This window comes from Botryllus schlosseri, chromosome 2 (genome assembly GCF_051294905.1).
Source record: "Botryllus schlosseri isolate E-star chromosome 2, Bs_hap1, whole genome shotgun sequence".
Lineage (NCBI taxonomy): Eukaryota > Metazoa > Chordata > Ascidiacea > Stolidobranchia > Styelidae > Botryllus > Botryllus schlosseri.
Genome location: NC_137237.1, coordinates 13,597,770 through 13,720,150, shown reverse-complemented (window position 1 = coordinate 13,720,150; position 122,381 = coordinate 13,597,770). Strand labels below are relative to the sequence as shown.

The 122,381-nt window shown below is 40.9% G+C and overlaps 3 protein-coding genes, 1 long non-coding RNA gene and 1 other non-coding gene across 8 annotated transcripts; 3 read left to right on the top strand and 2 right to left on the bottom strand.

Annotated features, from left to right (window-relative positions):
• Nucleotides 1–11,698: 11,698 nt before the first annotated feature.
• Nucleotides 11,699–41,032, bottom strand: LOC145433685 (uncharacterized). Its single transcript, XM_080310855.1, has 7 exons — nt 40,797–41,032; nt 27,284–27,321; nt 26,664–26,889; nt 23,833–23,949; nt 23,322–23,447; nt 12,912–13,065; nt 11,699–12,345 (listed from the first exon to the last, which is right to left on the bottom strand). Exons 1-7 carry the CDS (start codon nt 40,870–40,872, stop codon nt 12,084–12,086), a joined length of 999 nt encoding a protein of 332 aa, XP_080166981.1. The 5' UTR covers nt 40,873–41,032; the 3' UTR covers nt 11,699–12,083.
• Nucleotides 41,033–43,069: 2,037 nt separating this feature from the next.
• Nucleotides 43,070–47,349, top strand: LOC145433686 (uncharacterized). 2 transcript variants are annotated; one of them, XR_013913169.1, is made up of 4 exons: nt 43,070–44,321; nt 44,379–44,535; nt 44,877–44,952; nt 46,117–47,349. It is a non-coding gene; the product is annotated as an uncharacterized LOC145433686 (long non-coding RNA). The 2 variants fall into 2 exon arrangements; XR_013913168.1 differs by lacking the exon at nt 46,117–47,349 and having other exon boundaries at nt 43,072–44,321; nt 44,877–45,299.
• Nucleotides 47,350–56,061: 8,712 nt separating this feature from the next.
• Nucleotides 56,062–102,107, bottom strand: LOC145433684 (uncharacterized). Of its 3 annotated transcripts, none has more exons than XM_080310853.1 (21): nt 101,853–102,107; nt 92,472–92,771; nt 91,632–91,731; nt 91,448–91,556; nt 81,793–81,865; nt 80,440–80,590; nt 79,673–79,816; nt 72,627–72,846; nt 72,328–72,557; nt 72,142–72,268; nt 72,035–72,081; nt 60,279–60,435; nt 60,091–60,211; nt 59,926–60,029; nt 59,560–59,865; nt 59,036–59,326; nt 58,821–58,972; nt 58,402–58,646; nt 58,109–58,336; nt 57,764–57,898; nt 56,062–57,635 (listed from the first exon to the last, which is right to left on the bottom strand). In XM_080310853.1, the coding sequence occupies exons 1-21, from the start codon at nt 102,055–102,057 to the stop codon at nt 57,034–57,036; spliced, it is 4,047 nt and encodes a 1,348-aa protein (XP_080166979.1). In that variant the 5' UTR covers nt 102,058–102,107; the 3' UTR covers nt 56,062–57,033. The 3 variants fall into 3 exon arrangements, with proteins under 3 accessions (XP_080166979.1, XP_080166978.1, XP_080166980.1); XM_080310852.1 differs by having other exon boundaries at nt 59,560–59,868; nt 101,853–102,105; XM_080310854.1 differs by lacking the exons at nt 91,448–91,556; nt 91,632–91,731; nt 92,472–92,771; nt 101,853–102,107 and adding an exon at nt 88,490–90,873 and having other exon boundaries at nt 59,560–59,868.
• Nucleotides 102,108–120,396: 18,289 nt separating this feature from the next.
• On the top strand, nt 120,397–120,467 carry Trnag-gcc (transfer RNA glycine (anticodon GCC)). Its single transcript has one exon. It is a non-coding gene; the product is annotated as a tRNA-Gly (tRNA).
• Nucleotides 120,468–121,210: 743 nt separating this feature from the next.
• On the top strand, nt 121,211–121,760 carry LOC145433682 (large ribosomal subunit protein eL14-like). The gene has a single exon (XM_080310850.1). It carries the CDS (start codon nt 121,322–121,324, stop codon nt 121,733–121,735), a length of 414 nt encoding a protein of 137 aa, XP_080166976.1. The 5' UTR covers nt 121,211–121,321; the 3' UTR covers nt 121,736–121,760.
• Nucleotides 121,761–122,381: the final 621 nt, after the last annotated feature.

Here is a 122,381-nt window from a genome sequence, read left to right as displayed (position 1 = left end):
TATTATTAGGGCAAGTTTTTGTCGCAGTTAAATCCGTGGAAAGTAGCATTTATTTTTGACAAAAGTTGCATTTATTTTCTCACAAAAGTTGCACGAAAAGACCACATTTTGCTTGGTTGACTAAAAAAAAGGTCCACTTTCCCGCTCAGCTCCTGAAATACCCGTAAGAGCATTACTTCAGTGCTGATTTGCGGTATTTCAGTCGAATTTGGCCGTGTATTTCACCAAAATCGAAAATACTTTAATGAAAAATCGAAAATGTTGCAGAAAGTCGCACTATAAGATTCCTTCAAACAGCTTAAAACAGCATTCTACATTATAGGGTGGAGTGAAAATGACTTTTTTTTAAATCGAAAAAAGGGGGTTCTTAAATCCTGACAAATCACCAAAACTTCAATAAATATCGACTTTAGGGAATTACCCTCATTTTCCAGCCGGCAACCCCCCAATTGAGGGGGTAAAATGACCCATCTCGGCCACCGCTGGTCGTAGAGTCATGATTAGGGCGATTTTTTGACATGTCTAAAAAAGTCAAAATTAGGTCAAAATTGTAGCGGTAGGTCAAAATTTGTCAAAATTGTTACAAAGTCAAACATTGTTTGACCTCTGAATTTCGTTTGTATCGTAGATTTTGCGCTGTCGGTGAACTTATCACTTGATATTTTACAGCTTGTAGCCTACTTTATAGGCCTACCGTTGTAAACGACCCATCGTCTGCTCATTGTGAATCATAAACGATCAAATGAAACAAATAGTGACCTGGTTTTATGGTCAACGTACCGCAATATCCTAACTGAAGCAAGACTGCTTGGACATTGCATGATTCTTATATCAAGAAGCGCAAGCTGAAAAATTGTGATATAGACAACATTGTCAGAATGAAGCAACGCGGTGTGTCACCAGCAGTGTGCACACAACTTCAGTGTTGTCAGCCAACAACCGCTGCTGTTTAACGTTCTTTCTCCATTATTGGCAAGCTACTTAGTAAGAACAAACACTTTCTACCCGAGAATGTAGAAAAGTAAGCTATCTTTCGTTTGTTGTACTACAACAAATTTTAATTATTTCCACCATAATACGTAATGTAACTACTGGAATTCTTCATAGGGCCAGATTTCGTTAAAATACTAGTTTTTTCATTGGCTTCTTGGAGGTACAGAACTTCAATATACAATTGAATAGTATATTCATATTGAAATGAACCCGAATATTTTCGGCTGACACTCGTCAGGGGTAATCGTCAGCAACTAGTAGAGAATTGGAAAGAACATGGTATATCAACAATCGTATCACAAAATATGACGCCACCAGCATGAAAGAGAGAGCGTTCAATGTACTATTTTAGGTGGTACACGAACTCCTTTTGTTGACAGAGTTTTGGTTGGTGTATTTTGATAAAAGTCCACTCCAAGTCACACAAATGACGTCATATTTTGTGATACGATTGTTGATATACCATGTTCTTTCCAATTCTCTACTGGTTGCTGACGATTACCCCTGACGAGTGTCAGCCGAAAATATTCCGGTTCATTTCAGTATGAATATACTATTCAATAGTTTTTTCATGTAAAAATTTGCTAGTTTTTGTTCCCAAAACGTTTTTTCAGGCCAATCTACTTTGTAAGGACAGACAGTTCCAACCAGAAATGAAGATAAGTAGTACAATTTTGACATTATGTGCGAAAACACCTAATTTGCATACGTAAGGTCAAAATTTGGTCAAATTTCAGTTTTTTTAGGTCAAAAAAAGTCAAAATTTAGATTTTTTAGGTCAAAATCTTCCGTTTTTAGGTCAAAAAAAAATCGCCCTAGTCATGATATATAGCTCAAAATCTGCGGAAACATCATGATTATATCTGTATTGAAAAGAAAGTTTTCTCTATTGTGAACACATAACGAGTTACAGCCAAAAAACACTAAAATTTGAAGCGGGTAAATGGCGGGAGTAACCAAGTTACATGTTTGTGTGATTTACACATGAACAGCTAAATAAATAAATCTCATTATGTAAAAGCTCACTGTTGAGGGCTGTTACTCCATCTATTTTTAGAACAGACACGCGGGCGATTCATCTTTTCCTTGCGGGCTACCAATGGTCGGTGGGCACCGCACGGCGACCCCTGATCTAGAATATGAGTGTGGATTGTGGAAGGGCAGCCTGAGTGGTCGTCGGACCCCTTGAGTGGGGTGGAAAGACACAGTAGTGCTTCGACTGCTGCCTTAGTAGCAAACATATATGAGGCTGTGGCATATCCCTACCCCTAGGGCTTGATTATTCCTTGAACTATGAAGCGTACAAGGGTCCGTATAAGATATGCTTGGCGTAACACGTGACGAGGTGTATGGGCGGCGCCGTACGCAAAATCGGTAAAATGGCAAAAGAACATCCATGCTCTTCCGTGGCGGGTAGCCATCAGTTGGCCGGGAAGTGCCGCTGACGATGCCCGATCGGTTGATTATGAATACTGTTGCGGAATACCCAACGAGCGACGTCTCCATGAGAAAGGCGAATAGGCATGTCATGCTTAGACTGTGGCAGTGTTGGGATCAAGTCACTACCTTCGAGTCATTGCACATTTTGACTCGAGTCAAGTCAAGTCACTCGATTTTTGGAGGTGACTCGAGTCAAGTCACAATTCAAGTCAAGTTGCCTTTTCGATGTATGAGGCATTATTACGTCATTGCATTTTGCTAGCTCTCTGAAATACAGATTGCGTGGTCATTGATTCTGAAGCAATGAACGGAAATAGAGTTCAAGATACACGCAAGAAGGCGCTGTATTGCTCACATGAACGTAGAACTGCTAAACCAAAAGTAATCGCATCGTCACAGTTTATAGTTACCAGCCAAAATAAAGAATAGAGAAACGAATTGATAAGATGCAATACATTACCCATTTACAAATTGATATGATACAATTCGAGCCTACGCCAATGGCTGAGGACTATATAAACTATATTCGAATTCAATTTCAATAAAACAAGAGGTTGGGTTCAGGTAAGAACAGAGAACAGAAATATACATTTTACTATTAAATTACTACACTATAATGGTTTACAATACCGTAAGGCAGGGGTTCTCAACCCGCGGCCCGCAGACGTATATTTTGTGGCCCGCGACATCTTTCATTATAAACGCAATTACTAATGACACGGTATTGTTACAAATTAATTTAGATACTTAGCTCTTTTATCGCACCGTCTCTGTTTCGTTTGATTACTCATCCTTGAAGACAGTGGTTCTCAACCTGGGGGCACGCGCCCTCTTTGGTGCGTGAAGCATCTGAAGGGGGCGCGAAGGTGCATGCAACTGAAAAAAATTTCGCGCTGCGCGCAATTTATCCCTAATTCACTGTTATTTCTCTGTGTATAGTCCGAATTTCATATTTGAGAATTCTCTGATCAACGGGTATAACCTTCCATGCCATCAAACTTGCCGTTTGTATTGCTAGCATTCTGGTTGCATTTTGTTATATGACGATAAGGGGGCACGAAATTTTTCCCTATCAAAAAGGGAGGGGGGCGTGACTAAAAAATGTTTGAGAACCACTGCTTCAATGTGCTCTCGTTTCTTGATATATGCTCGACTTCAGATTGTTATTGTTTTGAATCATCATTCGGCTGGACTCTGGTTCAAGAGAATCCCGCTTCTTAGTAGGCCTACACTTTTAAAGAGTGTTTGACTCACTGCGAACGGTTGTTGAGATTGCCGACGACGTTACAGACGCATCGTTTAAAATTGCTTCGAATATCGCTAAAGCCAAGAAATCTGATATAGAAGGTGTGATTTCAATAAAATCGTAACATACTTTGCGAATATTTGCTGTTTCCGGAACTTAGCAGCAAGGATAACATCACCAGACAAATTTCGAAGATGCAATCGTCTGATTCAATCCTGACCAGACGAGTAACATCAATATCAGTCAATCTTTTAGCGCCTGTTCTGAAACACGTTGCCGCGTAGACTACTTTTACGCAGCCTTAGATGAATCCGCCGACATTGTATAACTAATTATCTGGTTGAATTTCATCAGAGTGGACATATATGCAGAGAAATACTGGCTGGGCAAACGTGGGGAGGGTACCAGCGAAAAATATCAACTTGACAAAGCTGACTTCTGTAACTATTGGTGCAGTGCTCTAGGCATGAACGGAAAGGAGAAATGTTGATTGTTTTGCTCAGAAATGCCCCCAAACACCAGATTTCTTTTCATATCACTCAGAGCTCAATGTGATAATGGTCTCTGTAACGCAAAAGTTATAGTAATTTTATACTTGCTCGCCCACGCATTGGAACAAAGAGTTCGGCTCTCTGGTGGAAGGATTTGAAGTTACATATACCGACTTGACAACGAATGTAATGCACGCTCCATGAAGGGATTTACATGCGCCGCTAGAAGATACACATTCTCTCAAGCAGCAGCTGCAAACTTACGAACGCTGTTCATTATTACTTTATAATGCATAGAAATGTACTAAATGCCGGTATACGACTGGTAAATCGGCTACAATAGCCTAAATTTAATAGTAGCCCATGAATGCAAGGTAACATAGTTCTGCGGCCCGCAGCGTCTTTTGCTGTTAAAATGCGGCCCGTTATACAAGGAAAGTTGAGAACCCCTGCCGTAAGGTGTAAGCTTCGATTACTTCGTTTGCGGTCAATTTATTTGTGAGAGAACAATGGAGGCTCAGGAAAACGCAAGATCAATGAATGATTGGTAACTCTCACGGGTTACACCACATTTCGCGTACAATCCGACCATATGCAAGATACCGTGATTTTTATCGACACCAATTACTTAATGACTTGAAATTGACTCGTGAAATTTGCTCCGAGTCACGAGTCAATCCACATTTTTTATACGCCAAGTCAAGTCATGACTCGAGTCATCCCAATACTGGACTGTGGCCTCGGTAGCAAATACACCATATCAGCAATGGCCTCGTCTGAGGATGGGTTAGTCTCTGGTGGCAACAGCTGAATGGGTGTAATAAGGAAAATCCGAGAGGAGAAACAAGCGGGTCCCAGCCTGGAAGATGCATTAGGGCGTCAAGTTGTCGGCTCGGCACTACAGGGCTGGTTCGATCAATGATAAATGTTCGATAATGTTCACAATAAGAACAGTTTTGTTCAAAATAAGAACCCAGTCGTTATATTCACAGTAGCGTCAGTCGCACCACCAACGTATCCCCCAGACACGATGTTCGAGTGTCTACATAGTCCGAACACACCCCAGATATGATGTCCGAACACCCCCAGACACGATGTCCGAGTGTTACTGTCGAAGCAGTCCGAACACACACCGGACATGATATCCGAACACCGCCCAGACACGATGTCCTAGTGCCAACGCAGTCCGAACACACCACAGACATGATGTCCAAACACGATTTCCGATTGACAACGGTCCGAACACACCTCAGACACGATGTCCCAGTGTCAACGCAGTCCGGAGACACTCCAAACATGATTTTCTGAACACACCCTAGACATGATGACTAAACACTTCACGGAAATGATGTCCGAAAACGCCACCCCAAGACTCGATGTCCAAGTGTCAATGCAGTCCGAAGACACTGCTGTTGAAAATAATGATTTTCATGTTACACGAGACATTGTTAAACTGTTGTATATATTGTACCTATTGTGTATTCGTTGTACACTGTACTTGTGTTTGGAATATTCTGGAACTTTGTTAGCTAACCACTAGTCTCCCTGCATGAGTGAGAATGACTCATATTGAAAGTGTTCTGGTTTCTCGTGTACGTTCGAGTTAATGTTTTGATACTCGGGTATAATTGGTTTGATTCTGGGTTGCCACGTGGTAGTACGATACGTCGCTCGCTGTATGAACACTGAACAGGTCCGCTGTAATATACTCTGCTGTGTGTGTTGGACTGGTCTTTGTCCAGTGTAAGGAATAGGAATCTCAAGCCGTATGTGGAACGGAGTAGATTATGAATTTCATCACTCCTGACATGATGTCTGAGGTATGATCGGACTGTATTGCCAGTTCACAATAAGGTCAGGCATGTTAAAAATAAGCACAGTCTCATGTTCACAATAAGAGCAGTCATTTTCGCAATAAGAATAGTCTCATGTTCACGATAAGAAAAGTCCCATGTTCACAATGAGAACAGTCGTTACATTCACAAGAACGTCAGTCGCAGCACCAACATATCCCATACGCAAGTCCGAGTAGCAACACAGTCCGAACACTACCCAGACACGTTGTCCGAGTGCCAAAGCAGTCCAAACACACCTCGGATATGATATTCGAACACGATTTCCGATTGGGAACACGGTCCGAACATACCCCAGACACGATGTCCGAATGACAACACTGTCCGTAAGACACCCAAGCGGGCGTGGGGTGATCGTGATCATCATCATTGGTTTATTAGCAATTTTATCAGTTCAATACACCACAAAAAATGCGATACAATGAAAAGACAGGAAGATGTCGAAGCGACTTGGAGTTGTCTATGGAATCAGACACCCACCTTGGCCTAGGCGATGTAAAGAGGAGGCATGCACACTGAATGAAAGTAAAGAAGACAGTATAGAAAATGAAAGCGACAAGAATAGGGCGGCATGTCATGGGAAGCGACATCGATAGGTCAGTCGTGGTCCGGTAATCTTGAGGATGGACTGTATTTATTTAGTAGTAATTGCTTGTATTTTGACTTGAATGTGGACATGCTCGTCGACTGTCAGATGGCCGGCGGGATACTGTTCCACACATCGGGTCCGGTCCGTGATTGGTAATCGTAATCGATTACAGGATTTTCAAGCGATCGTAGTCGCAATCGATTATTTAACATATCTAATCGATTTCTTTGTAAATGAACGATTTTACTTTTTACTTCTACAAGGACTATGACATAGCCTAGACTGAACATTCGTGAACAAGGACAGGTGCGATATTAACAACCAGGTTATTGATCGAATAACCTTTGCAAACGCCTCGAAATCCCAATTGCTGACAGTAAATTCAAAAATAACCTAAAACCGCTGGTCAGCCCATTTCCAACAGATAAAAATTGAAAATTAAAAGATTTAAATCTTTAATAAAGATATTTGATGTATCGTCCCGTCGCTTATCCAATGTATAGATACTAGGGAAACAGGATGGCCAGGGGCTATAAGAAGTGCTATAGGTACGCTCATTTTCCATCTGTAGTACGCACCCTTAACATGACATGTCAAACTGGGGAAAACCTGTACCCATGCTCAGGGCCGTAACAGCACTTCGTCAGCCCCCCCAAACTTTGGTCTTGGGCCCCCCATAGGGTTATAGGCCGAACTTCGGGGGGGGGAAAGCCCCCCAGACCCCCCTCCCGCGATACCCTGTTTACCGCTACTTATCATATTGTTGGGAGTTTGTTTAGTGAATCAGCTTTTGTCGCCTAAGCTCGCGAAGCGCGGAAAATTTCTAGAATTCATGATTGAATCGGTCAGTATGATCGGGAATTGCATATATATTGTTATCAATTTTTATCTTCTCTCTGCTCACGTAATCAGATTTGCCGGTAGAGCTGAGTGAGGTGTGTTTGAAAAGGTAGGACGACTCAATAATAATTAAACATCTTCGGGCGTATACCCATTGGCAGGAACGAAACAGTACCTCGTCAGGCCCCCAAAAACGTGGGTCTTGGGCTCCCATAGGGTGTAAAACGACCCCCCCCCATCACGTTGTTCGCGTTTGTCACGAAATCATCTGTACTGTGTTGTGAGGCAGCGCTAAGCGCGAAAATTTTCGATAATTTATGATAAAATCGGTCAATCAGATCGGCGATTGCATATATATTATGCTATCAATTTATTGTCCTCTCTACTCACGTAATTAGATTCACCGGTAGAGCCGAGTGAAGTGTCTTGAAAACGGGAGGGCCCGTAAATACTAATTAAACATCTTCGGCGGGCGGACCCGTTGATATGACTTCGTTACATGATGTTATTTCGTGACTTCCAGTCTGCTATAACCAAAAATATAGAATCGCCCAAACGTGAGCTTCTAAACTAAGAGACGCACACGATTTCAAATTGGTATTTCTTCACTGGCATAAAATTTTGACCAGCGGGATGGTATTTGTCTTGTGAGGTTCAGATTGCAAAGACAGCAACATTCGGCGCCAGTCATTTAGGCGCCTATGGACAATTAAACCTATATGTATTTTGTGTATATAACGAAGTCTTCGGTCAGCATAAGGGCATAGACCTTTTCGGCCAAGGTGTCTACTTGAATTCGCACGCAGCGCGAAAAACTTTTGAAAAAATTGCTTAAATTTTCAAAAAATACTCTATGATTTATGCTAATTCACGAAATAATTTTGGGGCCCCTTCGAGCTTGGGTCCCCCCAATTGAGGGGTTTGGGGTGCGGCAGTTACGGTGCTGCCCATGCTTAATACGCACCTCTGTATGAGCAGGTGATCGAGCCAGCGTCAGACACGAGAGCATTGTGTTTGAAGGAGCAGAGAAGAAAGGTGTATATCAACTGAGCGAGATGGTGTAATGGTTATGCGTCCGGCTTCTCGATCATTAGCCTGTGGGTTCGATCCCCGGCCGGGTCATACCAAAGACTCGAAAATTGGTATCCGCAGCTATCCTGTTAGGCATTCACGGATAGCATGGAGGAGAAATAAACGGGGGCGCAAACTAGTTGACCTGACCTGCAGTGTGAACCAGACAAAAGATAGTATCACACCCTTCCTGTGGGTAAAAACTAGTAGAATACACCTACCAGGAGTGGAAAATAGGTGCAGCAATCAGATTACCACCTAAGATTACCACGATGTCTGGATGTGATGCGCGATTGACAACAAACAAGAAGAAAGGTGTAATTGCAAGTTTCATTTAGAGGAAATTTTTTTCGAAATTCTTGTACTCCGATTTTAGGACAAAAAATTGATCCAAGTGGAAAATTAGGGTGCTTGTATCGGGTTGGACCTTGTATATGTAGGATGCTTTTCAACGCAAATCCCATTTAAGCGGCAGTAGTTAGTTTACAGGCAATATATAGTGAGCGGGTATAACTGCAAATCTGGACACGCACAGCAATTATGGCGCACAGCAGTCTGTTTTGTTGAAATGCACCACACATTTTGTCCGGTTTTGAGATGACTCCTGCGTAATGCGTATTATGAACTATAAGTATGATAAGTGCCTATTGACACAGCTGATTACAATATAGCTAACAAGAAAATAGCTACCCTGGTTCAATCTAGCAACTTTAGGCATTAATACAGATTTAGCGACTTTTTTAGCGATTTTATTTCAAGATTTAGCTACATCTAGCGATTTTTAACACCAGTTTTAGCGATTTTTGTCCATCCGGAGTTGGCAACACTGCTGCTCAAGTTGGTCCTTATTTGCGCCAGCGGGGATTCCGCGCTCGACGTCTTCATGAATGGTTCCGTCAGGGATTCCCGACTCGACACACCTTTGGTTAGTGCCAGCAGTGCTAACTGACCGACACTTTCTCGACTAGTGCCAGCAGGGGCTACCTGACCCGCGACACTAGGGATTTCCCATATTTTTTTTTTACCTTTTGAGAAAGAAGGTAAGACAGTTGCCGTCATAATATCGGCGTATTTATGATTGGTGCCAGCGGGGATTCCTGACTCGACACATATTTCGCACCAGTGGTGATTACCATCTCGACTCTTGCGCCAGCGACAACGGCTAGCGGCGACACTGCCAGCGGCCACACGGACAACGTGCCGGCTCGACGCGTACTGATTTGCAGCTTCCATCAACCCATCATCGGTTACAGTGTCGCGAGGACTGCTTCCGACTTTGGCTCCTTCCCGTTGAGATGAATATATATATTTTGGCAGACCATTGTTCGAACCTTTCGAGAAACTGCACTAAATTGCTTACAGGCAAAAATCGTACAAAAAACAATTGTGACTTATAATAAATGAATAATATTATATTCCATCTGATTATTTCAAATTTACAATAGGTGGTTGACGTAAAACTGATTGAATTAATGCCACGTTATTTGAGTATCTATGTAAATACTTATATACATGACTGGAGTATATTTATGTACATGATATCCGTGAAAGTGTATAACTATGATAAATCTAATACCCCTAAATCAGAGGTGGCCTACCTGCGGCCGTAAGAGGGAATTTGTGCGGCCATAGACACGCAGTTCAATTGGTGTGTGTTGGCGGCCGTCGACATGCAATTTGAATTTATGAATTGACTCCCGATTTCTTGAAAGATTTTAATTAATCTTGAAATTTTCTTCGCGCTGCGCGCGATTAAATACGACTACATTTTTCGATTTTAATAAAGTAGCACCCTTTGCAATCAGAGCCCCACAATACAGATGCGAACATCAGCGGAAAATGATGCGCCTCGTATGGAAATACCAACTCGGAATCGTGTGCTCCTCACTATACTAACAATCCTGATGGGAGGTCAAAAAATAACAGCACACAACAAGTGACTAATACCAATTGGCCCACCCGAAGATGTATCATAATTTATAACTTGCTCTAAATTTTCGAAAACACTCCTACATCAACTCTATACCGGTGGATCTGATCACACGGGATGAGAAAGGATAAATGTTTGATGGTAATATGTAAAACTACTAATATCAATGACTAAATTCATTAGTGAATCTGAAATTTTTTTCGCGCTTTTCGCGACTATGAGCACTTCCTTCCTTAACGTTACCAGTGACCACTCGCGATTTTGGTGCGCATAGTAAGCCTATCCGGAGTTCACCAGAAATGGACATAGACACTTTAACCTGGGTATTTGGCGTCCACCTCGTTCATTACGACTATGCCGTGGAATGCGGCCGTGGGCTACATGAGTAGTCGAAATGCGGCCGTGAATGGCAAAAAGGTTGGCCACCCCTGCCCTAAATATAGTGCTGTTGCTGTATTTTGATTTAAAAGAGTCTTTTGTGTGTAAAAAGAACAAGTAGATTGAATTTCTAAACTTTATAGTGCGACTGAGCCGATTTTCTATCTAGCCATTACAGCGAAAATGGGAGATTTTGGTCAAAATAGCCCCATGGGTTATCTCCAAAACAAGAGCCAATTTCAAAAAACCAAGGTCATGTTCGGAATCAGTGCCCTTCAGAACCCCCAAAACCACTCTTACTTTGTCCGCCTAAAAATATGTGTTGACCAGTGTAACAGAATGACGTGAAAATTTTTTATATATGAAAAAGGCTCAGTGCAGAGCCCACCAAGGTTCTCTTGCGAACGCGAACCTCTAATTTCTCGAGGTTCGCACGCCGAACGCGAAGCTCACTTTATCCCTAGTAGTAACATATGTCTTGCGTTCACCGTTACCTAATCCAGCTTTAGACAAAAAGTCATCAATACTTAGGTCACCCGCGCAATGGTTAAGAATATGAATTTTGGCCTTGGACAAAATGTTCAATTGTTGATAATATTCATCATCATCATCGGCCAACAGAGAAATAGGAACCAGATTCAGATGCTGAGATTTCATGCTCCAGCGACGTTAACACCGGAGCCATGCGATGGCTAATGGCTTATGTCGTTTCTGCCGTTCAGTAAAACATGAACACATTCCGGGAATTGCAGCATCCCTAGCGAAAAAGTCGGTAATGTAAATTTGACAATCCGGAATTAGGTCTGGCTTGCCCGGGTTCGAGACTTCGAGCCCATGACAAAAGTGACGCTCAACCACCACACTCTCTCGTCGGATTCAATCTATACGCTGTAACGACGTGCAAGTGAAAAACCCCACATGATATATCCATTACTGTATATAATCCCGTATTAATCGTTGAGTTCAATGTTTAAATATGTCGGCTATAAGTCGGAATTTCTGGAGTTCGTGCCAATACCGAGCTTTGTCCTTACCGACTCCAATCGGCCCTATGGTTTTGCTTACTAATATTTCGAATACGCATTTATGCAGTAGTAGTAGGCTACACGAAAAAGTAAATGATACCTGTAGGCTACCTATCTCGTCCTATGATAATAAATTGGGCAAGACGTACTTTGGTACATAAAGTATATTCAGCACGACTTCCATGCTCAATTTGACACGAGTTCTTTAACCGTTTACAGCATATACTTTACGCAATTGGTCGCTCACACATGGCTGAAAGCGTATTTGAACATGAGGTATCTCCCAATTTGTTGAGATTTTTAAACCATGCTAAGCAATCCTCAACATCTGGAACTGCGTCATCATTAGGCTCATTTTCAGCCCACACTTTAATATCATCAGTAGTCATCACGATGGAATCCTGGAAAATCCACGTGTCTTCGACAATGGCATCTGTTCCCCCGACGAAATACATTGTAAAGTCTGGAACCCCAATAGTGTTTTGGAAACTGAAAAGTTCAAATATTTCAGTTATGCATCTCGTTCATTCGGTGTAACGTCGAATATAAATGGCGGAGATCCATGAAAGACTCCCGTACACTCGGTTCAAGCTATTGGCTCAAATTCAATGAACGGTTCAGTTTATGTGGAAATATGACGCTAATTCTGCAACGTCTGACACGAATACCTTTAAGATGGCAAATTGTTGTTGTTAAAAACAAGTATATTGGTATAAATTGTAGCAAAATAAAACAAAGAATTTCGAAATCGCAGCGACTGTAGCTTCCGATCACGACCAGATTCAGTAAATTCTGCGCTCTGGAAGATAACTTTTGGATTGCCAGAAATTCCACAGTCTCTTACGCAAATCCATTCTGACTACAGCCTCCGCGAAGCGGAACGAAGCCGTAAAATCGGTCGTTGCCATTGCCTGTTTTCATTTTATAGTAGCAGTCTACAATCGACTCCAATCATCTGAAGTAACTGTTACACAAATTGCCATGTTTCGTATACTGAAACGTATTTGAGCCAGTCGTGTGGATTCACAGCATTCAGACTTATTCCTATGACCAACCCGCCAAGCTCGCCATTCCTTACTGCAACCGTCGCGAGACGCGAGTTATGACTTGCGCAAAATGATGACTGAGCACCGTAATTTGTCTCGGCAGTGAGGTATTTGTATTCATGTCCATTTGAGTATCGATACCATCCGTCACTCGTGAACCCAACTGCAATAAAAAACGCTTTGAAGTATCGGAACAAAAAGATAAAAGCATTTCAACAACAGAATTATGTATAGAAAATGTCATTAGATCCGAAGTATCTACAAGCCTTCATTTACTGTAAAGCAGCGCTCACCAACACGCGACCTGGAAGTTTTTATTTTGCGGCCCGCGATCTGATTTGGGATTTCGGATGATTTTGAAATGCTGCAATTAGTTTCAGCTTCAAAATATTGTTGTTGTTCAAAGATAGCTATTCTCCTGTGACCACCATCCCTATTCCTCACTAGCTGAAACGGCTTCGGCGATGAAAACAGCATTCCATACAGGAAGAATTCTAGCTGATATGAGTGGACATAATTATTGCCTTTACGTGCAATGGCCCAAACACTGCCAAGAGAGAGAGAAAGAGAGAGAGAGAGAGAGAGAGAGAGAGAGTCTTTCTTTTTCATCCAATCAAAGTAGGCCTACATACCAAACAGACGGCAATTATGGTGGTACAGAAAATATGCATGCACATTGCACAGTATTCGGTATCAGATAGGAGTGATCGATACGACCGAGGAGGTCAACTCGTCTGATCACACCCTCATCAAACAAGTACACTTGTCTCTGTATGTACAGTCTGGCTGTAAAAAACGATGGTACCACATGATCAATGAAGCAATGTCTGGGCGAGGTAGGGCACCAGATAGGGATGGTACAAACCCCTGAAAGGTTCAGGTTCGTGTGTACGCGAACCATTTTGAAAGGTTCTGTGTGAACGTGAACGTGAACCTATGACGTCACATGAGGTCATAATGCTAATTCCAACCCTACATTTCAGTGAAGTGATATATTAATGTGCACGAGACCTAGCGACTATAGGGATGGTGTGAACCTGAGGTTCACGTTCGCGTTCTGTGTGTGAACCTCGGAAGTTTAGAGGTTCACGTTCACAACAGAACCTTGGTAGGTTCTGGACTGTGAACCTTTTTCATATATTACAATTTTCACTTCATTGTGACATCTTTCGTTCAAATTTATTGCATTTCAACTGCGGGCCACTCTATGCATGGCGTTGGCAGTATAAAAGTCAACAGTATATGAACATGCACCTTGACAATCTCAAAAGTTTTACTTGTTTTGTTACAAAAGTTTGCTCGAAATATCCAGCTTAATTACCGTTTGTGAACATTTAGTGACTCTCTGCTGTGAGCTCGACCCGCAATCACAAAACATCACGAGCGAAATGCGTAGTCAGCAATGATACTTATTCAACCAATCAATCGTTTTCTGACGTAAAAAATCTAGCAGGGGTACGGGGTAAATCTTCATAGGTTCACTATATCATTAAAACCAAATCCGTACGATTGAGGTGTTGGCTATTGCTGTATAACTTATTATTGGGGTAAAATCGGTAGCAAGTATAGAAACCCGTTTTACACTCTGCTCAATATCAATGTAGCAATACTCAGACGCCGAATACATTGTCCGGTCTGGCCTGGACCATTAAGGCGTAAGCTTTTATTCCCTGGTAAGTCCTGGTCAAAATTGTTGGCTAAGCGACGGAAAATATTGATTTTATGGGATTACTATATTCTTTGATTGCCTCAGTTGATATATTCAGCGACGTTTAAAACGCCAATATGTACCTCAGCATTGTGGCATATGTGGCCCGACTCGTCGCTAGGTATCGTGTACACTAGGGCTGTTCAAAAATAACTTTTTTTCCTGAATCTTGCTGGTTACTTGATTAAATCGTTGGGTTGCCTTAAAAAACGACGCATACCAAATTTGAATTCATTCCGACAAATATTCGCGGGTTACGTAGAGTTTGAAAATTTCGGATTTGCCCAGAAACGCAAAAAAATTTTTTTTTCAAATTTTTCTGCCAACCCCATGAAATTGTTGGGCTGTCTTCAAAAACTATGCAAAACAAATTTGACTCAATTCCAAGCCGTAGAAGCGGAGTTATTTCAGTTTTTATTCGATAATTCTGGGATTATCCTTGATTGATTGATATAGGCTATCACTTCACTGAAAGATAGGATTGGAATTAGCAATATGACGTCACGTGACGTCATGGGGTTCACGTTCGCGTTCACACAGAACCTTTCAAAAAGGTTCGCGTTCACAAGAACCTGAACCTTTCAGAGGTTCACACCATCCCTACTAGCGACGACTCGTCAGGCCACATTATGCCACAATGCTGAAGTAGCCTACATGCTTATAATTTTTAAACGTCATCAACTACAGCCATCAATAATCCCATAAAATCAATATCCTTCGTCGCTTTGCCAACAATTTCGACAAGGACTTGCGAGGGAATATTAGCTTACGCCGGGTCTAGGCCAGACCGGACATCGTATTGTCGGCGTCTGACTATTGCTACGTTGATATTGACCAGAGTGTAAAACGGGTTTCTATACTTGCTTATATGGTTACCACATATTGTAAATCTGAAAAAAGGAAACTTTTTAAAAATTTTCAGACTTGCAATACCGGAGGAAAATCCTGAAAATATTGTAAATTTTTGACTAAAAAGAGGTCAAGTTTCCGGCTCAATTCCCGAAATACAGTTTTACTTCCTCATTTTCCATTCGCTGACAAAAAAGGCTTGCATTCCGGCTCAGTTCGCAAAATAGCCGCCGGAGCGTTACTTCAGTGCTGATTTACTGTATCTCAGTCGGATTTTGCCCTATATTTAAACCAAAATTCTCAAAAAAGAGGACATTTTGGCGTCCTCCGAGAACACTTTCAAAAAAGAGGAATAATCATCTTAAAAGAGGACGTATGGTAACCCTATACTTGCTACCGATATTATCCCATAACCTTTTATACAGTAGCCAACACCCTAATCGCACGGATTTGCTTTTATGATACAACGAACATATCAAATCAAGATGGATCCCGTACTCCTGCAAGATTTTTTACATTAGACCACGATATATTCTTTATATAAATTTCAATGATTGATTGAATAAACATCATACCTACACTGTAAAAAATCTGGTAGATTTACTGGAAAATCTCTGTAAATTTTACAACGAATTACCGGTCGCAGCCAATAACTGTGCGTAGCTTGTAATTTTACATTTTGATATGTGATATTACCTTAGTTTAGCTGTGAAGTCAAGTTACCAGAATTTCTTCGCAAAATTACTGACAGTTACACGCAGAGGTGGTCAGTAACGAAGTACTTCTACTTTTTAGAAGTACTCAAGTAGTTTTCCTCTACTTCTGGCACTTACTCAAGTAGATCTGAATTTCACTACTTCTACTTCTACTTCATAATTCTTTGTGATCTACTTACTTACTTTTCGCTATTTTCAGTTTGTCAAGTAGAAGTAGTTTAATCCTCCAATCACGAAGATAGCTTGAGTAATTTCGGGGCTGTTTTCACGCAGTATCGACATTTAATTTTCATAAAAGTTGAGTTAAGCCTAGAATTTTGGTCGCGCATAGCGCGCAGTGAATGCGGAGTATCCAGTATGATTTCACGAAAGTATCGTTGAATATAATTTAGGTGGCGGGTGGGCATGGTTCCGTTCACACCGCATTGTCACCCTTCGCCATATCAATTATTTCATCGCTGTATATATGGCTTATCATAATGTTTGAAACTGATGTTTCGCAATCTAGCATTTACTTATCATATCGTAATCTAGCTGTCCATGGCGTGTCCTAATCTGGAAAATTGGACTCTGACTTTTTTTAAGTTTTAGATCTGTTTCAGCATACCAACCTTCGAAACTTTCTGGACTAAAGACATTGAATACATGTTCCGTTTTTAGATTTAGATTTCACTTGCAATTCCCAGTACAATATATTTTGATTTCTAATTAAGATCGATTCTTTTTTCTGGATAACATACATGTTGAAGTATAAAAGCAAGTGTAGTGATGCCTTCAATTTCCAGAAATAAAGCTTGCAGCAAACAAAACGTTCATATTGCCAAATTTAGTCTACTGGAAGCTTTTCGACTTGCTCTCTTCACCAGTGAACGCCATTAAATGAGGTTAACCAAGTTCGAAATATAGAAAGAATTTTGTCGTTGTGACATAATAATGACAAGTACACAGAGTCGCGAACATCAGTAATCAGTAAGGAAATTTAGAGGTTCACGTTCACAACAGAACCTTGGTAGGTTCTGCACTGTGAAGCTTTTTCATATATTACAATTTTCACTTCATTATGACATCTTCCGTTCAAATTTATTGCATTTCAACTGCGGGCTACTCTATTCATGGCGCTGGCAGTATAAAAACTACAGTAAACGAGCATGCACCTTGACAATCTCAAAAGTTTTACTTGCGTTGTTACAAAAGTTTGCTCGAAATATCCAGCTTAATTACCGTTTGTGACTCTCTGCTGTGAGCTTGACCCGCAATCACACAACATCACGAGCGAAATGCGTAGTCAGCAATGATGCTTACTCGAACAATCAATGAGATTGATATCGTTTTTTCATGTAAAAAATCTAGCAGGTGTTCGGGGTCAATCTTGACTTCATAGGTTCACTGTATCATTAAAACCAAATCCGTACGATTGAGGTGTTGGCTTCTGCTGTATAACTTGTTAATGGAGTAAAATCGGTAGCAAGTATAGAATCCCGTTTTACACTCTGCCTAATATCAATGTAGCAATACTCAGACGCCGAATACATTGTCCGGTCTGGGCTAGACCGTTAAGGCGTAAGCTTTTATTCCCTGATAAGTCGTCGTCGAAATTGTTGGCTAAGCGACGGAAAATATTGATTTTATGGGATTATTATATTCTTTGATTGCCTCAGTTGATACATTTAGCGACGTTTAAAACGCCAATATGTACCTCAGGATTGTGGCATTATGTGGCCCGAGTCGTCGCTAGGTATCGTGTACACTGCACAAGTGTACTGTACATTGATATAGGCTATCACTTCACTGAAAGATAGGATTGGAATTAGCAATAAGACGTCACGTAACGTCATGAGGTTCACGTTCGCGTTCACACAGAACCTTTCAAAAAGGTTCGCATTCACGCGAATTTGAACTTTTCGGTGGTTCACACCATCACTAGTAATCAGCGCACGGTTACGGTACAGCACGCACAAAAATCAGCTGTAAAACTATAGATAACTAACCTACGGAGGTTAGTTATCTCAAGTAAAACAGCCGAATGACAAAACAACACTAATGGAAGATTCCCAGCGTGTAGAGATGTTCTTTCTGGCGACACAATATAGCATTTTTACAGTCCACCATATTTTTTATTAACGTTTAGTAATCGCACAATGTGTTTACACCTTATCCAACACACCATCTCCGTATTGCTCTTCGACTAAACTACAGGCCATATATTATGGGGGAGTGCGCAATACCATGATATTTTCTAAAACGTGCTGTTTGAGTAAACAGATGATGATTAGTATCGCATTTCCATATCAATACTATCATTTTTATCCCATGATGTGGACGAATGCTTATCCTTATGATATCGAAAATTGAATACCTGCTGGTATGCATCAATATGAATCAGGCTCGTCACCTTTCGCATACCGGTAGCTCAATTTGCACCTTTTTACAATCCATGTAAACGAATTAGGATCGTTTTCACAACTACTTACTTACTTGAGTACTTTTAAAGTCAGTCAATTCTACTTCTATTTTGAAATCATGGCTATTTTATTGCAATATATCATCTCTACACGGCCGTTTTCAACTGATAACGTCACAAAAGCTATAAACCGGTGACGTGGTCAACATTGCATATCCAGTAGTAAGGAGAATTGCCCCGTGGAACTTTGGGGGGTTTTCGGGGATAGAAGATCAGGCCGAAGATGACCAAAATTGCTCATAAAAGTATTTTTATGTACTAAACCTTCATTTTGGTCACAAGCATCGAAGTTTCCTGACAATTTTTCAAATCTGAACAACCCTAAATTCCTCTCGCATGATACCAGGCACAATAACAATTTTATTAAAATATTTGAAAATGTGATTATTTTCCGTGTCAAGCGTGCATAGTACAATTATAGAAATTAAACATGGAACGGCAACGACCGATTTTGCAGCTTCGTTCCGCTTCGCTGAGGCTGGAGTGGAGAGTGGATTTGCGTAAGCGACTGTAGGATTTCTGGCAATCCAAAAGCTATCTTCCCGAGCACAGAAATTATTGAATATGGTCTTGATCGAAAGCCACTGTTGCACCGATTCCGAAAATATAAATTAAAATAATGATCAGGCACTGATCCACCTAGAATCCGTCCTCCAAGTCGAAATATTGGCATTGTTCGAACAATCAGAGAGTCGCAACGGGTAATTGTTATGGTCATTGTGTTGCAGTTACCCGATTGTTCTGAACAATGCCGATATTTCAGCTTGGAGGACAGATTCTAGGTGGATCAGTGCCTGATCATAATTTAAATTTATATTTTCGGAATCGGTGCAACAGTAGCTTTCGATCAAGACTAGATTCAATAATTTCTGCGCTCGGGAAGATAGCTTTTGGATTGCCAGAAATCCTACAGTCGCTTACGCAAAACAATTCTCCTCTCCAGCCTCTGCGAAGCGGAACGAAGCTGCAAAATCGGTCGTTGCCGTTCCATGTTTAATTTCTATAGTACAATAGTAAATTACATTTTCACGATGTTTGTGGAATGCCTGTCAGCAAGCTCCCGTCAAAAAAGGTATACTTGGAACTTATACATTGAATATCCCTATTATTGATGCTGCGGCCCGCGGCGTCAACAAAAGCAAGAAATTGGCCCGCAAGCACATTTGAGTTTGAGACCTCTGTTGTAAACAGTGTTTTAAACAAAGGCCTTTCTAAAATGACAAAATTTTTAAGTTGTAAAACTATGCCATAATTGTGTAAATACTTTCTAAAAAACATATTGTATGAGCCTACGGACAATTACCACCCGATATAGCCGACGTATATCGATACGGCAAGGTTGGAACCCTCAAACTAATCGGTTCAACAGCAATAGTACAGATATTTCGTCAAAGGAGCTACATATACCCTATATTTTCAATTGTCAATCTCAATCCACTATGACGTCACAATTGAATGATTGTGACGTCATGGCATAAAAAAACAAAAAACAAAACAATAAAAAAACATGTTTTAAACAGGGGCCTTGTTTTAAACATGTTTGTTTTAAATTGATTTTTCTTTGAAATGCAACCCTAGTTACGATACCGATTATGTCGATCGCTTTGTATTAACCTAGTATCGTCGGATAATGTTTATACAGGTGTTTTCAGCTCTTTTTAAGACAGAATTCGAAAACTTGATATCTCCCGTTGTTGTCTCTCTAGAATCACCTACATTCGTTAGCATTACTCATTGTTTTAATTTTAGTGTTTTGTTATAAAATCAAAAGTGTGTCGGGCATGAGGCTCGGGTGGTTAGAAACGAAGTACTCGTACTTTTTTTTGTAATACTCAAGTGGATTTCGTCTATACTCGTACTACTTGATCAAGTTCTTATTTATCTAGACCACTCCCACTTTTACTTTACATTTTCTGGCAAAACTGCTCATTTTTACACTTTGAATTCATGAAAGGAGATGTTTGTACACCTGTTATCAGTGAAATTGTCATAAATACTGGGCGAAACAAGCCCGAATCTGAATATGTTTTCGAAAGTCGCACCTGTTTGCAGTGCATAAGTCAACTAGAAGTAGAAGTAACGCCGTAACTTTGTACTTAATTACAAGTAGAAGCAGTGAATCCCAAGACATGTTTAAACTACTTCAAATGACAGTAGAACACGAAGGCCTGAAAAGTACTGAAGTTAGTTCAGTGGTTCTCAACCTTTTTGGTTTCGCGGACCCCTTTTTGACTGTCACGTACCCTCGCGGACCCCCTCGACTTTTAGTTAAAATTTAGCTCAATTATGGTGTGACTGTCATCTGTCTTGTGCAAATATGAACTGCATGTAGGCTTGTAATAAATAGCAACAAAATGACTTTTCTTGACAATGACATCATACTAGTTATGTAGCAATTGGGTAAACATTTATTATTTCAAAGCTAATTTTGCAGCTGTAATTCTTGAAGTATGTGGTCCTGAAAATCCGAGTCTTCGATTTTATATAAACGAGTGCCGGAAATCCATTTCCACAAAGATAGATGGAGGCTAATGTAATATTAACGCGTAACTATGCCAACGACACTTTTGGTGTGATCGCAAGATTTATGGTACCAATATGAGAAAACAAATTTTTAATGAACATATCACGTCCAACCTAGCCATTTTTATCTAGCATATCATCTCGAAGTTATTCTGGAATGATGGTTGTGTATATCACAGGATAAAATGGATTTCGTGCCGAATTTCAATCCCTTCATTAGGACTAATTAGGGAAAATACTTCAGGAGATTTTATTTCAAACGACTGTTCACTAATTTGATGACACTGACAACTTCAAATCGGAAAGGTTTCTCATACATTTCGAAGGTACCCCGATTGATCTTACTATCTCCGTATTTTTATTTTTCCACAGTAGGTTATTGGCAATTTGGCAATTAGAATGAATTTGCCCAGTAGGATATTTCATGCCATACGATTATTCTGGTGATGGGAGTAATGAGGTTTTACCAGCGGTGATGGAAAGCTGCCTCATGCTTTCCCTAATTTGAAAAAATGACTAGGTTATCAATCATTTTGCAAATTTAGAGGTCTCGCGGACCCCCTGGAATTGCTTTGCGGACCCCTAGGGGTCCGCGGACCCCCAGTTGAGAACCACTGAGTTAGTTGTTTCCAAAGACAGATTTGATCAAAGGCTCACATGATTCTCGCGACTAACGCAAAATGACTAATGTTACTACCATTAGGTGCAAGTTTCCGATATATAGTCGGTTAAAGTGATACAGGGACAGTTTCACCCAGTCCTTATGGCAATTTCACACATGAAAGGGATGCAAACAGCTACATTCTTCCTTCTACTTTACGAAATCCAAAGTGTGAAAAGCAAGTGGCTTGCCGAAAAATTGCATAAGTAAAAGTGGATGCAGTCTAAAAACATAATCAAATGAGCAAGTCGTGGAAGAAGACAAAACGTACTCAAATACTCGAAAAAAACTAAAAATACTCCATTACTGACCACGTAAGCTTACCGTCGATATGTTTTGTATGCACGTATGATTAGTTTTGCAGAGTTGGTCTCTTCTGAGGAGAGTGGTAAATTTTGCGGCAGCAAGGTTGTTTCAATTATAACATTTTACCCGTCCGCGTGATACAGCAACCGCAATACACAGTGATTATTACACTAACACTCATCGCTCTCGAAAAATAAATTATGCCAATCTAGAAAACATATTTTCAGGGTTGTAACCAAGTCACAAGGTTCCGAATTACAAGTCAATCTCACTTTTCTAATTTTGACTCGAATCAAGTCGAGTCATTTTTTTATTCACCACCGAGTCAAGTCCGATTCCAAGTCAGCTAGTAAAGTGCCGAGTCCGAGTCACAGCGTTTTGACTCCGAGTCCAAGTCCAGTTCATTATGTTCACTGTTCAGTGTTCAGTTTTCAGTTCGATCCACTTTTTTTAAAATTATGCTCCAGTGATATAATGACTTGCATTCATAACATAGTAATTTTCCTTAATCTCAACTGTTTCTGACCCTATTTTTCCAAGTATCAGGACTGATAGACGAAGTACGAATAACGTGGTACCTTTACTATTCTTCGAAGTTACAATGAAATGTCTTTCTTTGTCGCCCTAGTCTCGATTCATATGACTTGGTTTGAGTCATGCACAAAGACTCGAGTACAAGTCGAGTCAATACAAAAATCGACTCAAGTCGAGCTGAGTTTCGAAAAAAATCGTGACTTGAGTCATTACAACCCTGCATACTTTCTCCTTGACAAATCTTCAAAATTGACCAGTTACTGATTTCGCTTCAAAGGCCGTGAAAGTAATCTAATAAAACAAATCTTCTGCGTGATCAGATACTTACTGATTACTGACGACGTTTTGCTCGTAAGGCTACTTGTAAAATACGCGATTAAGCTCTTTCCTTGGGCGCGAACTACCGTATTTCGGTCGATGACGGATACGATATGCATTATGCATGTATGTGCTTCGCTATGCGCTGTGCGTACACTAAGTCTAGCGACAGTTTAATACGTAAAAAGAGTTTGAATTGATCTCCCGGTTATCGATGCCCAAGTGGCCCTGACAAAGTGTTCTTACGGCCCTCATATTATGGGTGCACGCATAGGTCATGCAGACGAGAAACCTGATAGTACCGACAAGTAACAATTCATGACATGATAAATCTGAAGTTAACCTGCATTTGGATAGCAATCCTCCTCTTCGGTTTGGAAACCGGTAACACATTGTCGTGTTCTTGATTTTTTTTCGTCCACGTGCTCTGGTGTACTGCATGTGCTCCAAGATCCCCATGACATACATTCTGTGATCAACCATCAATTTAAACTCGTTATTTAGTAGATAAAATTCTTGATTCACACTGCGGGACTCGACTAAAGCGCGTTTTGAGAGTTCTGTTTCGCATCCGAAAACATATCGGGATTTGGGCATGTGGCTCGCGATGCCATGCTTGGATTTTGAGTAACGCATGTGCTCCAAGTTGGTCATGACATAGGCTACATTCGGCGATAAACGACAAACCATTATTATAAAACTCCACTCCCTCACTTGTATAAAACTGTGACTCTTCTGCCTAATTCCTGTTTCGAGAGCTGTTTTACTGAGAACAAATCGTGTTGGTCACAGATCTCAAGCGGTTTTATTAGGATTCCACAATTGGAGCAGTATAATTCAAGAAATATTCTTACCAATAGAGCATTCTCCCTCTTCCGTTTCCAATCCATCAGGACACTCTCGATTACGATGTCTGACGTCTTGAAAATTACACTCCGTCCAACTTCCCCAGTTGACTGTACAAGCGGTCGCTAATGATCGAAGGCACATTATTACTGATCTTGATAATCTCAGTTTAGAGAACAATTGTTGGTATCTTTTATAAACCCACTACATATTCTGGAGCATGTACTGCTCATGGGCCGGAGAATAACTAAGACACTCGTGACATTGGTGCTTTTTTTCTGTCAATAATTACGTTCGACAGGCTTCTATAGTTTATATACTTAATTGATACAGTTTTCTGATATTTGAGAGTGTGGCAATTAAGCATTTGCTGGCGGTGATATCTCCGTACGGTCGCCGCTCATAAAGAGTTGTTGACACATGTTCATATTGACCGTTGTCGTTGTTAGTTATGGTATTTATGGTGCTTCAACTACTATGATAATTTACACCACGTATATATTTCAAGCTCGAACACCCCTGCACTAGAGTAATGACCAATGACCATGACCATGCAATCATGGAAGATATGAACTTGTTCGCACCAGAGTAGCGATTCTTAACCAGGGCTCCATGTTCTTAATCAGGGGACATGAAGCACCATAGCCGGGGGGGGGGGACGATACATAGTGTGAAATTATGCGCTATTTAAGGCCCAATGTTGTTTCACAAATCAACATAAAGTTGAATATTTTTGGGCAGAATTGGTCAGTCAAAAGTTTTCTTTCGCGCCTCGCGCGATTTCGTGTCAGTAGCTGTGTTGCTTTCAAATTCTGTATACCTTCCCCTGCTACAAAATCATAGTAGCTCCGCGGTACAAATGCGGTCCTGCGAGTAAAATAATCCGCACTGTGAAGAAATGCGAATGTGAGTCGCGTGCGCTTCAGAAAAGAAGGTATATTGTTTCAGTTTGGTCAGGTAGCCTACGTGTGAGCGATACCAATATCATTTGAGTAGCGACAATGTATACTGGCCGGACGTCACGAAATAACAGCATGCTCCAATAAAGTAATTAAGAACAACGGACCCGCCCGAAGCCTACCTGCAAGAACCTCATGCATGAACATACGATTAATAACCAAATTTTCGAAGATATCACACCAGCAACTATATACCGATAAATCTGATGACACGGGGAGACAGAGGACAAAAATGAGTAGTAATTTATGCAGTTATCATTATTATTGACAAAATATGCATTACTTGGCGAAAAAAAGAAATCATGTTCCGTGGGGCCAAGACAACGAAGGTGGGGTAGGCCGATAGAAATGAATAGATAATTCTTGCGTTCGTGAATTGTAAAATATCGGGCTCCAGCCTATTCGCTACGGAAAGAGTGTGTTTTTGTGAACCGTGTGTATAAATCGGGTAAGCGGTTTCGATGGCTGGTAATGACCCTGCGGGAGCGCAAGGCCAGCGTTTGAGGCCGGCCTCACAGAATTCTGTTCCTATCCTGGATACGAGAAAATTTCATGAAATTTCAACGGGTACGAGCGATAAAAAGGTCACGAAACAGTGCGCTAGAGCAAGGGGTCCAAATCTTTTTTAATTAGGACAACTAAATTATTTGGGACGGCTGCGTGGACCCCTAAAAAGCAGGGGGGTAACTTCTCCAGTGGGCGGGCATAATGAGGGAAAATGGCGGACTTTGCTGGCCGGATTCATGAATCGATACATCAATCGCGTATTTATCCACCAATACAAGGAAAAAACCGTTTTTAATGTAAACTATAAGTTTAAAGCACGACAAAAACAGTATTTGATGAATTTTGTTAACGTAGTGTTGCCCGCCTCAGACTCAAAGTGACCCAGCCCGAGGAAATTTTTGGAACTGCAGGGTTGGCATCGACGTGGATCTAAAATGAAGGGCAGCAATGATTAGCATGACCGCGAATTTTGAGAGCTGATGACTGAAAAAAATAATGTCATCCCCTTCGCCCAGTCCTCGTCAGTGCTTCATTATGAATTAGTACAATTATTAGTGCATGTATCGTCTGTGTGGTTATTGTGACCTGTGGTGAGCAGTGAACATAAAAATGGACATAAGTCATAAGTTTAAACTGATCTCATGGGATCCTAAGCATCAAAGATGCGTGGAAACTAGTAACTGCCGGGTTTATGAATTAGTTCCATTGCGGTCACTGCTCCGAAAATTTCAATGACTTTTACAAATTAAAGTCAGCCCTCACGATTACCGGAGTACCATTTGACATTTCGAGCTTGCCCATCGAAGTCACAAACCTTTAGCATATACTCGACCATTTTTTTTTTATCTGGAGAGAATTTCGCTAGACATATCACATCATTCCCGTTCTCGATTATAACGAACCACTTTTGTCACCGTTGCACCCCATACCCGAATTGTTGTTTTGTAGACTACTTCGACTTCTACTCGAACAGTTTTATACAACGCCGCGGTAACGGAATATATTTTGGAAGATTATAGTCATTTTGCGTTGGTCGGGAAGATACATCTTGCAATTTCGAAATCAGACATCTCCGTGTATTTTTTGCCGGTATATGATTGCCGGGTAATTAAATATATCTAACTGGACGTTCTAACATTTTCGTTCGCTCTCACCCCTTCGTATGTTTTCGCCCCCCCCCATCGCCCCCTTTGTTATTTCCGTCCCCTGTTTCACACAATCGCCCTCTGGGGGGCGATATCGCCCATGTTGGGAACCACTGGTCTACATGTGGAAGTATTAAACTTGTTAGACTTGATGACATCAGATTTTCATCTTCGTGTAATGCAGTCGTTTCAGATTGAGGATAAAGTTCATAAAGAGTAAAAACTTACTTGTATCTCGAAACAGTAGGTACAATAAAAGCCCAATATTTCCAGTGGAGCTCTCTGAGCGTGATGACGATGATCTCGGTTGACGATATGACGAATATGGACCGGGGAGAAAAATTGCTCTTCTTTCATTAACGGTTTGGTATGGTTGTCTTCGTTGAGGTATGGCACGATAGGACATTTGCTGAAATGTTTGTCTTCCCTGAACTATACCAGGATATCGAATTTGCTGAAATGTATCAATTAAAATCAGTTTTTCTCCATGGAAAAGGAGAGTATTTTTCATTAAACCATGTGGAGGATATTACGTTTGAAAATCACCATCGCCTTATAAAATATTTGCCAGCTGCAGCGACTGCGTGTACACCAGCGGTTCTTAACCTTGTCGCCATCGCCATCGCCTTGTCGGGGGCGCCAGATCATGTTAATATTCGAAAAGGGTCGCAGGAGGGAAAATGGTAAAGAACCACTGGTGTACACCAACCTCTACTTCGATCATTGGTTGGTTACTTTTGCTAGTAAGTAAGAATAAATCAAAGATTTACTCCTATTTCTACTTGAGTACAGTACATGTTTCTACAGCTATATAGAAAGTAAAAAATACATGTATTACGCTATTTTACCCTGGTCTGAGTTTGCCTTCCCACCGTCATCGCTCCATCTGCAAAACGAAAGGAACATGTTGGTAAGCTAGCATAGGTCGAATCATGTAATTGAGAGTGAATGTAATCCATGTACCTCCGGCAAGTCATGCGTACCCAGGAAACCGCCTAAATACCCATTATCTCCGAGAAATATGTTTGTTATTCATCGCTGCATGCGAAATGAAACACTACCGTGATCGTCAGCATGAATTGCATGCTCATCATAAACAAAGGTTGGTCAAAGTAGTCAAGAAAGCTACTCAAGTAGAAGTATAATTAGAGACGCAAAAATCTACTCAAGTACGCCCTTTTTATTATATTTGCCCTTTTTATTTTATTTTGACCTTTTTATTTTATTTTGCCCTTTTTATTTTATTTTGCCCTTTTTATTTTATTTTGCCCTTTTTTTATTTTATTTTGCCCTTTTTATATTATTTTGCCCTTTTTATTTTATTTTGCCCTTTTATTTTATTTGCCCTTTTTATTTTATCTAATTGAAAAGTCGATATATATATATATAGAGTAAAGTAAAGTACTTTTAAAAGTGGGCCTAAAACTACTTCAAGTATAATAGAGTTGGCTGGCTTTATATCTACTCAAGTAAGTAAGTAGTTGCGAAACAGTCATAATATCTGTGGACTTTCAAAAGATGAAAATTGAGTTATACGCAAGGTGCAGAAAGCTTGAGACATATTGATGCAGCCCAGGAGGTATGCATTTTTGACAGCATAAGCATCATTCGACCGCATCATGGGATGCTAATAATAATTTTGCTATGGAAAAGCGTTTCTAATCTTTTGTTTACTCGAACACCCAGTTTCATAAAATGACAATGGCATGACGTCCTCCCTGTATCACAAGACTCGAAGTTAAGACGAAAAGCAATACGAAAGAGCTGTATCGGATACGAACACTTTGTGCGATCGGTATACGTTAATAGAAAATATTGCGGATCGTAAAAATGCCATATAGCTTATATTGTAGTTTTATTTCAGGAAAATAGAAGCAATACCACCCTTTGATTTTAAACTTCAACCTGTATGTTCTCCAGATAAAAGAACTCAAAGCAATGATAGTGCGAATTAAAAGAGAAATATAAATGGTATTTCTTGAAAGCGGAAAATATATTTCATGTCTTTTGTCCAGAAAGCTTCAACGGGGGTATGCTAAAACAGATCCAACGCTCAAAAAAGTCTAAAAACAACTTTTCCGGATTAGGACACGGAAAGTACTGCTAGATTACGATACGATAGGTAGATGCTAGATTGCGAAACGGTATAGTTTCAGACGTTTTGATGAGCAATAGCCTATTTACTCATACCCTTGCCCCTATTCCTGGTGTATACTAACGAAATGACTATTCCAGTCACAATCCAGGTCTATCAAACAGCTTCCAAGTGGACTTAGATATAGGCTACTATATTTATGTATACTATCGGATAGCAATTCATGCTAGTAAATGGGTTAATATTGTTTTCACTACTGACTCATTATCCCTCATTGCACAAGCATAATATAGCTAGCTGCCATTAGAAAATGTCAATTTAGCATTTTGTCGCTATATTTAGCAATTATATTGCGGATTGGCGACTGAAAGATTCGGCCTGATAGCATAGTGGTTCTCTCAAAATTTTTAAGACACGCCCCCCTTAATGGTAGTGAAAAAATTTGCGGCCCCCTTATCGTCATATCTAAAAAATATTAAAAAGAGGAACCAGAATGTTTGCGATACCAGTGCATTGTTTGATGGCATGGAATGTTATGAATAGGTCATGTTTTTGCAACTTTTGCAACTTTTGCAACTTTATTTTACAGCTTTCGACAGCTTCCTAGATACTCAGAATCTATTTACTATGGCGTTTTAAGCTGTTTCGGGGGATGTTATAGTGCAACTTTTTGCAACTTTTCTCTATTTTTTATGCCAATTTTCACTGCAACATTGATCAAATATTGCATCAAAATGTAAAGGAGTGATTTGAAACATGCTATAGACCAGTGGTTCCCAACCTTTTTCAACCCATCGCCCCCTTTTCAAGGTCAACACCGATCATCGCCCCCCAAATTTTGTGTACCGAAAATTGGGCATACAAACTGTAATCACCTGCGGGTTGACTAAAAAAAAAAGGTCAAATTTTCGGCTCGATGTCTAATTTGACACACTTTTGTAACTAAATTACCTTGGGTTGACTAAAAAAAAAGGTCATCCGTTTTGAAGCGTCATCGCCCCCCTATCGCCCCCTTCGCTATTTTCGCCCCCAGTCGCCCCCTTTGTCCATTTTCGCCCCCTGTCGCCCCCTTCGTCATTTTCGCCCCCCTAGACCACCAAATCGCCCCCTGGGGGGCGATATCGCCCACGTTGGGTACCACTGCTATAGACTATTTCCGGTATGATTCTATTCTCTTTGATTTGCATAACAATGAGCTATATGATAGGTTAGCTGCATCTGACTGTTATATATGACACAATGTCTTGCAAGCAAGAAGTTCAACTGCCCCTGCCAAGCGCAACCGAAACACGACCATGCCCGAACAATATGTAAATAGATCTCTATATGAATTCTATCGTTTAAATTTGAGATAGCTTCCCATTTCACGAACGCCCAGACGAGACCGCCGAAAATTACATTTCACTGGGTCACCTTTTTCAGGCTATTGATTTTGTCAAAGTCGCTAAGAGTAAGAGTGAGTTTTTCTGCAATGCCTTGGGTCAATTTCGCAGACCTAGGGGGTTTGGGGCGTGTTATTTGACTTTTTGTAGGGGGCGGGGTAATCGCTCTGCTGTTTGACTTTCGGGGGGAAATTAGTCCCGCATTGCGTAATTTTGTTGCTGTGTACCGGTGAAAAATGTAATTTCTTGCGGTCTCACCAGTCGCCAGACTCTCCGTGAAATGGCAAAGCAACAAATTTGACAGATATGCAGGAACTATAGGTTATACAACGGAACCTTTCAAGTATGTCATGCCCTTACTAATTCAGCAAAAATTATAAATGCCACGTTTTACTGTAACTTTGCTTAAAATTAAGTGCAATTTTCTCGTGATTTTAGTGCAACAAAATCTTGCCCTAGTTATGACTGTTAAGAGACCTCTGACATTTGAAAGTAGGACTATACGCAGATCAATAATTCTGAGCTAGATGTTGAATACTTTGTCAAAAATAATCATGTCAAATCGCAGCACGTAGTATATATATATATATATTAGCGATTTTGGTGTCTTATACCTCCTATTTCCTGACTTGGACTTGACTCAAATGTATCTGGCCAAAAGCTAAATCGAAAACCAATTTATGAGTTTTCTGCAGAGGTGGTCAGTAACGAAGTACTTCTACTTCTTTGAAGTACTCAAGTAGTTGCTCAAGTAGTTGCTTACTCAAGTAGATCTAATCTACCGATACTTCTACTTCTACTTCGTGATATTTTGTGGTCTACTTATTTACTTTTCGCTATTTTCAGTTTGTCAAGTAGAAGTAGTTTCATCCTTTAATCAGAAAGATATTCCGAGGAATTTGAGAGCTGTTTTCACGGAGTATCAACGTTTAATTTTCATAGAAGTTGTATTAAGCTCAGAATTGTCGTCGCGCTTCGCGCACAGTAGACTAATATGATTTCACGAACGTATTGGTGAATATAATTTTAGGTAGTGGGTTGAGTGGATGCGATCGCACCGCAATGTCGCCCATATATAAAATATTTCATCCCAGTAAATATGGCCCCTCATAGCGTTTGAAACTACCATTTCGCAATCTAGCATTTACCTGTAATATCATAATCTAGCAGCCCCTGGCGTGTACTAATCTGGAAAAGTGGACTCTGACTTTTTCTTAGCTTTACTCCCGTTTTAGCAGACCACTATGTAGAAAGTTTCTGGACAAAAGACATGAAATACATTTTCCGCTTTTTAAAAGTAGTATTTATGTTTCTCTTTCAATTACCAGTATCATACTTTGAGTTCAAATTAGTTTCAGTTCCGCGAGCAATTTGAGTTTGACACCCCTGGTCTATGCAAATGAACTACGATCGTTTTCACAACTATACTTACTTACTTGAGTAAATTTAAAGTCAGTCAGTTCTACTTCTAATTTAAGTAGTTTTAGGCTGCTTTAAAAAGGACTAATTCTACTCGTACTTGAGTAGATTTTTGAGTCGCTACTTCTACTTCGAAGGTTTATTGCTTATAAAGGCCTAGTGCAGTATACAGGGCTGCGCTAGCTCGGTCACAGGCCCTCCTAACACACCATGTAAATGCTATAGTCCTAAGCATGCTTTATTCGCTTTCGTTCTGCAAGAGCATGGAAAAAGCTTAACCCATAATACGCGTCGGAGTCTTCGGGGCTTCGTCACCCTTTCGGGCAATTCATCGTCTATAACGCGACCTTCGAGCAATGCGATAAGTCGACTTGCTCCACATGATCCATTCGTGGAAACCTCCCTCGCATACGATAGCTGCAATTTCCCGGAGGTCCGCGACTGTCATACCCACAGATTTGATCAGTTCTTCCGCGCTTCTAACGCCCCAGGAACCTCTCCAGTCCAGCACTATACCGGCGACACGTATCTCCTCCATCTTTGTTCGTGATTTTACCAGTGTTGGGATCAAGTCACTACCTTCGAGTCACGAGTCATCTCGAGTCATTGCACATTTTGACTCGAGTCAAGTCAAGTCACTCGATTTTTGGAGGTGACTTGAGTCAAGTCAAGTCGAGTCAAGTCAAGTCACGAGTCAAGTCACAATTCAAGTCAAATTGAATTTTCGAAGTACGGCAGAGGTGGTTAAAGTAGTCAAGAAAGCTACCCAAGTAGAAGTAGAAGTAGCGACGAAAATATCTACTCAAGTACGAGTAGAAGTACTAAAGCAACCTAAAACTACTTGAAGTAGAAGTAGAATTGACTGACTTTAAATCTACTCAAGTAAGTAAGTAGTTGTGAAAACGATCATAATTCGTTCGCATGGATTGTCAAATGGTGCAAATTGAGCTATGCGAAAAGTGCCAGGCTTGATTCATATTGATGCATACCAGGAGGTATTCAATTTTCAACAGCATAAGTGCTCGTCCTCGTCGTGGGATGAAAATGATAGTATTGATATGGAAATATGCGAAAAGTGCCAGGCTTGATTCATATTGATGCATACCAGGAGGTATTCAATTTTCAACAGCATAAGTGCTCGTCCGCGTCATGGGATGAAAATGATAGTATTGATATGGAAATGCGATACTAATCCTATGTTTAATCGAACAGCACGTTTAGTAAATATCATGGTTTGGCGCACTCCCCCATATTATAAGGCCCGTATTTCATGTTTTTAGTCCAGAAAGTTTCGAAGGCTGGTATGCTAAAACAGTTCTAGAACAAAAGAAAAGTAAGATTAGGACACGCTATGGACTGCTAGATTACGATATGATAAGTAAATGCTAGATTGCGAAACATCAGTTTCAAACGTTATGATGAGCCATACATACTGTGATGAAATATTTCATATGGGCAAAGGGCGACAATGCGGTGTGGACGGAACCACGCCAACCCCCTACCCAAATTACATTCACCGATACTTTCGTGAAATCAGACTGGTTACTCCGTATCCACTGAGCGCGAAGCGCGATGAAAATTTTCGGCTTTACTCAACTTGTATGAATCAGGACATCAATGGTTCTTGGTTCGAGTCTCGGCTCTACCATGTTTCCATGTGTCGGAGGTTATCTGGGCTCCTCATCGCCGATCCCGCTGTACAAACAGTGTGTTGAAAAGAGCAAGAGCAAGCCACGCTCTCATAAAGTCGGCAGCTGAGACCCGAAGACGGACGCATGCAAGAGGAAGAGTGAAAAGTGAATGCGCTGATTGAAAGTCGTCCAACGAGGAAGCAATGCATATGATGTTGAAGATAATGACTGTATTATGAAACTGAACTGTACCTATATCTGTGTCGTGACGCACAAGGCCTAAACGGCGATAAGCGTCACTGTAATACCCGTGTAATAATAATAATAATTCATTTTCGCAGCACAAGACCAATCGCTTCCTACAAAATACTATCGCAAAAGAATTCTGAAGCAAAACACGGACGGCAAATGCAGAATGTGCCACAACCAAAATAAAACTGTAGCACATCTCATGTCCGGCTGTGGTGCACTTGCAGCTACCGAATACACATGGAGACACAATAGGATTGGTCACTACATTCATCTTGAATTATGCAAACATTTTAACATCACCACTTCGACAAAAAATTGGTACGATTACAGCCCAGCACCAGTGACAGAAAACGAACAAGTAAAAATTCTGTGGGATGTACCAGTTATAACTGACCGCGAAATCAGGAGCAACCGCCCGGATATAATCGTCAAACTAAAAAAGAAAAGAGAATGCTTATTCATTGAACTGGCTGTCCCAGCTGATCACAACCTACTGCAAAAAGAATCAGAAAAATACTCCAAATACGCAGACCTCAAAATGGAATGTGAGAAAATGTGGCGATGCAAAATAAACATTGTACCGATAGTCATTGGTGCTACAGGGGTCGTGAGCAAAAAACTCATGAGACATATCCAACAAATTCCGGGTAACGTTCGATTCGACATGATCCAGAAGATCACATTATTGGGCACTGTGCACATTCTTCGGAAGGCCTTGAATGCACCACTGGACTAAAATTACGCTTGTGAATCACAGCATAATTTCTGTAATTTCGATTCTTCATCTTCAATCATCTCTACCTCTGCTCTGTAACCCTTGCCAATTCTTCATCTGCTGCAATTCTGTAATCTGACTTCTCCGTGTATTGCATAGGAATAACAATTTGAATGTATTACTGAAATTTTAAAAATTTACTCCAATCTCGCCATTTTCCTTTGGGGGCAGGTTGCTCCCCGGATTATGTGTGTATCTACCAGTTTTACTGTGAATAAAGAATATAATAATAATAATAATAACTTGTATGAAAATTAAATGTAGATACTCCGTGAAGACAGCCCCGAAATTCTACAGGCTATCTTCCTGATTGGAGGATTAAACTACTTTTACTTGACAAACTGAAAATAGCGAAAAGTAAGTAAGTAGATCACAAAATATTACGAAGTAGAAGTAGCGAAAATCAGATCTACTTGAGTAAGTAGCAGAAGTAGAGGAAAACTACTTGAGTACTTCGAAAAAATAGAAGTAGGCTACTTCGTTACTGACCACCTCTGAGTATGAGTGATGATTCAAAGTCATTAACTATATTGCTCGTTGTGTGAAAGACAGATTAATTGACCATTTATCTTGAATCAAACAACGAATATAAATTTAATTACCTGAGTAACCGTGTAGCTGAATGATGCAGTCTAGTAGCATCAGAAAAACTAGAGGATCGAATAATAATCCGCGAGAAGGTGATACAAATTGATATTGTACAATACAATACCCATCTACACATCCATGAGAATATAAACACATATTCGTTTGAATCAAACTATACAAGAGGGTTGGTAAAGAGCAGCATCGCGCAATGTGAGCATCGAGCCGTCTAAGAAACAAAGATGCGTTGCTACTAGATTAATCTGCTACTACTATGACAACGTAGGCTGTGATCATTTCGTTTGCGGACAATTTATTTGTGATGTAACAATGGAGGTCCAGTGATAGGTACAATCAGTGAATGACTGGTTGCTCTCACGAGTGACACCGGCGTATCTCGAACAATCGTAACATATTTAAGATTCGGTGATTTTATCGATACTGTGTACTTGATGACTTGAAATTGACTCGTAAATTTTACTTCGAGTCACGAGTCAATCCACATTTTTGAAGGGCCGAGTCAAGTCAAGTCAAGTCATTTTTGGGAAGTGACTCGAGTCAAGTCAAGTCATACGAAAAAGTGTACTCGAGTCAAGTCATGACTCGAGTCATCCCAACACTGGATTTTACCCATTGCACGATAAGTGGAGTTTGGTATTTCTCCACTTGGTCTTTCCGCTCTTTATCCAGGTCGGCGTTGTCAGACACAATGTTGACATCCATTATCGTTGCCACTTTCGTATTCCGGTATTAGATCAGGTCTCCTCCATGTCTCTGATGTTTTGATTGTAGACTCGACCCATACCTGGCGACCTTTGCGTTCAGCTGTGCTTTTCACGTAACTGACAACCCGATTGTGCCCTTTAATGCGAGTGCCATAGATCCGTGGACATACTTGTAAAATATGCCCCAGAGAAGCTATTTTCCACAGCATTCGCAGCTGGGATTCGTGTTCTGCCTCCCCCTTGATTTTCATGATGGGTAGGCATCAGATTAGGCTACCTCTGATTTTAATTGCGCCGATATAGTTTCGGCCATCCAGAATATAGGTCTTACCAATCCATTACGATACTGTTCCGACGTTGTCGGCGTTTGTTAATCAGCGACCATCCACCATTGAGAGAAGTTCAGATCTGTTTTTCTCGTCCAGTGTTTTTGTCGTTTCGTTTGTCGGCTTCATTGAGCGGCCATGAGCTGTTCGGTATTCAAGTACTGCTTGAATAGCAGGATCTTCTGATTGCTCAAGCTTTGCAAATCAGCGAGTTTTCAATACTGGCACCCGTTGACTCATAAGGGAAACAATCCCGAGCCCGCCGTCTGCTTGGGTAGCGTGGAAGAATGCATTTGGTGTATCTTTTGGCATCTTTAGCCAGTATCGCACCGATTCCCGAATCGCCCTGTCTATTTGACATAGGTACTTCTTCGTTGCATTGGCAACTACTAGTTGGGGGTACATTGCTGGGACGATATGCATATTCAGCATATAGAGCCGTTGGTGCGGTTTCAGGAGGGCTCGCGTTGTTTCAGCGAGTTCCCTTTTCAGTCGATCCATCACTTCCACTCGGGTGCAGCGCGCATTCACGGTTACTCCTAGGTACTTGAATGGCTCCTCCATGGAGATGGCCTTGACTGACTTACCCGCTATTCTCACGATCGATCGCGGATTTACGGACCAGTTCTTCTTTGTCCCATGAGTTTGAATAAACAGGCTCATACAATTCTGCGGGTTGATGTTAAGCCCGCATGTCATCAATTCCTTTTCTAGCGTGGCTAGCTGCGCCTGCAGCGCCTTGGGCTTGTAGCTGTCAGGATTATGTCATCAGCGAATGCCATGTAGCCTATGGTACACGGACATCGCCGATGCGAAAATCCAATTCGCTATCGAGTGAGGACAGACACCAGTCAATGACTTTGTTGAAAAGAGAGCCCGATGTTGGGTCTCCTTGCCTTACACCCGACCGGGTTTTGATAATTTCTGATCATCTCCCGGAGACGCATAAGCGTGTCGAGATCCCGTCATAGAATGCTTTGACATAGGCAAGAAAGGGTGCCGCAGCTCCCAACCTGCGCGATGCAGCAAGAACGGATTCTTGTGACACCGAATCAAAGGCCTTTGCGAGATCTATCGATACGAGACACAATTGCTTCCTTTGCTCTCTCGCATATCCAATCATACTCTGTAGCAGATAGGTATTATGCATGAGGCCGTCCCCTGCAGTGAAGGCTTTTTGTCTAGGGTCGAGTTTGAACCCGGACTCCAGCCTCTTAGCCAGGATTCGATGGAAACATCGGAGATTCATGTTTTCCGTGGTGATCGGGCGATATTATGCCGGGTCCTCCGCTGCTTTCACTTTTGGTATCAGGATCGTGATTGCTGCTGCTGGTGGGCATCCAGCGAGTAGCCATAAGTTATAGTTAGCTCGCAAGGTTTCCCTATTAAGGCTCTTGAGCTCCTCCACTGTCATCCCATATGGTCCATGGGCCGAAGATCTCATCGATTGTAACGCAGCATCGAACTCTAGTCTCTCGATTGGTTGGACCAGATCACACACCGGGGGATTCAGGGGTTCCGGAGTCCTGTTATCAGCCTCGGAGCCACGCTCGAAAATCTGCCGCCAACACCTCTCAGCTCTGGAAAGTTGGAGTCGCACTTGATGCGAATCCATATAATCGCCGGATAGGATCCAGCGTGCACATTTGCCCCGGTCGCGGATGTATTTGTTCTGGCAACGCCAGTACTGCCAGCGCCTTCTTGCCTTTTACGGGGGGGGGGGGGGAGGTGGTATTCTGGCTGCGCGGTCTCTCATGGGTTTGTCCCCAAATACCTTACAGTATTCAATGTCCACGAGATGTTGGTTCTCCGGGCTGCCTGGGACGATGTCGGCTAGACAAAACACCTCGAATGAGTTATCGCCTATCGCGGCGTTTAGGTCATCGGACCATTGGTGGTCCATGGACACGGCTCCAGCACCTTCATCCATCCGACAAGAAGGCAGCATTTGCTTCTGAGTTGGGTCAGGTGCTTGCTCGCTGTGGAAGATGGCTGGATGTTTCGCTCGCATGTGGACGTTCAGTCCCCTGATCTTGTAGACTTGGCCACAATCTGGGAACGCAGTATAGCCCTCGGGCTGCTCCGCGGTACTACTGCTAGGGGGCGCAACGGCACTCCCCTTTTCATTCGTTTTAGGTTCGCAAACAATAGTAACCTCTAGGGTGGATTGTTAGTCCATCTCTAGGGAACATGAGTTTTACGTCTCCATGTTAGGACATGGGTGGATCTTTGCCACCCAGCTTCCGCTCGACTCTCGCTCCGGCATTACCCGGGTAAGCCTCCACCAAGAGAGCTGGAGTAACTGTCTTGACTACTTTGACCACCTCCGATTTTCTGCTGTTATAAAATTACTTATACATGGCATATGGCATGGCCTTCTACGCACTCTGCACAGTTACTTGACAGACAGACCCTAAAAGCATCAGTTAGCACCCCTACAGCAGTCACGCATCCACCATATATAGTTACTCCTAATTCAGAGACATATTCTGATCGGACCAATGCCGGTGGTATCAATCACAATCTAGCATTGGTGTATAGATGATACGACTCACAGGCGACTTCGCACCCCCTTCAGATGCTTTCACACCCCCAAGGGAGGCGCGCCCCTCAGTTTGAGAACCACTGGCCTTGCGATTAGGGATGAATTTGGCGACATTTCAAACATATTTAGCGTGCTTTGTGGGGATCAGCCGTGAGCAGCAAATATTATCGATGATGATGATGATTGCGATACTTAGTGAAAAGGTCATTGGCTTATATAGGACACACTGTTCGCAGAACGCACGCATACAACGAATAATTAAGAACGGCGCATTACCAAAGGCACAGCAGTCATGACAGGAAATTGCAGCAACGCTGGGAGGTATGGCGATGGGGAAATGAGAGCGATGTGACCGCCGAAGCCATCACGAATAATGGACTCGCATTTTGTCAGTATAGGAAATACATTGTATCCTATAGCGCAGTGGTCGGGAACCTATGGCTCGCGAGCCATATATGGCTCTTTTGGGTATAAGATATGGCTCTTTGCCAAATAGTTATTCTTGTACTGAAGTGATCAATATTGCAGCAACTTGATAGTAAATTTTCATCACGGCCAGAATAATTTTTTCTCGTGGCAATAAAAACATGTCATTGTGAGGTAAAGACAATGCCGGCTTCAGGTTTAGGGGCTTGGAACCCCTCTTTTTGAAATCCTCAAATTTAAGTTACTGTCGCGACGGCGACCAATATCACGCGCAAATTCAATGTACCCGACTCTAAATCTTGGATTGCACGATACTTTGATTGATCAAAGAGAATAGCAAACATGACGATGTCCATATGACAACGCAGTTTTAAAAGATACATTGTCTTCCTGATCTACGGCGCGAAATGAACTGCCGTGTTCGTGACATTTACAATTACAAACTCGAATTACAAACAACGTCATAGCCGTCCATGATCTTGACTGGTAAGTAATATGTTACCGCCGAATACTTTGAGAATTGAGGAGTCGATAAGCATTTAGATTTTCGGAATCAGTGCGACAGTTACATTTGATTAATATCAGTTTTAATAAATTCTAAGCTATTTACGAGGAATTGCGTTATCAATGGTGAGGCTTGGCCGGTCTGTGCCTTACCTCTCATTTCGCGCTTTATTTTCGAACAATAAATATGCAAATTGTGTGATTTTCGGAAAAAAATGTTCAAAATCTTGTCATTCATGAACATCGATAGAAAATATCAATAATAATTGAAGGTTTCACAATTTTCGTTCACTCATCTTGACGACAGGTGAGGTACTGCCTCAACTGACTCCCTACTAGGGCTGGGCACAATGATTCGAGTACTCGTCGAATCTGAATCGAGTAATAATTTTAAGGATTCGAGTCGAGTAGTAAAAGACGATTTTTTTTGAGTAGGTGAATTATACGCTTCTTGCTACTGAAAGTTAATTTATCAACGAGAATTAAAGCTTCGATGCCAATTTTCACTGTTAAAGCCTTGAAACCTTAATTGATTGACGGTATCGTAGCGCACGAAACATATAATACAAAGCTACGAAGTTTACTGGACGTACCACATTTCCGAAGTCATGATTATCCCACAATATTGTCACCAAGTGGAATTGAATCAGTATGGTCAAAAATACCCAAGTATCATTTATGAGATGGATAACGGGCATTTATTCTTTGCGGTATAGCATAAACGGTACATATTTGAACGTTTACGTTTTATATTCCGTTATAGTCTGTCCGATTACTCGACTCGCTCGAAGCATATTACGTGATTCAGAATCGAATCAATCAGGTACTCGAGTTTGCCCAGCCCTACCAGTGATTAGCGTCGGACGGATTCGGATATATGATTCGGACCGGATTTTGCACAATTTTTAGACTGTCGGATTGGATTCGGATTCTATTGCAGATTTTGTGTCGGATTTTATCGGATAGTTGTAACTTTGCTTCGAATACTATTGGATAGTTTTGACCTGACGTGACTTTTGATTTCAAGTCAAAAGATAATTCGTTAGCTCGACAACCAAAACGGACAATGTACCCGTTGTGATAAAAGTAGCACTCTAAAGTTGGTCCGTCGAAGATCCAAGCAAATATAAATCAGCCAACTATGGGAATAGACTTTGTAAAGGCTACGCCCTAAATGTATCTTAGCTCCGCTGTACAATCGGGATTCTTCGTAAAAGTTATTCTATTAGGATTTTCCGGATTCTGTACGAAATTTTTAGGATTCGCATGGATATTCGGATGAGATTGTTCGGATTCGGACGGATAGCTCCTCAGAGACTCAAGCTGTCGGATGGATTCGGATTCTCAGAAATCAATTTCAATGCATACCCTACCCAAACCTATACGTTCTCGTAACTCAAGTTTCACATGCTTAAATAAGACAGCCAGCATGATTAGTACGAGTTTTATAGAGACAATGTGGCTTACACGACGAATCCCATGTAGTGAGTTGGAATCAATGCTACCATGACGTCACGAATTTTTAATTGTGACGTAAGAGTTGATTGACATGTATGGCTCTTTGGGAGTTAAAACGGAAAAAATAGGGCTAATATGGCTCTTCGGACAAAAAAGGTTCCCGACCACTGCATAGCGACTGTCACAGTAAATCCAATCCAACTGCGGCAAAATGAATATTTTCCTGCATTTTGCTTACCTGTCAAACTTTTTCCGAAGCCAGCTTGGAGCATTATAAAAAACGGTAGGAAATTCTTGTACATCTTCAACTCCATCGTAGAACTACAGCTTTATTTCAATAACGATTTTACACGATCAGTGTTTGGTGATGTTTCAGTATCACGCATTTATAGGCAAGTGTAAAGTCGTACGTAACACGACCAGCACGTACCAGCACCCAACATGCCCATCGGGCATACTATACGTTGTTCTACCGTCGGATAAAGTGAGACTACGTATCCAATGTCTATAATGTCTATATTTATGATATCTCATAATTTATGAACGTTTATATACATTGGATACTTACACTCTTAGAAATATTCGTAGATTTACCCAAATTATACCGGTAAATTTGTCCCGTCAGTTATATTAACGGTAAATGCCCGTTAAATTAATATACGGGCACGTCAAAAGTAAATTTACTTGTTTTTAGAGGGTAAAAAAATTACAGATTGAATTCGTAGAAGCAATTTACGGGATAACCAGTATTTCAGATTTACTTTTGGATTTGTAAAAGCAATTTACTGGATAATAAGTATTCCGGATTTACTTTTGCATTCGTAAAAGCGATTTACTGGATAATCATTATTTGCAACATTGCTATTGAACTCACAATTCGTTCATTTTACACGCTTACGGTCTTATGGACATATATAATATATATATATATATGATTTTCGTTATTACATCATGTTTCAATCATCAACCAAATTACGACATCGATGGCCGTGCTGATTGCTAATCGGTGAATGGTATCCGAACATTTGGGCATTGCAGATACCATCGTCTTTATCGCTTTAAAAATAGTATCCTTTGAGACATCAAGGTCTAGCAATAGTAGCATGGCAAGCGAATTTGGTATGTTATGTAGTTTTACTGCAGGTATGATATTTTGTGTAATTATCTGTTGGACCAGTTCTGCCACCATTGTAGACACGCATGTATGATGCAAACTATATATCGAAACACTGGAGCTGGTGTTTAGCTGCCATGCTCCTTTGCCATTGAGACGAGAGTAGTAGACGTCCTTTACCTTTTTCCTGCGAATGGCCTTGTGAATTGTTTGATCATGAATTCGTAGCTGTTCGAGCGAACAGTACATTGTGACGTCATACATATTCCAGACATAGTGGCGTCAGACGTCAGACATATCTGAGCCTGAGCACGTGCGGCTGAATGTTCCGAGACAGATATTATATCGACGCGATGTTTTCGTATTGGATAATAACAAGATGCGTTGCTGTAAGATATTGAGGGTTTCGAAGCCACAGCTTAACTTTAGCTTTAGAATATTCCAGGTGTTGATAGCAGATATTGTAGGTATAGCAGTATCCGAGCTCAAATCTGGCAAGTTATTCTCAGTCCTGTTTCTGAAGACGTATGTATTTTCGTTACAGTTTAATGGTGAACAGAAGCTATGGCTTATAAGAATGTATTACATTTTCTGACATTGAACTACACGAAAATTGAAGCGTTATGGCATTATGAATCATGACGTCGAATGCTTATGTGATAGAAAGGGATCATTTCGCCTCTCGCTTCTAGCACGATGCCGTGCGAAATACATTGGACGTGCGATGCAAAGGAGTATTGCCAGAAAAGTTTGCAATCACGCTGGAAAAGATGATTGGCACTTCTTCGATGGCAGTCAGACATCGAAAAGTGTTCACCATGATCACCGATGAATGTTTTCCATGAACACGAAAAAAAAATTATAAACGTCAAAATATTTTTTTTTTGTGCCTTTCGAAAGACGAATGTTAGGGTTGGGGTGGGGGGTCTTAGGGTGGGGGAAAGGGGGATATTAGGGTTGTCGGAGGCGATATTAGTGTTAGGATTGGTGGATGGGGATATTAGGGTTGGCGGAGGGGATATTAGGGTTAGGATTGGTGGATAGGGATATTAGGGTTGGGGTGGGGGGTATTAGGGTGGAGGAAAGGGCGATATTAGGGTTGGCGGAGGGGATATTAGTGTTAGGATTGGTGGATGGGGATATTAGGGTTGGCGGAGGGGATATTAGTGTTAGGATTGGTGGATATTAGTGTTAGGATTGGTGGATAGTAATATTAGGGTTGGGGTGGGGGAAAGGGCGATATTAGGGTTGGCGGAGGGGATATTAGTGTAAGGATTGGTGGATGGGGATATTAGGGTTGGCGGAGGGGATATTAGTGTTAGGATTGGTGGATATTAGTGTTAGGATTGGTGGATAGTAATATTAGGGTTGGGGTGGGGGGTATTAGGGTGGGGGAAAGGGGGATATTAGGGTTGGCGGAGGGGATATTAGTGTTAGGATTGGTGGATGGGGATATTAGGGTTGGCGGAGGGGATATTAGTGTTAGGATTGGTGGATGGGGATATTAGGGTTGGCGGAGGGGACATTAGTGTTAGGATTGGTGGATGGGGATATTAGGGTTGGCGGAGGGGACATTAGTGTTAGGATTGGTGGATAGTAATATTAGGGTTGGGGGAGGGGGAGATAGCGTAGTCGTAACGATAAGCGCCCACCAATCTGGCGGACCCGGTTCGATTCCCGTCGGAGGTTTATGTGGGCTCCTCTTCCCTCGCCGTTGCCGCTCTTACGGAGACAAAAAAGACCAACGAAAGAAAGCACTCACAAGGAATGGAAAGAACTAGTAGAAAGGACCGCGGCTTCAATAAGATCAACATCGAAATGAACTGCGACATCGGGCACGGCTTCGATAAGATCAACATAGAAAAGAACTGCGACATCGGGCACTCTAGACCGAGGTGGAAATTAGATTAAAAGGATCGCAACTGCATGCGTGTCGTTCGACATCCTCCTATCTGCTCATTACATCGCATTTTGTCTTATCGCATGTACATTGTGTGTGACTTGTTCAGATGAAACATATAACCCAACGATTAATAATATGATATTATTACTATTAGGGTTGAGGTGGGGAATGTTAGGGTCCATTCATTACATTCAGCACCCATTACCATCCGTTCAAAAGATACATATTTTCCAATTGCCAAGACAGAAAGTATCGAATCTTTCATTCGAGCACGGGGTTAGATCGTTCTAGTTCATTACAAAACTGATTCAAATATAAGCGAGTGATTAATATGATGCCTATTGAATCAATAGGTTACGTCAATTCACGCGGAGTCATCATTACAAACGATGGAAAAACATAAGCGGGTGAATTCAAGCCTGCAGGCTCGTGCCGCTAGGACATACTTTGCGATAGGTGATGCTGGAGCAAACTGATGATAATCAGTATGTTGATATTTCATCCTTTCGAATACACGAAAAGATTGCGATTGAACGAAAAAATTGGAAGGTATTGAAACGATATTTAGTAGTCGTTGAAACCGGACATTCGGACACCACACTTCCTGTAGCCATAAGACAGTGTAAAGAGGCACTTACGTCGTTGTAGCCTTGTAGGATGGGCAGTTGGACACTGAATATAAAGTAACAGAAGTGACAACCAGAGATGTCTTGGAACAATATCCCCTTCTTGTGGAGGCACGCTGGGTAAGATCTTGAATCCTAATCTTACATCGATAGTATCAATAGCTAAATTCTTTCCAGATCCTCGAAGAATTGAAAATACTCTGCCATACTGCTGGTTGCATTGAAGACCTTTGTAGAGTTGATCTACCAAGAATAATCGCAGGAAAAGTGTCCAGCTCGGCTCAATGCCTGACAAAATTAGGAAATGTTCCAGATTACATCAGAAAGCTTATGTGTAAGCTGTTTCCATACTACTATTTCTATATTTCATTCAATGGAAAACGCCAAATATTTGATAAGTGCCGTACGTCCTATGGCATCTCTTAGAAAAGGAAGCTAAAATCAACTCAAGTACGAGTAGAAGTAGTCCTTTTGAAAACGTTCTTAAATTGCTTGGAGTATAAGTAGCGAAACAGTACAAAGTTTCAACACATAAAAACTATGGAGGAATGGAAGTAGAGGAATATTTCCAGACATAGTACTTCGTCAATTATACTACCTCTGATAGCCACCCTTTAATGTTATCGGATATGTTTTCAATGATCAACTTATGACCTAACATTGAATATTTTACAGACTCTCAAAAACTGGACTGGATGGTTGGCATGCCTACCATTTTTGGTGACAGCTATTTTTGTATCCTCCTTTAAAGGTGGGCCCAGTTTTTACAGTGAATGCACGCATTCATGGAAGAACACGAGCATATGGAATTATAGATAACAATGTCTTGGCGAACGGGACTTAATAATTTCGATTTTCTCGACGGCAAATTGAAAGTTGAAAAGTATCGGGATAGACGTCGTTGAATGACCAGTAGCCAAAACTATTCTTTCAAACTATTGGTAAATATACTCCTACACAACTTGTGAAGCAGACGCAGTACAAATACAGTTGATGCCATGCAGCATTCACAATCAATCCTAATGAGTATTGTATGATACACGATAAATAGCCTATGCGGTATGTATTTTCATGACAAGTTGATTCTGCGTGTGTACTAAGTTGTACACGATCTCTACTGTGTATACTTCACAATATTTTGAAGAGTAGTTTTGCCTACTGGTAGTTCAGAGACGTCCAGCCAGATAATTTTGAACTTTCAATTTGCCGTCGAGAAAATCAATATTATTAGGTTGGCAATGAACATTCCAAAGTCCCGTTCACCAAGACATACCGCGCCTTTATCGTGTAGCACGCAATAGACATTAGAATTGACCGTAGCGGTAGCCCAATTACGTTCTATCGACCTAAATATATTATGGACGTATACTATAGATAAGTTTGAATATGTCATTATGCAATATTGGGTTGGCTAGTGCCAATTTTCTGATGACATTCGTTTTCTGTGTGTCACAATGGATTCCGATGAAGATCATCATTCTTCGAAGGGTATATATCGCCTTGCCTCAGTTGGTCGTTCACGTGCTGGCAGAAAGTCCGGTCCACTATAACATTATTAAGGTCAATCTCTATCCCAGCGATGCAAGCCTATATAATCTTGATTCCATTATAGATAATTAACTAACATACGGTAGGTCAGTTATCTCTAATTCCATATGGTCGTGTTAACCATGAATGCGTGTATTGACTTCACCTCTCGATTCGAGACTTTCTATCTATATGTAAAATATATTCGATATTGAAATACGCCGTGGAAATAAGTTTGGGAAAGACATCGCTAAAAGCCTCGAAGGCCATCCCGACAGTCGTCAAGAACGTCCACATTCAAATCTCAATTTGATATATCGGCCCATCATTCCGAAACATGCCACTTCATTAGGCTATCATCCCATCACTTCTGTTACTTTATATTCAGTGTCCAACTGCCCATCCTACAAGGCTACAACGACGTAAGTGCCTCTTTACATTGTCTTATGGCTACAGGAAGTGTGGTGTCCGAATGTCCGGTTTCAACGACTACTAAATATCGTTTCAATACCTTCCAATTTTTTCGTTCAATCGCAATCTTTTCGTGTATTCGAAAGGATGAAATATCAACATACTGATTATCATCAGTTTGCTCCAGCATCACCTATCGCAAAGTATGTCCTAGCGGCACGAGCCTGCAGGCTTGAATTCACCCGCTTATGTTTTTCCATCGTTTGTAATGATGACTCCGCGTGAATTGACGTAACCTATTGATTCAATAGGCATCATATTAATCACTCGCTTATATTTGAATCAGTTTTGTAATGAACTAGAACGATCTAACCCCGTGCTCGAATGAAAGATTCGATACTTTCTGTCTTGGCAATTGGAAAATATGTATCTTTTGAACGGATGGTAATTGGTGCTGAATGTAATGAATGGACCCTAACATTCCCCACCTCAACCCTAATAGTAATAATATCATATTATTAATCGTTGGGTTATATGTTTCATCTGAACAAGTCACACACAATGTACATGCGATAAGACAAAATGCGATGTAATGAGCAGATAGGAGGATGTCGAACGACACGCATGCAGTTGCGATCCTTTTAATCTAATTTCCACCTCGGTCTAGAGTGCCCGATGTCGCAGTTCTTTTCTATGTTGATCTTATCGAAGCCGTGCCCGATGTCGCAGTTCATTTCGATGTTGATCTTATTGAAGCCGCGGTCCTTTCTACTAGTTCTTTCCATTCCTTGTGAGTGCTTTCTTTCGTTGGTCTTTTTTGTCTCCGTAAGAGCGGCAACGGCGAGGGAAGAGGAGCCCACATAAACCTCCGACGGGAATCGAACCGGGTCCGCCAGATTGGTGGGCGCTTATCGTTACGACTACGCTATCTCCCCCTCCCCCAACCCTAATATTACTATCCACCAATCCTAACACTAATGTCCCCTCCGCCAACCCTAATATCCCCCTTTCCCCCACCACAACCCTAATATCCCTATCCACCAATCCTAACACTAATATCCACCAATCCTAACACTAATATCCCCTCCGCCAACCCTAATATCCCCATCCACCAATCCTAACACTAATATCCCCTCCGCCAACCCTAATATCCCCCTTTCCCCCACCCTAATACCCCCCATACCCCAACCCTAATATTACTATCCACCAATCCTAACACTAATATCCACCAATCCTAACACTAATATCCCCTCCGCCAACCCTAATATCCCCATCCACCAATCCTAACACTAATATCGCCTCCGACAACCCTAATATCCCCCTTTCCCCCACCCTAAGACCCCCCACCCCAACCCTAACATTCGTCTTTCGAAAGGCACAAAAAAAAATATATTTTGACGTTTATAATTTTTTTTTCGTGTTCATGGAAAACATTCATCGGTGATCATGGTGAACACTTTTCGATGTCTGACTGCCATCGAAGAAGTGCCAGATGATTCAGGTACGAAGTCCTAGGCCAAACTCAACTTGCGTCACTGGCCAGATTCAAACTTACAAACCGCTCGCGGGCCGGATCAGTCAAATCATTCCAAAATGTTACGGTACATCAAAACGCCCGACCTTACTTTTCGCTTGAATAGTTTATTATCAATCCTGTATACATTTTGGTATATTACATAACATTCACGATCATATCATATGGATATATTCTAGCAGCACCTTTACTCGCAAACAACGGAAGTTTGGCAAAAATTCAAAGATTGATCGTTTGAATTCAACCGCTTAAACACTGACTTCAACCACGGAATAAGCTGACATATTTGTATGCACCCTTTGCTTTAATCGTAAACTGCCGTTAACTCATCGTATGCGCTTTAAGGAACACAAGTGATTTAATTGTAAACCAGACGTTAGAATTTGGCTCATTATTAATCGTCATTCGGGTTTCTCTGTCTGTCTGGGGCCTTTGAGTAGAAGTGATACAGCAGTGCGACCAAATATATTTGAATTGTATTTTTTTAACTATTATATTCTCCATGCGACCTGCATATAACAGCTTTTTTTCACTTCACGAATAACTACTTTTTGGCTCATTTCTTCATAAAAATATGAACTCAGTGTGCACAGTTGGAGTTTTTGGAATTGGATGTCAGTATCACCAACTTGTTCCTGATGACGACTAGAGTAAAACCATAACACCACTGTCGGATAATTATATTACGGTCTATGATCTTGACATTTGTGGCCTTGCGGGAAGCATTTCTTACAATAATATCTCAACATTTGTTAGAAAATGTGCTGGGTAATACAGGGTTTTTTCAAACTACTCAGAATTGCTTCGCAGGCCGCATGCGGCCTGCTGGCCTTATGTTCGACATCGCTATCCTAGGCCATCATTATTTGAGAAATTGACAAGAATATGAAAAGTCGCAGTATGTCATACTATAGCGTCTCGAAGTTTCCAAATTGTAACGGTGTTGATGACAGCATAATCTTTGTTCAGATTATAGAAGAACCTACAAAAGAGCATGGCCCAAAGTACAGTCCTTTAACTGCTGCTGAAGTTTTGACGAAGCCCTCTTCATTCAGGCAGTTGCTGACCGATGATCTCCACAAGAAAGACTGGATTTCCGTCATTATCCACACTTACTTTTTTTTTTACGTGTTCCCGCACCAAATAAACCTGATTCAAATTTACTGGTCTCAGGAACGTAAAACTGCTGCAAGGGACCAGACGAGTATATTGATATTACAGCAGATTTCTGTTACCTTAGGTTACGAAAATGTTCCGTAAAATTTCCTACGGTCAGCATATGTAAAATCATATTACGGGGAGAGTTATTTCGAATTTACTGGTCTCATCAGCGTAAAACTGCTGCACTGGACTAGACCAGTAACTTGGTATTACAGCCGTTTTCCGTTACATCAAGTAACGGGAGTATTCCGTAAAAATTTTAACAGTCAGTATTTGTAAAATAAATTACGGTCAATAATATTTACGGGAAAATATTTTTCAAATTTACTGGTCTCAGAGTCGTAAAACTGCTGCCAGGACCAGACCAGTAATTTGGCATAGAATATTTTTAACAGTGTACTCTCGCAGTTTCCAACGGTAAATGCCCATCATGTAATTATGAGATCTCATAACATATGAACGTTTATAGACATTGGATACTTAGTCTCACTTTATCGGACGGTAGAACAACGTACGACAAATTTTTTTATATTCATTCTTGTATATTAAATAAATAAAAATTCTTCTCCTGTAGCAATGCGGCTACTGGTTGGAAGTGAACCAAATTTGGCGTGCAGGCTTCAATTAGATAACCTAACAATTTTGTCAAGTGGTCAGTGGAATGTGAGAAAAAAAGTCATTTTTGAACACACCTACTGTATAAAGATGCTGGAGATCCTGAAATCGATATAAGTCATTGAAATACAATAGAAATCTCAAGTAGGCTATATACTATTCTCGATGACCATTGCTCAAAATCCGCGCTTACATTGAGTCATGTGCATATGGAGGTGATCAGAGCAGTCAGGAGATCTACTCAAGTAGAATTAGACGTAGCGACATGGGTACTTCGAAAAATTTTAAAGTAGTTAATCTCTGACAAACTCTGCAGTCTGCATACATAGAGTATATTTCGCTACATTGGCAACTTGCGGTCAGGGCTGTGGAGTCAGAGTCGGAGTCGGTGGAGTCGGAGTCGGAGTTTGGCTAATTTTCGCTTGGTGGAGTCGTAGGCGGAATCGAGAAAACTATAATGACTGGAGTCGGAGTCGGAGTTTGTGAAAATGACCCTGACTTCAACTCCGACTCCGACTCCAACTTGTCTATCATGAAAACAATTGCTTTCAAAGGATTTTCAATATAATTTTTATGTACCACCAATCACTGTTATTAATACCCATACATATCAGGTGCGGCCAACCCGTGGCATACAGGCCAAATGTGGCCCGCGAGAAGGTTTTGTGTGGCCTGCGAGGTCATTCTCGAAATTATTTATAACATCAGGTAAAATTGCAAGGCAAACCAAAATTTGATTAGCCTGATCGCGAAATTTGATGATGACTAAAACATCAGCTCTGACGCATTGGCGTATCCAGGGGCCAGCCACATTTATCCCAGATCTTCGTATATGACCATAAAGTAGAATATTTCGTAGCAGATTTATTTGACTTGAAATTTTTCTCGGCACTTCGCATGATTTATTGTCACTAGATTTCTTGCATTCAGTATTGGAGCCCCCTTCTAAAAAATTATAAATACATGTTATTAACATAATTGTGTGTCACTATATTCGCGCTTAGGAGATAACGTGTCCTCCAACATGCGGCTTCGCTTGTGTACTCGCAGCGAGATCGTCGACGACGACACATTTGCACAATATGATAGACACATTTTCACCGAAACCGTCGATATTTCTACGTCTTAATGTCGAATAATCCTGTCCTTGCCGAATGAGCCCAATGGTATACAGATGCGACCCCCAATATAAGTTAGTAACATATTTATTGATAGAATTCAGTCATTCCTTTTAAAAACATTTCGCGCGTTGCGCGATCAGGTCGTGACTACATACTGCACAGTTTCATGACATAATTGTTATCAATTTTAGAGCGTAGTAATATAAGTCTTGTTTGCAATGTTACCTAATTCGGCTCGCTCCTATCGGATGACTAAAAAAAGGTTGTCAATATTCCAGTTGCCCGCGCAAAGCTTCGTAAATCTCATGTGTCCCTTTTTCCGAAAAAGTTGGCCACCCCTGATATCGATAAAATTAGACATTACTTACAAATTACCGTTCAGTTGCACAGAGAAAGAAAATCGCAATGTGCATTTTCGCGTTGCAGTCAAAATGATGCAATTTTTTGAATTATACCGGGATACTGTGACAGAGCAACTGCATCGGCTGGTTTTGTAAAATTATAAAATTGATGTAAATATGACCAAACGATGCTTCCCACTTGACAAAATTAAAAATATTTGTAGTGTAGCTTAGCTGTTTGGTTCGAACAAATGATTAAAAGTAACTATTCCTTGTAGACAAAAGTTATGGGAACCGCCTGTAAGTACCAGAGAAATGGAAAACTGCATCACAATCAAACGTAGCAATGCTACTTTCGTTTTACTTGCCCGCAAAAATGTCCTCTTTTTTGGTTGACTATAATAGGTGGCTTCCTGAATCGGTTAAACTGCATAGATACCAATATCTATGTCGCTAGTGGGTAGTAGAGACATTGCTACGCTGCGGTAGTTTGCTCTAAATTCAGTCGCAAGACATTTAGATAGACCAACGCATCAACGATATAAGAAGTAAAATATACCGAACAACTTGAGCGAGCCCATTAAACGTTCGCGCGATAAATCGTGTTATATTTATCGACCCACAAAACCCAACGAATCCACCTAGAACCTACCCCAAACCCCCAAACCTCCCAACCCATCCCACTGTACCCCACCTCTAAACCACTAATTCCCCCCACCCCCAACCTACCAACCCCCCTCCTTACCATATTCCTTCCCCAACCCACCACCACTCCACCAAATTTATATGAAAAACAAACGCAAACGAGCGCCAAGTACTGGCGGCTCCTACTACAACCGTGACCACGAATCGACATCGACTGCTGCGATGAGACGAGCCGAGCGACTACGAGCGCCAACTTACGACGGCGTCTACTACAACCGCGTATACAAATCCAACTTCGGCAACGGCTGAGACGAGATGACCCGATCATGGGGAAAGATTTTCTTTATGAAATTTGTGATATTTTATGTACATATTTGAATAAACATCACTAAAACGGACTACGGACGGACTGGAAAGAAATATGGCTATACCAATCCAACATCAAAGATCACATTGATAACAAGCAACGTGAGGTTTCGTTAGGCATGACCACAGAGAGCTACTTCACGAGCTCCAGAAAACCCAACGCGGGTTGGATGCGAAGAAAAACAAATGAAAATTCTGATAGTACGAAGAAGATAGTTTGCACCATAACTTCGCGAAATGTACAACTTACAAAAAACTGTTCTCTCTTGGCATACAGGATCTCGCGAACGACCTGCAAACGGCTATAGACGCTACACCCGACGAAATCATACGCAACGTATACGACAAGCCGCAAGCTCCGATAAAAATAAAAGCGTTTATAAACGTCAAAACTCTAGTGTGGGAATGGAAAATTCACTCGACATTCAAATCGAATACGCCCAATCCAACTAAAGTCTCCACAAAACCAAACTATTTCACCCACAACGTATCCCAAACATCCTAACCTCCCGTGCAATCCTCAATCCTCTCAACTCTTACCCAACCCATATCACTCCCCCACCAACACTCCTCGCCGAATACCCAACTCACAGCCCAAACCACCCAGCAACTATCAAAAAAATAACGAATACAAAAATTTAATATTTGAACAGCTTCTTGGAGGTACATAACTTCAATATACAATTGAATAGTATATTGATATTGAAATGAACCCGAATATTTTCGGCTGACGCTCGTCAGGGGTAATCGTCAGCAACTAGTAGAGAATTCAAAATAACATCGTATCAACAATCGTAGCACAAAATGTGACGTCACCAGCATGAAATGTTGAATACGAGAGCGTTACTACAACCTCAACTGCAAATTCGGCATCGACAACAACTGCGATGAGATGAACCGATAATGGGGCCAAACCAAACTGATGGATTTGCATTTATGAAATTATTGCTATTTTATGCACATACCTGAATAAAAATCACAAAAACTACTACGGTTTATGACAAGGGAGTTATTCGTGAGCCAGAGGTCAGATCCATACTCGATTTTGTTTTTCTGAAGAAGATAGCCTAACAAGATAAAAACTATTGTTGTTGGCTTCCTCTGACGTTTGCAGTTATTATTGTTAGCATATTTACCAGCAAATTTTAACATTCGGGAGTGTCTATTTTCTATTTCCTGTACTTCAAGTGTACCGGGGCAAGTTGCATGAACAATTGAACATCATGTATAATATGCCACTAAATCTGACTAATATGCATCTCAGCATCGACAATCAGGGTTGTAACCAAGTCACAAAGCTCCGACTCACAAGTCATTCCCACTTTTACGGTTTTGACTCGAGTCAAGTCGAGTCATTTTCGATTCACTACCGAGTCAAGTCCGAGTCCAAGTCATCGAGCAGAGGTTCGAGTCCGAGTCGTCGTATTATGACTCGAGTCCGAGTCCAAGTTATTGTGTTGACTGCTCAGTTTCCAGTTAAAGTCTTGTTAAAGCTACTCTTATAACTCTGTTTGGTGATATCGAATGGTTCGCATTTATAATATACTTATTTTCTACACTTTTAACAGTTTCTGGTCGCATTTTCAAGTACCAGTACCAATAGACGTAATCCCAATAGAGTTGTTGCTTTACTGTTCTTCGAAATTACAATAGAATGTCGGTCTTGGCCGGCTGAATCTCGAGTCATATGACTTGGTTCGAGTCATGCGCAATGACTCGAGTCCAAGTCGAGTCAATACACAAATTGACTCGAGTCGAGTCGAGTCATTTCCGTATTTTGAGAAAATGACTCGAGTCAAGTCGAGTCATCAAAAAATCGTGACTCGAGTCGAGTCATGACTCGAGTCATTACAACCCTGTCGACAATAACGCTCTATATACTAGTGTAGGGTTGCCATACGTCCGGAATTTCCCGGACATGTCCGGAATTTTACTGTTCAAGCTAGCGTCCGGGAGGAATTTCTAAAATATGCCAAATGTCCGGAATTTAGAAGACTTGACGTAGGCTCATAATTTTTTCGTAAATCAACATAAAAACTTTATTTTGGGGACTATTTATGCTGATACATGATATTTTTCTTCGCGCCGCACGCGATTTACTATCACATCCATTGATTTTAATATGGCGACTACGACTACCACCATCACAAAGACTGCAATAAAATATGAATAAAACAACCTTCATTTACTGGAATAAGCCTAATTGTAATCGCAATTATAGAAGAACGGTATATTCCTAGAGATTGATAAAGTTAAATGCTTTATTCAAAGATAGTGGTTCCAAACGTGGGGGTCGTTTGCCTTTATTCTGGGTTTGCGAATATGTTGAACGTAATCAGCTTCCAAAATAGCCCGTGAGTAAGTCTGGGCAAAGGTGCTGACTTCTTTTAATAATCAACGCGTCAAATTTTGATCTGGGTCACGGAACATTTTCAAATTGGAGATGGAGTCGCGACCATGAAAGGTTGGAAACCACTGGATCTGGGGTGTTTATAAAGCTCCGTGGTGCACAGCTGCACACCGGATTAAGGCTGATAAACAATCTTATCGTAGGACATGAACATGACGCGATGTACAATTACGCTCCCTGTGTTTTCGAACTCATCATCCTCCACCAGCTCTACCGCTAACTCTGATCATGTGGGCGGAGAGTATAGTATCTATGTAGTAATATATGGAACAACCAATATTATTGACAGAATTCATTAAAAAAATTTAACGACCAGACGCATATAGTAACCAGATTCATATGACAAGCACCCTAGAAGTTGCATCGATTACCCCATAGCGTGGGCTCAAAATCATTGTTTATTTGGGCGGGAAGATGCTGAAAAATAGTGCTTTCGGTCCCGGTTACACAACACACAGCCGCATACTCCGGAACCGGATCGTCACCACCTCTGGTTTATGGTGTGACGTCATAGCTTATTTGAAATCCACTAGTGGGCGCTGAAGAGTGTCCGGAATTTGGTTCGAAGAAATATGGTAACCCTATACTAGTGGTTCTCAGCCACCTGTCTGTCGGCCGGTGCCTGCCTGCTATACCTTCCAACCGGCCCGCAAAATACATTTCAGTTTAATTCTCAATTGTAACATGTTAGAAGTTGAAATAATTATTTAGTAAAATAAAAATATAAAACACGTTATGAGATGATACAGAGTTCATGGTCTACTTTCGACTTATCCTACGTCACAATGCTGCAAGTGTTGTATGAAATTGTTGAAATGTACTCAACAACTCGTGACCAGTAAAATATGAAATGTAAGAACAGCTTTAAACGAAAGTTGACAGCACAATTTAGTGACATTTGACAGTATATTAGCATATTAGTATTTTGGTTGGATGAAAATAAAGACTCTCTCCAGCAAACAGCGAAGTCGCAATAATTTTCAAAGAAACCCGACATTCAAATCGAGTTGATGGTTTAGCTTTGCCCTTTGGAAACACGAAAAGAATCACCCACAACAGGTGTATAGTACCAAGAACCAGTGGTAAAAATTTCTAATGAATTTCAAGTTCGAATATTTAGTTTTGAGTTGCATTCTTTTGTCGTAATCACATTCCGGGTTGATTTTTGTTACCGCTCCGCATGCTGAAAATGTAGAGAACCACTGACACGGATATATATCATGTTGCGTGAATTCAACATTCTACTTGTGGATAACAACCATATTCATTCGCATCTAAATGACAATAATTTTAATTGAAGGGATGTCTTCAAAGGTGATAAAAGCAAAAATTTGCAGTCAACGGTAGGTACTAGTTAGCCTAGTGCTGAGGTAATGTCCACGCGACCTACCGACTGCTCGGCATAGGCTACCATCGTAATTAACAAATGCAATAAGCTAGAAACTAAGCTGCAGTTTTTTTGTGGTATTATTGGTGTTTTTCGACTGCTATGGTCATTTACACCAGGCCGATATTCATAATTTTTATTCCGTAACTGCCAACTTATAGCACGGCCCACTTCTAGGCTTTTTGTAAGACACCGCTTACGAGGAGGAGGTAGCGAGGAGGAGGTAAGCTGCAGTTCGTCCCCCTTAACTTTGCAGTGCACCTACTGGTGACTTAAGGTATGCACTATGACAACAATATCGACTCCATTCAATAGCAGACTACCAAACCAGAAGACGAGAAATATATAATTTTGGTTTATTGCACTCTACGTCCTACATTTGCCAAAATAACATGATATCCAAATGATTCTTTTCGTACAAAATAACAACTTAGCGTGGTAGGGCTTATACTGAAGATACAAAGCAGATCCTGTTATTGAAAAATGGTTGAATAACTCAGTAGGTTTGGAAAGTACTGGCTACGTATGCCTTATTGAACGGAAGAAGAACGGCAAAGCATAGTTATGGAATGCCAACTTGTAACGGCGGTCCGTGGTGTCTACTGAGAGCTATTTTAATGAGTGCTAGACCTAGAATTGATAGGAATATGTAAGATTTGTTGGAAGTTGCCTATAGTACGTTGAGCTCACTGTCACGAGTCAGTAATCAAATGATCTAGTTCTACATTGCATTTGTTTTAATCAAAATTACGAGGTTGGTGAAGACATATGCTGTTGACTTCAGTCCAGCCACAGTGATTTCTAAAATTGAAGAATAGCGGCATCGAATGTAAGAAATAACCTTCATCGTTTTACGTCTTTGACAGTGTTTTCAATTAACGAATTAGCCTTATGGCTGTGATTATTTTTTGTGTTTTTTAAAAGATTTTTCATGCCAGGCAGATTATATAGTTATAATTAAAGCACGCCATGCAAAGCGTATGCAAGACTATATGGTGATTCTGCCAAAGCGTGGAAGCGATCGATGAGAAAACCGGTTACGATACACAGATAAAATTAATAATAAAACGTACAAAAACAAGTATCGAAGTAGATATATATGTTTCTTGAGGAATCCAGCAATTCTCTCAAGTTGATAACTTTAAGCAGGACTCCGCAGCTCACTGTAAACTACGAGAACGGCAAGAATCACATAACTGCCTAAAAAGTTCAAGAAATGTCCATCGCCTGATTACACGAGACGGCGAGAATAATACGCAATAATATGTATGTCATAATCCGCGCGTTGCTATGCACGCGAGGCGAAACGCTCTCTTAATGTAACTGCAGTTCATTCGATGTTGCGAGCGCTATGGAATGACTGTTCGGCGGGAATTTGGTCGGAGTCGGTGGCGATCCGGATGACATGGAATCAGAAGAACAGCTCGACGGTGAGTGACAGGTGGCTGATTTTATTGACTTATCGGCAAAGTCCAGTTCGTCGTCGCTTCTGTCGGCGTGAAATTCTTCCTTGATAGTCGGCGAGCCTTCGTTTCGCGGTGCCGGCGAGGACGCGACTGCATCGGTCGAGCTACGCGAGACGGGTGTGTTGCGGCCATCTTCGCCAGACTGTCGATCGGTTATCTTGGTCGAATCGAAGTCTGACTTTCGCAGACAGTGGTTCTGCTGCTGGTCGGCGTGTTTCGCTGGCGACAAGCGTCCTGATTCCGTTGTCATCGGCTTTGTTTTCTGTGGAATTTGCATGGCTGTTTCGGTGGGTGCTTTAACGGGACTGGCGTGACTAAAGCTCCCGCTTAAATTCGCCATAACGTGGCCGTCTCCATTGGACTTTTTGAGCTGCTGGCGCAGCTCCTGCATCATAGTGTCTTCAGGTTTACAGTAGGCGTAGCGATGGTTCATGTGTTGTGAGTATGATCCTGAAACAGTGCGGTTTTGGTTGTGAATTGGAAGCAGCGTGATCGATTGATCGATTTATGGACAACGCATTCGAAGAATGACTGCGTTATGCGCTCCTTTGTCGATTCTACAACAAAATGGCGCTTACCGGAATGAGAAAACCTTTTGCCGCATTTATCGCACTGGTATGGTTTCTCTCCACTGTGCAATCGCTGGTGCTCGATCAAGTGGTGTTTGTGTTTGAAAGACTTCGGGCATTCATTGCAATGATGAGGTCTCTTACCTGGGTAAACGAATTTAGCGATCAGTTGAAGTAGAAAATGTCACTCTTCACAGCAAATTGTCGTTTTTATGCGTTTCTAGTTGAGAGCTTCACAAATTGTAATCTGGATTAGCACACGTGGACAGTTGGACATTTATTAGCATGTGGGTTAAAGTTAGGGCATGTTCAAATGTGACGCATGCTCGAATGTCGCGCAGGCATAACACTTACCGGTGTGTTCGTACTTGTGCCGTGTCAGCGAGCTTTGCTTTTGAAACGACTTCTCGCAGATGTCACACTTGTACAACATCTGGTTTGAGGGCAACCGTCCCTTTATCCGGTCCGCAAGCCTCGATAATTCGACAGAGCTAGCGGACGGAAACGGCTTCTGGCTTAAGGTGCTGCGCCGATATTTGGCAGAGCTTTCGTGCATTAGGGCCTCCATTGCTGTGAATGGGCCTGAAATTACACAATACACATTACAAACTGTGAAACAACACATCAACTTAATCGACGATATTTACCTTGAAATCGACTGTGAGCGTCTGTGTCATATGGGCGCTTTCTCGGCCTTCCTCGTCGACTGAAAATACCGGGATTATATCCGGACGGGACCATCGTTGGTAGACAGCTGTCGTCCATGTTTGCGAACGGTCGTGTTCCGAAATCACCCACACTGAATGAATTATGGGCCCTGGAGCCGTACGAGTCGGGGACTACTGGACGAGTTTGCAATCGCTCGGAATAGCGGGAAAACTCCGCTTTTACCCTGAGAAATAAACTCAGCTCACATCACCGATTTCGTGAAATGTGTTCTAGTTAGCAAACACCGCGCAGTACGAACGTTCATGTGGATTGCAAACAGAGGGAAATGGGCGTGTATGATTATGTTAACTTAATTCGGCGAAAGTACGCACTTGCGATCATTATAAGCATTACTCACAGCTCAGGACTAAATGCAGGAGCGCTGTTTCTCGAGAAAATCGGAGACGAGAGGTCTGAAGACTTCGCGCCCGAACCGGAAAAGTCATAAGCAGCTAAATTTCCCATTAGCATCGCGAGGAAAGTCGGATGAAAGGCGCTGCTCTGTACAAGCTGAAATACCGCACAACTATACAACCGTGCACTCAATGTGAGCCTTAATTGATCCGGGTATACCTTCTGAATATGATATGGCGTCATCGCCTTACTCGTAATCGACTGCATGTCAGAAACAGCGTTAGCGTGGGGCCGGTACATTGGAGACTGCGAAGGCGTCGGAGGCCACATTGGATAACACGAATCGCGGTTGAACGTGTCGCTCGGCGAAGAGGGCTCGGCTTTCATTTCCCTTCGGTGCTTCGGCGCAGTCAGGTCGAGCGGTTCGCTCTGCACGTCACTGCAATTCGACGATCCACTTGCCTTGAATTTTGGCTCTGTCGCGCCGGTGCTGCGGCGTGTATGTGTGGTCTGTGAATTCAAAACGTTACATTTTCACAGAAATTACCAACGTGCGATGGGATACGAAAAAGAATCCGACGCTCCATTAATCAAAACGCATCTGCATATTTAATCGAGACTTTACTGAGAAGTTAAAGCGTCCAACAAGTGTCAAATACTATAACGAGCACATCCGCGGACGCGCGGCGTCTCCGCAAAAGCCCATAAATAATGCTGGAGTTTCGACGGCTCCCGTTACCTACCTTCTGAGACTTTCCATTTTGAGCGACTGACGCAAGCGCCAGTTGGTACAAATGCTGCTGGAACAGCGTTTGGTACGGTGTCGGTAACGTCTGCTGCCCAAACGACGGCGACATGGGAAAACCGCGGCTTTTGCTCAACACCTCCAGCCATTCGGTCGTAAGAGCGCTGGATGGCGTGACTTCAGATGCATTTGGTGACGAGCCTGGTAACGGATTCATTCCAAAGTTGAAAAACGGCGGAGTTGAGCTCGCGGATTGGGTGGAACGACTCTGATTTTGCGGCAACATACTTTGATCGGAGGCTGCCTGCTGTTAATTAGTCATGTTTATACCGCCCTATAAGCGACAGTTATGCTATGTCCATACCCCCTGCAAGGTGAAGTAATGGTACAATAGCGCATTCTTTGCTTCCATTTCCTCTCTGTTGGACTGAAGTCTCATCGAAGCTTCAAGGCTTGACATCCGGGTTCCTGTTGAATGTTTGAATTTGTTTTGGCGACCAAATTGTTTGGTTTGAATTAGTGATTTTACCAGAAAACTCCAGCGCGCTGTTCGAGTTATTTTCGTTGGCAGATTGACTTTTTCCGTGACTCTCCAATTTCAATGTCGGACCAAGTAGCATATCGACTTTTACCTTGTCTTCTATTATCTTCTGAATAATGAAAAATAAAACGGTTTCAACAAATTTTTGTTTGTCAAGAAATGAAAAAATGTCGAACCCCGGGCTCTTCAGTCTTGTTACGCGGCAGATGAAATTCGTTATTGTCCGCAACGTATCTTTTTAGCCGTTGTGCAAGCCGGTTCGGAGTTGGTTCACGATGTGTCAGGTCGACATGGTATCTTGGATTTGATGTTAGTTTATTAGTTAGATGCGACCTGCGAAGACACGGAATAGTTTTTATGAATCACGGACCGATTAGTCCAAATGTAAAGGAATTGTAGCGGGACACAGGAGATGAACACCGCAATTTATGGAACGCCCAAACTTCTGGAGCTCTGATCAGGACGCCGTTGCATTACCACGGCGGACGTTGCGTTTTGATGAACACCGCGTTACCCCCTGGGCTGGGTTTCCTCTGATGTCCCTGTCACTACCAAACACAAGAATCCTTCCGTTTAAGATATTTCCTCTTTCCGTGTTAAAACTCCACATCACTTGAGTTGCCTGAAATCTGATAGGGAGTCGCATGTTTGATAGACACGCTACCGCGGATGGACATGGGACATGCATTACGGTATGATTTGACAAAGTGATTATTTGACCTGAACGACGAGTCAATTTGTGTTCATTGGTTCGCGGGTGAAATTTCCCCGATGCCCAAAGCTGGAAACACCATAGTTACGTGATTAATGATTCAAACTTCTAGAAATTTGCCTCGGCACATCTTGACGCTACCACAAGAATTAGTACGCGACGAATAATTGAGTGTCTTGTTGGCGAAATATAACTGACCCAGCGGAATAGCTAAATCAGAAACGACCATAGGAGTTTTCCGTAGGCCTCCGATGATTAATTGGCCAATACGACCTCTAAAATTTCTATGTCTGGCAGACGACAATGAGAGTAACGCGCTCGAAACCTAGACTTGCATTGGTGAACGGTGGATTATCAAGTCAGCATAGTTGATTACTACTACGCGAAGGCTTTTGGCCATTGATATCATTCGTTGAATAATTACGTCGACATTTAAAAATTGCACGCCTCGTCCTTTATGACGGTCATTACCTACGGTCCAGCGACGCGTTTGACATCCTATTTTAAACTCCCATTTTATTACCGCTGACCTCCCGCGAGGGCTTTGCACGGTAAATGAGTCCAATAGCCTACCGCTGAGTGAACTTTCCCTTGAACTGGGCAAATCCTCATCAAACTCTATCGACTAAGTAGATTAGTCATTTTAATGGTAATCTATACTGGTCCGCTGATTCTGATCGCAATATCATCTGGCACCAAGAAACACTTATAACTACGTGCCCTCAAATCATGCCGCACAGTCAGCATATTTTGACCTTCCATTTAAAAAATATCTATGACCGCATATAGCTTTTAGTCGATAACCCCTGACACGTAATACCAAACTGGGAAATTCACCTTCTTGGTGATAGTATAAAAGTCCATGTGCTACCTTGATAGTTTAGTATTCGTTACGCATCAACGATAAACACATCAATGCCAACTGACTTAGAGTGCATACCATACCAGACCGCATCATAACATCATCCACCTCACAATAAACTCCTCACCGCAATGCAGCAGAAGATAAATGAATCTTCCACAACGACACCTCTCCATTTTTTCTCTGGTATCAAACACTTGATGTCGGATCCGAACGCTGCTTTTTTCTTACCTCTCTGAATCAGCAACCTATTACCGTGTCCTTTGCTGATGCCACCCGTGTCACAAAAACGAGAGTTAGTGATAGAAGGAGAGAAACTTCCAAATCAGTTTGCCGGAGGAATATGGGCAGCAGTCGCTTTACGTGAATTTTAATAGTTTCGTATCCTCGAGTAACGATGACAAGGTATTGTCAATATATACATCAATCAAATTTTAAAGGGGAAGATATCGGACCTAATCTAGGATTGCCAAAACTCTTTTGAAATGCCACCTGTAAGCAGTACACTCTTAGCGAAAAGAGTATATATTCACACCCGTGTACCACACGTGATATACGGGTGTGAATATACATCCGTGGTACACGAAATCAAAACATACCTCAGATTTACCCCGCGGTATAAATCATACACAACATTTTAATGCAAATCACACCTTGAGATGTACTAAGGTATGCACGTAGGCACGTAGGATTTGTAACTGCGATATAGTTCTGAGTTGAGTTCTGTTGTCCTGTACCGCCTTTCGGGTGTGAATACACACTCTTTTCGCTAAGAGGCTAATATGTCACCTCAGCATAGTCTGGTAAAGTACTACGTATACAAAGTTACACCGTCGCGTAGATAACAACTATATCCCAATTCTGCGATTATTAAGATACCTGCAGTTCTGTGCGTATCAATCAACATTTACTCTAAAAATAAGTGGCCGGTGGCGATCATGTGCTGTATTTTAGTAATATCCACTTTGAGAAAGAAATTGTTATTTTCTCGAGTTCTTAATACTTCGCGAATGCATAATATGATAATTCGCGAATGATAACATATAAGAGCTGAAATAACATCGGGCGGAATAAATGAATGAATGAATAAATGAATGAATAGAGAAACGCAAGAATTTAACAATATCCTCAATCGCTGAATTAGGACAAATTACGGTTTCCTAATTGATTATATAGGTGTTGCCGCGTCGATACCGCGAGATTTAAGAGCATTAGGTGACTTAGTGACCGCGCGATACCTATATCTAACATCTCTTTGTTCCCATATTATACAGACCTTGCACAACGGAAACTTTGGAAATTAGGTCAATTCGATCATATATTACATCGATACGTCGCTGATGACCGTAAAAACTAACCGCAAAACAAATCAACCGCGCCACCATGCTGAACTATATAAATGAGATTCCTGGCCTCAATTTACTTCTCCCGTGCTTTCCGTTCATAAGATGTTCGTACAGAACGAATTTGACATACCACGTCTTAATTAATAAATACGCCATAGCACAGACCAGTGGCACCAGCATGCGCTTTGCGGTTTATCACGAATAAGACCACACGACAACCAAAGATTTAACCGTACCGAACGCGTTGGCGGGAAAAGAAGGCCACCGAAATAGTACATGGGTTATTTCGGAGACCACAATCCGTCTGAATAGCGGAAAGTTTGGCAGAAAATAGTGCATGCGATATGATTGACTCAGTCTGACTATAAATTTAAACATTTGTTTTTCCAGTTCAGTATATCCTTCACGCAATCTTTGCTTTACAAAGTAGCTGAAACAAATTCATCGATCAACGTACCGCCATGTGGGCGATCAGTTGAGGTACCGCTGTGGCTAAATAAATGACAACCAGTACTCAAAAACTGTGTCCGTTTATACCTACGTCCAAGATGCAAAAATGATTCTAGCTGATACATTCATAAATATCTTATTCCCCATGCTCTCTTGTATGCTAATACCCCTATAGTTTAAAGAGAATTTACGGTATATATTTCATTACATATGTCGAGCATGACATTGATAATGTGATTTACCAACGGGCGACATCCGACTTCGAGAAATCTTCGGAAGTTTCAGGCAGTCTAATCTATTCTAGAGGTCGTCACAAAACACCAAGAGGAATTAACGGTTTGATACGTGTGGATAAAAAAGTTTTAGAATGATACAGGCGATTCCTGCATCCCTGTCGTCGAAAATTACTAAACCCCTTATGATCGTCTGTCATACAGGACAATGTGCAAATCTACGATGTTTCCAGTTCAATGATATTTGATTTGCGACCTCTTTGTGCGACAGCAGTGCAGTATGCAGCATATAAACTAGATTTTTCTGTCACTACCTTGTAATGAGACCAATCTCCTGTCGACTTGGTAGAATTTCTCACGACCTATCGCTTCCAACAGATAAACTGCGGTACTCTGACCTAGGTGTGTTAGTTGCCAACGTTTCGCAAGTCTGTGTGAATCCAAACACCTCTCCTCTGCATCAGTATATGCCGTTATGTTGAGAGGTGTAAATTCGAATGTCACGCTATGGCTCGAAACGGCTCTGAATCTCGATCATCTTTTCGTTCTGCTAAGTCAAGACGGGACGCGAATTAGGTTCGCAAGTATCTAATCCTGTGTCGCCAGTACTTTATGCATTCACGTTTAGCCGGGCTCTGAGCTTATCCTAACCCCCGTCCTCTACTACTGACTATTGAACTCGGTGACATATTGGTAACGCATTTGTTCGCATTAGTTGGCAGAACCCCAAAAGTTTGTGTAATATCCAAAGCTCGTATCCGCCATTTCATATACGTTGAAGCACATGAGTAGAATAGTTCGCGGCAAAGTGCTCCCCGCCATACGTGTGGCCTTTCGACGATAAATGTGATACCGTATATATACGCATAGCTTCCATCTAGTCTACGACCCAACCGCCTCTTGAGACACGATGTTCAGGAGAATATGCTCTTCGACTGCCGTTGCTGTCCAGTGTCCATTAGTGTTGCAGCTAGGGTTGCATTTAAAACAAACGGTGTTTTAAACAGTGTTTTAAAAAATGCCTTTTTAAAAAAACAATTTTTTTTTTCAAATTGTAAAATTATGCCATAATTGTATAAATACTTTACAAAAAAACATGTTATATGAGCCTACGGACAATTACCACCCGATTTAGCCACCGTATATCGATATGGGATGGTTGGAACCCTCAAAATAGTCGGTTCAACAACAATAGTACATATATTTCATCAAAGGAGCTATTTTTACCCTATATTTTCAATTGTCAATGTCAATCCATTATGACGTCACAATATCGAATATTCGTGACGTCATGGCTTTAAAAAAACATTTAAAAACTATGAAAAACATGTTTTAAATTAGGACCTTGTTCTAAACATGTTTGTTTTAAATTGATTTTTGTTTTAAATGCAACCCTATAGTTGCAGCCGTGGAGTGCCAACGTACCATGCGCCTCGCCACACGCAAACGGCCGTATGTGATCTTATGAATTGCTCATCACGTGACAAGGTCCGTCTACGCGAATCACCTTGACAACATGACGGATCAGACCATAGAAGCAAATTGGAAACATTTCATGCGCCGTGTGCCGCGCAAGATACATTTCCACCCTGGGGACTAATCAATAAAATATTTACGCACTCGTACATGTAACTTTAATCCGTCAGAGTTACGACCTCAGACTGCACAGCATAATTAGACGATTAGGTCGAATTGATATTATTACTCTCGACATGATATGCGAGGTAATGAGGCTCCAAGTCTCCTGAAAGTATTGTAAACCATCAGGGGGTTACGCATATTGTCTTTGTGGCAGAAAAAGGAAGGGTTCATCGATGATAAAGCGTGACAGCAGTTGATGAATACACTGGAATCCAGCTGGGCTTCTTTCATAGAGGATGGGAGCAAATACATACTGCCGGTTAGTGAGGAATAATGTCCAACCTTAAATTAATTTACTTAACCTCGTAGTTCTATATCGTAAAGTGCATGTTGCGTCAGGATTTCTATTATTGCTAGATCGAGAGATTTCTGTCATTGCATATCGGCATATTTTCAAAACATTATTGATTCGAATTGATTAGTTCTTCCCGTATCGCACAAACTCCACGCCATGGTTACCTAGCTTTGGATTAAGACATGGTGGAAGAGCATTAATGTTTATATCCGTTATAAAGACCCCATTAAAAGCGCACGTGTGACCCAGACAAACACAAGTTCCCATGATTGATGGGTACATGCACCGGTGGCAAAACCCATTTTCTTCGCTTAGATTCCCTGCTTTCATTTACAATACTTCTGTATATTGTGCAGATATACCCGAATATTGAAGTTCTGTACCTCCAAGAAGCTCTTCTGATATAACAATGCAGTTGTAAGCAAAGCGTAAGCAGCGTACGCACTAAAAAGTAATATAACCTCGAGAACTATACACTGTCAATTGTATCCCGAGCGAATGACTCAGATAGTCAAATAACATGGTCCAGCGAGGAAGGATAGGGTCGGAAAGGCGGACTCGTACCAATACAAACGAACTATGGCACTTCTCTATCTGTACAGGGCGTTTATGGATTCCGACTTAATGCATCTATACCAGTGATTCCCAACCGCGGCCTTGAGGGCCGCATGCGGCCCGCAGATAGCCTTCTTGCGGCCCCCAGAAAATATTAAGAAGTCGAGTATTGACAAAAAATAAAATTTTATATTTATATAATGCACGTACTTGGCTTGAAGTCTGCAGTTTTCAATTAGGATTGCAGGAAAGTTGTGAGTAGACTGGTAACATTACGTCGCTGCTGTTTCAATGCAATTTGCCCTAACTTTTCAGTTGAACGAGCAGTAGCTATAGATATCAGAGATGAGCATGGATTAGGATTAGGTTTTGAAAAAACAGGATTTGTGAAATTTTGTCGGATTTGGATTGGATTTGGATTAGACATTTTTTTCATAACGGATTAGGATTTGGATTGGATTTACGTATTTTCTGGGAGATTGAAATGTCGTGTGGCGAATGGCGACAAACTTTATTCAGATCAGTTGTTAATGTACTTATGGACTTATGGTTACTAAGTTATCTTGAATCAAGTGAATCGTTGGTTGTGAAAGAAAATTTTCGAATCCCTCCATTGCATAAATTAGTATTTTTTCTGAATTTCCAGTTGGAATCGGATTAGGATTGGACATGGACTCGAATATGAAAAAGTTATGGATTAGGATTTGGATTTGGATTTGGAGGTTCGGATTTGGATTGGATTAGGACATAGAAATTTCAAATCCGCTCATCTCTGATAGATATAGGTATAGACATGACCATAATTTCGGCATGCCACGCCACACCCTCCAAAATTGAGCTCGAAGGGGGCTCAAAATTATTTCGTGAATAAGCATAAATTACAGAGTATTTTTTGAAAATTTGTGCATCTTTTTACTCTAGGCGTGATTTCATGCAGCCAAATATCTTGACTTTTGGGTACTCATCCCCCCAAAAAAAATACATTTATCGAATATTAATAATTTAACGCCGTGTAACAGAAGACTCCAAAAAGTGTGTCAGAACGATTGGCAGCAAGAAAACCTTGGCCGAAAAGGGCTGTCCTTATGCTGTCCGCAGCTTCGTTATATATACAAAATACTGTCTTGGCAATCTGAACCTCACAAGACACATATAATCCCACAGGGACAAATTATATTACAGTGAAGAAATACCAATCTGAAATAGTGTGCGTCTCTTAGTTTAGTAGCCTACGTCTGGGCTATTCTATATTTTTTGATATAGCAGACAGGAGGTCACGAAATAACATCATGTAACGGGGTCACACCAACGGGTTCTACAGTGTCCAAGACACCTCACTTAGCTGTACCCGTAAATATGATTACGGAGCAGCGAGGACAACAAATTGATAGCAATATATATGCAATTCCCAATAATATTGACCGATTTTATCGTAAATTATCGAAAATATCGCGCTACGCGCTGGCTCACTTAACGGTACAGCTAATTTCGTGGTAAAAGCGAACAAGGTGAGAGGGATAGGTTTTTCACCCTATGGGAGCCCAGGACCAAAGTTTTTTTTGGGGGGAGGGGGGCTCAAGAAGTGCTCTTTCGTTCCTGCCAACGGATATACGCCCAAAGATGTCTAATTATTATTGAGGGGTCCTACCTTTTCAAACACACCTCTCTCGGCTCTACCTGTAAAACTGATTACGTGAGCAGAGAGAGGATAAAAATTGATTGCAATATATATGCGATTCCCGATCATATTGACCGATTCAATTATGAATTACATAAAATTTCCGCGCCTTGCGCGTCTAGGCAATAGAAGCTAGCTCACTAAACGGCCCCGAAAGCAGCATAATTGGTAGTCCTACAGCTCACGACCCAAGCGTTCGAATAATTTGAAAGCTACTGTCGCACTGATTCCAAAATTACGAATTGAAATCTCGCCAGGGCAATAAAACTGCACCGAAATAGCCACCAAAGTCGATTGTTCTGAACAGTGGGAGCGCAGCAACACACTGACCATAACAATGGCCAATGGCTTCGAGCGATTGATCGAACAATGCCAATTTTCATATTTTGATGACTATTTTGGGTCCGTTTCATTGCCCTGGTATTCGTGCGGCCCCGACCGTACTCTGAAATTCTAAATTTGGCCCCGACACCGAAAAAGGTTGGGAACCACTGATCTATACTGCTTCGACCGTTCTCGTTAGGAGCGGAGAGGTTGTAAGAGAACGAACTATCCAAGAAATTGTTTATCTGGAATGAAGAAATTCGTCATGTAGCATAAGTTGTTCCGATCATCACCCTATGCATTATATATGTGGGGTGATGGCTATTGGGTATAGTTGAGTTCCGATTTACAGAACGCGCAGCTGCCTTTGATCACAATACACTGTTACGTTAGATTAGAGTCTAATATTACTCAGCGTATAATCCCCCGCAAACTTCTGCATTAAGTGCTAGAAGGTATGAAGAGCAATCACATAACGACATAATAGTATGTTGTAGTAATGATATGCATTTTCGGTTTATTTTAATATATAACACTCTCCAATCTGCGCGCGTCAATGCTAAAATAACTGATATAGACTCTATAAAAGTCTATATGCATTGTACATGTGCATTGTGCAATCAATGTGCATGCTTTTGAATTAGCTGGATGGTGAGATCCAGAGGTATAGGTTAGATACCTTCAAATTTTCGTTATGAGTACCCTACTAGAGTGTTTTCATGCGACTCCATTACGTACTATGAAGATTGAAATGCGATCCGACATCCAAAAAGTTGGGAACCACTAGATTAGACCATTAGATTCATATGAGCACGATACTGCGTAAATTAAGTCCATCGTAAAACGCGTCAATGTAAGTAAAGTTTACACTGATAACGAAATATGCCAGCCCAAACGCAGCAATCCAACAATATGTATCCATTTAAAGTGACACTCATAGTCGCAGTGGACCATAGTTATTAGCTTAGAAATTTACATTTGACGCTTCACATCTCCACGCATATATTGGGTCTATCTGCGTGTGACAACATGAGAAACAAGGTTGGTGTGCTGATGTTCCTCACATCCTCCGATACAATCAAGGCAGGATACTAGTTGTCGGAAAGTGGAAGACAATATTGATTTATTCGCCATTGAAAAAGTCTTGTAGAATCCGAGCTTCGATTTGACGAAACATTTGCAATTGGGCCGCGTCGCACCTGATTAATTGGGGTTGGATGCAATACTTCAGATGCAAGAGATAGATTCATAGGTATACAGTGGAGATTGCGGCTGAAAAAATTATTGTCGTGAACTATATTTGCGCGGCGGGAAATTTGAGTAAGCCTGCAAGCAAGGCAATTGCAACGTGGAGATGTGGACATGGATTAAAAGGAATTCATTGTGAGACGCAGCGAGAAGTTCCTTCCGCGGGATAACCGAATAACGCTCGTTATATAGTTGTAACACGCGGTAGAATTAATTTAGATCCGTGTCAAAAATGTTTAAATGACTTCAAGCGGTATCAATGCAAACGTGCAAGGGCTACATCAGTTGCAATCAATCGGGAAATAGTGACCGTGCACAATGGGTACATGCCAAAGAGTAGAAAGATATCATGTCTGTGTTTTTCGTGTGTAGTAAATTATGAAACACTTCCGTGGAAATCATGTGAATGTGAACCGTGCATGATGCAATTCATTCACCTGAACCAGTCAGCTCATTCTCTGCGTATCGCAAATGTTGCGGGCGCTACCAAAAGGATTTCCCAATATGCCATGCGTGCATGCGTTGATGGCCTATCAAGTTTCTCCGATTCATCCTGACGCCGTGCGAAGCACCCAGGATATTCGTCACTATGGTTTTGTTACTGTTGTAACTGCGGCTATCTGACACGAACACCTGTTCCATTCGACATTCAAACCTGTCTAACAAGCGAATTATTTGAAATATTGAAAGCCGAGAATAATGAACGGAAATTGGACGTTCGAAACTTGAATTAAAAGAATTCGAACTGTCAAGAATGCACTCATTTGAAATGACAACTCGTTATTCTGGAAATATGATCTCTATGCCAAATGCTTGCTTATTTAATGCACTGTCGCTTACGGAAAGTAGACCAAACACCGTTTATACGACATGAGTTGTGTATTATGCACGTTCGGCAATCCCGTATAAAACGCGCAGGGAGTTAGGGGTGGATTGACGAATAAAGTTTATAACATTTTATCGGTCACGTTCAGAAATACATAAAGGATACATTACAACATAACGCGTGACTTTACTCGCACTTAATTAATGCTTCGTGCACCGTTTCGATTTGAATACCTTTCGCTTACATAGTTTCGGCATAGCCAGCGAGCACGCGTCCGCATATGCTGTGACGAGTATCAAGATTTAGGTGTTGTCTGCTTGAAACCAAGAAATGGGCGGCGTGCCATTAGTCGGCGAGCTGTTGCCATATCATCGCCGAGCAATGCAAATAATAAGAATGTAATGATGCCAGAAAACTAGATCGTGTCTGTCGACAGATGCTAGTCAAATGTGCGATATGAAAACGTAACTGTGCGGAAACTGACCTACTACATAGAGCAGTTTTCATTTCACCGATAGGGCGTTAAACGCGAGCATATCGAAGTAATGGCTCATCGGAAAATTACGATTTTGAACATTATGACGTCAGGATGATTGTCTGAAACTGTGACACACGCGCGAAATTGCCCCTTTTCAAATTCTACATCATTTGGATGTCACCTCACGATTGCAGACTAGCTATACTTTGATTTGATACTGATAACATATAGGCTACATTTGTGAAATTCCCATAGTAGCTTATATATTACCGGTTCTCGTTCTATCAAATTCGGTAGCGTTTTGGACACTTGTTCGAAATTCAGTGTTACGCTCTATGGGTATTGCCCAGCTCTACTGGAGTAATGTTTAACGGAGTCCGTATAAAGGTCTAATAGTCTGTTTATTCTATGCGTTGCTGTACTGTGCTGTCCGTGGGAAGGTTCCTTGTGCTATGAGAGAAATTGGTTGGTCGCCTGAAACTTCTATACATAATTGCGTATTTACTCCATAAAGCCACGTTGACCATGGATCGAGGTATACAGAATGATATAAGCCCGAAATAGCTGTCCTCAATCATAAATCCTGGAGCTGTCGACGCTTCGCCTGCAATATACTTCCAGGTACAATCTTGTATTTGTGATAGACGAGTTAACTGGCATATGGTTAATGAAAGCTAAGAGCATACAAAGGAACGATGATGTTATCTATATCCCAAGTTAAGTTGCCATCAAATTTCCTTCAGCGAGCCATACGCGTGCGATATTTCGTTAACCATTCCGTTAAAACACTGTCGGCGCAGAAAACCTGAATCACCTGAGCTGTTTTCTGACATATTTTCGATTCGAGCACACTTATCACGTAATATCCTGCTCCAAGGGTAATAATGATCGCGGATGTCGCAGGGCCGGTAAACAAGATACACAGGTACGAATATAATTATCGATACTCCGCGACCGCGATACACATTTGGGTGCCTTTCGTCGTGTGAAATTACGTGCATATCATTGATGACTTTACAGAAGCGGATAGAGCTGTCACAAACACATGCTCGACGGCCAGGAAGCGATTTGCTATCGAACATGCACGAAAAATGTCATATCTATTGAAAACTCTCCTGTTCCCAAGTTAGGTATAGCTGAAGATAGCTTTTACTGACTAATATAATTGATGGTACAAGGAAATTGACTTGAAATAACACACATCGAATACCAAGCTTTTGCTTTACGATATAGTACCCATGACGAAATACACAAGGTGTTACTACTCATGCAACTTCCACTTACATTCCATATTGTTTGAACTTCGACTTGATACTTTTGGTGTTATCCTTCTGAAAATATAGGTCACCGATCGAATTGATATATGGCTGAGATCATAATTGTATACTTACTGTATCCATGCAAAATTGGTCGGTGTCAGAACGTGTCAATATTGCAGTATTCGCGTCTTTAGTGGGACACGTGAGGCGTCGACTTGGAACCGGCGACTTCGTGCTATTTTTCTTCGGGCACATAAACCTGAACATCAGACATTTCTAGACATGGTAAGTTGCAGTTACATCCAATCGATATTTTACCTTTCGTGACTAGAAAGGAATATCGCGTCCGGGAATGACTGACGACAATAAATGCAAGACAAGGGGTCGCCGGCATTGTCGTATTGGCCACTGCAACCTATTGTCCGAGTTGGAGACTTCGAAGTCCCGTGAACAGTAGCGTTACAATCAGGCTTTGTCAGTTTATCCTTTGCAGACTTGCAGGCCGATTCTTCATTCATGTAACTATGAATCTCCATTCTTATATTCTTCTGAAAAGTCCAGGATATGGTCAATCGCGGGTAAAGATTGTTGAAGATGTAACTTATAAAAGTGAATACCATTTGTTCACTAACACATTGTATGGAGTTGGATCCATCCTTCTCCATTGTACGAAACAATCTTCGTTCTCCTTCATTAAATAATTCCGTCTTCTCCATATCACAAACCGTTCGATCATGAGCCGTCGCATCCGAGTGTAACTCGGATCCGTGTTCTATGCATTCTCGTCCTTTCTTTCCATTGTAAACTTCTCGCTGACCCTCGCTCTGTCCTCCGTTACTGCAATGAGAACGGATCATGCTACAAGATGAGGAATGCGGCCAACAAATTGGGTATTTGGTGCCATCGTGTTATGCCAAGATTCAGTGTATATGCAGTCTCTCTGCAACTGTGATAATAGAAATAGGGCATTCGATATTTTTCGCAGATCATTTGATATTATTAGCGTTCATAATGTCATATCGTATTTGAAATCGTTTGTAATCTGTGTTTACGACCGCGCGCGGCTGTGCATCTGCTCTGAAGCAAAATTAACCAGAACATGTAGCGTGATCATCACACTAATCTTTCAGGTACACCGTATCCGTTTCGCACGTCTACGTCGGTCTCTCTTTGACGCGTGTCAAGCCAGACTCAGTCGTGTGACAGGTTGATAATGATTGACACTGCGCAAAACAATGGTCTCGCAACGTCGCGGAATCCCCCGACATTGTAGCTTCGCTAGGGAACAATATAGTCCGTTTTGATTTTAACCCGTCTATACGAAACCGCCGTGGAAGATTGCCGTATAATTACAAAAGAAACCTTATGCCTTTACAATAATCGGGTTTTATCATCGACTAGCCAAAAAAGAACGACAACGCTCCGCTTCCTGTAACTTAGTTTTGAGCTGACGGCCCTGAGCCGCGCGCCAGGTTCTGGTAATTTATTACACCTTGCGGCGGTAGGCCGTCATTCGATATGTATTTTCCTTCCTTTGGGATCCTCTTGCGCGACACTCTTATATAGAATCACGCGCCGAACGTCATTCATTCAACAATTCCCTGATAGCAATATATCAAAACCCGATAAGGCTGTGGTGAGCGGCGCCATGTAAGCGGATCAGGAGAAGCCCCGACTGTTCCTATTACAAAAGTAGGAGCGATTGGTGCAGCGGGCAAGGTATACCTATATATATATGCTGTCGGATACATCGCACGATCATTTGCGTTCACACCTCCTTCACGAAACCACCGGAACTGTTATGTGTAAATTATTTTAGGTTGCGGTCCTCTTTATATTCTTATTATTGTACTATCCCTATTGAAATCTGCACTTGCACCCTCCATTTCAGAGGTACGAGAAAACATGGCAGTACTGCTGAACCGGAAACCTCTGAGTCGTCTTGGCGGTGAGATATATCATCGAACTCGAATCAGGTTCAATAAATCACGACGGCGGCAGGTGGCCAGATAGCGCAGTCGTATAATCCGCGGCTGCAACACCAATGGGTGCTGGTTCGAGTCCGACCGAGGCCAACTTCAGAATTCCGATACCTAAGTGTTGGAGGTTTACCTAAGCTCCTCCTCGCCACCTCATCCGCGTAAGCGCTGTCTTACAAAAAGCCTAGAGGTGGGCTGTGCTATAAGTCGGCAGTTACGGAAAATAATGAACAATATCGGCCTGCGGTGTAGATGACCATATTAGTCGACAAACACCATGAATACCACAAACAAACGTTAGCGGCACTTTCTGGTGTCACATCTTGCTTTCGCCTCCATCCCAGTGGTGGAAACGAGTGTATCAGCTTTGTCCACAGAACCCACTCCACTCCACCCCTGGGATGTATATCGTCATAAGAAATTGTGTATTTAACTCGTTTTCACCCACTGGAATGAGTGTGAGAAAAAAATCGTGTACCTGATTTGAACCTTTCGGTATGAGGGAAATCGGCGAAATATAACATGTTCCTTTACGGCAGGGATGGGCAGCCTTTTCGGCTAAAGGGACACATGCAATTGACGAGCCAGCGCGCGGGCTACTAGCCGCGCCAAGCGCGAAAATTTTTCAAAGTTTATTGGTCGATAATATTGTTACTTGAGTATTTCGCGGGTCTGCTGTATATCGCTGCGCTAAGTTCGCAAGGATTGGACTATTCGCCGCCTGGACATATCGATATCAAATGCTTCGGCTAACGTGCGGAAATCATTTTTGCCTAGGTTTCATCGTCGACGGTCTTTCTGTGAGCACAATCGCAAGGTCTCATGTTGGAAGACACTTTCGTAATTGCGAATATAGTTAGAGTTAGACTCAATCTGGTACTCCAGGCGTTCTTTCATTGTCGGGAGGGGGTAGCAATATATTAAAAGCTTGAAATCGAGTGAAATGTGACTGGCCCATGAATCTGCCAGTGCGTCGGAACTGATATTTTTAGTCTTCACATCCCAAGTGTTGAGGCCAGACTAATCAAATTTTCTGTTGCTCTCGCAAGTTCACAATCTGGGCAGTCCATTTTTGATAACACTACTAATTTCGAAAGTTACCCCGTGGGCCACTCAAAACCTTCTCGCAGGCCACGGGTTGGCCGCCCCTGCTTTACAGCGTACTTCAGAGCGAACAAGGTTTATTGAGAATTCGTGAGGCAACCCACACTGTCTGTTACCAACTTAATATAGCAGAAACCAACTTCGCAACCGCTGCATAAGCCTTTACGCAAATCTCTTAAAAACTAGTTTGACGATGGTCGTTTTCACACCTGCGGCGCCCTTTGAAGATCTATTGCAGTAGCCTGATGATGGTACTAACTAATCCGAAATAATACGTTACGCATCAGCGACGCACGCGCCAGAATTGCGGTTAGGTCGCTCGCGATTGACATCGATCCCAGGATTTAATATCATCGGCAAACTTTGTGTCAGGCGGCCGGCGTTTGTTACTAATTTTTAATCGCCGAAAGAATGGAAATAAGCGCTATCTTCTCTTATTTTATAGTCGATCAAATTAAACGCCGGTTGATGGGATAGTTGGTGAGTTTGTTTGTCCTAGATTCCCTGGCGTCGCTATTATCGTGGCAGTGAGGCGTCGCAGCTATTATGCTAATCGTGAAAAGTAACGTATGGAAGTTGCGGAATTACTACATGGTTCTGCGTGATATATCTGTCATATCCGCCTTTCTGCTCGGTTACAAATCGGTATTACCATGGCTTATATTCCATAACACCAAAATCTTTAACAAGCATATTGCCGGGAGTTAAAGACCAGACGTTCTCTACAGCATACTGACAAGACGAATCATACTGAAACGCAGTGATACTGTCCTGTACTCAACTCAAGTAACTATCATTTCACAGAGCCGATGAGATGCTCAATCTTTACATCGATGCTATAACGCTGAATATGCCGACAACCTCGTATTTATAAATGAACAGTGGGCCGCCTCAGAGACTGACTATTTTTTAAAAATATTTTACGTAGTTCCTACGGATTTGACGGACCAATATTCTCTTATGTATAAGAGCGCGATATATATAACACATCTAACATTTCTCCACCGCATTACGAAACAATGTGGAAATTCCATATCTTAAAGAACTTGAAAATGCGTCTTTAGGTATAGGATCCAGGTCTGGTAATACTTTGTGTTTGATAAAATATTAGTGTTATGTTATCAACATATCAATATCATTAATAGCAGAGAGAAGTTTTACCGAACGATAACAGCTAACAATTGCAGTCTCTAGTTGGAATGAATTGACACGTGACAATGACACGTAGAAAAATGCTACTGCCAAACTAAAAATTAAACCAATGGATTTTTAATGGCTACGACGTTTGTCCATATTATTATATATGTTAAGGGTGGATTTCTAGCACTTTACAATAAGCTATATTTTGGGCACAAGTCATATGTTGATTGTTAATCCGAACTGTTGATTCAAAATATTCGCTATTAAACGTTGTCATCAGGTGTCGGATTCATATATGTTATTATACATAAAGATATAGCGTGTAAATTTCCAATTGCTGGATGACATCATCAAAATCGGCAAGAAAGAGTTGATATCCGAAAAGAACGCATTACGCAACCTTTTCATTTACCTCCACGTGCCCGCTATGAATTCTTTTCGAGTTAATATCTCATTAGTACAAGGCGTCTCCTTACAGCAAAACGCATATATTTTTAATTATACCTGCACCTCAGTATGCAAACAAGCCTAAACTAACGCATAATCAATTTCAGGAAAGTATCTGCGTACGAAACTAAGATAACGATTTTTGCGCCGCGACTTTACATAGGCTATTCCGCTGCTAGCATTCACGAAATGCCATTACGCGAGGCGTGCTGTGCTACGAAAATTATTGCAAAACCAACGAGTGCAGTACACCCTAGTTTTGAATTCGAAATCGCACAACTGCAAATGCCTTTTGCGAAATGATTCCACGAGGAAATTCCGTGATTTTCAAGACGTGCGCAATCTATTATATGACGTATTTAGGAAACTGGAATGACCGAAAGGTGAGGAGCATTGCAGCTACATAACCACCGGCAGTATGGACTGCTGACTTGAACCAATAACAATCTGAGTAAGTAATGAGCTTACCAACGATGACACTGAACGGCATTGAAATGCTCCTTTTGTTGGCGTATCTATAGCGTCTACCTTGCTTTATATTTTGAATCATTTTCTATTAGTGATAAGTATATGCCCAGCAATTGATGCATTTGAAAACCTTGCGGCCCTAACGGATTGGCGACAGTTCCCTTGCTATCTTTTATCTGAACTGGATTTTGAGACCATCTGCAGAAAGTGCGGTGACTGTCATAAATTCTGTATTCATGAAAAGAATGAACGGCATGTTAGAATGGCATGGAGTCGTTTGTTTTCGAATCGGAACAAGACAGATCATCTCACATTGCATTTTACTTAATGGTGATATGTTCTCGTTCGACCATCCTCCATACTCATAATTTCAGATTGAAGTCAACCTATCGCTGGTCGCTGACGTATAGCGTTGTGCTGGTAGTTATCACATATAAAGGTAACGTACATGTAGTATCATACAATCATGAGCTTAACGTATAGGGTCATACGCTACAGTGACACCTTACATTCCCCCGACTTCGGACGATCCAGCTGCAGCGGTGATACAGGAACAACACGTGTTGGTAACACGCAGACACTGAGTCAGTAATCATTATTTTTGCATGAACTGTGGTGAACACCGGGCATGCTAATCGTAATGACACTGCATATAACGTATATTTCAAATTGTGGATTCAGTCATGTTACATGGCAAGCGCTAATGGCTATTTCGGTTGGTCAATAGTGATAGCATCTAGCTGCCAGTCAAAGTAACTTCCCGTGTGATGCTGTGAACGAATAAATACTGCGTCTGGCGTATTCGAGAAAAGCGACATCTAGCGTGCGCACGTATATATCCGTATTTGTAGGAAATAGTTCTCGAACCCATTTACATCAGCTTTCCGACCTCGATGTTATCTTCCCCGAAAAGGTATTGTAATATAAATAGGAATATATAGAACCGGGCACTGTCATTTTAACACTTCATAAGCACTTCTTGTGTTGTTGCCTTGTTTTAAGTTCAATTTAAAACGAATGATTGAAAGCACGATTCAGCCATGCTGAATTAACACAATTCTAGGGTATCTAACTATCAATATCGAAACCGTTGCATTAATGTCAATTGTTCCAAACGTTATTGATGGCGCATAATGGAATCATGAAATGTGATAGCTTTTGAAGGAACTTACACAATGTTACATATAGTTGGGTGTAATAAAAACTATATAACATGCAAATCGGAGTGAATAAAAGGATTCTTTTGTTTGAATGGGAACTCCTTCCCGCTTCCTGTCAGGCACACAGCTTATTTTAGACCCACGTACCCGATTGTTGCGATCTTGAATAGGAACAAGCACGCATGGAATATAAGTTATGTTAATCGTTCTCTTTTCAATACGACTGCAAAATCTGCTGAGATCGAGAATTTGATAGTGACATCAACTATTGCTTAATAGATTGTTCACAGGATCATTTCGTGCATAGCCTACCCGGAAGCTCAGTCACTGCTTCGCTTTTTGCCGCGAACAGTGGCCGCATCGACATCAGATCAGAGCATTCAAGCAAACTGCGATGCGTGCGTGCGCTAATTTTATTCGCATATGTAAGCTCGACCCTTGTGCTAAATTCCGAATGTGGCATGGCTGTATACAATGTACATTGTACAGCCAGGCGAAATATGGGAGCAAAACAAATCAAAATACCGATCGAAGCCTACATATCACGGTTATAATGTTCCGTCATAACCACGGCTAATTATTGAAAATTTCGAATTGGATGGAGATTATACAATACATCCAGTAAACGCATATATATATGAACCAAAAGATAATATTACGATCCGGTAGGATTGGCTTCTCCTATAGTTTACTTTTGAAAGGCGGCAAATTTGAAGCATTGACGTGCAGCACATTTCCAATATTCACATGTCATCGTGTCATGGGTCAATATATCGGCTGCATGGTAATCTTGTATCACGACCAGAGGATAAAGGAATGTCGTTTTAACACCGGACTTCAGCATTGCCCTCTGACATTCACAAATACTGAAGTAGAGGGAGTATTTTAAAGAAAAAGAATCAAAATCTATCAACGATCCGTTGGAATCGCGGGACGCAGATCACGAAAGGTTTCCTTGACCGTCCAGTGTCCGCAGAGTCCAATCACTTGTATAAGGATCGTTAAGTTCCAGCTAGCTCTACGACCACTAAGATGCTAGACTATTGCCGCTGCTGGAAACAATGTGACCGTAAAGCACATACGTCATTTAGGATCCATGATTATTTACAATTTCATTATCCAATACTTCTATGCGTTTATGTATGAACCGCTTTGAATTCAGCTTCGATTGACTGATGTCCCGCAGTAAAGTTCGCTCAATATAAATATATTGAAAATAAACGTACTTAATTAGACCCGAGCAAAGTTTTCAGCAGCGATTCGATTATTTTCATGCCTAATCCCAACGCATAGGGAATGGAGAAGCCTGTGGTTATCTTGTCGCGGGTCATCAATAATAATCAAGTAAAGAGCCACTAGTCTCACATTTGACTCTTGACTGACGCATGGGATGTTTTTTCCTTGTCCAATTTTTGCTCCGGAAGCATTACCGGAAAACATGGACTCTCCGGCTTCATAAAACCGTAACTTCGCACCCCTCCGACACATTTCTTGCTGCTGATATGCGAGCTGGCAATATGAAATAATAAATCGTGATGGCAGCATCGTACTAGTAAAACTGGACTGACAATGAACATGTATAAAGTCAATCTTATTATTAGATGCGCGATTGCTACCATTAACAAAGATAACGCCGGACATGACAAACTGAACAATAAGAATCGACTCTACGGATTGCCGTGGAAGACTGGACTGGACATAGTAAATTTGGATATTTCAGTCGATAGTTGTTTAACTTCCCATATTTGGGAGGATATTTGTGAATAACAGATACGGCCCATTGTTTTTGGTCGAAATGAGACATATCATATTCACGAATCCCGTCGTGGAATTAGTAATTAGCTATTTTTCTAAAGACTAATATTAGAAAATCAGTAGATTTAGTAACTATGAGTGTCTTATATGACTCAATATCCAGTTTTGAGCACGTTAAACGCGTCACTTTTGGAAAGGTACACTGTCGTGTGGTTAGCTTTATCACATTTTATGCCAAGTCTGGTTTGTTGACAGCTGTTACTGTGTTTACGTTGTCGTAGTCACCAAGACGAAATGATATTGCTCAGTGATATTCTCATTCGGGAACTGGATTTTATTTTATGTCAAGTGATACCTAAACTAATGCATAATAGTACCTGAATGAGCCGGAATGTGAAAACCTTTTATTGCAGGTTGGATTCGGGCACTCGTAAGGTTTTTCACCGCTATGAATTCTTTCATGCTCTTTGAGATGATGCTTGTATTTGAAGGCCTTCCCACATTCATCGCACTTGAACTTTCTATTCGCTGTAGCGAGAAGCGCGGCATTGTTTTAATTGTGCGCTAATACGCACGAAAAAATCTTATTAAGAAAGCGACGTATTTCTTGTACATATTACACTCGACTGTATAGTCCTATATGCTTTGTCACTCCATGAGCACAATTATAGAGCGGTAATATCAGTAACAGCATATAACGCTATGATACGCCAATAAAGAGCGGTTCCGCTGCAGTCCATACGAGGTACGTGTTTTCATCTGCAGTGTGCCTTGTGCAACCAATAGACAGAAAAATTGTAATTCCTATATTCAAACTTTCCCTTGCGCAATGCTTTGCTGGTCCTCTCGGAAAGTGCTAAACCATATTTTCATAACATATTTAATTAAGGAAACTCAGATTCTAATCGAGTTAATCGAACATCAAGGTAGGTCGTATGACTAGGAAGCTTTGACGTGGTCAAACGATGGTCATATATCTGGATTTTTTTGTTCATTAGTGTTGGAAATTCTACAGTTCTCAGAATGTTATATGTCAATCAATTTCGTAAATTTATACCGAACAATTTTACGGGTATATATTATTATGTTCTATATGGCACTGGATTCGACCTACTACAATCAAGTGAAAACGCTCCTTGAATTGCCCCAAGTTATGTGCATGCATCAATTCTCATTAATGACATAGGATGTGAAAAAGACATACGGTAGGCTAACAGATGCATTGTCATATTATCCTAAAATAGAAAAGGGAGTAGTGCAGTAATCTCTCAATCAAGCAGAAATATATAGAAGTTCCGAAACGGATCTCAACTACATGGATAGAAATTATCATATTGATGAGACAATGACTTATTAATCAGATGATCGCTATACAATATTCTGAATGATATAAAACAACCTGATACAACCTAGTTGCGTATTCAGTTGTACTAGACGTATGACACTATCATAACTTCATTACCAATCGTTATAGAACCTCCGACCGCATGCGTTAAAGTTAGTTGAGTATTTTTTATGTCATATTTTTGTTCGTCATTTCACAACCCGGATTAGCTATTTCATAAATAAATAAATAAATAAATATTAAATACCAAGCATCAAATGAATACCGCAGCTATTTCATCGCCGAGCTGTATAAAAATAACGACGGGAGAAGTATATATTTATGAATACAGTTGATCCATCAGCTACTTCAAAGCGTCAGAAACACGAGAAAAGTGATGACCCACCCGTTGTGTGTGTGAGGAGATGGCGTTTCAGTCTGTGAAGATTTATGAAGGCTTTTCCACACACGGAGCAAACCTGACAAATAAAAACGATTTGGTAATCATCACACCATATATTATGATAGAAATCATGGAATAATATATTTTGCATTTTCATTCCTTGTACTGCTACATATAATTCAGTCTCAGTTGACACTGGTAAAATATAGATGTAACCAATGTGCCCTCTAAGCTGCGCACGTGCACAATTGCGCAATTGCGCACTGCTGACACGGTTTCTGCGCACAGTAAATCTAGGTTGAGCACAAAAAATCCGAAGTGACGACCTTTTTTTTAGTCGTTACGCACTGTTGTATAAGGGACCGCGTCATGAGTTTTCTAGTGCTCGCAGACTCGTCAAAAATTGGTGTCCGCTCAATACCGAGAAAATCATTACCGAGAAAATCATTACCGAGAAAATCATTACCGAGAATGGTCATCACCGAGAATGGACATTACCGAAAATGAACACCGCAGAGAATAGACATTACCGAGAATGAACACCACTGGTAATGGACATTACCGAGAATGCAATGTATACAATGCAGTTATGTTATGCATATGTATAAGTTGTGTGTATGTGCATCGCGGCTTTGCCACATTTGTTGTCGATTCTCAGATATAAATTTCTCGAGAACGCCGTCTCAATGAGTTAGAATGTTAGATTATTGGCATTGACCATTCTCGGTATTGGTATAGAACCAACAATAGATAAATTGGTGTTGTAGATTGAACAACATGACTCCGCATTCATGTTCAAGAAGTCAAAACTGGACCGTGGTGTCATTACTTCACTGAAAATCTTTCAGGATTCTCAACTTTCCAGGTGGTAGCGACTTTCGCATTATACTGCATTTCTTAGGGCTATAATGCGCAGAATTGCTCTTTGATATTGAGGATGTATGTATGGGCTACTTAATTGTCAAATAATCGCTGATTGCTGCTTATCCGATTGAATATATACAACTGATATGATGATCGCTAAAAGGCATGTATACTATCAATATCTCGGTTCATCGTGCAATGCAACCAATAATCGTGACGAATAAATCGCGACCTCCTTGCGACTTGGATTCTTGAACCGAATTCCATTCCGATCAATTAATGTAATTGCTTCCTGTATTTCTCATTTCGCTTTCAATATCGACAAATAACACTTCACAGATCTTCATGCAAAATGGGGAATGCACGGCTGTAATTTTGGCAGATATCCCCGCGCGCCGTGTATCTGAATATACATGTGCTCCGGTCTGGCAGGAACAAGTCAACATACCTGTTTCTGCCAGCGCGCTGTTCACGCGTTCAACTATTTTGTACGCCAACAAGATGGCGGCAGACATGTGTCGGGTCTAGACTGGGAAATTAGTTTTGCCGTCTCGAAACCTTAACGTTCGGGTGCAGCATCATCACGACTTCGGTTACCGGAAGGTAATATGGAAAGTATATGACTTCTGATTGTAACCATAATCTCGTCAATCGATTATCGGAATGATCTGTCGTGTCGCTTAAAGGAACGATATTGCCTGGGAACCATGAAAGGCTGTGTTGGAAAGACCAATCAATTAGCCTGCGCGTTTCGAATTATGGGCGAATTGATTGATAACACAGGGGCATGAGAAAATGAAGAGATATGGCTTTGGTGGATTTCACCACTGATTCAGATGGACTGTCTTCCATTGTCAAGAACAGCTTCATTTCAGTGCAAATTTAACCAAACGTGCGGTGATATTTCGCTCTAATATACCACATGATAGATTCCCGTTCTCCACATTGGCATAACGGAAGTTGATATAAATACATATGAATCTATTTCTTGCTTAGTAATTCCCATTTATCATTGGATTGAAATTGCAATGAGGTCAATTGAGTAAAAGTAAGAGCCGTGTGTAACGGATATACATGAGAGTAAGAATTATTTCGGGATTTCGTTACGTAGGGATTATATAGGCTCGGGGCCTACGATAAGTTATCGTAGGCATCGATATGCTCTATCCGTCGTCGACAAAACACATCATCTGCATAGGCCTTTTATTATGCAGCGAAATCCAGAAGCGAAGCTACAGAAGATAGTTTTTTTAGGGTAAAATTTGTACGAGGTTACTAATACAACATTTAAATACAATATTGAAATACTGATGTCACATATTTGATTACGTCCTAACTTGACAAATTAAAAAATTCTAGTGTCCCATCGTACACCGCAAAGACAGGAGTTTTTCGCAATGCGATATATAACATGACTGTGTTTTTTCAGCGACCCGTATAGCTTTCAAAATATCACACTTTCGGTAAAACTATAATTTTACCCTATACTATACAATTTTCATGGCCCTGGAATAATGTTTTTCGGGGAATCTTCTCGGAGTATCGTAGGCTCCGTTTGAGAAAAATCACAGTAAAATACAAAATCGTCTCCGACGAGGTGGAGATGTACTTCCGTTAACTGTACAAGACTTTCTTGAGCCTGGTTTTGTTGGTTGGCCACTGGACACAGCACATAATATGTAGAATGTAGATTCACAATTACACACAAATCTCATTAAAATCGATTGTCACCTAACTACAAAGTAACGATGGTAAATAAAACTTAAATTAGGCTGGAACGGGGCCTACGATAGTAAGTCGTATCGTAGGTCCCGGCTGGAATATTTGCAAAATCAAATTTTATCATTAATATTATTAAAAATCTGCTATGACAATTTCTGTGATAATGGGCAAATTACTCAGGTCATCTCACTCAGAAGAGGCAGCGTTCTACTCACGATACTGCTGGAGTTATGATTACCGAAAATGTCACAGTGTTATATAATTGTAGTGAAAGAAACTGATAATATTGTCTGGCTTTATGGATGATTGTTTGAGTCTCATGCTATACGGTCATGTGCCGCGCAGTGCCGTAAACTTTGATTTGCATTTGAAAAAGTCCGCTTTCAGTGGTTAGTGTCGTGGAACACGCTGCGACACCAGTCATGCCTCGAATTTCATTAGGACTTGACAAACCTCACCATTTTCATCATCGCGGAGTCATACCGTGAGGTAAATGAATGACCATATACGCGCGGAGGAGTCAGAAGCGTAACCTTTCCGTGAATATTTCGGGAAAGTGCAAGCTGGAGATCGTGACTGAGAATCGAACTCCCGGTAAAGACTTTGAGGCGATACGCCAGTTTCGAAAAGTGCAACATGTATACCCGTGGGTTGCATCTACAAGCCCAGGGACACGTGGCTTAGTGCTGTTGATGTTTTACGAGTTTCGATTACCTGCGAAGGTGACGTTTTGCATAGCATCCATCACTGCCGTGCTACGTAAACTCTCCAGATTTCGATTTGGAAGTATAATTAGCTCCGGTGGATTGATGCAAGTGTATAATAGCCGAGGAAGAGGTAATATATAGCCTACTCCTCCCCATGGTGAATCACAACAATAAAATACCACATGACGTATAGACTACGGAGGACGCGTAATCTACAACCACCTAGATCAGATCCGTTGCGAAGCAGGAAGTGACGAATAAAGCGTACATGAGAATTAACATTCGCACCAGTATATTAGGTGTCCATATGGTATACATATATGCCGAGAACATACTCTCTAGTCAGAAATAGTCTTCCTGAAGAACAGAAGGTAATCCCAATTTAGGCGTCTCCACAAATAGGAGAATACTGCCCGACTATGATGTTATTTATGCACACTGCGTATCATCTAAACTAGAACGCGGTGATATTCTGACTTAAGGTCGAGCCAATTCTGAATTAAAAACTATGGAACATCTATCTCTTTTGCGATGATAGTGTAAGTGACAATTTATACCTTGATGCTAGCCGCCAAAGGCACTGGGTTCACCATTTTGAACAGCATGATATTGTCAGTATCACTGCATCACAATGAAGTACCCAAATAAATACGAAGTACTGGATTGAATTGAGCTGACGCCACACTTTCGTAATACTCAATCGGCCGCGGCAACTTTCAATATTGCAAGATACATATCCGCGACAAATTAAGAATTACAAATGTGGCCACTAACATAGGCGAGAATCCAAATCTAAATTCGCTTAACTATCTGTCAGCTATATCACCGGGTTTTACGACTACTCTGCGACTATTTCCTACTTCACAAAATTTCAAAAGCAAAACGTCACAGCTTTGGTCGTATAAAGTGTTAAAGTGGAAGCGGTGTTACAATTAAACTATTCACGTAATGTAAGTAAGCAAAAAGTACATTGAAAAAACACTGAATTACTGCGTTACGGAACATATCTGGGGTATGAATACAACAGGGCTGCTGACTAACAAGAGAGAAATAACAATTTCGATTCAGTATCACTCCGATATGATATATAGATCAATTCCTAACGTAAATCATTTTCGGTTCTAGTCCTTTGGACGTGCCAGTGCTTCATACCCGACACTATCTGTGCTACTTTTGTTGAAGTTTATCTCACCTTTACCATAACTATGGCCTACCTACTTACACTATTTTGGAAAATAATCGCAAATGCATAGGGTTCAGTTCCGGATTAACGAAGAATTATCGTTTCACCAGTATCCCGTGTGTAAACGTCTTGCAAATTTATTGTGATATAAAAGTTCTGTGGCCTTCATTAAGCACGTAATATAAACAATTTAAGAAACGAATATATGCTTGCAAATCGCGATTTTGATGAATTTTATGTCATCTATGTATTGTATACACCACACTATACATCCGATTTAAGAAAGTGAGATAGCGATGGGTAGAAGAGAAAATGAAAAATTCATCCTATTTCAACTATGTCAGGGGTTCTCAACTTCGCTTGTATAATGGGCCGCATTTCAACGGCAAAAGACGCTGCGGGCCGCAGAAAATTATTAACATGTATTTGTGGGCTACTAGCAAATTTAGGCTACTGTAGCCTATTTGCTAGTCGTATAAGGGCATTTAGTACATTCTTATGCATTCTAAAGCATTATTGCACTGGGCTCGTAAGTTTGCAGTTGCTGTTTTTTTGTGAGAATATGCATCTGCCAGCGGCGCAAGTAAATCACTTCATTGGGCGTGCATTGCATTCGTTGACAAGTCGGTATATGCACCTTCAAACCCTTCCACCAGAGAACCGAACTCATCACGTTTTCCCTGCCAATATCCCCAGTAATTTATCTGCAAATATGTCTACTCTGATAAAATGCACCAAGAAAATTAGCTGTGGACTTGATGGATTCGTCAAATGCTAGGCTAACGTAGTCCACGCGGTAACGTGTTTCAGAACATGCGATAAAAGATTGACTGACATTGCTGTTACTATTTTGGCCACGGTTGAATCAGACAACTGTATAGATTCGAAATTTGTCAGGTAATGTTGTCCTGGCTGCTAAGTTATGGAAACCGTGAATATTTGCACGGTACGTTACGGTTTTAACACACCTTCTCTAACGGATTTTTTGGGTTTAGCGATATTTCAAGCAATTTTGAACGATGTGTCTGTAATTAACGTCGTCGGCAATTTTAACAATGCCTCGAAATATGGATTGACGGACTTGACACCTAGCTAGCGACGCTTTGTTCTAAGATCAGGCGATATGCATAACTCCAGAAGAAACTGCCGTGCATGGTATCATTTTAAGCTTCTACGCTTCGTTACGACTAGTGTTCTTCGACAAATAAGACACATCGGTCTTCCAGTTATATCAGAGAAAGCAAATTCATTGTTCCAGGCAAAGTTATACTAACCAGATTTTCACCGTTTGATTGCCTTTGTTCGTGTTTCTATTCAAACCATTCGCGGTGACTAAAACACTGTAAAGGTGTACTACGCAGATGGATTCTCTTGAACCAGAGTCCAGCCAATTACCGATTCAAAACAATAACAATCTATCAGGGTAGTAACTCGAGTCTCGATTTTATGATGGCTCGACTTGACTCAAGTCATTTTCTCAAAATACGGAAATGACTCGACTTGACTCGATTCAATCTGTGTATTGACTCGAGTCATTGCTCATGACTCGAACCAAGTCATACGACGTGACACTCAGACGGCCAAACCCGACATTTCATTGTAATTTCTAAGAACAGTAAAGTAACCATGCACACTATTGGGATTTCGTCTATTGGTACTGGTACTTGAAATCGACTCGGACTCGACCCGCTGTTCGCTAGACTTGGACTCGGACTTAACTCGGTGGTGAATAAAAATGACTCGACTCGGGTCAAAACTATAAAAGTGATATTGACTTATGACTCGGAGCCTTGTGACTTGATTACAACCCTGAAATCTAAGCTCGAGCATATATCAAGAAACCAGAACACATCGCAGAATGAGTAATCAAACGACACAGAGACAGTGCGATAAAATAGCAAATTAGCTAAATTAATATGTAACAATACTGTGTAAGTAGCAGCTGCATTCATAGTGAAATATGTCGCGGGCCGCAAAATGAACGTCTGCGGGCCGCATGCGGCCCGCGGGCCGCGGGTTGAGAACCCCTGAACTATGTCATAGTATTATCAAATTGATCAGCTTCATCAAAATCATGAGTCCTATACTTTCATCCTACTGTGACAGTGCACTGCTGACTGCTGATGCTCACAGTAGCGCTTTTTAGCGCCAACGACCGGCGAGGAAATATTAACCGATGTCGCAAGCTTTTGATTCCAGAACTAATCTGCAAGTGCGCACATACCTGCTGCAGATGAAACTCGAGAACTTGCGCCCTTTTACTCCAACGGAATGATCCGAAGAAACATTGCCCGTGCGAAGATATGACGGGCAGGTCGCGACGCAACATTTGATATCCCGACCGTACAAAGCAAATAGCGAATGTTTGTGACCAACGTTGAGTTTTTTTTACTTCAATGCACCGAAAGCTGTGGTATATCCAACCGCAATCTACGACAACACTTTTTATGGGAGCGTATGATATCCCGAATAACAACAATTTGATATATACAGTATCGAAGCAGAGTGTTCACGATTACGGAACGCAGTCGCCGAGACAATATTGCTGAGAGCAGCCAGAATGACCTCTCGCGATTTGGTGCAAGCTGTACGATGTTGTCTTCAGAACGACTTTGATGAGGAAGTTGAAATTAAGGGTGAACAAATGCATCAATCATTCCATTGGCGATGTATGGTCTCCGAATAACACAAAGTCAAGTTCATTATGTCCAATGTGTTTTGATGACGTTAATGGGTAATATACAAATGCCCTGCCCAGTCGGGATATAAATTGTTGATGGGTTCGTGGTGGAGCAGATAGATCCGGTAGTGAACATACAACGCTGCCAATGTCACACAGCCCGTAGATTGTTTCAGCTTGAAGCAAACGCGATGGAAGGACGTTGTTGTAGCTGAACACCGGAACGACGTTTACGCTCGACTGTTCGTTTTTTTTCTGGCAGTTTATGATGTCACAGTATACCTGACGCTAACTCAACCGTTTGAAGAATCGACCATCCGATAAGCAGGTAACAACATTATCGTATACAAAGCACTTCCTTGATACAAAGCGCATGCTGACTGGGAACGACGAGATGTTGCTGATCCTTCAAATACGCATAACGGACTCCTTTGGGAGTTAAACACGCGCGTATGACACATTGTCCGCTGGCGTATGAGATTACACCACTTTTACCCGTCTCGATTCATCGTGTCAATAGCGTCTCTTCAAGAAAACAGTCATGATTGATTAAGGTGAACTTGATGGGTGTTTCATATATTACGCTAAAATTTTGTTTGGTATATTGGTGTAGTGTAAATAATCGGAATGTGGACGAGTAGGCTACTCCTACCAATCCATCATTGAAAAAGTTCCAGTCCGACTTTGTGTGTTTTGAGGTTCATCACCACCTATATCCGCGTAGGAAGAATCAACAAAAGTGGACCGATCTTCAAGTCGCTAGATATGGATTAAGTGTAATTAAACTTATGGGCTTAGTGTTCGAACACCATGTAATGTTAACAATAACAATAACAACAACAACATCGTTGTAAAGAGTGCAGTACTCGGTCGGTATATCGGGATGATAAAATCTCGGTCAATTCGGTCTGCGGTTTAATATTGACATTAGCACCGGGTGTCAATCTTCACTAGTCTTTTTTTTTTATTTAAGGTTGAAATCGTAGATTTGATATTCAAATTCTACCTCCATAAATATCCAACATTATCAACTGCTGTGCAGCTTATATCATATTACACTCGGTCGATTCGCGATCGCTAAGTCACACCCTACCGATGGTCACTGGTCAGTGGTCACTCGTGCCGTCTCTGATTAATGTCTCAAAAAGCATAAATTAGTCAGAGAAAGCGTCGTTACACCAAAACTTTCTGGACTCTGATACGCGCAATTATGCATAGCATTGAATTGATGATTCTCAAACCGCCATCACCTGACCCTGGTTATGTCTAGTTTCGGAGTCGCGTGTCCTATTAGAGACGATATTCCCAATAGTCTCAGTCGTGTATATATCAACTATATCAGTTGCATTTGGTCGCTCAAAGCGATTTTCAACTGCTGGCATGCATACCGACATTCCTCCATTCAGCTGACGTCAATATCTGTCAAACTGCGTTCAACCTTAGACCACAGTTTTATTAAACAACAGCAACATTGCGATAACCCGACTAATAAATTGCTAGTGACATGTGTGACATCCAGCGCAGGTGATGTGATATTACTCCGTTTCAAAGACCCGACAATGCTGATTGCCTGTGTCTCGTTAGACCTGACTCATTCCCGTTGGGTCGTTTCGTAGTCTATGAGCATGGGCAGATTTATTAAAAATGCATCAACATGCTAGCGGTGATACAAAAGAACGACGGTTTGGGGAGATCAGGTATCTACAAAATAAACTGTTATTTTCGTGACGTCAGCGCCTGGTCGGATGACGCGATCATGTACCGTTGAGAGGAGGAAGTGGCTTAATCGTCACTGTTATCAATTATGTGAAAGTTTTCGACATGCATCATCAAACCCTACTACGGCTAAATTGGAAAGTGAAGTCAAGTTCTCTGGTTCGGTTAAAAATATGACAAATGTTGGATGATAACAAAATGGTCGACTGTCCAATTGGTCATACCTCATATACGATTGACTGAAATTGATAGATAGTCAGATTTTCAATTATTGAACAGAAAGTTATATAGTTCCGGAACTATATAAAGTTTTATGTAAAAACATCTCCGCCTCGAATGTTACGCGAAATACAGGTAGTATTATTGTGCAAAGCCGCACTTGTCCGTGTGAACACATTAACTATAGGATATTTTAGAACCGACATTCCAGCGAGTTATGTTTCAAATGAGGAATTCACTAATGATACGTATATTATAATCCATAGATGCCAACCGGGGCCTATGATATCGTAGGCTCCGTGCCAACTGCTATAAATCGCCCATTCAAAAGAGTATTTTATACACCCAACATCACATAATCGTATACCTTGGCAATAGATATCCTCGTTACTCTCTGGTCTCCGATAGCTTCACAGTATTACAGTTTCTATACACATGTAATACATAACACCACGGCGATACAGTATAATAATCATATTTTAAACGGCGTGCGATCTTAAAATAGAATTGTATACTTCCACGAATGGAGTGTAATGATAGAGAATGTATATTTATGATTTCCGTTACCTTGTCTCTGCCTGGTGCATGTGTCACGGAATGTCTTTCAAGTTGGGACTTGTACGCAAACGTGTAATGGCAAATGTTACAAACGAAGTTGTCATCATTCTTTTGATGCCTGTGCCAAATAAGAATACAGTCATCGGATTTAAGATCGTCTTGATTCACCAGCGAAAAGGGACGGCGTTTATACCTGTACTTTATATGCTCGTTCAAGGAAGCAAGTCGCTTGTATCCGCGACCACAGAAGGGACAATTCAGCAACGATGCAAAGACTCCTTTACCGAAATCGCCTAAAAAACAAACTTGTTATCATCCATTTTATTTTAAGTAATGCAAAGTAGTATTTTCATGTTGGTGCAGTCATGGCCATGGTGCAGTACACGCAAAGATATTGATTGGCGTTTGATAGAACACACTGCTGAAAGATAGTTTGCTTGCTCAAATTTCCGGGCATCGTAAATTTATGGGCAATTCAAATAGGAACATTCGTGAACAGTGTCAAAAAGCGGTTTAAGTTACTTGGATCAGTTGGATTCCTTAAATGTGTTATTTATATTCTGATGAAGAGCTGGAAAGAGTGCGTAAGAGTTAGAGTGTGTATTTCCATCCGCGTACCACCCCTGATATACGGGTGCGAATATATACCCATGGCACACGAAACCAGAACCTATACCTCAGACTTATACCACGGTATAAATCGAGTACAACATTTTAATCCCAATTATGCATTCACGTAGGAACGTATAGGATTTATGATCGCGATATAATTCTGAGTTAGGTTCTGTATTCGTGTACCACCCTTTTCGGCCCTTTGGGTGTAAAGACAATCTGTTCGCTAAAAGTGCCTACTCTAGTGTATATTTACTTCTAAATAGCTATCGATATAACTGGTGTGTTCACCTGTGCAATTTGATTACGAACCATATGGACACCAGGGTCCCTGGTCCTGGAACCTTTCAGGATGCCAGTTTCAGACGAAGTTCAAACATAGAATGTATAAAATCTGCCAGAAATAATTATCACTCTTTACCAGCGGTCGAAAGGCACTTGTCCTCAGCGCGATCCCCGTCCCATTTGATCCGCCCCTCTTCATTTGACGAGTATCCTGGCGATACCGGCATCGAATCACTTGTAGTCATCAATTCATTTTGATCGAAATTTGTTTCGCGCAGTTTTTCATCGTCTTTCGCAAGTGTCATATCGCCCGAAAGTGGATTTCCGGAATCGTTTGTGGAAAATGTTCCGTATGTGGGTTCCTGTTGAACCCCCGTTTCACCGACTTGTTCGTTAGGCGATCGGTACATCGTTAAGTCCATTTCACCACCTTGCGCTGGAATCATGTCCAGATTGTCGGCATATTTGTGAAGAATCAATGGAGAGATTCAAGGCAATACGTACCACGGATATGTATACCTGTATCCATATACAAGAAAGTTAATCTAACATTTTTAATCCTGGACAAACCAAGTAATAACAATAATAATTCGACGAGATGTTATTCGGAGTATATTGAAGTCATCAATGTGTCATGTGTAAATAAAGTTTACTAATTGATTAATGACGCGATTTTGTCTGAGGCAGGCGACCAATTCAGTTACCACATGCATGCGCAATAGTAACAATGGCGCTGTTCACGAACGCTGTGCTCTGGCAAGTTTCCACGTTGATTTGCATTTGAGTATATTTTGCAAAACAATATTGAATATTTGTAACTTAAGAGAATGACGTATATAGTCACGATCACTTGTCGAATCACGCCGAAGTACATATAAACTTTGCGGAACAGAAATTTTTTTGAATGGGTCGGCCGATGAATTGGTAGTGATTACGGCGGAGTTTGTGAATGTTCTGGCCTGACTGGGTCCAGCTTTGATTTTTGGAGTATATTTTGCAGTACAATATTGAATATATTTAATTTAGACAGCATGTTGTATAAGTCACGAGTATGGCCTACTTTTCGGGTTTTCCCGTTACACGTAAACTTTACGGAATGGAAACGTAGATTACCTTATTTAAATAACGGACGTCCATGCCAATCGCTAATTTATCACATTGCGGGCTGGTGATTATGTCTTGATCACGAATTATGATATTATGGATCATCTCACCGAACGGCTTGACAAATATATATGAAATCAAGCAGGAAATAGTTGAATAGAAGAAAAAGTGAATGATTGATTATAGTTTTCTACGGCTGGTCACATTTAACGCAGTTAAATGTATTATTCATCTCAGGTGGATAGAAAGAAGAGGCTAAATCAAAATTCTTCGATTTAAACATTTCAACGACATATTGTATTGTATCTGTATCTGATTGTGATTGGTGTAAATTTCTGAGGTATAACGAAATACTTTCCTATCGTTCTGTCTCGCCACGAAAACCAAACGAAAACATAGTGCATATTGTAACTTCTTAAAAATGAACATTGGAAGTCTAATCATGAAGCTCTTTTAGTATTATATAAACAATGCATCAACCTCAAAAACTTGCAAAATTTGGCCGACGAAAATCGGGAAGTATTGTGAAGATTTGTTTGAAAGGAAGAACGATATGTAAAGTTTAATAATAATTTAAGGTGAATTAACATGTCGCAGTTGCATTATATTCGAAAATTCAGTTGTTATCCCGACGTATGCTGTGACATGTGTAATTAGAAAATACAGTTTGGAGTTGACTGCGCCGCAGTAATGCCATCGAAAGAGAAATCAGAATTGTTTACAATCAAACAATCAACCTTGCCTGTTCATTTACTCACACAGTCTAATCTGGTGACGTAATCATTGTGCAATGTGCATGTGCAATTGTGCATTGTGCAATGTGCATGCAGTGATGTAGTGTAGACTTGAGACTTACACAGACCTCAACACACAAATTTTTCGATTACGTTGTGTGATGGTGATGTTCATCGTTTTCATATCGCTTTATTGGAAACTATCCTGAGCGTGGCGCAACAAATCATCGATTCAAAGCGGCAGTTTATTCACTATAATATTAATCTGTACCTCTGCAACTGCAACCCTTACCAATTCTTCATCTACCGCAATTCTGTAGTCTGTACGCTTAGCGAGTGTGAGAGTGTAAAGAGTGTGTATTCACACTCAAAGGGTCGAAAGGGTGGCACACGAAAACATAATTAAATTCAGAATTATATCGCGGTGATAAATCCTACGTGCATTGGTGCACTGCGTGCTTTCTTACGTTTCTACACGTGCAGGCATAGTATGGATCAAAATCTTGTACTCGATTTATACCGCAGTATAAGTCTGAGATAGGTTCTGGTTTCGTGTATGCCACGGGTGTATATTCACACCGGTAAAGAAGGGGTGGTACGCGGGTGGAAACTCACACTCTTTTCGCTATTCTCTACTAGTTGCTGACGATTACCCCTGACGAGTGTCAGCCGAAAATATTCGGGTTCATTTCAATATGAATATACTATTCAATTGTATATTGAAGTTCTGTACCTCAAAGAAGCTGTTCAAATATTTTCGCTAAGAGTATGACCATAGAGTCCTACAATGGTGTAGAGACAAGCAAATCTCACGACTCACTGCGATTGGTATACGTCACACTTTCCATTTGGCCAAAGGTAATTTTATGGTAATATTTGACCGACTTGCCGAACGCGAAAATTGATAAAATTGGTATCAATCGAAGGCTACCGCGGTACTGATTGCGAACATATAAATTTATTCTACTCGTGTTCCGCGAACCCCCCAAAATCAGCCTCGAATCTTGCATTGTAACGGAGTTCGGCATTGCCAACCATGCTGTCTGGGAGCAGGTGAGGAGCAGCACAAGCCGCAAACGTATTGGCCATTGTTGCGCAACCGATTGAGCATTCACACTTTCGCTCTTGTGTGCATTTGCTCCGAGCTGCGCCACGCGGCATTGTTGCGTCACAATTGCAAACTCTGTTACAATGCAACATTCGAGGCTGATTTTGGGGGGTTCTAGGACCACGAGCAGAGAAAAATTTATATTTTCGCAATCAGTACCACGGTAGCTTTCGATAGAGACCAGTTTTATCAAATTTTGCGCTCGGCAAGCCAGTCAATAATCACCCTAAAATTACCTTTGGCCAAATGGAAACTGTGACGTCAACTAATCGCAGTGAGCCGTGAGATTTGCTTGTGTCCACACCATTGTAGGACACTATGGTGTGATAGCTTCATGTACTGCATAGGAGTAACAATTAAACTCTATTACTCTTGCCATTTTTCTTGGGGAGCAGGTTTCTCCGCGGGTTATGTATGTATTTACCAGTTTTACTATATGAAGAAATATTATAGTAATAATATTCGGTGAATTTTCCGTTTACACTCGGTCTACAATAAAATCAAAGTAGAAATCTCATAAGAAATGATAAAATAATCATAATTACAGGTTAAATCAAAACAAGAACGTAAGGAACATACATGATTTTCACTAGACTATTACTGATTATCTCTGCTCAATATGCGACAATGAACTGAATGAAGACGACTATAAAAGGTGATGATTTGCCGCGTGCGGGGCCGCCAGGCATATGCAAATATACATGTCCTTAAAATGTGTCCCATACTATTCCGACTCCACCTATTTCAATATCCTCGCACGTTTAGGCGCAACCAACCTTGATAATTGTGACGTCACTTCTATCCTTATTAACGCTGCCATTTGTAATACAAATATCGATTGGTCATTGTATTCTACGTATTCAAGGTGTGCGTGAGTGTGTACGGACGAAGTAATGGCTGTAAGTTATTCCCTCGGTTCATTGCCCTTATTTTAGAGACACATTAGCAATAGTCATTATCATGCGTCGACCTACAAACGACCCTAAATATATATCTAGTATCTTTAAATTTGCTGACAGGCTAATCCAACCTTATTGACAAAAATACCTTGTATGAAATTTCAAGCAATTCCAAATTCTGTTAAAAGCCCTTAAGCAACTCGCAATTACAAAATCGATATTAAAGGAGATAGAATAGAAAATCTTTATCATATCAACATCCTGCATGCATGCAATATGCATACACGAAATGTATGGGGAGGTACTATATTCCTGTCCATTAGGGGTCATTAATTAATTCTCGACTCATTGCTTGAGTCCACGCTCATTGTTGTCAATATCGATCTGCTGCACAATTTCTTTGTTCGATCATCATGAAGACATTTCTTTGGCCATCGATCAATCCTTACATGTAATTACCGGTAAAACGAAACACAGATTTTTATTTCCAGGTTCCATTACTAAATGTGCACCGTTCGCGGATTAAACAACCGCTAATCAGCTATACAAAGACCGATATTCCGCGGTCTATACCACCCAACTCGTAATCAGATTAGTTTCAACAAAAGTAGTTACTTACACGAGTAGATATTCAATCTACAAATTGACTGTCACTTGCGTAAATCCAGAGTCATAGTTATTCTTGGTTTTTATCTTCTCAATATTTTTGTTCAAACATATTACCATATTGGAATAACGTAAGAACTATTGTTGCAGAGTAACGACGTGCGAGGCAGTGGACCGGAATCGCCATTCGCATTGTGACGTCACCTTGACGCCGGGACAAATATATGTTATATATAGCTTTATATTGAATAGTATATTCATATTGACATGAGCCCGAATATTTTCGCCTGACACAGGGGTAATCGTCAGAAACTATTCGAAGTCGTTATTTAGATATCTAGGGCCGGACACAATGATTCGAATATTCGAATCTGGATAGAGAATTTTACAGGTAATCGAGGAATTATTGTTTCGATACGTTGTTCCGTCCGTCGAAGCAGTGAAACCTCAATGGGCTGTAGCGCAGCATCGAAAACGTCTGATAAAAGGCTACACACGTTAGTGGATATGACATTTCCGTGAAATCGTGATCAACCCCAACCCATAGCATTGCTACAAAGTGATTTGTTACAAAGTGATCAATTCGGTACATGGTCGACAAGCTGCTGAACTATCTTTAATGTGGTAGACAACTGGCATTATTTTCTTTGATGTCGCATTAGAAGTAGATATTTCAACTTGGTTCATTATCTATTCTATTCTGCCGTCACAATGAACGATATTCGAATTCTCGACTCGACTCGAATCCTTACTCGATTCGGAATCGAATCACTCAGGTACTCGATTTTGTCCAACTCCGCCGGTAATGGGATTCAGTGTGACTCGAAACCTTTATTTTCCGCGGGCACTAAACCCATATACATTACGCATAATATTATTATCCCTTGTTATGGCAGCTGAACAAAAATATACATCGGAATGATAGTATTCACGTTAGGGGTGTTCAAAAATAACCTATTTTTTCAAATTTCATCGGCTTGGTTGTCAAATCGTCAGGTTTCTGAAAAGAACATTGCACACCAAATTTGACTCAATTCCAACCAGTAGAAGCCGAAGTCAGTCAAAATGAAATTTCGGCCATTGTTGAAATAATAGTATTTACGGTGACCAATTTCCTCACACCGACAATCCGACATGACCAAAAATCGTGTACCAGGTATGGCTGAAGAGGTGGGATGTCTTTTCCACTTGTTTTGATCTTGACACGGGCCTATGGTGGCATTTGGATGAAGACATCGCTACTAAACGAAAAAAAGATATAACGTGGATTAGCTGGAAATTAGTCCACTTCATTGAAATAGACACGTTAAAACAATGGTGAGATTATTTCAAAATAGAGTGCTTTACACACTGAAATTAACGACCATGAAAAGGAGATGAACTAATAATAAGCACGTAAAATACGGGTAAATATATTTCTCAAGTGATAGTCAATATCTATATTCTTTATCGGTCCATTGTAGATTTCTTCACGATACAATTTGACATTATATGATATTCCATCATCTGCTCTGCAGCACTCCCATAGTAATCTCACAGGCGAATTATAAGACTCATGGGCATCGTGACAGATCTTATTCCTGTCAAAAGATATCGTCCTCTCTTCATGTCATCCTCCACTTTCGGTGAATACCATCTAATTGTATCCATATATCGTGGTAAAACACCAATGCTTCTTATTACTCTATGACAAGAAGGGGTTCAGGTGATATTGAAAGACCAGAAAACGGCTAAAGTGCTTTATAAGCTCAGTGGGCCACCATTTAGTTTCCCTGAAGCTCGCAAAGTTTAGAGCACATAAAAAGCGCTATAGTATCAACGCTTATTTGTAGTACCAAAAATGGCTTTTCAAGTCATATATACTATTCATTGGCATAGCCCATTCTCAATTGCAATTTTTGCCATTTTTAACGCCCTGGATCAGTCAAGGTCAAGTAGCAGAGAAATATTGAAACATTGAGCTGCTGAGGAATGCAACTGATGTCTCCGTGGGTGAGATTTTGGGAATGGCGACTTTGCAATCAGTAAAAACTTCGAATCAAGGCAGAGAGACATCGGTATGCCCTGCATAATTGGGATAGATTTCGTGAAATCTAAATTGATTCAACAAAAATACTTCTAGATATGACTATCACTTGAGAAATATATTTACCCGTACTTTACTTGCTTGTCAGTTTATTTGCTTTTTGTGTTCGTTAATTTCAGTGCGTAAAGTACTCTATTTGAAAATTATCTCACCATCCTTTTAACGTGGCTATGTCAATGAAGTGGACTAATTTCCAGCTAATCCGGGACATGTCTTTCTTTTCGTTTACTGGCGACGTCTTCATCCAAACTCCACCATAGGTCCTTGTCAAGATCAAAACAAATGAAAAAGACATTCCTGCCTCTTCAAGCATATCTGGAATACGATTTTTGGTCATGACCGTGTGACTAAATTGGTCACCGTAAATACTATTATTTCTAAAATGACCGAAATTTCAATCTGACTGACCTCGACCCCTACAGGTTGGAATTGAGTCAAATTTGGTGTGCAACGTTTTTTTAGGTAACCTGACGATTTGACAACCAAGCCGATAAAATTTGGAAAAAAAAGTTTTTTTAACACCCCTAATGCACGTCCTTGAGTGAGAGTACAAAGTTACGTCACGATCATGTTTTTGTTGAATCTTTTGTTTTAACAAAATGCTGGCATTGCGGTGTCAATTTAACTTCCCCGTCTCGTTGGAGAGCAAGTGTAACGCGTAAGTGACAGAGTAAAGAGGAATGAAATTGAGGGCCTAAATTTACGATAAAACTTTCTATAATTTATTACGACGTTGACCAGACCATATATTCCTTTCGAGGCGGCCATTGCTGTTTATCCCACTCATCATTGGCACCGCTCGTTGCCTAGTATGATGCATAACGAATACCTTGCCCGCGAATGTTCAATAGGGCTCTTCAAAAATGACTTTTTTCTCAAATCGTACTGGCTACTTGATAAAATTGCTAGGTTACCTAATTTAAGCCTACACACAAAATTTGGTTCAATTCCAGCCAGTAACCGCTTTGCTACAGGAGAAGAAAGTTTCTATTTATTATATAAAAATAAATAATAAAAAATTTGAAAATATTCTGTTCACCCCATGAAAGTGTTAGGCTGCCTATAGAAACGATGCTCACCAAATTTGGTTCAATTCCAACCAGTGGAAGCGGAGTTATTGCCGTCAAAAAATTTGGATTTGAATAAAGTAGCATTTACGGTGATCACAACTATAATAAATAAACAAAGAATCGGCCACCGTAAAGACTATTTTATTCAAATCCAAATTTTTCGACGACAATAATTCCGCTTCCACTGGTTGGAATTGAACCAAATTTGTTGAGGATCGTTTCTATAGACAGCCTAACACTTTCATGGGGTGAACAGAATATTTTCAAATTTTTTATTATTTATTTTTATATAATAAATAGAAACTTTCTTCTCCTGTAGCAAAGAGGTTACTGGTTGGAATTGAACCAAATTTTGTGTGTAGGCCTAAATTAGGTAACCTAACAATTTTATCAAGTAGCCAGTACGACTTGAGAAAAAAAGTCATTTTTGAAGAGCCCTAATGTTCAAGCTCACAGTGATGTTCAAGCCACCTTGAAATGACTGATTAATAAAACACTTTAGGGATCACGGGAAGATCTTGCTGAACTCAATTAGAAGAACGTATCACCATGAAACACTCCCATTCTACAATCGGTGTCGTCTGTCGATTTCTGTCAGTAACAAAAGATCGCATCAACGGTATACTATCTGCAATATACATCATACTTTCATAGTCAACTGCTGCATGCTGCAATAATAATAATCATTCGATAAATTGGAAGACCTTAGACTTTGTCTAGTGAATGACCTCATTTTGGGAGTATAAACCTGCGGCTGTGATGTAAGAATATTCATGGTGTTTTTGCCGATATCGTGTTTACACGAAAACAGGTAAGCAGAAATATCAAGAATAGAGATGTTGGCTTTCAACTCCCAAAGGATTGGAGTGTTATCTGGTTGTCTAGATGTCTACACTCGAAAATATCGCAGGTCCCTTTGTGCGTGCGCGGCAGGTATGTTGTTGGTTGGCGACCAAAGGAATTTTTTGCGGCGGAAAGGCATTAACAATTCCACCTTTATCTATTCCGGGTTCTCGTGGGACTCGTTATAAAGCCTTTCGCTTCTTATTCGTGACACGGTAGACGCCTTCCACAAAACAAAGTCCAGAAAATATTGTCATTCTTGCCGAAATGATTAACCTCCTTTCATGAGAATATCCAAGCATATTTAATCGCACCATACACCTACACTACACCTACACATACGTCCTACATTCATGAGTGTAGCCAGAAAAAAAGCTGATTGACATTTATTTTCTTTATACAACGAAGTGCCACTACGCTTGCAACACAATTTATAACGCCTCAGCCTTGTGCTCAAAATTTGTTCTTTCTCCATCTACGCCCTGACACAATCTGCATGTCAATATCAATCAAAGGATTCGCATCGACGTAGCCTCTATTAGCACGTTGCAACGATAGTGCTATTCGCAGAACCCGGATGGAATCTTGGAGGTGCAGGATTTCCGGATACAATAGAATAATATATTCAATGAAATATGAATGTATCATGCAACTATAATCCGAATAATAAGTCGCTAACCATATTTTCAGAAAAGGCGAAAAGTTCGAAGACTATGGTAAAAATAAGGATCTGCAACATCTTTTCGGAATACACATGTAAGTATCTCGACTGCATTTCTTATGAATGTCCATATGTTCAACTACTCGGATTTAGCGAGATTCATCACACTGAACATATCCTGTCTATAGCGGATCCCAGCAGGTAGCACAGCAGTGCGAAAAGATATGAGGCGATACATCACATTAGCGGACCTCAACATTATTACACAAGGGAGAGCGCGATCGACTATAATGGAGTGCTCACCGATCGCAAAGTAACTTTCGACATAAATATTTATTCGCATTTTGATAAGTACCCGAACATATTCAGCATATCAAGGTACCTATCTCTCGTGAAAGGCTTTTACCTCCAATAAAACGAAGGCCTGTTAATTCTGCGGCGGTGATTTTATTAAGGGTGACGCGGTGCGTCTGGTATGTATCTTTCGACGGGTTCACCGACGGTGGGAAATCAGTGGGATAACTTCCAAAGGCTACAATTTCCCGCAACCACCCATGCGATCTTACCTGTTTTGGTTGTGAAAGATAAGGCTCTACGCAAAACGACCGCATGTAGAATTGAAGGTCATCGGCGAGGCTCTCAATTGTGGACGAATTCTAACAAACATGCGGCGCAAAAAAAAAAGACGAATTAACGCGACAAATGAGAGAAGAATCTTGGTCATTATCAGTATGATGTCCATTGTGCTATAGGCTTTAATGCTACTGTTATCATCACCAACCAATCCAGTCGACTCAAAAATACCCCACGAACATTTGGATGATGCATTCCAATCACGCGACTGCGCAAAATCGTTGCAATTCCCATTGTGTCGGGATAAAGTCTAATTAGATTTGGTAATTGAAACCTCTTGTAGGTTACAAAATTATTCACGCCGATTGGAGACGGAGTGCTGATCTCACGTCGTCAACGGTGAAAAGAGGTGACGCGAATTGGGGAAAAGATCACGATATCTTGTACATCTCAGCTTGGATTGATAAAGTACGAATGATTATTAGATTACGAAGAAAAACAACGCCGCCTTTAAATTGTAGTAAATTCAAACTGTTTCGCTTCGAAAATGTAATGCGTTAGGAATTCTCAATTATGCAAAATTCAGTCTGTTAAAATGTTATTGAGTCACTTACCGCAAACAAGGGCATGAATCGTTGATAACATCCACAACTTGCTAAAAGTGCAAGAGGGAATATTATTTATGCAAAAATGCTAAAGGATTATTTTTGTTAGGCGTGACGAAAACTATACCACCAGACAAAGTGATTTACCTTGTCAACTACAATCGTCTACTACTACTGTCGCAAGAATCCACGGTTAGACTATACTGTAAATTTCCCGCCTGATATCTCTATCAAGCCATGTCAACAGCATATATCCGGAACCAGGATAGATAGCGATCACTAGACTCACCACTATTCTTAAGTAACCAAGAAAAAGATGATTTGATTCATTTGTAATGTAATCAGCTATTCATTCATTTACGTCAAGTGCTGGAGATGAGATGCGGCCCTTGAATTTTCTCCGCATGATCACGAGTCTTGGAAGCAATTGCATAATGACTATCACAACCTCTTTCTATATATTCATGGTAATCGAATAATATCGTACGCGATGAACCTTCTATCCTGTCTGTTTATAGATCGAGTTCAGCGAATTTCTGTTGTGTATGAATGCCATTTTGAGTTGAAATTTAGAACTGTGTGGCTTACTATTTCTCTTAACTTTATCACACAGCACCCCTCTCCAAACCAGTGACATCGAGTATTACCTTTGTAAAAATGGTACTCGGCAAATAGTTAAGAGTTTACGAGTGGGCGTTACGTGAGCCGACGTATTCAAATTCAAACTATTTTTATTCGGTCACGTATCATTGTTTTAGTGACTGTAGTATACGACCTGCGAGTTTCCAAGCATGCATAATTGTATTTCTTGAGGATGGGGATTATGTAAAACGCTGTTATTCGGCAGCTTTTTACAATATTTACTCCATTTCCATAATCTCAATTAGCATCAAAACTAATCATTACCAGGTCGAATATTTTCAAGTGCCGCACTCCACCTCTGACGCGACAGGTGGGATCACTTTCAGACCTGTTCGCGATCCTAACAACAAATGGTGCTCTGGCACTTCACTCAACGGTGCTAAATGTTATTCTCGTTTCGTTCCCGTCTTTGGTACCAAACGTACGGCAGAAATGCTTGTTCGTCGATAAGACTATTTTCACGATTCTTGAACTTATGACTTCCGATGTCAGCATGCCATATACGACGGTGGCGTATGAAAAACCAATTTCACAGTGTTCTATACGAACTGACATCATTGAATTAATGTGATATCGCCGTGCTAAGTTCAAATTGTAGATGAAAGGCATATATAAATTCCACCGAATGCATTTACATTTTACTGAAACACCATATGACTTATCGCATCTACATGTGGCCCTAAAGCCAGAACATATTACCCTCATAATACGATTTGTTTTTGCGCACAATGAATCTGTAAAATTCCCTGATCATATGATGATGTCACAATAATTTTTTGAGTATCGCTACTGTCATAGTACTGTACATCAGCCTTTTTTGAATATTCAAACGATTCAATCCAATACCAACGTCTAGATAGCACGGACAGCGGATCATTTCGGCGACTTTGAAAGAACTGCCTGCTCAAAGGCCTGGTAGTGCTAACGGCTCCTTTTCGGATAGATCTTGGACTGACAAATATCTAAAGAAAATCGGCCAATAATGAATATACGCATATGCAAAAAAGAATTTAATCAATCAGTGTGCAATCTGCGCATGTCTCCTTGTATCATGTTTATCGATGTTTATCAGTATATCCGGAGGTTGGGAGTTTTATTGATGAACTGCAAATTGTTTCCACTGTTTCCTTTCTTTTCATTTTATTGCAATTCTTGTATCTTGTAGGGATGGTGTGAACGTGAGGTTCACGTTCGCGTTCTGTGTGTGAACCTCGGAAAATTTGAGGTTCGCGTTCACAACAGAACCTTGGTAGGTTCTGCACTGTGAACCTTTTTCATATATTGCAATTTTCACTTCATTATAACATCTTTGGTTCAAATTTATTGACTTTCAACTGCGGGCCACTCTATGCATGGAGCTGGCAGCATAAACATTCAACACTAAACGAGCATGCCCCTGACAATCTCAAAAATTTACTTGTATTGTTACAAAAGTTTGCTCGAAATATCCAGCATTCCGTTTGTGCATATTTAGTGTCTCTGTGCTGTGAGCTTGACCCGCAATCACATGACATCAAGAGCGAAATACACTGTATTTTGTCAGCAAATGATCCTTATTCAACCAATCAATGAGAATGATATCGTCTTCTGATGTAAAAATCTAGCAGGCGTACGGGGTCAATCTTGACTACATATGTATACTGTATCATAAAAACCAAATCCGTGCGACTGGGGTGTTGGCTATACTGCTGTATGACTTGTTAATCGGTAGCAAGTATAAAAACCCATTTTACACTCTGCTCAATATCCATGTGGCAATACTCAGACGCCGAACACATTGTCCGATCAGGTCGAAATTGTTGGCAAAGCGACGCAAGATACTGATTTTATGGGATTATTATATCATTTGATTGCCCCAGTTGATACATTTGGCGACGTTTCAAACGTCAATATGTACTCAAGTACTGGGCTATTATGTGGCCCCGAGTCGTCGCTCGGTATCGTGTACAGTAGATTAATATAGGCAATCACCTAATTGAAATATGGGGTTGAAATTACCAATATGACGTCACGTGACGTCATGAGGTTCACGTTCGTGTTCACACAGAACCTTTCAAAAAGGTTCACGTTAACACGAACCTGAACCTTTCAGAGGTTCACACCATCCCTAGTATCTTGTTGTATTTTGAATGAATGAAAATTGTTAATAGAAGGATTCTGATGATGACATAGAAATGTTATGCCACTGATGTTGTGGTATAGTGGGTCAAACGATTGCGCCATTAGGCTGTCAAGCCACCTACTTCCGATGGCCAAATACTTATGGAACTTATAATTAGTGAATTCATTATTAGTTTATTGTTCGTTAATGGATGTGCAGTCGTGGTATACCGATTCGTTCGAAAATTACTGTTTTTATTACACTACCCAGGTAGTAAGATGTCCTTCATTCTTGTCTGTGCTGTCAATAGCCAGTGTCCTCGTGATATGACTCCATGCTTTGAGCTGTTAGCTTGTTCAAATTTGGCACGCAGGGCTCGTGTCTAAGCTGAAAAGATGCGTACATATCGATGTATATTCTGCCATGAATTGGAAATTTCATTCATTTACTATAGGTCACTGGAGAAGAGATGCATGTGCTTGTGCAATGTGTCCACTGTACACGTTCTCAGCGTTACAGGAACTTGATCGTTTGCAATTCATATTTAATGGCGAAAATGCCAGGCGGCATCAAATAAATTGCGACGGTGAGAAAGATAGCGTAAAAATATGAACGTTTGTGTGGTGCTAAAATGTTTAAAGTCCATGTGAATAAACACATCCGTGTGAACTCATGATCTCATGATCTCACTAAGTCACTATACAAGCCTTCCTCAATCCACCCGTTGGAATGTTTCTATAGATATAGTAGTGAGATGACGTAAATCCTGGGCTCCGTCAGGTAGCACAACTAACTCCGAAAACTAATTTATGACGCAGAGATTGTATGGACCGGAAATTTCATGCTATTCTGTATCGATCTTATAATTGTCGATATGGACAAATGTGGAATGAAGATGTGCTATGATGTGGCGTGGCGTGACACGCAGAAAAAATATAATCATTCACGTCGTTGCTGGAACTGTGAGCAGTGAGCATCTGTGAAACAGGACATGAGGGAAACGATGGATGTGTAAAAAAGTCGATTCAAAGCAGCCGATTTGCAATACGTGGAATTTAAATAAGGAAGATTCCAAGACATATATTGTAAAACATATTCAAAACACGACCATAAGTCAAGTTTCGATACAATTCCGTTGTATATATCGATGACGGAGTATTTACGTGAACTGGAGACGAAAGCAGGCCTATACCTGCTATAGTCCCTGGTGATGAAAATAAAATGTATCCAGTGCCACCTCATTGAGAATAGTGAATATTTCTTGGAATGTTTGCGAGATCGTAATGACATCTTCTATATTCCAATGTCATTGCAAATACATATAGGAGCTATAAGTTGCTTTTTCAATTGTTCAAAGGCGAGGATTTTATTGAAGAGCCTTTTCACACAAAGGTAACCGTGGCCTCATCTTCGACACCTCTTGGTCGATACTCATTCAATATTCATCAGAAAATATATTGTCAGCAATACCTTAGGAAATAGAATGGGCTGAAGTCAGGCACGTTGTATGATTTCCACAGTGTAATCGATTTCGGGATTTGTATGTGCACCTCAAATCAGTTCAAATCTAACAACGAATTTCGTCACATGAAGGGTGATGAAATCTCAAGCATCCGGTCGTGATTTTTAATGACTAAATTTTATGATAAAACAACTCCAGATAGAAGTGCGTACGTACGATATGGAAATATCATCACACACTGTCACTGAATATTCGAAGTGCTAATATACTCCAAGCCAATAAAGATTTTAAAATGCGTTCATATACTTGCGTTTGCCGACACATGAAATTTAATTTCGCTTGACTTATCACAAAACGTTTCCAGTTCCTTCCAAATCTCACGGTTCAGGTGTGACTACCAATACACTTTGAAATATCTATCGATTGTTGGGGGTCATCCGGCTAATATTGCCGCGACTGTAATGAAAAAAGACAGTTTTTGCACACCATGACTAATGCGATAAACCTGAATGAGTACGATCGTTATAAGAGGCAGTTTCCCCACCTGCGGCGCGCGGCTGGAGTCCGCCGTGGGAAAGGTACACGGCTCAAACAAATACCGCAGAAGGTACCTTTGTAACGTGAGACGCAATGGCAAATTACTGAAAGATAGCATATGACGCTAAACGTATCCTCGCAGTGGGTATTTGACATGAATCGAATTTACCAAAAGAATTTGCGGCGTTAGATGTTTATTTGATGCACGGCAACTAAAAGGTTTCAGCCGGATAAAAACGACACGAGAAGATAATATGCGATTCGATGATCGAAAGAATGGCATGGTGATAGCTATTTCGAAGTTATTTATCCATTAGAATGGGGGAATGGGCAGATTTGTATTCTGCGTGACGGCGTTTCCTTTTGTACGCCTTATAGTAGCTTGTGACGCGCCCCATTTAAGCAGCTAGTATTTATTTCACGTGTTCTATTCTTCCATAGATTATTGAAAATGAACTATATTCGAACTAAATCGGTAAAAATGCCACTGAAAAGTAAACTACACAAAAAACGACGATGTAGTTTTCTTTGTATGCTATCTGGTGACAATGTCAATATGATATCAAGTCAGACAAGAATTTCTGCCGTCGGAAATCGTCGTCATAGTTGTAAAAGGATATCATTGTTTCAAATTGTTTATTTCGCATGGAATGAGGCGCAATTGACCAACAAAACTCCAGTGAGACACGAGATTAATTCAGTACATTCATTTTGCCTCGTTGCAAAAACAATGCGGATTTTTGTTAAGTATATTTTCGTGATTTTAGGCTACCATCCAAGCAATGTAAACTCCACGCTCGATAACCGCGCTATTTCGTTATTCCGATTCTGTGTCCGGCATATAGTGGCAGTGCTGTTATTCTGACGTCAGTATTGCCGGTATTGCAATTGTTTGTCCGTATCCCCACGCCTCTTACGTCGATGACTGTATCCCATTCCCAATGGCCTCGTGGCCTGTTTCTCTTGGCAGGATCATCGAAGATGCATGATTACTTAATTCCCAAACTACAAACAATTTCAAATCGCCGCCATTTCAATTAACACAATCAATTCACACATGATATTTCCTCAATTGGTTGTTTACAACGCCGCGTCACAACTACGCGTTCGTCCTAGTTTGACGTCAGATTTCTTAATTTAGGCCATGCCGAAGCTAAAGCGTAATCGTTCACGAACTTGGTGAAGTGTCGAATCGATCTTTTTTTGACAACTGCTCTTCGATTAGTGGCCGCGATTACTCGTAATAGGAGTTCTGATTCGGAGGGCATGCCGTTCGTCGGTTTGATGAAGTCTGGGAAAATTATCGCGATGACGTTACAGAGCCTGTCGGATATCTGTTGCGCGTAACATACGTCATTGCGCCAGCTTTCGCTGTATTTTGCATGAAGCACTTGCATTCTGAATGTATCATCGTAGAATGAATGATGGTTATTGGTGGGTTCACCGTGACATATGTTTCCAAGCCGTATTAAATTTCAATCACGAGCTGGGATTAGGGCAGCATTTAAAACAAAAAACAATTTAAAACAAACATGTTTATAACAAGGCCCGAATTTAAAACATGTTTTTTATTGTTTTTTGTGTTTTTGCAAAGCCATAACGTCACGAATATTCAATTGTGACGTCACAGTGGATTGACTTTGACAATTGAAAATATAGGGTAAAAATAGCTCCTTTGACGAAATATATTTACTATTGCTGTTAAACCGACTATTTCGAAGGTTGCAACCATCCCATATCGATATACGTCGGCTATATCGGGTGGTAATTGTCCGTAGGCTCATACAGCATGTTTTTTGTAAAGTATTCACACAATTATGGCATGTCTTTACCACTTAAAAAAACACAATTTTGTTTTTTTAAACGGCCTTTTTTTAAAAGACACCGTTTGTTTTAAATGCAACCCTAGCTGCGATGCTGGACAATTCGATTCCATGTGAACCTGGACTTTAGAATCTAATCGCCTCTTTCGAATTCCAATTCTATATGATTCGAATATATCAACATGAATAACCACCTTTCTCTGGTATTTTGTATTTTCTCAATCGTCAAAATTGTATAGATTTTTGAGAGCTCCCAATCGTGTACTACCGGTCGCATTGTCGATTCGCGTACAATATGCGGAATATACAATAATATACATTTTAGGAATAAAAAATATAATATAAGTATTCCACACAAACACGGACGCGCATCTAAAATGCGCACACTCTTAAATGATGATTTTATTTCTAATTTTCAGTAAATCTTTTCGCGAATTCCAGTTTTGTGCAGCTATTGATGGGCGAAATCGCATGTTGTGCAGCCCGCGCTATATTTTCATCATTTCAATGTACGATATATCAGTAATTTAAAATTTGAAAGATTATATTATCCATCCATATTTAAGAACTATTTGAGATATTAGTTTATGTTTATGTTGATTTTATATGAAGTGAAATCAATCGCAATCCCGTGAAGAATATGGCTCGAAGTGTGATGTCTTTTTAATGGTACAGTTTGGTACACGTTCAGTCGCGGGACGTTGTCAGAATCAGATCATTGGAAATATTCAGATATGCTAATAGAGAGCGCCCTCTTCTGGAACAAGCTTGATCGTAATGCGACCGTCGATTTGCCTCGGACCGCCAGTGCAAAACGAGACTAGGGATATCTAGACATCCCCTGTAAATGACAAGGTCATTATTTTCATCCACTCAAGACTTGCAACGCTGACGAAATGCAAGACACAATGCCGGTTTATTTGTGAGCCATGGAAAAAACTGATATTTCGAAATTCCTACAGTTCAATTCAATTCAATTTATTGCTAAAACTTTCATCATTTAAATGCACCACAGGACTGCGATATAATGAAAGATAGGAAGGTGTCGAAAAGACTTGGGGTAGTTTTCGAAATCAGACTTGCCACCTAGCCTAGGCGATGTAAAAAAGGAGGCGTGCACATTGAATGAAAAGTAAAAGAAGATAATATAAAACGACATGGTGTGACAAAACAAGGTAGCATATGTCGGATAGCGAGATCGATATGTCAGGTCGTGGTCCGTAAACTAGAAGATTAACTAGCATTTATTCAGTAGAAATTGTTTGTTGTATTTGTGTAGTAGTTTTTGCTGTGGCTTCAGTGCGCTAACACCGGCAGCCGCCCCAACAGATGGTGCCAAATTTTAACTTTGATTGGAATAATGATTTAAAGCAGGGGTGGCCAACCTTTTCGACTATAGGGCCACATCCAATGGACGAACGAGTGCGCGGGTCACTAGTCGCGCGAAACGCGAAAAATTTCCAAACTTCATGAATGAACTAGGTCAATAATATCATTATACTGACTATATTGCGGGTCTACCGTATATACCGCCCGCTGTGCTCAGTTTTCAAGGACAGAGGTATTCGGCATCTGGACATATCGATATCGATGATGGTTCCGCTGATATGCGACAATCATTTTGTGCCTAGGTTTCATCGTCGAAGATCTTTCTGTGAGCGCAAACGAGAAAAGTTTTTATCTCGTATAATTTCGAATATAGTTAGACTCAATCGCGTAAATTAGTTTTTTTTTTCAATTTTCAGCAGGGGTACAAACATTATAAGCAAGAAAAAGTGTGACATTTAAATCACACGAAGCGTGAAGAAAAAATTTAGTAGTATTCTACTTTATTGTAATGCACGACGATTTACTACAATTGTGGATGGACCCTGGATCTGTCAATGTGTCGGAACTGATTTCAAAACCTCGCCGATGCACATGGTATGGAATGGAATTGGTAATTTTCTATACTCCATACCCGCCCAATCGTTCCATAACATACTTGACAATTCTTCCACATTATATTTGATTCTTTTTCCAAACTTTCGCAACTTAACCAAACTCTCAAGTGATATTCTATTTTTGATATGTGTGTACAGCGGATCAAATGCCAATTTTTCTCGACATTTTGTGGGCCACACATTAGATTCATTAGCCATATAATTCTTATATCAGAGTTATCCAAATTTTATGAAGTTCAATGCGTGTTGGAGGCCGGCATATCGTAACGTCGCTCCAAGACAAGCTACATATTTTTGAATTACAATGACGGTTATGTCAAATAGACATTACGTGATAATAATCCCACCAAAGCGCAGAAAATTATTTCCAAGCTCAACAAATTCATAAAAAGATTCATGTAACTTTTACATTCTCAGAATCTACGATTTTAAAACTTCTTTGGGAGTTTGCGGAGTGGCAGTTACGATATGCGAAATGCAAGTTGTAACGCGACAGCGGTCGAATATCGTTCGTTTTTGTGATTAAATTTGATTTGATTCGGATATTCATTATTAATATTATTTTCCTTCATATGCGCGTATTGCGCTACTTTTTTGTCTTCAACTAGATGTCGACCGGGGTGGGTGAGTGATAAATCGCAATTTGAGATATGAACATTGACAGTGAGCGATTTTCTGAGGTGTGCGATCAATTTGACAATTCGAAAGTAAGATCATTGACAATATTCTGGCAAAACTGCCAAAGTATCGAAAAGTATGGAAGTATGGAAATGACATTCCATACCATACTTGTGAAATTTCCATACTATACCATACTTGCACTCTTCCATATTCCATACCGAAATTTCGTTCCATACCATACCATACTATGACCTGCGTCTATAATGATTATAAAATCAAGCCATCTAAAGACATTAAATCGCGCGAGGCGCGAAGAAAATATTCAAGTTAAATAACTTGACCCAATAAACTCCGGCTTCGCCTTGGAATGTGTCATGGTCGTATTGTTCGGTCGAAAAACAACAGCTTGATACCAATCACTTCATTGCAAATTAGCTTATAAATATTGGGGATAGAATTATTGGCATATCAGATGGACAGGGTTTCGATGTCGAACCCCAATTAACCTCTCCTGCGTACATCATCACAAATCATAGTATATGTATGAGTTGGTACTGATTGCGAAAATATAGATTTTATTCTGCTCGTGGTTCTGGAACCCCTAAAATCAGCCTCGAATGTTGCATCAATCAATCAATCAATCAATCAATCAATGGACAGATTATATTTTCATCTGCCCAAGACACATGTACAATGCAATATACAAGACACACAATGCGATGCCGGCTGGAATAATACGGTGCAGCTTAGGGGCAAGTCCGCACGAGAGTGAATGCTCAATCGCTTACGCAAACAATGCCCAATACGCTTGCTGTTTCCGCTGCTTCTCAAATTGCGTCACAATACCAAACTTCGTTACACTGCAACATTGCAAAGCTGATTTTGGGGGTTGCAGCTGGACCACGAGTAGAATAAAATGAAATGTAACCTGGATTGGGATACACTGCTCAAATGCTGTGATGTCAGATCAATCCTTGTTAAATACTAAAATATTCTACCCATAATTGTGGCACGTCAAATACCCGCTATAGCTACAAAATTGTAGCGCAACAGCTTTTACCATGCAATGATATGCATTTCCCCCTCGCATTGTGTCTGTATCTCATTATTTTGACAAGTTATGCCAAGTTAGCCTACAATTTTATTCAAATATTTAACAATATGATTTGTTTCGTGTCATGCCTCATGCGTGAATATTACGATAGTAAACCACATTTTTACGATGTTTGTATTATGCCAGTCTATACAAGGTCCCGTCAAATAATAGGCTACCTACTTGGAAATACATTGAATACCCCGGCCCGTGACTGAGCGTGAGCGTCTAGGGGAGACCGGGGACAATTGTAACACTTTTGGGATTGTCTAATACTCAATATTACGTGTTGTTCTCGTGGAAATTTCACTTCCAAAGTTTTATATAAAGAAGCCAACAACTCGATAGTTGATATAAAAACTAAAATGGAACTCAATCAACACTCAATCATGGAAATTTTGGGTCGCGAAAATCGCCGCTCAAATGTTACAATTGCGCCGTACGCAGGGGCAATTGTACCACCTATGCGAGGCAATTATAACAATCTTATTTCTAACTAAAAACAAACAAATTGAACAACGAAACGGGAGCTCAACTTTTATTATTGCATTAAACTAAAGAAATAGAAGTTTGAACTCTTCCAGGCTACGCCCCATAGAATTTTGGCATTTGAATACCACATTCATTCCATCATCTCCCTACAAATATTAGGCATTTTCTACCAAGGTGCTGTTGTTCAGCGTGCACAATGGATTGGGCATTCGGTCACCTGCGAAGGTGGTACGAAACCGACCCGGTTAATGGTAGGGGAGACCGGGGACAAATGTGACTAGGGGCAAATGTAACAATCGACCTCGCCGCTAGTAGGTTGGAGATATCGCCTTGCTATTTTGAGTGCGCATGCGGTAGTTATCTTTCCTACCATACCTGGAGTTGCGTTGAGCTACGACGCTCAACCCCAGAATAATTTGAAAAAAACGAAATTTTGGACCCTTGAGTAAACATTGTCTGGTCTGGAATACTTTGTTCTGACGGATAGTACCTCAAGCATTTACAACGTAATATATGTAGCTGGGACAATGTTACAATAGTCTACCGTGATGATAGGAAAACTAGGACTTGCATCGCCGGGAAGGTAGCCTACCATACTAAGACGCTAATCATGGTCAAGCGTGTCAGGGGCAATCGTAACACTCTATTACTTTTGCCCCGGTAAAATATCTTTTCAATGCTGAATATCTTTGCTCATATTTTGGTATAACCATTTATCTACTGAAGACCAATCTTGCAACAGCCATAAGTTCAATACCAGAACAGATAATACCTTACCATGCCAATTCTAACATGATCATCTGTCGGAACGGCCATACAGCAGTGCTGATGTGAATCTCAGGGTTCGGTTATTTCCGTGATTCTACCACCCTTTCTCTTGTTGATCGACTATCGGTGTGCCGACCTTAAAGGGTAAAAAGACATCATACTTCGAGCCATATTCTTCACGGGGTTGTGATTGATTTCACTCTATATAAAATCAACATAAACATAAACTAATACCTTAAATAGTTCTTAAATATGGATGGATAATATAATCCTTCAAATTTTAAATTACTTATATATCGTGCATTGAACCGATGAAAATATAGCGCGGGATGCACAACATGCGATTTCGCCCATCAAAATGTCCTGCGAGGACGCCCAAATGTCCTCCTTTTTGAGATTTTGTCCTCTTTTTTGAGAATTTTGGTCAAATTCAGTGCGAAATTGAAGTGATATACCGTAAATCAGCACCGAAGTAAAGCTCTGGCGGGCATTTTGGGAGGCGAGCCGGAAAAATGACATTTTTTTAGTGTCAACCGACCAAGACAAATTTACCAATTTACCATTTTCTCTAGATTTTTCTCCGGAATTCTGGGTTTGAAAATTTTTCCTCCTTTCCCGATTCTAAAATATGGTAACCCTATCCATAGTCTCGTTTTGCACTGGCGGTCCGAAGCAAATCGACGATAGTTAGTGGACGAAGAAGCGCTCGATGATGCCGCATTCAATCAATTTAAAACATCAGCCATCCCCCACATCTCGGTAAACAACTTTGACGAAAAATTTGTAGAGTTTATGTCTGCTATCAAATCACTGCTGGAACAATTTGCACCTCTACAGCGCCTTTCGAGAAGTCAAAGAAAATTGAAGCGAAATCCGTGGATGACCACAAAGCTGATTCAACTTATCCGTAAACGTAACCGGTGGCATAACCGAATAGACACCAAGAACTGCCCAGAACATGAACGAGAAAGATTTCGACGTTTCAGGAATCGCACCGTGCATCTCATTTCCAAGGCAAAAGCAAAGTACAATGAGAGATTTTTCAACAGACACATAAAGGACACTCGAAAAACATGGTCAGGACTTAACTCTCTCCTACATCGGAAAAAAGGCCATAAGTCTGTTTCGGAAATTGTGAATTCGGATACCGGAAACAAACTTTCAGACCCGGCGGCCATCGCGAATCACTTCAATGAATATTTTTGTAACGTAGGCCCAAATATTGCTTCTTCTATTACAAAACCTGTGTCGGCCAGGTCAGAGGTGAGATCGATATCCCAGTCAATTGTGCTTGAACCTACGACCAAATACGAAGTAGAAGTAGCCATCCACAAACTGAAATCGCACAAGGCCGACGGCTATGACCAAATCCCATCATGGTTTTTAAAAATGATAAGCCTGCATATCGGTCAATATATGGCCCATTTTTTCAACTTCATGATAGAAAATGGAGTCTACCCAAGCTATCTAAAAAAAGCCAGAGTAGTCCCTGTACACAAAGCTGGGGATAGAACTAATGTCACCAACTACCGTCCGATATCCGTTCTCCCATGCATCGGGATTGTATTCGAAAAGTTGCTCCTCTCCCGCCTGTCCTCATTCCTCGCCAAAATGTCTGTCATTTCCCCTCAACAATTTGGCTTCCGAAACAAACACCAAACCGCTCATGCCCTCCTAACAGTGGCCGAACAGTACTATGATATCTCAGAGAAGCGAAATGTGGGATGTAGCATTTTTCTCGACCTAAAAAAAGCGTTTGACTGCGTAGATCATAAAATTCTCATCTCGAAATTGGCGCGTTACGGACTTCGGGGCCCACAACTTGAGCTCATGAAAAGTTACCTCACTGGACGCCAACAAATGGTTGCGATCTCAGACACCTTGTCCTCTCCTCACCCGGTGACCTGTGGTGTGCCCCAGGGCTCAGTACTTGGACCGGTCCTTTTCACCTTATATGTCAACGACATTTTTGAAACCTCCTCATTGAACACCACACTGTTCGCTGATGATACTCACCTCCTCTCTTCCGCATCTTCGACGGCAGAGCTAGATGCCCTGACTGGTGACCAAATGCCCAAAGTCCATGAGTGGACGGCCCAGAACAACCTTTGCATAAACGCCTCCAAATCGCAATTGCTGACAGTTAATTCAAAAAATAACCTAACCGTTAATATCGCTGGTCAGCCCGTTTCCAACACAGATAATGCCAAATATCTCGGAGTTTTACTGGACTCGAACATGTCCTGGAAGAGTCATATTCAGTCCCTAGAAACTAAATTATCACCGAAGTGCGGCCTGTTCTACAGCCTTGGGCGCTTCATGCCAGCATGGGTTCTTCTGATACTCTTTAAATCCTTAATCCAATCGAAGTTACATTATGGCATCCTCTGTTGGGGGGCTGCCAGTAAAACTGCACTCAAGCCACTGCAGAAACTACAGCATAAAGTGCTCCGAATCATAGCTAGGGCCCCAAAGGGGCCTGGCTGCCCATCCAATAAGTCGCTGCTGAAGAGATGTTCGGCGTCCTAAACATAGAAGATATGCGGAAACTAGAAATCGCCAAGTTTATGTATCAGTTTCACTGCGGTCGTTGCCCCGAATATTTCAATGACTTCTTTACCTCATCATCATCATCATTGGTTTATTAGCAATTTTATCAGTTCAATACACTACAAATTTGCGATACAATGAAAAGACAGGAAGATGTCGAAGCGACAAGGAGTAGTCTATGGAATCTGACACCCACCTTGGCCTAGGCGATGTAAAGAGGAGGCATGCACACTGAATGAAAGTAAAGAAGATAGTATAGAAGAAGAATGCGACAAGAAATAGGGCGGCATGTCATGGGAAGCGAGATCGATAGGTCAGTCGTGGTCCGGTAATCTTGAGGATGGACTGTATTTATTTAGTAGTAATTGCTTGTATTTCGACTTGAATGTGGACATGCTCGTCGACTGTCGGATGGCCGGCGGGATACTGTTCCACACATCAGGTCCGGCATATTTGATGGAGCGATGATCTTTTCGGTCGATCATATGATATTTGGACGACGTGGACGCGCGTGTGTTGTACTTGTGCGCTTTTGATTCGGAGGTAAAGAAGTCATTGAAATATTCGGGGCAACGACCGCAGTGAAACTGATACATAAACTTGGCGATTTCTAGTTTCCGCATATCTTCTATGTTTAGGACGCCGAATCTCTTCAGCAGCGACTTATTGGATGGGCAGCCAGGCCCCTTTGGGGCCCTAGCTATGATTCGGAGCACTTTATGCTGTAGTTTCTGCAGTGGCTTGAGTGCAGTTTTACTGGCAGCCCCCCAACAGAGGATGCCATAATGCAGAGGTCTCAAACACGCGGCCCGCGAGAGCATTTTGTGCGGCCCGCGACGGCATTTTTCGAATTTCAAATGTTCGACAATATATTCCAGTGCCACATATCTTTTTTAGATATAAGAACTTGAAGTTCACCCCAAAACTGCTATAAAAACAATGAAATCTCAACAAACTACACTATCACGTCACTTTTAAAAGCTACCATGCGGTAGAAGATCAACTATTACGTCACATTTCCAGTTCATGATGATAAAACATGACCCGTTGATGATTCGAGACTGAAAATTGTGATTTGGTTTTGTGCGATCTTTCGTAAAATTACTCGATTTCGGATTGACTGGGTGATTAAATAAAAATTACTCTAGTTGAGTCGAGTCAAACGTTAAAATCGCAAAAGGACTTGCAACTCGGAACGGTGACTTGGCAATCCTGCGGATGCAACAATCTATGAAACTGTCATGGGGAATAGTAATATATCAAAAGGTCGTAGCTTGCGTTGCGTAGGGTATATATAGCTATCTAATCAGGTCAGTATGGCAACCATCGGCATTATGTGACCCCCGTGACGTATAGTTGGTTACATGCTGGGTGTTGTTTGATCTCTTTATCCATGTTATTATCATCGGCGGCGAGTAAGGTAGTAGTACGCTCCACAGCTGTAACACCAATGAATTCATCGGCGATTGAACATTTCTATTCCATGGGTTCTTAATCACGGTCCGTAGACCCCTTCGTGGTACGGAGCACCACATCATGGGGTACGAAATGCATTGTGGAATTAGGCCTATGCTCTGTGGAATATTTTCTTGATCAATTTATTCAGCTGAAAAATGGTCTTCCCGCTACCCGCGATTTTACGTGTATGGGCTTTCTAATTTCTATATAGGTACAAACAGAAATTGTGTTGAAAATGTCCAGGTGCTACGAGAAATCTTATTGGAAGCACGCGGGGTACGATCCCTAATATTAAGAAACAATGCTATTACTATGGCTCAATAATGAATATTCAAATTGTAATTGATATGTTCCAATAATTATCGAAGGCAAAGTCTGACGCTGATTTAATTTGACTTTGGCAATGACATAACAATAGCCTACCTACCACGACTATATCATAACCCGGATTAGGCTACACCGCTCAAATGTTCAGCTATCAGATCAATCGTCAGTATAGATTTTAAAATATTCTACATAAAATTGTGGCACGTCAAAGGTCCACTAGCTTCAATATTATAACCCGACAGTTTGACGATGTCATGAATTCATGATATGATGTCTATAATTCATTATTTGAACAAATAATGCCCGCCATAAAAACAATTTCATTCAAATATTTGAAAATATGATTTTTCCGTGTCAAGCGTGAATAGTACAATAGTAAATTACATTTTCATGATGTTTGTGGAATGCCTATGTCTTCAAGCTCCCGTCAAACAAGGCCTACTAGAAAATTCTGCGTTGAATATCCCTATTATTCGTGGTGCGGCCCGTGGCGTCATCAAAACTAAGAAATTGGCCCGCGAGCACATTTGAGTTTGAGACCTCTGCCATAATGTAACTTCGATTGGATTAAGGATTTAAAGAGTATCAGAAGAACCCATGCTGGCATGAAGCGCCCAAGGCTGTAGAACAGGCCGCACTTCGGTGATAATTTAGTTTCTAGGGACTGAATATGACTCTTCCAGGACATGTTCGAGTCCAGTAAAACTCCGAGATATTTGGCATTATCTGGCATTATCACCTCCGAATCAAAAGCGCACAAGTACAACACACGCGCGTCCACGTCGTCCAAATATCATATGATCGACCGAAAAGATCATCGCTCCATCAAATATGCCGGACCTGATGTGTGGAACAGTATCCCGCCGGACATCCGACAGTCGACGAGCATGTCCAGTGTCCACATTCAAGTCGAAATACAAGCAATTACTACTAAATAAATACAGTCCATCCTCAAGATTACCGGACCACGACTGACCTATCGATCTCGCTTCCAGAGATGAGCATGGATTAGGATTAGGTTTTGAAAAAACAGGATTTGTGAAATTTTGTCGGATTTGGATTGGATTTGGATTAGACATTTTTTTCAGAACGGATTAGGATTTGGATTGGATTTACCTATTTTCTGGGGGATTGAAATGTCGTATGGCGAATGGCGACAAACTTTATTCAGATCAGTTAATATTGTACTTATGGTTACTAAGTTATCTTGAATCAAGTGAATCGTTGGTTGTGAAAGAAAATTTTCGAATCCCTCCATTGCATATATTAGTATTTTTTCTGAATTTCCAGTTGGAATCGGATTAGGATTGGACATGGACTTGAATATGAAAAAGTTATGGATTAGGATTTGGATTTGGATTTGAAGGTTCGGATTTGGATTGGATTAGGACATAGAAATTTCAAATCCGCTCATCTCTGCTCGCTTCCCATGACATGCCGCCCTATTTCTTGTCGCATTCTTCTTCTATACTAACTTCTTTACTTTCATTCAGTGTGCATGCCTCCTCTTTACATCGCCTAGGCCAAGGTGGGTGTCAGATTCCATAGACTACTCCTTGTCGCTTAGACATCTTCCTGTCTTTTCATTGTATCGCATTTTTGTGGTGTATTGAACTGATAAAATTGCTAATAAACCAATGATGATGATGATGATCTGAAATTATGAAAATATCAATAAAACAGATTGGTTGAAGATAACTAACCTACGTAGATTAGCTATCTGATTGAACGCTCATGCTGGTGACGTCATATTCTATGATACGATTGTTGATGTGCAATTCTCTACTAGTTGCTGACGATTAGCTCTGACGAGTGTCAGCCGAAAATATTCAGGTTCATCTCAATATTAAGATACTATACAATTATATAGTCCAGTGGTTCATGCAGGTACATAAAGTATACGATACGTAGTTGCCTAAACATTATATCAGCAGATTGCTCGCTCGCACTCGTCAGCATTGGTGGTTCAGTGGTAGAATTCTCGCCTGCCACGCGGGAGGCCCGGGTTCGATTCCCGACCAATGCACTTTTTCTGTTGCTTTTGTTGTGGATCTGGGTTTCAAAGCTTCTGTAGAATTTGAAATAATTTCTAATGTTATTGAGATCAAAAATTTTATAGCACTGAGATTTGCATACCGTATGGTTAGAGCAAACCCGCCCGATTTGAGCAGGCGTCCAATCCAGCATTGGGTGCATTTTGGTGACTTTTCAATTCGAGTTCGTACACCGGTATTATTGCACATTGTAAATCGTAATTACTTACATTTGTTCCAATTTACCGGCCCGACATCTACTCCATTTGTAAAGGCTATGGTTCGAAGTTACCTGTCCGAAATGGTCCGAAATTACCTCTTTCCGAATTTACTAGAATCCCTCTTCAGCTACTCACATTACAGTATATAATTTAAATACCTGTTCGTTAAAATGAATGTACGAAATTCTGGTGGATGTATGTATGTATATGTATAATGTATGTTGTATCTTGTATTGCAGACTAGTTTCTTTGATCAAAGCTATAAATAAGCGCGCTTGGTTTTGCCGATTCTACCGGACTCCGGATACGGATGATTATCTATCACATTTGAGCCATCTAACTGCGGCGTTGGATTTTCACCGTCAGTAAAATAATTCATATATATTTTCAATAACTCATTTTTTTAATATAAAAATGTCGATGACAAGATTTTGCCACAGTGAATCATCTAAAACCATCTTTATATAAAAATGTAAGCACACATCATGTGGCAAGAGCTCTCCGGTTATCACGCCGTGTTGTCGTTGCTCGAGTCTATCTTTTTCCATCGCGATTTCCTCGGTGTGTAGTGCGTATTCTATTTAGCGAGGAATTGGCCATCAAGTAGCCAACTTATAATCGCAAAGATGGTTTACAAGAAGTTTGTTGAGATCGGTAAAGTTGTCTACATCGCAGTCGGACCACATTCTGGAAAGCTGGCAGCTATCGTCAATGTCGTTGACCAGAATAGGCTTCTCGTGGACGGGCCATGCTCTGATGTGCCTAGAGTGATCGTCAATCTGAAGCAAATTCAATTGACAAAATTCAGAATTCCTATCGCGTTTGGTGCACGTTCTGGAAACGTGAGGAAAAACTGGCTGAAAGAAGATGTCAATGCCAAGTGGGCCGAGACGAGCTGGGCGAAGAAAATTGATGCAAAAGAAAGAAAATCTAAAATGACCGATTTCGACAGATTCCGCCTCATCAAGCTCAAGCAGAAGAGGCGTGCCATTGTAAACCGGGAGGTGAATAAGCTGAAAAAAGCAGCGCTGAATGTCTGAAAATATATGGTCCTATAACAAACAAGCAAGTCTAGTATTCAATTCCGCTTCTCTAGTAAATTCGAGCAGTTTGATTTGAGGAATACAGGCTCATTTTTCTGACAAGTAAACCTTCCGTCTAATAGTGATATATACAGGTAACTGCTATTTAGATTGTTGCTTTCAGCAATAAGTTGTGCGTGACAAGGGTTTCTTACATACAATAATCAAGTTATCCCGCAGAAAGAAAAGTATAACATGTGACGTTACCACCAATTCCACTCCGGGAAGTATATATGCATTATGCAGCGTTACTAATGTGGTTGAAGTTGTGTACGAGGCAACAGGGTGCTTGCATGTTATATGAAGTGCAGTATACCAAGGGAATCTAAACCAGCTGCATTGGAACAATGAAAGAAATTACCAATGCTTATGAAAATTGCAATCATGAATGGAACATTTCAAAAGCCCTACTGGAATCTCTTTACATTTTGCCTGATATATCAGGTGAGCAGCGATGATTCTCCAAGTTGAATGTAATTTAATATAAAAATAAAATGTAGTGTGAGCACCGGACACCGATTCCGTACAGGCGAAAGGGTATAGGTTATAAACACAGTCCGGAATAAAATTGGTGGCAACATCACGCAGGATTTTCTGTTTATTT

Excerpts from the sequence above, each read along its gene's own strand:
- LOC145433685 (XM_080310855.1), bottom strand. The coding sequence starts at position 40,872 with ATGGAGTTGAAGATGTACAAGAATTTCCTACCGTTTTTTATAATGCTC. Across the intron at positions 27,322-40,796 it reads CTTCGGAAAAAGTTTGACAG|ATGGAGCGATGACGGTGGGA; the intron begins GTAAGCAAAATG and ends TTCGTTTTGCAG. Across the intron at positions 23,950-26,663 it reads CCTACTGTTTCGAGATACAA|CGACCGCTTGTACAGTCAAC; the intron begins GTAAGTTTTTAC and ends TTCGATCATTAG.
- LOC145433684 (XM_080310852.1), bottom strand. The coding sequence starts at position 102,057 with ATGCGGTCGTTTTGCGTAGAGCCTTATCTTTCACAACCAAAACAGGTA. Across the intron at positions 91,557-91,631 it reads AACGAGCATATAAAGTACAG|GCATCAAAAGAATGATGACA; the intron begins GTATAAACGCCG and ends TATTTGGCACAG. Across the intron at positions 81,866-91,447 it reads ATGCACCAGGCAGAGACAAG|GTTTGCTCCGTGTGTGGAAA; the intron begins GTAACGGAAATC and ends TTTATTTGTCAG.
- LOC145433682 (XM_080310850.1), top strand. The coding sequence starts at position 121,322 with ATGGTTTACAAGAAGTTTGTTGAGATCGGTAAAGTTGTCTACATCGCA.